This window comes from Gymnogyps californianus, chromosome 14 (assembly GCF_018139145.2).
Source record: "Gymnogyps californianus isolate 813 chromosome 14, ASM1813914v2, whole genome shotgun sequence".
NCBI lineage: Eukaryota > Metazoa > Chordata > Aves > Accipitriformes > Cathartidae > Gymnogyps > Gymnogyps californianus.
In genome coordinates this window covers 7,827,375-7,971,553 of record NC_059484.1, presented here as the reverse complement: position 1 = coordinate 7,971,553, position 144,179 = coordinate 7,827,375, and the positions used below count along the sequence as shown (strand labels likewise).

General features: G+C 37.2%; 2 protein-coding genes and 1 long non-coding RNA gene across 3 annotated transcripts; 2 read left to right on the top strand and 1 right to left on the bottom strand.

The window, feature by feature from the left end:
• Positions 1-9,914: 9,914 nt before the first annotated feature.
• GABRA6 (gamma-aminobutyric acid type A receptor subunit alpha6) lies at positions 9,915-35,173 on the top strand. The gene is made up of 11 exons (XM_050905647.1): positions 9,915-9,952; positions 10,191-10,309; positions 10,648-10,715; positions 12,009-12,229; positions 12,336-12,418; positions 13,029-13,172; positions 13,603-13,755; positions 13,836-13,988; positions 18,204-18,463; positions 29,803-30,060; positions 34,989-35,173. Exons 1-11 carry the CDS (start codon positions 9,915-9,917, stop codon positions 35,037-35,039), a joined length of 1,548 nt encoding a protein of 515 aa, XP_050761604.1. The 3' UTR covers positions 35,040-35,173.
• LOC127022194 (uncharacterized) lies at positions 25,462-35,160 on the bottom strand. Its single transcript, XR_007767312.1, has 3 exons — positions 34,822-35,160; positions 30,278-30,383; positions 25,462-25,892 (listed from the first exon to the last, which is right to left on the bottom strand). It is a non-coding gene; the product is annotated as an uncharacterized LOC127022194 (long non-coding RNA).
• A 54,781-nt stretch (positions 35,174-89,954) lies between the features above and the next one.
• Positions 89,955-131,335, top strand: GABRA1 (gamma-aminobutyric acid type A receptor subunit alpha1). Its single transcript, XM_050905648.1, has 10 exons — positions 89,955-89,992; positions 92,282-92,369; positions 96,166-96,278; positions 106,250-106,317; positions 112,120-112,340; positions 113,993-114,075; positions 118,703-118,846; positions 124,533-124,685; positions 127,331-127,533; positions 131,027-131,335. Exons 2-10 carry the CDS (start codon positions 92,296-92,298, stop codon positions 131,333-131,335), a joined length of 1,368 nt encoding a protein of 455 aa, XP_050761605.1. The 5' UTR covers positions 89,955-89,992; positions 92,282-92,295.
• Positions 131,336-144,179: the final 12,844 nt, after the last annotated feature.

The following is a 144,179-nucleotide window of genomic DNA, read 5'->3' as shown; positions in this document are numbered from 1 at the left end:
CAGTCTCTGTGTAACTGAGGTCTAGACCTTTTCTGCATAGGAGAGTTCACTGCCATCTCTTCATGTTGTTCAGCAAAACCAAGAATTCTGTATTACATCTCTCCCTCCTTAAGTCTATACATAAGAACCAATGTTCAGGATCAGATTTCATAATCCTTGTCCATGTTTCTTTATTTGCAAGAGTCCTGATGATTATAATAGAAGACGGGAGAGTTCACTAAGTAATATGAACAGGGCTGGAATATTTGTCTGGAATATCATCCATATATGAAGAACTATCAAAAATTCACTTCCATCCAGCTCTTGACACTGTGTTTATTTATGTATCTTTCTATTTCAAGACTGTAAGGAACAATTTTTCATTAAGATAGAAGTGTTAGCAACTTGAGAAGCCTTTGAGTATTATATCTATTATAATAAAATTATTCTATAATATATTTCATTCTTTCACCATATATCATGTCAAACAACATCTGGCAAGTATTTGAAGCATGCAATTTCTCTATATTCTCTCTCTCTGCGTGTCTTTCATTCCAGCCCCTGCCAGATCCCCTTTCTAGTAAAGGCTATAAATATCTAGAAAGCACTTATTCTAATTAGTGTTTCTATATTTTATAACCAGTGACAAATTACTGATTCCAAGATGCTCATTTGTGAAATACAATTTTATCTACTGTAAAAATAGTAGTAAAGAATAGTATATACAGTACCATAGATATTTGAAGATAGAAAAAATCTGCAATAAATTACGATTTTGAATGCTGTTGTAAAAGAGGGGCAGATGATTCAAAACTCTTAAGAGCTGTGAGACTGTTAAACAGCAAATAATTAAAATATTAATAGATTATATGGCTTTTCTGTGAAATACATCATAAATTATTTTAGGTTAAATATGTAGCAAATACATGAGCAATCTAATAATCTTTTTGATTCACATTATTTTCTATATAAATAATTCAGCATGAAATTTTTGAAATAAACTTGCATCTTTAATTCAGGATTTCTTTGGAAGAGGGTACTTCTTGTATTTACTGAAAATAATTTACATGTTTCTGTTGTGTTGTGGCATTTGGGTTTTTTTCCCCCCAGCTCACACTGTTGTTTTGGTTGGTTTTTTTTTTTTTAAATACATGCGTATTTATACATGCGTAAAAATTAATATGCAGGTTAAGTGAATACAAAGGTTGAGAGAGAGAAAAAGCTGCTAGCTCCACAGGTAAAGTCTGTGATAACAGTTTTTTGTATTGTTCTTAATGTCAAGGAAGTTGAGAATAAAACATTTTTCTTATTCTTTTTACTAATACAGAGCATTCAACATACATCTTACTGGTTTCTATAATGCAACCATATAATCTTTGCTAATAACTTCAAGCAACTGTTGAGAATGAACCTAATTAAGGAACACTTAACCAGCTTATGTCTATCTAAGCAGTCAACAAGAGGGGAAGAGTCACATGTCAGAAGGGGTGTTTTATGCAAGCATACAAAATAATCTCCAACATGGGAGGTAAAATAAATTTCAGTATTGTGAAACAAAGAAAAATAAGGAGAAACCTTTAAGGTTTACCAAATAGTCCACAAGTAATAATTTGAGAAATCTTACTTCTTCCCTCTGTGCCCCCCCCCCCCCCCCCCCCCCTTTTTTTGTCCTGGGAGGGGTGGATAAGAAGGAGGGGAAAGACTGACTATTATAAGTACATGAAAATTATTTGGAACACTAAAAGGGACAATTAAAATTTTTCATTTCATGTATTTATCTTAACAGATTTCTTATAAATCGTGTTCTATAGTATGCAGTATTTAAAAGATGGTTTAACTTGACTGCCAAACAACTTACATGAGGTGCTCTCTTTCGTTTAACTGAGTATGCAGCTAGTAGCATGTTCTTAAATGTACGAAAATACAAGCGCATGACTTCGAAACTCGTGCATTTAAATTATGTATTTCAATTATGTAACTGTTTCTGAGAGAATATCTAAAACAGATAAAGATAGATGAATTAATGTTACTAAGTGCTTAGGTGAATATCTACAGGGAAGTGACATAAATCCAATCTCTGATCACAGTCAAGGAGTGTGAGCTAGAGGGGATAATACTGGTTATCAATGTATTCCACAGTTACTCCAGAGCGAAATATTGATGTGTTTCATATAATAAAATACGTGTTTAAGATATTCTGGATTTAACCTGTATTCATCTTATTCAGAGCTACTGCAATAAATTAACACTTCTACATTAGTTTGTTAGTTAACGTACTACCCAAAAACCAGTGAACTGTAGGATTCTGAGAGAAAAATATGAGTTCTCGAGACACATAAGAAGTCATCTACGCAATGTAGTGGTTTAAGTGACTCTGAGTAAGAGGCAAACAAGTGCGCTCTCTCTCTCTCTCCCCCCCTTTTGTTCTATTTCACTGTTGTGTAAAATATGAAAATGAAACAAACAAAAACCCCCAAAGATTAAATAAGTGGTTCATTATTTCACCTTCCCTCAGGTCTAAAATGAGTTAATCATAATTTTGGAAGAAAAATCAAGTATAGAAATATCCATATCTGAGAAGTAAGTTTATAGCAAAGTTACCTTTATGCAAAAATAATGTGAAAACAAATTAAATTAAATTTAACCCTAAGTCTCTACAATAAAATAAACCTCATTAGATAATAGTTGGTAAAGACTTATTAAATACACATCTGAAAAGTGGGTTTGTTCCTTTAGTTTGATTTCTAAATGTGTACTCCTAAGGAAATGTGCTCCAGGAAAGAATATTAACCTGCATATTACAATCTCTTGAATTATTTGTCTAACTTTTGTATCTTGTGCAGTCTTGCATATTTTTATCCAGGCAGCTTTATCTTTATATCAAAGACAATGATATTGAATGTGACGATGCTCTGTCTGTAAATCCTTGACAGTCTACCATCTACATGACTGAATAGAAACCCATTTATCTACTACCACACAACTAATAAAAGACCAGCACAGATTTACTGGGCTTTTTTCACTGTGCATTTGGGCTTAGCATTCTCTCTAGACAATGTAGAAAAGGACTGACCTCCAAAAAACCAGAAATCTTGAGACTTAAGAATCTGTGTTCACTGATTCTTGAAATGTGAAGAAGAATACCAGACTAGAAACCGTCTCTCTCTTGTCAAACAGTTCCTGTAAGGAAAGAATCACCACCATCATTACTATTAAATAATCACGGGGATTACTACTAGTTAACACTGTTGAATTCACTAAGCTTCACACCAATTCAGATGCAGTGAACCTGCAGTTGCCAGGGCCTCCTACCCCAGGTGCTGCTGCTGGATGATTTCCTTCTCACCTGGAGCTTGCACCTTACACCTGTGCTGGAAACATACCCAAGCAATCATAGGACCAATGTGTTCTGGGTTGACAGTCACATACAGAGAACTTGCTTCTTCTAGATTAGAACTGGGACACTTGCCGATGCAGTCAAGATGGCAAGTTTATGCAAGATTCAGAAAAATAGAGAATATACAGTAGAACCTGCTTCTCCCCTACTATAACCGTCTGTTCTGAGACAAAGGACACTATTCTCTTCCTGATAAATTAACACTAAGCCTCATTCTTTAATTGTGAATGGCTCTGTAAAGATTACCTACATTGAAATAATAACGGATGATTAACATCAAGTACAGTTAACATGACCTAGTGAATCAGATTTTTGCTTTCTATATAGTATCTCTGAGGTATGAGAGAACATCCTTTTAAAACAGGTCTGTCTTTCAAACACACACTACTGAAATAGCATAAGAAAATTGGGAACCTGGCTGCATAGATGAGATCATCTGGAGAACCAGCAAGGCTTCAAAAAGTAAAGCATTCCTTCCTTTATTCACTTACAGAATGATCACTCTGCCATCAGCTCTACTGTTGGTGATGGTGCTTAAAAAAAGGTGACTGAAAGACATAGAAGCACAGGATGACACAGACTGTTAAATAGTATTGCTATCACTCCCTAATTCCTTTCCCTCTGCAACTGAGAATAGCAAACAGTTGCTGCCATTAATTAGGAGCCCTCTTGTCAGTCGATATTAAAAGGCGGCTGTCTGGCAGATGGCAAAAATACTAATGAAAGAAAAGGTCTTTCAAGTACTGAGGCAAGGGAAAGTTACACAGCTTACTCCTTTGTGGTTCCTACCATGTCTGTTTTGCAGTGTTTCACCTCTATACAGCAGGGAAAGAGCCTATGGGCTTCAGTTTGGTTTAGGTTATTTGTAGATGGCACGTGTATGAGGCATCTAGAGAGTGCCATCAGCTTCCACAGAATGATTCATGGATGCTTTGCATTTCCCAGAAAGCTTTAATCGTTATTATGACTGATAGAAATCACTAAGAAAAACAAGAAACCACACAATACTTGTATCGATTTATACACTACACAGCCAGTTCCATCTGTACTTTGAAATGCCATTTATATACCTGCACGGTAGGTGGAACAAGTACTAACAACTGAACAGCAGTCTGTCCCATATCCTTCAAAAATGTTTAATGAAGAATTTGTTTAATTTGCTGCCCAGTAGATCTGCCAAAAGTAAGCTTCCTTCCTTTACTGAAGTGTTTATGCTAGACTGCACACTAAATAATGTCTGAGAATCAACCTGAGATTTGGAACAATATGTTATGGTTTCTGTCTGTTTGGACCTTTGATTTTCCTGGACGTAAAAGCAAACTCAAGTTCAATCTCCTGTGCATACAGGCTCAAATATTTAAGCATTTAATCCGTAAAAATAAGAATGTATGTTTGTATATGTGTTTGCAGGTGCATAACTCAAATTTGTACATATCAATTAAAAAACAATTTTTCACTGTGGTTGAGCTTTGTACAGGCCAAGAATGAGTAGGACAAAGGCACCTTTACCATAGTGTGCTCCCTCAGTTCTGAGAGCTGCTGTGTCCTGTGCCAGCTCCCCGTGTTGCAAGGTACCAGTAAGGCAATCTGTGAGCAGATGACTCATCCACACTCAATATTATCAGTGGCAAGGTGGGGTGAGCAGCATAGGTAGCAATATGTGAATACATTCTCCCCAAAGATTTTTGAAGGCAGAGGAAATATACTGAAAGGGTAAACAGAGTAAACACTGTCCTGTGACAGAAAGGTGACCATGAAGGAATAGCAATCTGGCATGCATCTCATTTACACAGAGTTATACAAGGATAAAACTATTTTACCTATATCTCCACTGTACATCATCTGCAAAATGAATTCCTTCACTGGGAAATAAACAGAGCTAGTAAAAAAAAAACAAACCGACAAACCAAAATCTTGAAATCCAAATTTTTTCTAAAAAGTATGGGCACTTTTTAAAGAAAGTTTCTCTATGGCCCTTCAATTAATTTAGCAATCACATCCACATTATAAAAGCTTATTTCTTCTTATCTAGTATGTAGATGCTGAGGAAAAAGGAATTGGGGGGAACATGTCTTTGTCAGGGGCTGAACAGTTAGCACGTATCAGATTAACTGCAAATACCAGAGACTTAACTGCAGTCTTGTAGCCTTTGTGCCAAATTTGTCATATTTTAACTTACTAGTTGCCACAGAAACTTCAGTCAGAATATCTATTGTCATTTCAAAATTCCTGTTTCAAGAAGAAAACAAACATATTTCTCAAGAAGTTTTCAGCTGTTGCAAAACTCATCTAATTTTCAGCAATAGTATTCCCAAATGAATCAGAAATATCATCTTTCATCACAGTGCTAATGACATCCTACAAGGTGATGAAATTAGCAGCTGGAAAGTGTAATCTTGCCACCACACTTCTCAGTTTGCCATTCACTTCTTCCAAGCTGTTGTCCAGTTCATGCCACTTTCTCAACAAATTTCCAAATTGTTTGTTTGCTTAAATGTCCAAAGCATATGTTGCTGACAAGCCTTTTATAAGATAAACATTTTCATTATTCTCATGAGAGCTTTGTCTCCCAAGAAACTTCTCTTCTTGTCTCCATGATCACTATTCCTTTATAAAGCTTGCTCAGATCACTTATAAATTTATGATTTCCAAATAATTTTCTCAGCTATGTTTATTCTCAAACTGGCCTGATAACCACCATCTCATTAAAATTTGCTGGTGGTTTGATCTTCTCTGATAAAGGAATTTGTGCGTTTGATAGTGTGAGCATTTCTCTTCATAATTAGAAAACAAATACAAGAGTACACAACTTCTTGGTTCAAAGAATTTCAAAACTGCTGAGAAAGAGAATATATGTCTCACTCTCGAAAATTCCAAATCCATAAAAAGAAAACATTAACTGAAAGTTCAAGATAAATTAGATCAAAAAATCTATCCAAAGCCTATTTCAGCTCATGAAACCATCTCGCTCTGCAACAGACAGTAAAATCACTTCTACTGCCTTTACCATGCAAAGGCTGTTTTTAGCATTTTAGAAGGCAGGCTGGAATATTTTGAATGGCTTTGAGATTTTTTTACCTGTCTCTGACTCTTCTCTGCAAATTCCTTACAAAGAATATTATCATGTCATTTTCCTGCAGGGAAATCCCAGACTGAAATTATATGACTCATTCAAACACTGCAGTCAACTTGCCCGAGCTACCTGCCTTGCCATCAGAGATCCATGCTGCCATGCAAGAATTGCTAGGCTAGACTCACGAGTGAGATAATAATAGACAACTACGGGAGTCCAGAGAGTGTTCAAGCTGATGCACATGTATGCTTTCCTCTAGCTTCTTCAATACACATATTACAGTAAGCTGGATTTGCTCTAAACTCTCATTGATTCACTGCACTTGGACTCGCATTCAGCTCCCAACTTGCACTCCTTTATTTACAGCATTCATTAATTAATTTCAACAGTAGTATAACAACAGAGAAAAGCCCAGTGCTGTGTAGCTGCATGAAAGCTGGCTCAGGGACTGAAAATGGAATAGCTGTGTAGCACAGAATCCCATGCTAATTTACTTTGTTACTCCTGTAAATTATCCTTTTCAGCAGGGCAAGCTGGCATTGAGAGGTGTGTGCAACTCTCCTTACAGTAGCAATACTAAGCTTGGATAACCAAACATGCCGCTGCTAGACCTTGCTTAACTGTTGGCTGGGATTCAACACAACTGTCCTGTTTGAGGACAAGTGTCATGATCTATATTTTTATTTTGAAGGCAAATACTGAATTGTTTATCTGTTCAAATTATCCCTTTAGCTTGCCTTATCTTAAGTGAAAAGGATAAACAGAGCACAGCGAACTCCTAGAACATTTAAATTGATATAGTTTTTCTGTTCTCTGTTTTCTTTCTTTGTTTTCTCCACAAAGCACCTATTTTTCAGTCTAAATAAGTTATGAAGTAGGCTTCCATGGATGGGCATATATCTAAACCAAAATTTCTTAAACCCGGCACTTACATAGATGCTTTATCTGTAAGACCATCACAGATGGTCCCAGAACAGCTGCTGCGCTGTAGGTCCAACCCGGTCCAAAAAGTAAATGTATTAATCTCCCCAAATTTCCAGGGGAAAAAACCAAATATTCCATTTCTCTGACTCACATCCTAGTCTACTCTTAGTGAATGAGACAGACTGTCTTTTTACACAATCGGAGTCTAATTTGGAACACGGTGCTATTGAACAAAAGGCAGTTGTAAATTATATGATTAACAGGAAATGTGTTCTTGTCTAATTCACAACAAAGTGAAGTGAAGTAAAGGAAATAAGGAGTGGTTGGTGGCCCAATGTAGCACTAGGCTTTTAATGCCCAGGAGATGCTTATTAAAAGGAGCTGCTAAACTAAACCTTTCAAAAGATGACAAATCGGATGTGTGCAGTTAAGCTGGGGGATGCTGATTGGACCGGGCATGTGCTTAATTTTAAAAAGTTTGCTCCTCTTGCACATTTTGTGAATGAAATCAGAATACTTTTGCTAACATTTTGTCAAGACTTCTTTTTCCTTTCAGTCGAAAAGGAAAAGGACATTATTCCAAGACAAGACATAAGGTAAGCCACAGAAGGTAGATCTCTTAGCAGTGAATAAAGTGATCCAATGAAGCCAGAAAAAGAAAAAAAAAAAAGACTTTAAAATGTGTTTACATGTTTAATACTAATGGAAGCATATTTGCAAAAATGAGTATTAGTGGTGTTTATATGCTAAATGCAATTTTAATGTTCTGAGAAGAGTGATGCACACAAAAGTCTCAAACATGTCAGTAAGATCAAACATATTTGAAAAATAGGTTAAAGTTTCAAACTGGTATGTTTTAAATCAGGGCCAGACAGAAGAACATAACCCCCAGAAGGTTCTGATTTGCTTATTTCCCTTTTCTAGTTTTTCCTTTTCTACCTAGTTGTTCATACAAGCCTTTGATTTTTCATAGATGCAGGGCTATTGTCTGTGACTAAATTCATTCAGATAAATGGTTCCGAGTATCAACAAAAATACTGAGCTATACTAGCTCGTGATGAATTCACAGAGATCACATCTTTGGTGTATTCATAGAGCACCAAAGCCTCTCAGGAATTTGGGTTCACAACTGTTCAAAGGCAGAGCCAGATCTCTGGCTGTGTGCAACCAGCCCACCTACGTGGATTATATGACGCTACTGCCCAGGACAACAGGGAAAGGAACTCAGTGACAGAGGATATCCTGTATTTTTAATCACATTCTTACATTCTCTTGGTTTTGTAGTGTCACAGTCTCTCTTAAACACAAAACTCACACACAGAACCCCAGTGTTGGACTTCATCTAGTCATACTGCTGAATAAATACATGGTTCTCCTAGTTTCATGCAAATACGTCCTTTCCATTGCTTGATAATTAAATATATTTGCTTAGAACCTGCTAATGCAAATGTGGTTTATGCAACAAAATTTTATGAAAACAATTAATTTGCTTTGGTCTTGTTATTTGTTCCTCTGTATTACCATGAGGAAAGAAAATTGACCCAACTGCTTTGTTTACAGTGTAGCTAAATGACGTAGGTGCTACACCATTCATTGGCTTTATAAGAAGTAATAAGGTCACAGAAAAAGCTGGAGCAGCCTGAACTTATTTTCCTTTAGGGCTGACTACATTAACACACTTACTGAAGGAGGGGACAGTAATGATCCAGTCAGTACTTATCAGGACAGAATTAGTAATGATATGCAATCCCAGTGGTTTAAAAGTAAGGAGCTCCAATTCTAACAAAAGTCCTAGTAATGCCCCGGTTTAAAGTCCGAGTGAAATCTGTGTATGTAACCCTCCAAAACAGCTTAGTTTAAAAAAAAAACAAAAAAAAATTCCAAAAACCTGAACCAGAACCAACTTTTACTGTTCAATGTTCATATATTAATGTTTAGATATTCAAGCCCCCTGTACAGTTCTGAAGGATTGATCGTGAGGAAATCTGTTGAGAAAGGTCAAAAAACACAGTAAATCGGAAACTGTAGGGTTTTTTTTGTCAAAGTTCTAATGATGCAGAAGCTGCATAATAATCTCCTGTGAACCATAAACATAATAAAAGCTGAGGCCATTTCTAACATAATCTCTATCAGCAAGATGCCAGCGCTTTTCCAGATTTCCTAACGGGTCCCTGCTAATTCCATGCCAAAACTAGCGGTGGATTTCTTCCTTTTAATCTCCCCTAATGCCTTAGTCGATTATTGTCACTGCTCTCCGACCGCGCACCGTCCCTTCAAACCCTAATTCCCCCACTGGAACAGTCAGAGGAGGCTGAACGGCGGTGGCGAATCCAAAGGACACACGGCCACAGACACCCCCCACCTCCCCACCCCGGGCAGAGGGCGGCCGAGGACCACGGGGAAGGGAGCGAGCCAGCCGGACGCTCCGATATCCTCACCCGGCGGAGCCCCTGGCCGAGAGGGGAAGGGAGGATGAGCACCGACACTTGCTCCAGTTGACGGGTCTGAGGGCACCTGAGCGTCCTCGCACATACCTGAGGCATGGCTCTGCTCATCGCCTGGGTATGCGTCGCTGTGAGGTGAGTGAGCTCCCCCCCCGCCCCACCGACCCCCAAAGGCTCCCTCAAGCCCCGCCGCAGCCCGGAGGAGCAGGCGAGGGGGGGGCCGGGCCCTCTTCCCTCCTCTGTTCTCCCCTGGGGGCCGGTTCCTCGACAGGCGCGAGTTTGGCGGGAGGGCTGAGGCGAGGGGACGGAGGCGCGAGTCCGGCGCGAGGGCTGAGGCGGGGGCGCTGACGGCGGGACTCGCCTCTCCTCGCAGCATAGAGAAGGCGCTGGGGGGCCAGGGCGACGGGGGGGACCTCTACTCGGAAAACATCACTCGGATCCTCGACAAGCTGTTGGACGGCTACGACAACAGGCTCCGACCGGGATTTGGAGGTAGAGAAACTCCCGAACCCTCGGGGAGCCTGAGAGCACACGGCTCGGCGGGGGAGGGCGAGCGGGAGCTCTCCGGCTCCCGGCGGAGGGAGTCGCCCGAGCGGGCGCGGGGAGCAGGGTCCTGTCCCGGACCCGGCGGGAGGGAGGCGGTGAAGCCCAAGAGGCGGGCGGCAAAGGAGGAAAGTTTCCCGTGCCCCGCCAGCCCCCAGCCCGCCGGCTCTTGCGGGGCGGCCCCAGTGCTGCGCTCGCACCGCGGCCCCGAGGGGCCCCGCCGCGGGGAGCCGGGCCCCGCCGGCCCTGACCGTGCTCCGCTCCCAGCCCGTCTCCGTGTCCCGCAGGCGCCGTGACAGAAGTCAAAACAGACATCTACGTGACCAGCTTTGGGCCCGTGTCCGACGTGGAGATGGTAAGGGCTCCGCTTGCCGCCCCTGCTCTCCTTTCCTGGGATTCATTACGGTGGCATCTGAGTTGACCGTCATTAAAGCAGATTACGAGGCTTAATCTTCTTGACAATCTCTAGGGCCCAACAGGGCAGTTTGGCTGGAGCTGCATATAGCTATTTCCCCAGCAGAGTGATCCAGGGCAGCCTGTGGCCCAAGTCCGAGGCTGGGCACAGAGGGCAACACTAGCCTCAGGTGAGGGCACGGCTGGGAGGTTAAAGATGCCTCTTTAACCTCGTTAAGAAGATTGTAAGCATGTGTGGCCCAACACGTAAGTTTGCAGGAAGGCTTCGTGGTAGGAGACAACCTAATGAGCAGCTGCAGGGGAATGGTGCCATTTCTGAGACAGCTCCTCCTTATTGTGCTGGGTGCCTCCAAATTCAGGTAGCTGCAGACTGGGGTGAACTCTGTCAATTACAGCAGCAGCCCCAGGAAAATGTTAAGCCATCAGAGTGAGGATGGTATTGCTGTTCTCATTCTGGAAATTGACTTTGGTCGCTATTTTTGCCCTTGTACCCTTCCTTCAATACCTGCTCACCTGAGCCTGCAGCTCAGTTTGCAGACAAGGAACTGGGGGTCCTAAGGTACAACCAAAAGTTTTTCCACCACTCTTCATCAATCAATCAAAGAGAAGACATAACCTTGCCTTCTTACAAAATTTGCCTTCGGCCAAGGTTTAGCTCCATTTCCTAAGCAACTTCTGTAGAGAATTCCTTTCTGAAGGCTTGTGAGAATATTACTAAGAATCCTTAAGAAAAATAACTTAGATTAATACTAACTTGACACCATAATCCTACTGTGATGTGACTCACTCACATCAGTCCTTTCTTTGTGAGTATCCAAAGCAAGGTGCAGAAGAGGCACTGAGCATGTCTTCTTGTTCCTGGCAATGAAACATTGATAGTTTATTTTTGCACTTTGAAAGTATACTAAATTAGACATTTGTATTTCCTTAGACCTCAGTCACTTTGAATTAAATTATTATCTCTGAGAGGACAAAGAGATTTTTTTTCCTTACTTATATCAAATTATCTGTTCACTGAGTAATTTGTAACTATTCTTTAAATATAGGAAAATAGGATATGTTTTCATAGACTTTTTTTTAGTAACTACTTAATGGTAATAGGATTAAGTGTTTAAGCAGTAAATGAAATGCCATTGACGTGTGCGTTAGGTTCTTTCATAGAGTTACTCTATATAGAGCAACTTGGGACTGCTGGCCCCCACACATAGGACAACCACCTATTTATTTTCCATAGGAATACACAATGGATGTCTTCTTTCGGCAGACATGGACTGATGAGAGGTTGAAGTTTAGTGGGCCAACTGAAATTTTGAGATTGAACAATTTAATGGTCAGTAAAATTTGGACACCAGACACATTTTTTAGAAATGGAAAAAAATCAATTGCTCATAATATGACAACTCCTAACAAACTTTTCAGGATTATGCAGAATGGAACTATTCTTTACACAATGAGGTGAGAGCCTATTCTTCTGCTTTTGGTTGACCTTTATTTTTGATTCTTTCAGCAGTGTTCCTGCATACCATTTTTTTTCATTGTCATCTACTATAATGTATTCTAGACTAACCATTAATGCTGATTGTCCTATGCGGTTGGTGAACTTCCCTATGGATGGACATGCTTGTCCATTGAAGTTTGGAAGCTGTAAGTTTTTCTGTATCTTTCAGTTTTTTATAGTAATACATTTGGTCTATGTGTATGTGAGAAGATCAGAAGTGAGATCCTGGGACACTAGTCAATGACATAGCTGAAATTTTTTATTATATTTTTAATAGTAGAATCTTACTTTCTCCTCTGAGACTCAGACCATTCATAAGCACATGGATTTATTCAGTGAACGGTGACTGTTGAAGCATATTTTATTGTTTATTATTCTTACACATCTAGTAGTCAAAGTGGGTCCTTCAACAAGTCATAAAAGCTGTGGTACATTTATTATATTACTTCTAGGTTTGCAAATATTTAGTCGATCTGTGGTAATCAATCTTGAAAATATTTAGTTGATCTGTGGTAACCAATGTACATGTTTTATAGCAAATTAAGAAACAAAAGCTAGTGCCTATCAGGTCCCACCTCGACCGTTCTCTTATTGTTGATTTTTTTGCATTTTGTTGTTAATGAGGTTAGGAACTTGGTGGAGCAGGATGCATGTTTCTATGGGTATTTGAGCCACAAAAGGGATCATGCTACTTATTTTTTCAATTGCTTATAAATTACATCATTAATAATAGTAATTTTTCCCTCTGTAACTCAGACGCTTATCCAAAAAGTGAAATAATTTATACATGGAAAAAAGGACCCCTGCATTCAGTAGAAGTACCACAGGAGTCTTCCAGTCTCCTCCAGTATGACCTCATAGGACAAACTGTGTCTAGTGAAACAATTAAATCTAACACAGGTAAGATGTAGTCATGTGGGAACTATTGACATTACAAAACACATCTTGAAAATAAATTACAGGGTTTTTTTGCATAGAACCGAATTAGTTTAATTATCTTTTGCCATTTTAAAAACTAAAATCCCTGGAAAGAATCTAACCACTTTCTCTTAAAAGATGGCTTTTCAATACAGTCCCTTTAAGCATACAATTTTTCATGCAATTCTTAAGAACGCCCCCTGCCTCCCCACCCCAGTAAAAACAATACATAAAAAGAATACTATTCTACTCTGTTTCCATAATGTCAGTTTACCTTTTTTTAATCAGCTTATTTTTATTATACACTAGGAGGCCTGTAAGTGCTTTCCTCAGAACATAGCATGTTGGGTTTAAGCCAATAATGTTTACTCATATGTGCCAAAGTAATGCTGACATACTTGTCTCTTAACAGGTGAATATGTAATCATGACAGTTTATTTCCACTTGCAAAGGAAGATGGGCTACTTCATGATACAGATATATACTCCGTGCATTATGACAGTCATTCTTTCTCAGGTGTCTTTCTGGATTAACAAGGAGTCTGTTCCAGCCAGAACAGTTTTTGGTATGCTGCATTAGGGTCTTTGAACAGCTCAGCATCACATATACCATTCATTCATTACTTTCATTGCTTATTTGTTTTAGGCGAATATTCACTTCAGCTGCTCTATTTCCATCTTCAAAGGAAAATAGGCTACTATCTCATTCAGACATACATTCCATGCATCATGACTGTAGTCCTGTCTCAAGTTGTGTTTTGGATCAACAAAGAATCTGTTCCAGCAAGAACCGTGGCTGGTATTTGTGTTTTGTTCTTTTATCATTCACTGTTTTGAATCCATTGTATCAAATAGCTACTGTAATCCAGTGGGGATTGGAAAAGACAGCTAGTAGGTTTCAGTGAACAAAAGTAAATACTAAAATTAAACCAAATAACATTCGATCTGCCCATGAGGGTCAAAATTCTTTACCCAGAATGTTTCGTTAGCCAGACTTGTTTGTGATGGTTTTTTTCCCCTCAATATTTTTTCGTATGCAGGAAGGGACAATTTCAAAGAAAATGTCAACCTCTCCATTTTTTAAAGAGGAATTTTTCTATTGATTTATTCTCTTGTGAAACCAATCTGAGTTAAAGCTTTAAAAAAAAAAAATACCACATGGGATGGAATTAATCTCATCTGACATAAGGTACCTCATCTAGTACTCATTCTGAAGTGCTCTCTTCCCCTTGTCTGCAAAGGTATCTAAACAACTAGCAAGGACTTTAGATGGATAAAGTTAAGTGAGATGAATCCTGTCCCTAGCGCAGGTTGGAGTTGTAATGTGAAAGGTGTGTCCATATTGCACGGCAGAGCCCTTTTTTCTTTCCAGTGGTTTGAATTAATGCTCTCAGAGCTGTGAGTTTTGTCTCCTTAATTTTTAGTGTGTGCTCTGCTATTAAATTTGACACCCCACCCCTCCCTTCAATATTGATAGGGTCTGAAACTGCACTCATTGTTAAGGGGTAAACTTTCACTGACTGAATCGTTGTTTCTAGAAAAACAATCATAAAAATACTAAGCAAAAATAATAAAACTTGTCAAAACCTTCATGAATCCACTACCCATACATACATGTTTTTGCAACCCTATCTATTTTCTCTTAGCCCAGTATTTCTATACAAAAAATTCCCATTGTGAGACTTGTCTTCAGTAACGAAAAGGCAGCTATGTGTTCCCTAAGCATAAATGGTGCAAGTCTCATAATTCAAAATGAGTCTATAATTGTAGTTAGCAGGCTACAGACTTTGTATAATTTTATTTCAGTCAATTGGCATTTCCTACCTGCATAGAATGATATTTGTAAAGGCATTGCAAACTTTTTTAGGAATGCTAAGTGAACACAACTTCCTCAGGCGCCTCTGAAGGAAGATCAACACTTTTGTTCCTGAAATCCCCATTGGGAGTTGGGATGCAGTTTGGCATCATTAAGCACTTACAAGTATTATTTTCTGGCAATTGGGATTTCTATAAGTGCTTAAAAGTATTAAAATATCAGGCAATAGATTTTCAAGGATGTTTATTGCAATTGAAGCATAATATATATATATAGGAGATTTGTACACCAAATATGATGCTACCTGGTTTGGCTTTATATTGCATCTCTGGACTATACGGTTACATCCTCTACATTTTGAGTAAAACGTATTTGCTTCCTAGTGGGCAGTGGAAGTCAATTCTATATGCTTGAAGTAATGTGCAAATAAGTCTTTAGCTGATTCACTAATAACTACATAGAGACCCCAAACCCTGGAATAACAACTCTTAGATGTCGTACTGAAGAGTAAATATAGAATTAGAAACAGAAAATATTTTACGAAAATAGTAAAATAGACACCTTTCTCAGTGTTATGGAAAATTAGGTATGTTGGCATTTTAAAAGAATATTTCAATCCTTATTGCATTCTTATTTCTCCGAGGCACAGTTTGAATTTATAGTCCTTACTAATTCAAAATTCCATGGATTCTGAATACCTTCAGCTAAGGAAAAGAGGGCAAATTCCTTATGACAAAAAAGACTTTCAGGTCCCAGTAAAAAAGAAAAGGTTTAAAATGGAGAAGGTTTAAAATGGAGAAGTCAGTCTCCTTTCTGCATCATATTGCAAATACTTGAATTATAGATTTTCTGTTTTACTTCTAAGTTCCCAAACTGTAAGTTTGAGAGAAATTAATAGTAGGAGAATAACAATGGTGTGCCCAAACCAGTTTCTCAGAACAAGTTCATTTAGCAACTCTATTTACCTCCAAAATGGATGGTAGTTATCCTTTGCAGGTAATATTACAATAAATATTTTGAACATTTTGCAAAGATAAATTAATATTCATAAGCACCTACTCTTTACAGACCTGCAAGTGAAAAATGGGAGACAGAAATATTTGAAGAGGCACTCTTGCATTCTTTATAATTGTGTCACTGGAAAGAACAGTAGATTGCTAGTATGAACTTCCTTATTTTATGTGGAGCTATGTACATAGCTATGCATATACATATATATGTATATATGTGTGAAGTTTTATGAAGCATGGCATTATCAGAAATTACTTAGAACAAGAACCATGGTTATTGGAGGCCTAATTTTAAGTATGCTCTGAATCCATATAGCAATGGCTATTATTTCACATTTTTATGTGCCTTTATCTAACCTTTTTTATTCCTGGCAAAAAGTTCATCTGTTATTTTGCAGGAAGACAGTAGTCAGCTTCTACCTTCCTAGCAGGTCACCCTGGGAATTTTAAATTAATATCTAGTCATTAGACTTTATTAAAAATAATGTCTTAGGGAAAAGTGTTTGGGTTTTTTTTGTTGTTTCATTTTTAATAGGAAAAGATAACATATTTCAGTATTTGCATTATGTAACAGATTCTTCAAAACTTACCAAGAAGTGTTCAAAGTGGAAAGACAAAGGTAAACAATCATCAGTTACACGGTTTACCAACTGTAATTTGACATTCAGTTTGATGAAGTAGTTTTCCACAGTGTAGAGCGTTTCATCAATATTCATTCACATTGAGAGAAGTCTTATCTATATCTGTAATAGAATAGGAGTCCTATTCCTGAGTTTAAATTCCTGCTGCAGTAAGTTTTTATTCAGACACAGAATATATCATTTTTATTACTAACTAGCACATGGACAGATTCTAATCTAATCACACATCATATTGAAAAGTTCATTCTGGACCTTTGAAATTGAAATATATCGCAGCATACTTGTATTCATATTATAAAATAAGTCTGGCAGATTTGGTAGAAGTAGAGATCCTACATATTTTTATACCATCTCCTATTTGCATTTCATTAAAACATGTTAAATAATGACATTGGGACGTAGTTCACCCCAGACAGCTGGCAAGCTACATCATGTGAAAGAGTTGCAAAAAACCTCTGAAAATAATCAAGTCATCCTGTCTTGATGCTGCAGTATGCAATGACACTGCATCCTTTCCACTGAGCATCATTCATAGCATATTGATTCATCATCACAACATAACATTATAACATCTTTTACTTTCCCACCTACCCTTTCCCAACTGCAGAAAAGAGCAGAAGAGGATATTCTCCACCTTACTGTCTTTAAATACCTGCAGTTTTCACATTCTAGCAGGCATAATGATAAGTAAACATGAGTCACAGAGGCTTATATGTTAATGAATGAGTTTGTTCTTGCACTTTTTGCTTGTATCAGGCAGCAGTGGGAAGTAAGCTTATTTCCTACATTATTAATGCTGTACACTCCAAAACAGAAAGAATAAATTCATGAATTCACGTGAAGAACACTATGGGGCCCATGAGCTACATGACCAAATTTATTGTGTGAAAATAGATAAGCAGCTCTAGAGAAGTAGCTTTTCTGTCCTTCCATGTATGTAACTATGGGTGCTTTCAAATGAAGATACTGTTAGTGAATTTTAAAGAATGTATCCAGTCATTAAAGACAACAGCACAGAGGACCAAACTCTTATTACGTGAAATATTTGTATCATAGCCTACCACTGATTTTAATGCAGAATTCGATTGATTCAGTGAGGGTTCTGTAAGCCATGATCTGCTTTGTGCAACAACAGGAGAAAGAGGGGATCACTGTTGGGAAAAGACAGTATGTTAATCTAGATTTCTGCCAAATATTCCACTTACTAACCCCTCAAGGAAAATGTCTTTCATAGTTTGAGCGTGAATTTTGTTATACCCACGTTTATCACAATTCTACGAAGCTGCACCATGTAGTATGTAGTTATCTTAACTTTCAGTCCGCTCAATGTATTAAGGAGGTTTGTTCAGAGCTTTTAGATGCTGAAGCCAGTATACATGAATTATTTAAGAATACAAAATACTTAGCAGTCTTGTTGGTTAGCTGGTACGTAGGATGACAGCTAAAACCAAAAAGGAGCTGGTTTTTTTTTTAATATATAAGAATTTAAGAGTAGCAGGCTTGAAGCAAAATTCTAATGCCCCCATTTTCTTTCTCTTATTTTCAAGGAATCACTACAGTTCTAACAATGACCACTTTAAGCATCAGTGCACGCCATTCTTTGCCCAAGGTGTCCTATGCTACCGCCATGGATTGGTTCATAGCTGTGTGCTTTGCCTTTGTCTTCTCTGCACTTATTGAGTTTGCAGCTGTCAACTACTTTACCAATCTTCAGACTCAGAGAGCAATGAGGAAGGCAGCCAGGGCAGCAGCACTGGCAGCAGCACTATCAGCAGCAACTGTACCGGCAGAGGACGAGATTGTCTCGGTAATTGCTTGCTTTTCTGATAATAAGCATCATATAGGAAGAGGCAGCTCAAGTAGTGAATGCAAAACAATATTAAAGTGATCTTAACCTGAAACAGATTATGTAACCAGGTCATGTCTATTTATCCAAGACATTGTTCTTATTTCAGGAAATGAAAAGACTTCATTTATTCATACGGTTTATTTAAATTTGACATATGATTTACTAGAGGGATGTTTATTTGGTAAGATATTTAAGGAAAGCCATTAGACTGTTACCCATAATACTTCTCTGGAGCAATGCTGTAGGCAGTATGGTCAGGCAGCTGTGGTTCTCTCAGTAAGTCTGCAGAATTTGTAGGACACTGTACAATGGAATGAACATGTGCATTGGCCAGATGATTATGGGATCACTGTAGTACACTGGTACATACCATAAGTGGGTCATCTGGAAGAAGAGGAATTAGCCTTTACATAAACTTGGCATCTGTTACTTTCATAAAAATCTGTGTTGGTGGAAGCTTGGGGAAAAAACATAAATGTAAAGATTAAGGGTAGATTTTAGTAGATGCGAAAGCCAGGAAGGCTTTCTAGTATCAAAAAAAAGTATGTCAGAATTGCTTGTAAATATTATTCCTTACATCTCAGGCTAAGTAATGAATGCTGTCTTACAACATATGTTAATATATTTATCACTATAGCTCTCCTGTTTTCAAAATCAGTTTTACTACCACCACATTTCCCATTTTGAGAGGAATAACAGAATCTGAATGACCTTCTGCAAAACCTTTGAGTCTGTAGTTGAACAAAGAAGTCAGTCTAAGAGCTATTGAATATCAGGGCAACACCTTACACACCATACAGTAATTTTTCCACATTTGCTTATAAACAGCAGTTAAAGTTATAACATATAGGTACATTCAAACCATTAAATTCATAATTGATAAGTTCCATATAATAGCAATACCAAAGCTCCACAGCATCTTGCCACTGGTACTCATTGGAGCTAATCAACAAATGTTCTTCACTTCAACTGGGAAGCATTGTGCTTATAAGCCATATTGTATTTTGCTTACAATTTTATTAATATTGAAAAAAACTGAAGATGTAAGCTATAATAAAATAAAAAAATGCATTTTATTTTCACTAAATATATAAATGCAAAAAGAAGCAAAACTTTATACATTTTAACTCAGAACCACAGCTTTTTTCTTTGTTTTTTAAACCACAGTTATATAAAGAAAACACAAAAGAAAGTCCAAAAAATTTAAAAGGAGCTTGGAAGCAAATGTTCACAGAATCTTGCACTGATTTTGAAGTGACAGCAGAAAGGCTGATTCAGTTTTGGCAATATTTGCAGTGTTCATCTCTAAATTTATTTTAACTAGTAAACTTTTATACTTATATTTAAACCTTACAAAAAACAATGAGAGGGAAAGAGAGTATGCATTTGCCAATATTTAGGACATACTTCCCCCCTCCCCAATATCATGATATTTGACTGAGAAGTACTCTGGACTGAATAAGCAGAACGTTGCAACAGTAAAATAATGTAAAATAAGAAAAATACTGTTAAGACTGAGGGAACTTCAAAATGTACTAAAGCTTCATTTTTATTCTTTTGTTGACTTTTTTTTGAGGGCAAGCTATCAGGAAAAAAGCTAAACAGATCAGTTGACTTTATGTAGCATGAGGAAAATGTTGATAGCTGCTACATAATGAAGAACAACAGCTCTGATCTTTCCTACACACACTTCCTTATTCAAGTTTGAGTTAATCATAGGGAGGTTTCCAAGAAGGGAGAAGAAAAAAAAAAAAAAGCTACTTTTTTTATGTTGAAGTCCCTGCTGAGTGATATGAAAACAATTTGGCCTACTCTGCACGTGCTACTGCTGGTGAATTCACAGCAGATGCTACAAAGCCACTGCCGCCACCACCCCCTCCCCTCCCCAATCTCTAGAAGACAACTGTTTCAAAAACAACCCTCTGCATATGCCTAGATATACTAGAACATACTCCTGATGATTGTGGCTCCTCCAGTACTTGTGGGTGAGATTTATATCATCTCTGTATTGTTGCAGACCAAGCTAAGCACAAACTACAAAACTACTGTTGAACAAATTAGTAAAAGAAAAAGAAATTAAAAGACTTCAAGTTTCTTATCATGGGCTTCAGCCACAAACAAGCACAGAGCCAAACTGAAGACACACCGTCCTCATTTTGTAAATATTTACTTGTTAGTTTTTCCAAGTAAAAACAAGCAAAAAATAAGCATCTAGGAATAAAACAAACATCTAGGAAGCACACTGCAACCATTTCCTCAAGAAAATTATTTACAACTGGCTAACAACATACAGATATAGAAGAGTAGTAAACCCCATAACATCAAGGTCCCAAGGTAAACTCAGTCTCTGAAACAGCCCAGTGTCCACAAAATTCTATAGTCCTGATCTTGCTCAAAGCTCATATTATCCAAGACAGTAATTTTCAAGCCCTGTAAGTCCACCACTTTTTTCTCACAGGACCAGTTCTGTATGAGAATGCACCTCTGCAGTAATAGAAAAAGCAAAATCAATGAGATCATAAAAGTAAAGGGTACTTACAATTGAAGGGAAGATGATGTAATCAAAATGGCTTCTAGAAGAATTAACTATTGGATTTAAAAGGTCCCATTTCAGAAAGGCATGCTGGGAAAAATGAGTAATTAGAAGATAACAGATTTTAAGAAGCTTTTTTTTTTTTTCTTTTTTCTTTTCTTTCTTTTTTTGTGTGGTGAAGGTAAGGGGGAAAAAAACTTTTGTATGTTGTCACATAGATGGATGTACTGCAGTCAGTGATATAATTTCAGCTGAAACAGACCTGAACTAGCTAATTTGAATGCTAGCAGTGGAGTTAGCACAGGCTGATTGCGTGAGTATATGACCATTTCCTCAGGATTATCATCCTCTACTGAGCTTTGCGCTTCTATAGCTACATTACTCATTTTAGGACAGTTATGTTTAAATAAGGCACACAGCATAATACTCAGTTTCTTCCTTAATGTAGATTTAGGAGTCAGTTTCTTTCTTAACATAGATTTAGGAGCTATTTCTGAGGTCCTGATTTCCCCTTTGTTGCCCTATACCCCCCAACTTGTTCCATTTGTTTGCCTCTAAATTCTTTCATCACTTTTCCTTCCAGATTTTTCTTTTATTGGTTGCTACAATGCCCAATTCTTATTCTTTACCCCTTGCATAATTTATCTTACCTCTCCTGCTCTTCTTTTTGCCTTTTCTCCCCATTTACTCCGCCTCTCTTCTTAAAATATTATTTCCTAATTCACTAGAAAAAAATTATTAGAATCCATGTCTTATACATTAAAATGTTTTTTAACTACTTTATTTGATTTAAAAAAAGTAGTTAAAATCTTTCCCTTCTCTCATACCCTAGGCTTTGGTACCTTGTCTTTTCTAATTTGTGATTTTTTTTTTTTAATTTCTTTTTGCTCTTTTAGACAGGATAGTAAAGTTTTTCATCCACTTGTAATGCTAGTAATTTTATTTGTGATTTTTAAGTGCATGAAATCTGTCAGAATTTTAGCTATATGAAAGGGCAGGTATAGGATGAAGAGTATTGAACAGTGTGTCAAAAATGCTTACTGTCTTCTGCATTTATAGAAGTCAGATGGTATTTTTACATTGAGAAACTTTCTGAAGATTGCAAAGGTTATACTTAGTTTTGGGGAGTCCATTTGTAAAAATAAAAGTGAAAAAGTGAGATGTACTTGCTTGAAAATTTTCATGGCTATACAACCACCAATGGAACCCTGCTACCAGTAGCAACATTAAAAGTAACAACATAGACCATATGTTTTTAATAATCTATTATGTGAAATTGCCTGAAGAGTGGCTAAAGAACATTGTGGTAGGAATAACCTTAGGCTGTCTGAACTAGTACTTTCTGTATGACAGGAGACCCATTCTCCTGCTTTGCATGAGAGAAGCCCAGGGAGACAGTTTTAGTATAAATAAAAATTCAAAGGAGTTATAACACAGCCAGTTAGAAGCTTTTGCTGCTTGAGTGACGGCCTAAACTCATCAAGATAAACGTATTTACAGAATATATTCGGGGTTTTTTAAAATTCCAAATTAACTATGTTTCCTGAAAAAAAAAAAATCTTTCAAAGTACTATCAAAAAGCCTCCTTCCCCCTTCAGTCTAGTTAATTTTATTTAAAATCTTGCTTTATTCAAATGAGCAAAACTTTTTCTCACAGGTTTTTATATTGTAGCCAAAAAACCTGTACACTCAGAAAAGAAAGATGGCAGAAGACCAAATTCTGCTCTACTGTACTAATGAAAGTAGGAGAAACTCTGCTCAAGTCATTGGACTCACTGGTTTCAGTAAGAGAGACAAAGGTCTGACTATGTGCTCAGTTAACTGATAACAGCCCAGCATGCCTGTTCTGGTTCCAGGAAAACCACTCTATTTGTCTCAGTTAACTGAGAACAGAATTTGGCTTGCTGTCTCTGTCAGCTGCAGGCAATCCCTGTGTGAAATACAAAACTATGGGTGTTCCACTCCAAAATACAATGGCAACAAGCTGAGTAGTCATCTGGACCCTGACAGAAACCTGTTTTTATTCATATGGTGACCAAGCTTGTTCTAGCATGTCAAAACCAAATGTTATATATATACACATATATAAAAAACATTATGGCATTTAGCTTTTTAATCCATTTCAAATGTGTATTTTCTATATCAATCATACTGTTTCATCATTATGGCTTCCTTTATCCAGGAATATCCCAATACTGGAAGTTGCAGGGGAAGGGGAATTGGTGATACTCTCTGGAGTGCACCATTTGAAGTAATGCTCTGCGAGATGGTCAGGGAGTACACACCACGGATCAAAAGACATCCTTTCCATGTGAGAGACTCCATGTAAAGACAAAAGATTGTTACAGGGTGGTAGCCTGATTACAGTTATGTTCTAAAGACCTGTTGTTTTAACAGAAAACAGCACAGAGCAGTGAAATACTGCTGGGAGATCTTCCTTCTCCCTAGAAATAGCCTTGTCCCTGTGTTTCAAAATAACGTGGCTTGGGCAGAAAAGGATTCTCATTCTCTTTAACAGCCCTGCCCAACTACAGAGCAGCCGTATGTCACTTCGGTATAGAGAATTTAGTTTTCTATAATTACGTCAGAATGTATTGAGTATGTTTAATGAGTATCCTAGTGTAACTGAAAGGAGAGCACTTCTATTTGGATTATCAACAACCCTTTATGAGATCATCCTAGAAACAGCTATATGCATTAAAGTCTTGACTGACAACATGCACTTTCAATCAAATTAGGGAGACCTTCCTGTTCCTCCACAATTGCAGATTATCAGGTAGACTATTAAAAACAAACAACAACTTTCAATTATATTGACTTTTTGTCATCCCAACAAGGAAAGTAGATGCTGATTATTTGATTCTGCCTGAGTTAAATAATTGTCTGATTGACAAAGCCCACGCAGGGCAGTAAGGAAAGTTTAGAAGTAGCTGATATCATACACCAAAATAGAAAAATTCAAGATGAATTGGATTTAGACTTTTTTTTGTTCAACATTGAAGTCTAATCCCAGTACCTTTTTTGCGGGGGGGCAGTGAGAACAAAATAAAGTAAGTTAAATTATAGGGAAAAAACCAAACAAGCCTCTCTAGTGCTGTTTGTGTAATTGTGGCTCATTTAGACACTCAAAGAAGTACTTTCTCTGTGCTGCAGAAATTTAGCAAAGTAAATGTAGAGACAGGGATTGTTCTGGACTGACACTGGTAAGTATAAGAGCTGAACATGACTTTGAACATTTAAATCTGTTTAACATAAACACATATTTTGACAGAGGCTCTGTGCTAATTATATGATTTTTCTGATATGCTGCATATAAATGCTAGGAAGAGACTCTACCACAGTACATTGACATTGAAAAGAGAATGACTAGAGTTCCAGTCTCTGCTCTCCTTAGTGCTTACCTGTTTTATATGACAGCAATTTCAATACAATGGGCATGGTATATTTTTCAAAGTTATGCTTTCTGCCTGTAATGGCTCTTTAGATTTTCCATGCAAAGTAAAACAGCTTTGAAGTAATAAGGTAACAGCCTCTCCCCCTAACCACCTTCACCTGATGGTTAGGCTATATTTTGAGAGAGGTGAATTTCAGTCCCTGAAGGTTAAGAAAGAATTTGAACATGGCTTTCCCATGCTCCAAGTGAGTAATTTAATCTATGTGATTCAACCCTTTTACTAGGGTAAAGCATGAAGAAAACAAATTTGCATGTTATTCCTCATAATATTTCTAGGAAAGGAAACATAGAATTCCTAAAGGGATGCCTAAAGCTAGGACTATTAGTGACTTCTAAAGTATATTCAGCTTTTAATTATGCAGAACACTGTTTATAGATGTTTGCAATACACATTTTTTGAACCGGATCCCACAGATGAGATATGCAAAGACATGTCTAAACTATAGGTTATAATAAATCTCTGGCATGAGATGGATACTTAAACTGCACAGGACTGTAAAGATTGAGGTACCTTAGTGCATGCCCAAAAGGAGATCTTACATAATGTGGTGAACTTGCCTGCTGCAAGGTGCTGCGTATGGATCGTTCAGTAGCTAAGCAGAGTTTTTACAGATCACACTGTTGAATGTGGGGCTAAACTATGCTTAACACCCTCTTTGGGAGTTAAGTCACTAGCATGTGATTTTATGTGTATAATATGAATGGTTGAAATTACTCAAACTTTATTTACTAATGAGATGGGCAGGAAAAAAGAATGTTATATATTTAATTTAGTATTCTGCGTTATACAGACATTGAGTTTTGGTCCTAGGTTTTTTTTTTGTTTCTAGGGTTTTTTGTGTGTTTTGTGATGTCAGCAAAGTTCAATATCCTTAATCCAATAAATTATAAAGAAAAGGAGGAATAACACATTTTTGTCTAAACTTTTAGAGTTTATTCTCACAAACGTCTTTTTACTGCATTGCCCACAGGAAAAAGAGACATAAGCGAGTAAAGGAGAGATAAGTAAGGACATACAGATATTAATTTATTTAAAGTTAGCCAGTATCTGAGTGCATATATAAGATACTCATGTTACTGCTAGGTCATAAACTAAACTGATAGTGAGAATATGTATTTGCAGTACAAAGGAACAGAGAACAGTAGAGAATTTTACAAATATGAATTACAGAAATCTCTTGAGGAAAAGAAACATAAGAACAAAGCACATTCATAAATCACAGTTAACATCCATATAAAAAACAGAAAAAGCAGACAAAGAATTCCATTTACTCCAAGGTTATATATGCTGTATTTTTTCAAATCTGGAAGCCAAGCAATTTGCTGAGAGCCTCCTGAGATATTCTGAGCATAAGCAAATTCTAGTGATATCGATGAGAGTTGTGAGAGAGGAGCAACACCTGTATAGACAAGATGAAAATGCTTTGTGAGCTTTCTAGGGGATCAGATAGCTGAGCTGCAAAAGCTTAATAGAAGCCAGACTATGCCTTACTATCCCATATACGTACTAGTCTTTGTCTAGTCCAGTTTTGTGGTGTCTCACATTAAACAGTGATCTTGCAATCTGTTCTGTGTCACTGGGTAGTCGTACATAGTGACAAGTCTAATTGCCTGATGGGACTAACATTCCACATGAGTGCAAGAGTACTGCTCTGAATCAGGATTCAGTAACTTAACAAAATTCATTATTTCATTATGACACAGTGTGCCATGCCTCAGGCTTCTTGTTGTTGCTCTTGCTACTTGTAAAACAGTCCTTACTATTTGAGTGATTGGCTGTGTGAACTATGCAAAATAGGCTATTCATTCCTGTTTTCTCTCTGTGTTTTGCTAAAGTTTCACGATGTCATTGTAGGTAATCTCTGTCAAAAGGAAAAGTTAAATCTAAATATAATAGACAAATTACTGTAGCTGCTGTTCAGAACTCAACTGTAGTAAGAAGCTATATGGTTTCCTCTCACCACCTCCTCCTCTTGGTTTAGTAGTGAATTCCAACGAAAAATATGAGTTGTGGTTCTGGGGCAGCAAGTCTGGGCTACAGTCAGCTACCACAGTGAGAAACATCTTCAGTACACATCTGAGATAAATTTGGACTTAAAATTCCATATCCTGGTTAGTGGTATACAAGAAAATAAGTCTTGACCCTGACTTGCTGGATGGGCACACAAGGGTGTTAAAGACAGTGTAAAGAACTACTCAGGGAATTTCTTAATGATTTATATCAACTCTAAACCAGCTCCTCAGCAGGTGAAGAGCATGATAAAAAACTGTGGCTTTACTGAGACAGTAAAATGCACTGGTCCTTCCTGAATATTGGAATAGGCTATTTCAGGTAATGAAAAGATATTAATATCACTCCATTAATAGAAATGGACCTAAACTGGCCCCAAGTTAGGGGCATAATCAAGTCAGTCAGTGCGCTCCCCAAGTTCTGAGGATACACACTGATTCCAGCTCTTCCTGTCTCCAACTTGAGATGAAATGACATTGAGATAATCCTCCTTCTATAGGAATGAGATTTAATAAATATTATAAATAAAATAACAACCAGGATTACACTTTTCCAAGTGCCTATTCAGATGATCACAACGATTTTACTACCTCTACGTTGTAAATATGTTTAGTACTGAACACCATCCACAGACCATATGCTACATCTGTTCTGCCTACTATTAACTCCATCACCTCAGTACAATAACTCCTGATTCATGCTTGAATGATCCAGAGCAGAATTTGACCCACCTTTTACCAGAATATTGCAGATAAAAAGGGCTAAGATTCACCTTAGCATGTATATTTTTAGGAACCACTCATTCTCCACAAAAAGTCAAGCTATCTTGCAGTGAAGTGAAAAACAAGCTACCTTATGACTTCTAGAGTTCAGTTCAAAGCAGGGCATACAAGCAAAACGGAATAGCAACTTGAATGAAAGCAGTAGCCCAGGCTCTGTCAGTCAGTCTGTTTATAGAGTGAGATTATTATTATGATTAGCGCAAGTGGATATGGATAACCCTCTTTCTGCTTCTGTGACACATCTGTAGATCATCCTCCATTTAAATCTGTCTGTTGCTTGCTGTGTTACTGGAAAATACAGAAACAAACATCTGCGTTCCAGATAGGCACAGCCCCAGAATATGAATGCCATTTAATATCCTTTCAAAACATGATACTAATCATTTAATGTGTAGATGGCAAAGTGGAAGAAGGAGGGATATGGCAAGTTAGAAGTGTTGATGGGTTGCAGGGGAAGAAAAAGGGCAATAGGTAAGAGAGATACATACAGAAAAAGCATTTTTTTCTTTTTTTTTTCGCAAATAAGGTGTTGTTCTCTCCACCTTTTGTGTAGACTAAAATCAGCTGTGAGGAATCCATCTCTCCCTAATTTCAGTTGGACACCAGTCCATTTATCCATGAGCAGAACTTGGAATCATGTTGTAGCAATGTTGCTTGTTCTGATACTCTGGCAGTAACACTGACTGCTAAAAGGATAATTCCTGTTATATTTTAAGTCATACATGAGATACCAGGTGTGTTAGGCTAGTCTTTTATCTAGAAATTGTGACCCAAGTACAAGTATAGGCAATGTATTTCAGAAAATGCTTCTTTTCCTTTTAACGACCCAGTCATTTATCTGATTGACTAAATTCTGTTTCCATGCATAGAAATCCTGCAAGATAAATCCCAAAAATGCTGACAATGGGCTACATTTAAGTGAATTATTGTCACTAAATCAATCCCAAAGAATGACTTTGGAAATTGCATATCTAACAGAATTTTGCTACCTTAAAACCATTCAAATGTTACTATTCCATTTTACAATAGATATATATGCTGTTGTATTTTTAAGTTATTTACATTGTCTAAGACTTCCCTCATCAGCTTCAGTCATTCAGTCAGCGAGTTCTGCTGACCGAAAGAGCTGCTTATTCAAACCCAAGAATAGCTGCGTATGTTGTGCAATTTTGTGCACAAGATTTTTCACCAATAATCTGGAAATAAGCTTTGCAATCCTTTATTGATGAAGCTCTAGACCCAATCTCAACTAAAACGTTGTATGTTAGCATTGCTTTTTAGAGTCTAAGGTCTTTCTATTGCTCCCTATTAACAGAAAACTTGAGTACTTCATATCAAAACAATAAAAACCAACTTGACACTAGGCATTCTTCTGTATTTTCTCAGCCATCAGACGAATCTTATGGCTGCTGCTGTGCATCCACATTACTAATGGTAGTCCTGGGTAGTGGCAGTAGCAGCAAAGTTTTTGAAAATTTCCTCCCATTTGATACTACTGTGAAAGTGGGTAATTGATATCCATTAGAGCAGGCTTACAGCCTGTGGTAGATCCTATTCCTAAGCCATTTCTGCAAGGAAGAAATCTATTACTTCTACTCTTGTGAAAGTAAAAATGGCAACTGGGCCACAAGTAAAACAGGTGTACATAATGAATATACATGTCAGCCTAACAACTAAGAGGTAAAGTCTAAACGTTCCTGAGGTCTGGCTAAATTTTTTAAGAGTTTTCATACAGCTTTCTGAAGAGTAATTGGACCTGGCTATGAATATTGCACAAAATAGGAATAATTTGGTTTCATTTTACCATAAATGAAAATAAAAATAGTCCCATTACAGTTAGGTTGAGTGTTTGTCTTCAGTTGTATGCATGAAACTGCTGTGGGAATCACAAGATATATTTGAAAATGAAATTTCATCCTAGAAAAAACTACAGGACAATTTAGCATTCATGTCTTCAGCATCTGTAAAGTTAGTCCATTTCCTTTTGTGCAGCAGTTTTCTAGTTCATCAGCAGCTAGTCTGGGGACTAGTAACAGTGTGACAGCTTGACTCCATTCAGTGAGCGTTTACCAAAACTCATCAATGGGCTCACACAGTGAAGATTGCACTTGAGTGAGCCCATATGTGCTATTTTGTTTAAACTTGATTCGTATCTGCATAAACTTCAGTCATATCAATATATTGCAATTTAGATACACCATTACCTTCTTTTCTTTTCCTTTTAGCTCCATCTTTTCTTTTTCTTTCTCTCTTGTAGCTTCTGTTGATTACCATGTTAAAAATATGGAAAACACGTATTCCTTTATATTTTTACAGCAAACCTTTAGGCCACAAAAGTACTTCTGTATATTTACATTATTTTTGTGATTTCCTTCTGCTGCTCTATAGCAGAGAGGCAGCAATAAAATCAAAAAGTTGAGTAAAAAGGTGGAGAGAAGACTGACAATCACAAAACCTAAGAGTCTGTATCCAAAAATCACCCTTTTTTCCCTCTCCTTTTTCTTTTTTCTTCCACAGCATTCTGACTCCAACTGTAACCTGAAGAAGCGAGTAAACTCCGTAACGTCTCAGGCAGATCAGTCTCCTGAAGCCAGCATAATATCAAATAGTGCATCCCAGTGTCAACCAGTGTCTGTTCCTCCACCAGCGCCCCCCCCACCACCTATTGGAGGCACAAGTAAAATAGACCAGTATTCTAGGATCCTCTTTCCAGTGGCATTTGCAGGATTCAACCTGGTATACTGGGTTGTTTATCTTTCAAAAGACACTATGGAAGTGAGTAGTAGAATTTCTGAATACTTGCTTATAATATGCAATATGTTTACTTGACCAATATTATTTTAATTGTTCATTTACTCTTGCAACTCCAGTCCTTTCTGAGGAAAGTTACTGATACTATCTTTCTCTAAAAAATCAGCTGTGGCTTCCAGTAGTAGTGGGACGCAGTACAATGCAGAAAGGCTATTTGAAGATGAGAAATGTAAACACTTACCTCTATGCCATGTTGTACTGAGCAGAACACATTGTGTAAGACAACGTATGACGCCATTCTCAGCAAACAAACTAATCTTAAATCTTCCATTTCTTAATCTTCTTATCTGCAGTAAGGAATGGTAGAATTATCTGTTGAAGCAATGCAGTGAAGGAGATAAGAACTTTAATATCTCCTAAGGTTTGCGCAGTGAGGTAATAAGATAACAGTCTCCCCAAACAAGTTTGTTATTCATTCTAAACTTTTATCCATAGTGTGAAGAAATGACAACTGCAGTATACAATTTGTGAATCGAGTCCGTGTTTTTATACATTTTAACACTGATTTTTCCTGTTTACTTCATACAGCTGAACTGTTTTATGCAGATAAAGCTGCTAAATTCTTTCCTTAAGTTTGTTTGAATCAGGCAGAGAGTGATTATGTCTTTAGATATCCATGAGGTCCAGAAGAGAAGTGTGCCCTGCAAATTGAACATGTCTAGAATAATCAGTCAGTGATTAGTCATTAAACTTTAAGTCTTTAATGCCTTAATTCTCTAATTTTTTCCCTTTTGCCTAAATACAGCTAATGGTGTCCCATTGGTAAAAAATATATTCATTTGCCTCGTTGCCATAGAGTTTGAATCTCACTGTACATTGCAGTCAATATGATTGGTACATTTAGCTTTATTTAGGACAGCTAGAGAGATAATGATGGTATTTAGATAGTACTGAATGCATAAAGTCCCTAAATCAATAAAAACAGAGGCTGGCAATCTGGTATGAGTGGTGAGCAGATTGTACCTTTATTTCCTAGATTAGAGGTAAAGCAGGCCAAGGGAAATCTCATGGACAGCCAAGAGATGTTGCAGTTCAAAGTAACAAGACAGTGCTGATCAGGCGATTGGTGGCATCTTGCCTCTGCTTGAAGCAGAGGCTACTAGCCTCTAATTTTGCTGATTTTTGCTACTAGTATGATCTGGAAAATGCTGTCTCTCAAAGATGGAGTGTGCTGGCAAGCAGCTTATGTGAAATCAAGAGGGCAGGAAGATAGGAGGCACTATCTCTTACAAATGTTCCTGCAGATGTCTCTCTCAAGAGGTCACAGCTGCTAACTCCTGGCCACTCAAAATCTGCCCAATGCTAAATTTAGCATTTGTGCCAGAGTTACTGATCCTGCTATTAAAATATTGACTATGTGTGCAAATTACTTATCTCAATCAGAGAAGGGAAGTATCAAAAAAGCTCATGTATAATCATTACAGCTTCTGTTTAGAGGCCAGTTCCTCAGCTTGTGTAGCTTGCCATAACTCCAGTGATTTCATTCAACCATTCACATTTTGGATCCAGAAATATTTGGAACATTGTTGCCATTTCCCTTGGTAGTGATGAAATATTTACGCTGAACCTTGTATATTAATAGTTATCTTAGAACTATGCTTTTAAAATACTTGTAAAGTCTAGGACATAGTGCTGACTATAAATATTTTTAAAATGCCACTTTTGCAAGCTCACAAATGTGCTCACAAACTCAGAAATTGTGTTCTGTAGTAGCCTTATAGAATGACAGAAATCCAGCAGCAAGATTTAGAAAACAGAACAGTATTAACAGCTGAGGTGTTTTCAATTATGAAGAATGTAAACAATTGTCTAAAATATTGATCAAGCTCTTCATAAATTACATTTTCCTGGTTTTGTACTCAGTTGTAACTAATAATGATTGTGATATACATTGCTAGGTTTCTAATTCAGTATGTTGTATCACTTCACCAGCTGTTACTTCCAAGATAAACCAGGATTGTTTTTGTTAAAAATATATTAAAAATATGTAAGCCTTTCCATTCAAGAAGAGGAGATACAAAAGTTAGGTGAGCAAAGCATGGCATGCTTCAAGGCCAGTTCAACTCAATCACAGGCTCAAGCCCAAACGATAAATGTTGGTACATATTATTCAGTTAAGAAATTTAATTTCATTTAGAAAGTGCATTTAGTGCAGTATTTCAGGTATATTAGCTTTTCTTTTTTGAGTTACTTCTTTGAGCTTTTGTTTAAAAAACAAAATGGAAAAAAAAATCTAATCAGTTCATTGAAATAACCAAATGTCTTGTGCACAAGTTCTTGTAGTGCCGCTTTCTAGGATTTTGATTAGTGTAGTTTGGAGTGCGGAACATCATTCACCAGTCTGTCATTGTGGAGATTCCTCAACTGAACAGCTACCTACTGTCTTTGGACGGTGCATATAGAATAAATCAAGAAGCATTTCATGAATCTGTTTGTAAAAGCAGGCTATTAGCACTGGAATCAAAGGTAATTTTCAACTTATATCATTATCTTCCAGCCAGACTCTTCCTTTGACTTTGAAGGAAGTGCAAGAATCGTGTTTTACTTCATGTTCTGGATTCAGAGCATCAGCTAGAATGAGCAGCCTTGTTAATGTCATGACACAGAGTTGCATGAAATGAGGAGCTCTCTCCTAAGCTGTTTGGTAGTATTTCTGTGCACTACTAAGCAGTTTTCTTATGGCTTAAGTAATGGGCCATATGTTACAAAAATTAAGAAGTCATTCTTGTGTATTGTATCTGATAATATTTATAAGAACCTTGGGGCTTGAGTACTTTTCAAAGTGCTCCTTGGAGTACCTTTTTCTTCCCCTGCCATTTAATCATTTTCTTTTTGGAAGACTTCAGGTTAATCACCCTTTCTCTTACTATACATGTAAACTAAGTATGTTAATTACACAGAAATTCTAGGATTTGGAAGTTTGTGTAATGAAGAAGGTGTTTCTAATACAATGTATGCCTTTAAACATTTGAACATTATTTTCCAGAGCAGCCACGATTGGGCAGATAGCAAGAGTATCTTAGACTGAACTCTGTATTTGTACTTCCATATGTACTGAATCAAGTCCAGCTCAGCAAATCAGGAAGTTTAGTAGCAAACTTTCATTGTAAAATTAATCTTTTGCTACATTTTAAAGCAAAATAGCAGCATTGTCTGAATGAAAAAATGGAAAAAAAAAATCCAAGTTGAAATTAAGTGCTTCAACTAAATGTTTTTTATACGTGGATGGGGATAAAGTTATCTTCTGGCCTTAATATTTAAATAAATGGTTCTATTCTCCATTGGAACAAGTGGGAAAACATTCTTATTTGGTAGCAGTCATCCGCCATGCAACTTGATACATAAAAGATATTTCAATGTAAACTGGTTTGCATTGTGGAGTAGCAATAGCATCGCAGGGTGACAGTTATATTGATAAAAGTATAGAAATGAAGCTAATATAGTTCTCTGCCTGCATTTTGCTACACAGCATGTTGTTAGAACCCAATATAACCAAAGGACAACAAAAAAGTAGAAAAAAGGAGGTACTTGAAAATATGTATATGAAAGAATCCCCAGTTGAAATAACAGGTGCCAGTTTTTAGACCACAGAAAATGCTGATACTTTTATGATAAGCCCCCCTTTCTCTCAAAAGGTTTTAGAACTGTAATGCGGACAGATGCTTAACTATAGCAATATCACTGTGCCATTTATAATATGGAAAAAAAAAGCATTAAAGTTACTCTAAGGGGACTTACTCTCTCACTATGTAAGGTCAGTTTGTAATTAATTTAGATGGAAGGTTTGAAGATAAATGGAACAGGCATGTTTCTACGGTGCATGTTCTTCTGTAGAGTATAGTAATATCTGCCCTCCATAAAAAGCTCTATACAGTGACAAACAACACACATTTGTCTAGATTAGCCAAATAGAGAAGTTCTTGAAAGGAGAACAAACCTATCTGACAAATGAGAAAAAGTTGTCCTAGCTTTTTATTTTGTATTAGAGCATTTTTTGGCTTTGTTTTTGGTTTTAAATCTTGCTAAGTCCTTGAGCTGAATACTAATTTATGACAGTGACCTTGGTAGGTGAATTGCGTGCTTAGTTTATTTTAAAATTTGCTTGATTTAGAATGCAAAGAGTGCCCTTTTAATGAGAAGAATACAAGTACTTAGTCTACCTTTGCCATATCATTCACAATGCATATGCTGTTCTCGCATCTTCTTACACGTCTTCTTTCTAATCTGTCTTACTTTTTATATATAACGTTACATTACAGTTTTTAATGTAATGAAACACAGAATGATGGAGTGAATCAAACTAAAGAAGGATATGATGTTAAAGTTTTGATGATAAACTGCAGAAAAACAAACAGAGGCCAGCTTTTATGTTTGGGAGCGGAGGAAGGTACAAAGTCGCAGAGGCCAGCTTTTATGTTTGGGAGCGGAGGAAGGTACAAAGTCACTGAATGTGCTAAACGTGCTGAGTCCTGGATATTATTTGGACACAGAGAACATAGTATGATGGCAGAAAAAGAGTTACATAACAGGTTGAAGGAGAAGATGAGATGCTAATGATGTCAAGTGGGAAGAAACAAGAACAGAGAAAGAAACAAGAACTGGAGTATTTAGCTTCAGTATGGTAATATTCATAAAGCTTGCAGTGCGTATTGTTACATCACGTTTCAGTTTAAACACTGGAAAAATAAAGTTCAGGAGAAAACAGTCATTGCCATACATACTTACAGTTGAGCTTTGATGATCCAAGTAATGAACATCAAATTCTAAGAGGATTCTCCCTTGTAATGCAGTTCTATTTTAAGTCTGCTGATATGGTTAGAAATCAGGTGGTTTTGTTGGTTAACTTAGTTGTTAACCCATAGCTTAAACTTCTCTCTAAACTTTTCTTCCAGTTTTTTGAACCTACTGCAATGCATCTTCGAAATGACCATCAGTCCAACTGAAGAACAGCTCAAGGTTTCAAAGAAATCACTGAAGGTCATGTAGGGTTGAAGGGACTTCAAAGGATTTGTCTATCCAGATGTGCTCTCAGTTTTCAAACAGGGAATATTTATATTGGACATCACCTGGAAACAAACTCTGGACAAATCAAAAAGATAGAAACTGCACAGGGTTCTAACAATACTTTCTTAAGATTTCTTAAAATGATTCTACTATAAAAGTTCTTGTTAAACTATTTTGTTCAATTGTCAAAGAAAAGAATGTGCATTTGTTCTAATTCTGTTATAAACAATTGAATGTTTACATTGATATAAAACATCAATAACGGGATTATTTTTTTTAAATACAATAAGGCTTGCTAAAATATGCCTGATTCTGAACTGGTATAACTTGGCATGGTTTTGCTGAAAGGTTAGGAGCGGCACTGATTTGCAGCACTTGAAATCGACCCAAAATAATGTTATAATGTTAAGAAATCCTATGAAAGGGAGCTGCAATCCCATCATGTTTTCATAACCCTTTCATAGAAAAGATGAATGATGAATTCTGATTTTCTTTAATTTCATCTTCATCTCCTTTAATTTGAGATAATATTTATAAAGAACAAGATATAAGAAAAAAGGAAATTGAAACTATTGTTTATGTACTTTAGCTCGTTAGTTATGATAGCGTAACTTTTTTTGTTGAGAGTGACCATGGAAGTACAGCCAGACTAATAAGCAATTTCTCGGCAGGATCTAGAAATGCAGGACTGAGATGTCAGGGAGTTTTCAAGGTCTAAAGCTGAATAGACAGAAAGATGCAGCTACCCATCAAGCTAAATACAAGCCTCCAGCTCCAGGGAACTTCCTGGAAGCAAGTCTTAATAGCTAGTTAGGGAACAAGCTGCGTTTTATCAGCCGATTCTACTGAACTGCCTGTAGCAAACTCCCTAGAACTTTTTTTCCAGAGGCAAAGTACTGTCACATACTGAGAGTTTAAAGGTAATAATATTTTAATTTATTTGTCACTCTCAACACCATCAGTCACAGGATTTCTTTCTCATATTTCATAGTCATCTATTATTTTATTGTATATTCACTCTTCATCTCCATAAACCTTCTTAAGAATGTAATTAGGAAAGATATGTCTAATCAAGTCAAACCCAAGCCAACTTTGTTGCATGTGTAATGCACACTCGTGGGAGTCAAAAGCACACAAAAAAGTTTCACATGCAGCCAAATAAAAATTAAGGACTCCTATCTTGAAATTAGTTTTAGTACATTAAAATTAAATTAATTTTAACAGTAAGATGAAATGCTGCATTGATTCAGGAAATTCAGGGTCTTTTGCTTTGTCTAAACAAACATCTTAGTCACTGTGGGAAAATATTTAGGGGCTGACTAACTGACTTTATTGGCACTATAACAACTTTAACTATCTGATGACCTAGCTCCAGCTGTTTTCCTCCTCCTATTTCAAGAGGAGTATATAGCTTTTACTAGTGTGGCAGCTGGACTGAACATGTGGGATCACTTTTTGTACTCCCTGTTCTTTAACTGAAGAGCTTAGATGGGGACTATTTAAGTAGATTTGAGTCAATAATAACTATTGTTTGCACAGAGATGTCATGTTTGCAATTTGCTTTTCCTGACTGGCTGCAGGCTGGCACACTTGGATGTATTTGTAAGTGCACTGAATTCTTTCTTCATTTTGCTTTGAAACTAAAATTGTGACAATTTTTCCCATTTTCAGCCTTTATATACTATTAAAAAAAAAATTAAAATATGGACACTGGGCAAGTATTTTATAATTTGTAAGTACATCTTATTCTGCAAAAACCGAATTGTGCTGTAGGGACCCAGAGGTTATTTTTCAGTATAACTATACTCATTCTTGCTTCACTGACTAATTTTCTATTTTGAGTGCATTAATACCTATAAGAGTTTTCAGAGTACTTTAAAATTGGTTTATGCACAAAATGAAAATGTTTAAAAGCTATGGGAAAACAAATGACACTGAAGAAGCTAAATTTTGCATCTGATCTTTGTTTAAAAGAAATCTAAATTTGAATTTTACAGCAGATGCAGAGAGTTACTAAATAGTCACTATTTCCTTGGAGTGTAGGATTTCAACATTAAAATAGTGGTAACTTCCTGATTAGGAAGCTCTATCAGCACCTATAAAAATGTACTAGCAGCTCTTGATATTTAACAGCATATTTCAACATGACCACAAAGACTGCTTATCCTTTTTCAAAGGAGCTTTTCACGTGGAAAAGATAGAGAAGGGTTGGTTCTCCACATCTGTTTGAACGGTAGGAAGGGAATATATATTTTTCCTATTATTTCCTATTACATGCTTTGTAGAGACACAGGTGTAATCAATAATAATAATACCAAGTTATATCTTAGAATAAATGTAATTACTTACAATTAATGTCAGTTCTTAACAATCCTGGTTATCGTCAAACACTAACCAAACAAGCAATACAGTAAAAAGAGCAGATAAATAGAAAAGGTTTTATATATATATATGTATATATTTATGTATGCATATATATGGACGTGTTTCTGTAGAAAATATAAATAATATGTATTTCTCTATTTAATACAAATTTAAAGGAAATTAGGGGATATGGGTTTCTTCCAGTACTTTTGACTATATTGCGATAGGAAGAGCAGGAGCTAAAGTTGCTGTAAGATGGGAATTTCTGTGTGCAAAACAGGGCACTGCGGGGGAAGATGGGCAGTTACCTTGAGCTATCGCACTCTGGTAATGCATTATTCAACATTGACCTAACTTTCTATATATCCCGGTAGAAAGGATGCTCTGGTTTTAGCCCACAAACCCCTCAAAGGGACAGAGTGTAGCTTAATCTCCAGCGTGTTCTGCTTGATCAGAAATGCAAGAAATAGAAGAACTAAGAACACAATTACAGAATTATGTCATAGTACAGTAGAAACCTCAATTACATTATTAGTCTTTATTATTATTGATCTGGGTCTTTCTACACCCCCCCCATTATTTTTTCATAATTTCTGAACCAAATAAAAATCCAGCAGTTTTACGATAGAAACTATGCAATGGCACACTAGATCAGCCCTGAGATCATCCACTACTGTGTTCAAAGGATAGTCCTCACCGGAAGCTAAAGCAAGAGTTGGATAAACCCCAGAAACGTGAAGATGAAAGTCCTCAACATTCTTTTGATATAGCGTACTGCCCAGGGTTTTGATATTTTGATGCGTCCTGTCATGTTACTAACTCAAGGCCAAGAAATTACCTTATCTTCATATCTGTAAAATGCAGACCTAGCATGGAGAATCAGTACATTTAATGTTACCTTTGGATTTTTCTGAATCTTCATTTAGTTACAATTCTAGGTAGGTTTTGTTTTAAGGAGTAAATTGCTGAATCGCTCACAGGCGGAGTAAGACCTTAATAACACTGAATAAGGTCTCTGTAAAATAGTTCAAAACATTTCACAGTGCAGCAGCCATAGAATTCCTGTTTTCAAATTATTACTTCCCAATTTAAGAAATAACAAGCACATCACCTGTCTAGTCTTGGGTTTGAAATCATTCGGACATTTATACTTCAAGTATAATCTGTCTACAGGTTATACTACATCTGTCTCCTCCAGAAAAAGTTCTTTTCTGATAAGGTGGACAGAGCCTTTGCTGACAGAAGTCAGTGTACTTGTCTGACAGCTGGAGTCAGACTTCATGCTTTTAATACTAACCAAATTTTTTTTCAGGTAGATTTTTAAATCAATATGACAAAGCAGTAAGTTTTGCCCTTACTACTTTAAGGGCTTTATTCTGATATTACTTCCAACACCATAAAAGCGGAGTAGTTCTACTGAAGCTGATTGAATACGACCAAAGTGAAAGGAAATAATGGAGACTAACTGGTGCCGTATTTAAGAAACTGGTTTAAATACCAGGTTTTAAGCCTACGTGATAGCTCAATTGTAATACTACTGTATTACTTAAATTTAATATGGACCAACCTATTACAAAAATTACATAAATCCATTTACCATAGATGGAGATGCCTTAAAAAGACCAGCTAAAGAGAAGTAGAGTGTCTAGAACTTTCAGTAATTACATGAATTAAGGCAAATGTATCCTTAAATCCTATACTTAGGAATGCCTATTATAGTACTTATTTTAAAGAATGAAAACAAAAACAAAACCATCCTTTATGTGCCCTATGAAGGCAATATGAGGAGATTATAACGGTGAATAAAGGACAAAACCCTCAGGGGTGCAGGAACTTAGAAGCCAGAAAGACCACAGATGTCTTTATAAGAAGCTCTATATAGAGTGTACCTATTTGTACTTCTATCCTGCAGGCATACAAAAATTCTGTATCAGAAAATCACTTTCTGTGTTTGAGATCTGTTCATTAACAGCTCTTTACAGAGCAGTCACAGGAGTATTATTGTGTGCTTGAAATAAATTAAAATAAAACCACTGGGTAAACGTGCTCTGTTCAGGACCAATAAGCAGCAAACAAAGCTAAGTGAGTTTAAAACTCTAATTCCAGCTGTACTAGAAGTTAAGATCCACATGACTCCAACATCCTACCTTTATTTTAAGATTGGAAAGTAATTTATTCACTCACAAGGTATTGTTTCATTAGGGGCTGATCAAGGAGTCATGACTTTTATAAGTGAGCACCTTAATGTTCTGAAATCACCAGGAAAATATTCAGGTCAGTGATGTGCAAACTAACGCTTTTTGTCTCTACAAGTTCCATTTAAAGGTGCAGCAATCTCAAAACATCTCCCATGACACCCTCACAAGGAAAAAATAATTCCTGGAGACACTAAATTGAAAAAAGTAATTGGAAACTGTTCTGATTTTAGTACTAAAAGGAGAAGGCAAAACTGGATTTTGTTACTTAGATATTTCTGCAAGGGACAGTTTGGCCATTAAGATTATTCAAATGAAAGTCATTTGTAATCGTCTCCGAGAAGGCACGCTGACCATAACAGACAAATTAAGACCCACGTTCACCGTCTGAGCCATATTACTTATTGGCCACACTACTCACATTGCCTTAAAGGCTGAAGAGATGGTAAAGCTGTTGGCATGATTACAGAGAAAATATGGATCAAAGAGCAGGTTTTTTTATGGTGCTGAAGGACAATGGGCCTTCTAGTTCCTTCACATCACTGGAACAGCAAAAATTGACTAATACTTGGACTTGAGTGCAATCTGAGAACTTGCTGCTACATGTACTTTAGCTGACGTGTCATGGTTCATGAAAGCCAAAATGTCACATGAAAATTAGCATCAACAGAACAGGTCAGCACAACTCTGCTTTCCATTGTTTTCAGGGAAAAAAGTTTCATTCTAGAGACAGTAAAAAATTTCCTTGGAAATTGTCAGGGAATGGTTTTCCTCTGTCAGTTCTCATATTATTCTGCATACATTTCTAGCTAGTTAAATAAAAACTCGATAGGTTAGGTCAATATATGGCCACCAGTAGTGACATCACTGATGTGTCATCCCCACTTCAGCTATTATTAATACAAATGCTTTCCTTAGATGGAACGCAGGTTCTGTCTAGGAGGAATTCTGAGTAAGGTTTTTATTTCTGTGAAGTGCAGCGTGTCCCACGCAAAGGCTCAGTTTACATCTGTGTGAAGGGACTGCACAAAGGCTGCTGGACAGATTCTCCAGTAGAAAAAACTAAAAAGGGCTGTGGATCAGACTCAGAGCAAAAGTGGTTCCTGCACTAGAAAGCTTAAATGTAGAACTGGACAGAAAAATGATCCTGCCTTCCCTCCCTGTGAGATTTTGATCATCATAGATTAAACCAGAGCATTCATATAAGTTATTTCATTATTTTATTAAAATCAAAACATTAGTTTACCAAATCATCTTTTTTCTTCATTTTAATCCTTCTGGATAAAATGTTTTAGGTCTGGGTCTAAACTGTATCCCCATCCACACCACACCTTCCCTAAAGAAGGTGGATGATTTTCCACTGGAAAAGAAAGCCAAGACATTCTCCAGTAGACAAAAATTTTCTTTAAGAGACCAGTTTTCCATTGAAAAACAGTTTCAACAGAAATTCCTCAGAATTGAGTTATCTATAATGTATCCCAGATGGAAGAGAGTTGGGAAGGTAAAAGAAGTGACATTCAAGGAAGTTACTTCTTTCCTAATGATTGTACAAAGATCAGTTCGCAGTGGAATTAGTGATAAAATGCAGGACACACATCCAGAATACTGTGCCTAGGATGGCACGCCTTTTATTTTGAAGAACTTCAGAGGGTAGGAACTCCTTTACTTTGAGAGGAGACACTTTCACTCTCACTTGTGAGAATGCAACAGTTGCTGTTGTAAATTTGAAGATGAAGCAAAGAAAATTGACAGCGCTCTCAACATTCAGCACAGGCCCACATACCAGACTTAGTGCACCAACTGCAACGCAAAAATGCACATGGCCTCCGAAAGAAGAGTGCACGCTTAGGGGACCGTGGTAGCCATCCCAGATACTGCCCGAGACACAGATACAAAAGACAATCAAGATTGTCAGGAGACTTTCAGAAAGGGCACAGACTGAGTGAACAAAGTACCATGAATGTGCCACCAATGTAATCTGGTCGATCTAAGGATAAAAAGGAGGCAGTGCAGATATTCATGCACAACAGTAAGGAATTATGACCTAATTTCAGATAACAGTTATAGCCTGGCTTATACAGCCAAAGGTCGTCTGTTCCAGACACTCCCTGGAAGGGAGTGAATGCTCCATTATTGGCGATGAGCTGCTGCTAGCTGGGGCAAGAGGGGCACGCATCTGCGACTCTCTCACAACTGTCAAAGAAAGCAGCCTCGACTATTTCAGTCATCAAATTATCTTGCTGAGTCTGCCTAAAAGTTTCTTCTTGTCTTAGAAGTTATCCAGGAACATCCCAGTCCTGTGAAACCAACTGGTTCACAGATTCTTTGGTTGCTGAAGATCACAGCAGTTGGTTATTTTTTGGTTTTCGGGTTCATTCAAATAAAAATGATAAAAATTAGCAAACTCCGCTTGTAACTCATTGAGTTATATGGGATACGTATTGCTGTGGCTTTTATGACAAGACTGTAGCCATCACCTGCTATCATCCACTCAAGTGCACGACAGTCAGCCTCAGCATTTCTTTCTCATTTCTATAAGGTGTGGTTCCCACAATCTCATTCTTGTTATTTCAAATGGCACTCTCAGAATTTTCTTCCAAAATATCAAGGCTATTTTCTTTTGTAATGCCAAAACCCCAAACTTGCTCTACACAATTACTTCATCTATTTTTTCACATTAAAAAGTCTTTCTACACGTGGCTGAGTAATACGAATCACTACTTTATGACATTTTTGTCAACTGCTGAATACATTATTCATGAATACATATTTATTACTGCTGAACCAGCTCTAGAAATAGTGAAACAAGGTGCACTAAGTAGTTTTATTGTGCATTTTATTTTCATAAAACAAAATAATTTGAGAGTGTATTACTTTTTTAATCCAATATTCTGTGTTCATTTTAGGGGCAGTGTACTCTTGTTACAAAGCACTTTCATAAATGCATTCCCATGAGGAGGCTGGAAGACTAGCATATCTCCTGATGGCTATTCTAAAGGTATAAAAAAGGTATCCCAGAATATGATGCCATCCACGTAGCTAAAGGCAGGCAAGCGATCACCCTATGCCTAAATCCCATGGTCCTTTTTGGGCACACAATTCAGTCAAACCTTTATTTAACTGTAAGTGCTATGGACACATGTTTTTGCAAAAACATGATGGTACATAATACCAGGATAAGCTAAGTTAACAATAATTACTTTGAGATCTTAAACAGGCCTTTTATCATCTTACTACTAATTTAATACCAATTTGCATCCAAGGCTATTAACATGGTCTTAATAGTACATATTTGTCACATAAACAGTGTTTTACATCCACCTTAGAATGCAGAGCTTAGGAAAAGAATTTACCTCTTTGGTATTACTTATAGTACTATTTTCCTTGGGGAGAGTGAGATGAGTCCTTAACTTTTTATGGCACATACAGTATGGGAAAAAAAAAGTTAGCATCATTTATTTTATCTCTATCACGATCTTAAGTGTTAAAACATGCACTATCAGCTACTAGAAACTGTATCATATGGTACCTATGATACTGCCAATGAACTTTTCTCCATTAGCACCATACATCCTCAGTTTTCACACTGTTTCAGTCCTTACCTTTACTTTATCTCATAGCAAGTTCTAAACAGGAGATAGGCAACTTAAAAGAGGATAATAGGTAAAGACATTTCAAGTTTTCATAAAATAGAAAAAGGCCACTTACAAATCCCAAGATTCTAAACAAGTGTCAACCCAATGCATATCTACTCACAGAAAAGAAGTCTGTGAAAGTCACTTAGTGATCAGATCCAAATACAGACATTTATAGTAAATCAATATTAATTCACTATTATATAACCTTGTACATGTCTCAGATCAAGTGGATGTTGTCACTTTGTCTTACAACACAGTACAAATGGCTCAAAAGTACTTTTCCACAACAGTTTCTTCAAGAGTTCATGTCTACCTTTTCACTTTTAAATGTTTTGATTAAAATGCTTATGATGTCCCTGTAATTTACAGAACTTTTATTTACCTTATAGACACACTTGTGTTCATCTGTTGTTTCAGTGTACACAATTAAGCACCCATAATGCATGGTGTATTGACTAAAATGCCAGTCGTTTGCTGGAACCCAGACAGTCTTTCAGGTCAATAAGAGAGTTGCTGCACTTAAGTAATAAAATGATGCTAGAGTTGTTTTCTGTACTGTATGTGTCAGGCATATACACAGATTAATTAACCTCACGACAAAGTAATTATGCAGAAAATGTAGTATTTAAAGGAGATGTTTCCAGTTAGAACAGTTGCACAGGCAAATATGCTGAGAAACCTCTAAAACACCTCATCATGCTACAGCTGGGTTAACAATTGTAATTAAACTCTCCAATACTGTTTATCTAAATATTGTATATATAAAAAGTATGGACTAATCTGTGGTGAACAGGTTGAGGAGAAGAGAGCTGGGAGAAAAAAGAGTACTTTTCAACAAAGCAAAAATTTGAATGCATAATATTTTACTGTAAAAAAAATAACTGGTTACAAGATAGTCAGAAATATATTTGTAGATTTTAAATATACCAAGGGTATCTAGTTTTACTACTGTGATTGTATGTTATATAATGCAGGGTATAAAAGTATATTCAAGTATGTCATGAAGCATTGATGAGTCAAAAGTTCAGCACTAAGATATCATCTGATTTTCAGTCTTGTTGAGCTCCCAGTCAGCCATCAAATTAGATTGAGATAAATTGGGTCTAAATAACACTCATTAACTTTACTTAGTCTCTTTATGACCAGTATTTTCTCACTGGAAATATTCAGAGAAATTTCAAAAGGGAATTGTCATTTTCTATTGTTAAGAGCAAAGCGGCTTACTTCAGGAAGAGCCTTGGGTAACTTACTGGCTGCAAATAGCGCTTTGAGGAAGGTCCAAGGAAACATTTCCTTAAACGTGTCTTTTATACCTTATTTTGATCTACTTGGCATCCATTTTGCACATTTCTTAACCAAACCGCTTGATACTTTAGGTGTAGTTGTCATTCTAGAGAAAGCATTTTTGGATCTACAGTTTATCAGCACTTTTTAAGTTGAACTTATTATCCTAGTTAAATTATTAGTACCATGACAGCTTAACCCTGCAGTTCATTATTAACCAAAAACAGTTCTAGCAAGTAAACTTGTCTAATTTAATAAAAATATCAGGTGTTTCTTTTCCTTTCTAAACTTAAGTTAAATTGCTACAGCCTTTGTGGTGATGTGATACTTTCTAAATATAAGCATATTTATAGTCAATTCACTTGAATTGCAAAACTTATTGGACACACATTTTTCCTGCTTCTGTTTAGATACACCTAAAGCGTCTCCATAGTGCTAACAAATTGGCAGAAAATTAATTTTCTGCAGCCATCATCTTTTACTTCTATGTCTTTAAGCAGAAGTTAAACATAGGATATTTCATTCCCAGTTTGGGGGCATAAGGACAGCAAAAATAGTATTTTCACATTAATTCCTGAAGTCTTGCTCGAGTATGAGGGGGGGCAGGAAATGGGGGGAGGATATGGGCATCATCATACACACAAAATGAAAAAAAACCTAAAGACCCCACCAAAACCAAACAGGCCAAGTTCATAAAAGTCCGATATGGGGATCAATAGCATTGCAGAATAACGTCTTATTTTACCATCTCACATAATGCTTCTGAAAGGTGACTTTCCCCACTATTGTAGGAATGGAGCAGGCAACGAGCTGTATGATAAACCTAAACTAACTGTGGAGACCCCCTTGGCAGTATTATTCTGCCATTTGGAATGAGACAAAGAAAGTGGGTACAAAATCCAGTATTTCTAAGCAAATCAGCCTGTATTCAAAATTTCCAAGCCAAACAGACTGTTTGGGAAAATAATTCTCAAGCAATTCCCAGGCATTCTAAGCAATTCTGGTTACTAAACTTTACACTGAGTTTTGTGAAGCGAATAGTGTTCCTGCTTTAAGCTTGTTGGTCTTTCCATCTCATTACTTCCTTGAAAGATGTGCAAAATTTGCAGTTGCCTACTAGAAGCTAAAAGCTGGTATGAAAGTCCTACTTGAATTAACAGAAAACAATGTTCACAGAGCTCAGGGAGCTTCACTCATTTTGCTAAATATACAAAATTGTCAGAGGTGCTTGTTAACATGAGCAGATGATTATGGAAACTCGTACAGAAACATACCTTTCAGACAAATTTTCACTTTGTGGCCTTATTGAAACAATGTTAAGTATTATTATTACTAGTAAAGAGGTGCAAAGACTGAGGGGTGGGTGAGCACCTATCTGCTGGTTCCATTCAGCAGTTCTGACATTTAACTGCCAAATTTTTCAAACGTTAGAAGAAACAAGTTTATTTCATATATTCATCCATAAATTCTAACGTAACATAGGCCACTTTCACTGTATCCTTAAAATAGGGGATTTTCCAAAGGCTTCAGCAATGTCAAGTCCCATTCACTCATTTCTGTAGAGCATAAGAACTCCGTATTGAGTTGGCAGAAGCTGGCCATATAGATCACCATCTTGTTTCCAATGGCACAAGAGAAAATTGTGAAAGTTTTCAAACCGAAATTCTGCAGGCTATTGAATTACTTTTAAGTAATTACAATCTCTCTTGTAAACAGCTCTAGTCTTTCTATTTCTTTCTCCACCTGACATGGCTTTTGTTATGTAATTCTGAAAACTTGCATTTCTGTTAAATCTTTTCTAAGATGAGAATATTAATGAGAATACAATGTTCCATGCAAGATTATACGTGTATTAAATATAATAGTAATTCGAACATATTGTAACGACAAGTAGCACCAGATGGTGCAGTTACAGGTAGTATTACTAGTTCATTTTCAGTTATGAATGATCTATTTACTTTAACAAATTTTATTATTTATATTTAACAAAATAAAATGTAATTGTTTGTTTTGCAGTCCAGATTCTACTGGTTGCTTGTTTCAAAAAAGAATGGAAGTGTTCTCTGATTTTTTTGTCTCTCCCTTTTTAGTGGGTGTAGTCTTGGTATGGAGTTACATACCCCACCCCACTCCCCCTCCCCAAGCCAATAAACTAATGTTTGTACTATACTTCTTGATTAAAAAAAGAAAAAAGCTATGCCTGCATTCTGTTGATGAACATCTGCTCAAGACAGTTTTATGCAAATTCATGTTTCTTGTTTAATTTGCTGGGTGGGCTCAACATCACTGAATTCTCTCCCCATGGGAATACTATACCTATTGATATTCAAATAGCCTTGCATTGTTCACCCCTCACCCCGTTCAGCATATCCAAATATTGAGTTTTCTTCAACCACTACCACACCTGTAGCTGCAATGACTGAGAATAAGCAATGCTCTTTGTAAAAATTGCATTGATTATGTCTATAAATCAGATGTAGGAATGCAAATTAGTATCCATTTTGGAAACAAGGGGCTTTACAAACACAAAACTTGAAAGATTTAGGTCCAAAGTGCCTGACACTTTTTCCTAATATGTATCTGTAAAGAATGCTTAAAATTAGAGCAATCACTATAAAACATTGATTTTTTTCATTTTGTCCTTTTTTACAACAGTAATTATTTTTAATAATAGATTTTTCAGGAGACTTTTCAAGATAAACTACTTAATTTTACATCATTCCTGTGAGGTGAATGCAGATGTGTTGGGTTGTTTTGGTTTTAACTGACGAGAAAATTAAGATGGCAGGGTCACCAGCTCAATATGACATTCAGCACCAGATGCACTGGAAAATTCTAACTCTCATTAATTTCATTTAAGGTTGTATGTACAACTCAGCTGACATAAGACATTCAAAATTACAGACTGCTTTTAAAGATCTCAATGCCACTTTCCAAGGTCAGATGAGTCAAGACAGAACAAAAATGAGAATTCATAAGTTTCCTCCTCTGTGGCATGTTTTATAATTACTGATAGACTAGCAATAACCATACAAGGAACTCTAAGTACTGTACAATTGCAAAATAATACATTTTGCAGAGGGATAAAGTCTACCTGCTCTTCTTTTAGCTGGAATTTTCCAACCTAGTTTTGTGTATTCAGCAAAACCTGAATTCCTATTTTAAAGAGGCAAAAGATAGCACTCACCTACCCGACAGGAGGATTTGCTCAAACGTTCAAAGTAGTGAAGAGCTAACACAGTTTTCAACCACAATCCAGATACGGGTATAACAATCTGGACCCAATTTTCAGTTACCAAAAGGAAACCAGTAAGATATAGGACATTGTAGTACATGCACTAAACCAGGATTGAGGGTATTTAAATTTGTTTCCTGATGCTGTCAAAAGTCTCACATATGACCTTGAGAAGTTCATGATCTTTGTGGAATTTACATCTGGGGACTCCACACAACAATGATTTCTGTCTTTTCTACATATATTGTAAACTCTTCAAATCAGGGTCTGCCTCATTACATGCTTATTACAGCAAAAATCCCCAATTAAGTACCAAAAGCATCATTGTTCTCTGAGCTTCCACAATATATAAATACACTAAGAATAATTTGAGTCTTCCAAACCATGCAAGTCAACGTCAGGAGACATTCTGTCTCGTTAAAGAGAATGTCAGGAGCCTCTTCATCCCACTTATTCTGCAATTGGTGAACATTCATCCATCTCACTGTGGGTAGAAACACCTCTCACTTTCAGAAGATACGATATTTTTATGCACACACTTATATGCAGCTGTTATTAAGAATGCAGTCACATCATTTTTTATTCTAATAGTGGGAGTACATAATCAGTTCAAGTGCTGCACTAGTAAGGAGAATTCAAGACAAATTATAAGTCATAGATAATTACTATTAATAGAAAATATGCCTCAAGGAGAATGGAGTTATTAGATAAACATCATTGCAGTGCTTAGTAGCTCAGGAGTGGATAAAAGAAAGGAGAATGAGTTGCTTTGGGATTCCTGCACCCTGTAGTAGTTCGTGAAGGGATTTTTTTTTTTTTTTTTTTTTTTAGAATCCTTTCTGTTCCTAGCCACATAAATGCAGATTTCATTTTAGAAGAGGCACAAGAAACTACAGAACAGTGCCATCTTGAAACAGTGCAATATTTGGTGGTGTGGCAGGAGATGTAATAGCTCCTCAGCCAAAGCAAATGCTCACTCATGCTCTTGCACACCTTTCTGCATCAACTGATCATGGTTGAACCTCCTTACAGCGATACTGTTGAAAACAGAAATTAGTTATCAAAAGCAAGATTTTGTGTGTATGACCTGGCTGCTTTAGATATGAATTTGCATAGAAGTGACATAATTTGCTTGCTGTGTTAAGTTTTATGCCCTATACTGGAAGAAATCTTTCCAAGCCTGCCCTCCTTCCTCTCAGCTCTATTTTGGTTGGACAACTGACTGTCATTCTACTGGATGGCAGATACTTTTCCTTTACTTTAGTATTAAAAAAAAAAAATTAAGAAAAAACCTAGAAGAACTATCCTTTCATCTTGAAGAGGAAAGTGTGATTATTGAACCACTTGATTTGCTTGATGGTATAATCTTTGACTGACCCGCATTTCCTCCAAACATTGGGTGGCTGGTTTCCTTTAACAACGCTCTGGGAAGGATTACCTTTAAAGTCCCGCAAAGCAAAGTCATACCAAGCCAGCCCGCTTTCAGCCCTAAAGTGGTTGGCTGCTGTAGTACACTATTGGAGCACACCTAAGGTGGGAGACAAGAGGCCAGAATGGCAATGCTTTTGACAAGCTGACAAAAATAAATCAATAGCTAACACACCCCCTGAAGTGTCTCAGTGCTAACAAGGAACAGATTATTAAACTGACACATCAAAAGGTTTTAAAATTAATGCCTCTCTATTATATTGTCCAAACTATTGAAAAAAATTGCTTGTTTAAAAACCCTTTTACAGAGAGAAAGAGGAAAGAGATCACAGCAATATTTCTTTTTCTACATTGAACATATCTGGCTTTATTATGAATCCTTCCCCCTTCTGTAACTAAAAGACAACAAAATTTTCCCCAGCTATTTTTAAAAATGACCTGCAGTTGTTTTAGACTAATCCCTTTGTGCTATTTGAAATCAACACGTTTGCTGTAAACAAGAAGGGTTTTCTTCATTGTGCCCTCTGTGCAACAAGAGGAAAAAGGAAGGTAAAGCAGAAAGATGAGGACTGAGGAATCGGGGTATAGGCTTTCCTGTCAGATACAGAGGGGCTACAGTATGATCTTTTAGTCAGGAGGGTGGCTTTGGTAAGCAACATCTATCCTGAATTGCTCTGTTTGCTTGTTCAGTTGGAGTAAATAGTGCAGGATTACATATAAAACTTCTATTCTTAACAGGAGTTCTTTTCTTCTTAAGTTGTATTCTTAAAATACTTACAGTATTTCTGGCAATCAATGACCTCACACTTTATGATAATTCTTGATAAATTAGCCTGATTTCACACTGCTTTGCAGTCAAGGACTGCAGAAGAGAAATGTGTCTGGCATTTGCTAGTCTGTATGCCCATAGGCAAGGTAAGCACATAGAATATTTTCCATGGAAAAATTCCTTGGCTTACGAGTACTTCACATTTCACAGAAGGCTGATGTATTATCAATTTACAAACCCCATTCAGAGCGATTTTTGTGAAGGCAGAAGACTAGGTAGTTGTAGAAAACTGAGCATTATATAGGGCATCTAGGAAAAGTAGCATTACAATTGTTCATGCTCGGAAAAATGAAACCGTTGTTGCTTACAACACTGTTGATCTACAGCTCGCACAAAGTGATGCAATAAATGCCTGAGAATAGCTATTTTCCACCTGATCCTCTTTTGAACATTGGTTCTTTCTGAAAAATACATGGGAGAGGATGCACAGCCTCCTTTAATCACAAGTACTTACAAATTGTCTTTTTTACCCCTGAAATTTATCATGAGCCTTTTGCTCTTCCTTCCCACTCGAGCTCCAAAGCTGGACAGGGTGTGTAACTGAGTCGGATGAGACAGTAGGGAGCGGATCCCTATGGGATGTTGCCCTGCGCAAGGCTGTTAGAAGCTGAGGAGGAGCACTCGGGCAGCAGCAGCATGAGAGTTGGCATAAGCACTGTCTTCTCTGTGTTTTGTGAGTGAAAAACAGTCCCCATGGGAGTTATACCATAAATCACAATCCATATAACTGCTTGTTGAGTCTCTGTCACATTATATGTGACTCCCCAGACACAGTTCTCTGCCTTTTTTTATCAACACATCAACACAAGCTCACAGACGCGTAACTCCCCCGTTGTATTGAACGGCAGTGCCAAGTTTGGCACAGTTTGATCACCCTCTGTGTAAAGACATGTCTCAGAAGGGACATCTGTGAACTCAAGTGGGAGGCAATGACGGACCTCTCCTGCCAGCTGGCCGAGGGGCAGCATGGATGTCAACTGCGAAACATCTGTTCTTCCACCTGCAAGAGTCATGGTGGCAAGCTGCTTTCAGAGCAGTGGGGGAAGATACAAATGTATATTTTCTAATTATGCAATTGCACTCTCCTGCCTGTTTTCCATTTGCGAAAGCAGAGCAAATTGGCACAACTAGAAGTTTTGCTTCACTAATGCACACGTGGATCAAACTGGAGTCTGCATTACGGAACAGAAACAATAGTTAAAACAATTCCCAACCTCTACTCACTGTAATGACAAGAGTTATGATGTCTAGTAATTTGATGCAAAGAAACTTAATAGTGCTGTAACAGAAGAAATGACATGAGGAAATATTTAAAACCAAAAGCTAGATTCCACGATACATAAAGATTTTTCCTTTTATAAGTCACAGCAGTCAGAAGTGACATGATTTGTCTTTGAGACACTTCACAGAAGAGATAGTTCATCAGTTAGGGAACCAATAGTAGCTTTATTTATTCGAGGTATGCCAGAGAAGTCCTGGGACGTACACCCCTATTTGTTGCCTTCATTGGCCACAAACAAATCTGGACAGAAGTTTCACGGTGCTCTGCACAGTTCTGCTCTTAAATTCGTGACAGCTTGACTTCTGTGTAATGACACTGGCTAGGTACACAAATAGGTACTCAAAGTAGAACATGTAACAGCTGGTTTTGGTCCTTGCAGCATGGGTATTCTCCACCAAAATACAGGGCACTGGGAACCCCTTATTGCAGTTTTGGACCCTGAAATACTTCTCTATATGAAATATAAAGTAGAAAGGTGTAACAACAAAGACTGAGCAACTTCAGCAAGCCGTCTCAATCGTAATACTGCATTCAGACTCACTGTCTGAGTAGCATCCTACCATTCTCAGTTGGTCATTCCTAAAAGCCTTCATATGAAACAAAATGCCATATTAAGTCAGTCATATAGTAATAAATTACGTCCTTCATCCTATTAGTATTTTAAAAAACAGGTTCTAAATAAGTGATACTTTTCAAGGAAAGGAAAACCTTTGAGACAGAAACTTGGGCAAATAAAATACAAAAGGAAAGCACATAACTCTTTCTGCCAGTGTTCTGGTCATAGCTAGTAGGTCAAAAGCCTGAACAATGTGAACATGTACAGAAAGTAGAACGATCCATGTTAAAAAAAGTGAGGTAGAAATCATTAGATAAGCAATTACTACTTCTGAATGACCCCCCCTTTGAATCAGGGGGTATCCACAGTCAAATCCGTCTTCAGAGCTGAGCTTGTCAAAAGCTCTCAGAACCAAATTTTCAAGCTCTCACTGTTGATGTTTGGAGCTGTATTTCCAAGGGAGGACAGCTGACAATGAAGTGCTGTCATTAAGACCATAATACTAAACTTTTCTTTCAGGAAACAACAAGCAATGTAACATACAAAAATAGTTACAGATATTCAGGGTTGTTTTGTTGTTGCTTTATGTTTATTTTGTTGGCTTTCTTAAAGATGGGAATATCTCTTCCAAAACCAATGTTTGAAAAGTGTCCTCACAAGGCTGACTAAAATTAGAATGAATAGAACTAGAATAAACACAATTTCATATTAGTTTTCATCTGTTATTATTTTCAGCTCTCCATTTAACTGTGAATTATCATGAACAAAATCTGTTTCTCTTACTAATGATACGGTCCTTTTACTCTTTCATATGGGATCACTCAGATTGAAACACACTAATGAGGCTTTCAGAGCTGAGCTCCCATTTCCCACTTTCTTTGAGCATTGCTTCAGAAAGCAGATTTGCTATTCGTGGAAGCAGAGAAGAGGAAGAAGCTTTAGAAATGAACCCAGGGCAAGTCCAAGGGATGATCCTCAGGATGCACCGCTGCCTTGTAAAGCAAGGAGGCTAGAGTGGGATGATGGAGGAAGGAATCTGAGCTACCTGCACCCAGCAACGTTCCAGCAGTACCTAATGACTAGTTTGTCAAAGGTGTACAGCACTCCTTAATTTATACAGAATCAGGGAGGTGATGAGCAATACAGGTCCATGCTACACCTAAGCAATTCAGCTGTGAACCCAGCACTTCCAACAGGCTCAGAAGCAGAGAGACACTATGAATGGCCAAGAAAGAGTCTACAGGAGTTCACTTGTACACAGCAATAACAAAGCTCGCTCTCTCAAAACCAAAACAAAAACAGTCAGGCAGATATTTTATTACTCCATAATAGGTTTTTTGATCAAGACAAAATAAAAGTTAGACATATGACATCTTGTTTTCAGTAGTGTCGTAAGACAGCAAGAGTAGATATATTAATAACAAGAGCCTAAGCAAGCTATAACTGAAAGTTCTATGTTAAGAAGCTTTTTCTACTCCTATTCATACACTGGAAATACATTTGAAAACCTAGAATAGAGTGATTAGAGATCAAGAAACCTACAGTAACGGAAAAATTTTAAGAGAGCATCAGAAACTTACTCAGAAAAAGCATCAGAAGAATGCAGTTCTAAAAAAGGACAAAAATAAAAACCTGCAAATATTAACAGGAAGGCAGGAAGAAAAAAAAAAATTAATACCAAACATCATTCCAAAGCCTTGAGAAGGTGATTTCAAAGGAAACAGGGAGATAAATGGATGACAACATGCATATTAATGAGCCCAAAGCAATTCTCAATTACAGTTCATTATCATTAACCATTTGAAAAGTAAAAACCAGATAAACAACTCGGTCTGCTCTAGCAGGAGTTGAAAATTGCCTGGCAAGAGATGCTTCCCTCTCAGGAATTCTAAGTAAAGTCAAAGAGCCTCTGAATGTAACACTTAGGATTCAATTCAGATAATGAAAAAGACTTGGGGAAAGGGGAATTGAGTTGCATTATCCAGAAGGACAAAAAGAAAGACCAAAGACAACACACTATTCATAATATTCTGAATCCTCCGTTAAATACATCCTCCCGTGCTGGCTCGCCTTAATACTCCAGTCTGAGCACCAGGTTGCAGTGCAACTCCCCTGACCTCTCCACCTTCATTTAACCTTATCATCTTACACCCAGCCCTGCTCATTCTGAAATAATGCCCCATCAGCAGGTTTCGGGGTCTACTGATTGTTTTTTCGGTACTCACTACTGTAGAAGCCTTCCCTGAAGACTGCTGACTAAATACAATTCCCATGCAACTGCATACATGCTGGGGATCTATTCACAGCACACACATTATAGGTTCAATGTCAAGAATTTCTTGCTTTGTAAGTATAAAACAAGTCACCTGCCTTGTTTAGATCCTGAATTAAGTTTCAGAAGGAACAAGGATATCAGAATGGGACAGGACTCTAGAGACTAATAGAGCAAACTAAGGCTGGTACAGAAACTTTGGGAGGCAAAGACTCATCATACTTGCTGTTAAGAGTACAACATGCTCTATTTGTCACACTGAAGAAGTTTTAGAAACTTCCCTTCTCCTCTCAGAGCCTGTGGCTTACTGCCGTGGTGAGCCTAAGTCACCACACAGCCTCCTTGGGACAAGTGTCTAGAAATTAATAATTTGCAAAAACCTGAAGGGGCTTTGGTAACTTCGTGGAGCTGGAAATGAAGGAGTGGAGCATGTATTGCTCAGCAGCTTCTCATCTCTGCCATCTACCAAAACAAACAGGTTTCGCTCTTGAGAGTCTGGCATCAAGCATTTAATTCACAGACCAGATAAAGCACCTAAGGGAAGGTGCTGGAGCACTCAAAATTAATCGAGCGTCTGGCACCTCTGAAGCGATTCCCAGAGCGTTACCTTGGAGTCAGCTCCTCTGCCGACAAGAAGGGTGTAATTGTGCTTCCCCAGGGAGGCTGCCCTCCCTTGAGGCCATCTGCAAGGGTATGCACCTTGCGGATGCTGTGGGTATCCCTGGGTGGCACAGAGGCCTCACGCACCGCCTCCACTGCCCCCAGCTGCATTGCCCATGAGTGGAAGGACCCTACTGCCATGGTGCAGGCAGCACTTCCATGTTCAAAACTTCATCAGTAATCTGTTTCAAAACTATTTCATCTATATTCTAAATCTGTTTCATCTCTATCCAAAAATAGTTTTATCTGCTCCAAAGCTTCATCAATAGACAATTTATAAGCTCTTTTCCACCAGGCTTTGGACCACTCAGAGGTGGGACTGTCATGACTGACATAACTTGTTTCAGCCAGCTGTATTTATGCCCTAACTGTCCCTTTAAAAGTCTGTGTCAAGAAAACAATGGGAAAGAGACTGGCAAAGAAAGAGAAATCTTGCAATAATTCCATATTAAAATCAGACAGGTTCAATGGCGTTACTTTTTTCTTTCTTTTACTTATTCAATCTTATTTTCTTTTATTTTTCTTATTTTCAAACTTATAACTTTTGATAAATTCTATGCATTCTTGGTATTTTCCCTCTTTTGATGTTACAAAATCTTCTGCTTTCATAGCTCCATTTTATACAAAGTAGGAAGCTGTTTTGCTAGCCTCCAAGTTTTTTAAGACTTTTATAATTGGAGCTTGAAAAAAAAATCATATCCTGCCACTGGGTCAGCACTGGAATCATCAGTGATTCCCTTGGTATCAGAAACATTCATTGTAACTTTTGTAAAGTAAGCTGCTTTAACGTTTTATTGCCATCCTGCATCTAGTACAGAGGGAATAAAACATTTGTCTAACACTAGACGATTACAATTTCCATGAAGATTTTATTTGTTAATAAAAAGCTGAGAGTTTGTGCATACCATCAGAAATATAAATTGTTTGGGTTTGTTTAATGACACTATATGTTGAAGTTAGCAGACAAAGAATTGGTTCAGAAGTTCCATTTCTTTCAATGGAACAACACAGTTCATGCTCTTTGTGGTGAAATTAGGCAATCATTCCATTCTGTACAGTATGGACTTCATACTGCTTTTTCTCCAAAGCTAGTATTGTCTAGTCCTAGTAAGAATTTCAAAACAAGTGCTAAGACCTGGAACACAGAGAGACAAACTCATCATTTTGAAACCTTTCTTTAATGAAATTAGCAGCAGAATTGATGACTAGTTCTACACAAATACTTCCAGCACCTCTAAGTGAAAATAATTTGATTTTCCAAACTTTTAATACAGTAAGCAGGAAATATATATATATATATATGTAGTTGTTCAATATTTGCATTTGGTCACTAAAATTTAGGAATTGTATCCTGATATTAAAAGCATTTGATTAGTTTGAAAGTATCCTTTCGAGAAATAATTACACAGCAACTTCTGTGTACTACATAAAGCTGATTTTATTTTGTTTTTGAATTCTGTGTTGGAACACTGTCAGTTACTTTCCCATAAGAATAATTATTTTCCAAAGCAATTATTCTTTTGTTTTCTTGAAATGTACACGGTCACTACAGGGTTTGGGAAAACAAAGCAGAAATAATTAATCTGGACGAAGAACTCCAAACTGTAAGACTTGTTCATTTGTGCAGGCATCCTTCAAGCACTTAAACCCGAGTTAACCTATCATAAGCTCTTTGACTGAGAAGGGCTGTAATGACATTTCTTTTAGCAATTAACAGTACCTCTTCTGCATTCAAACGTGTTTAAGCAGGCAGAGCTAGGGTAGAAATCAGGGAATAGAGAAGCAAACAACAATTACGAGACCTATTCAAATAACATACTCATCTTTTAAAGTACCTCCCTACACACCAAGTCCACGACGCTCAGGTAACAAGTGAGAAGAAAGTTCTAAAATGACTTTCCCAAGCAGAAATTTTTACATAGGATTATCACCATTTTGTATTTGTTCATTAAGCAATTTTCTGCTTCATTTATGGGAGACCTACACAGATTCACACAACTCACTGGCATCTCACATATTTATGAAGTTTCATTTACTCTTCATAGTGGCAGTGTGATTTGTATGACTGCTGGTAAACGGGTGATTTGGAGAAATCACAAAACTCTTTACCAAAGCCTCTGAAGAAGGCTCACCAACAGCTATTATTCTCCTATTCTTAAAGTCACTGTCATGTACAGCATTAGGAAAAAAAAAAAAAAGGGGCAAAAAAAGCAGCCAATAATTTGTTTGGTATTCAATTTTTTTCCCCTGCAGCTTTGATTCACAGAGTTCACTATTAAAGACATTTTCTGCTTTATTGCTCAATATTACAACAATGCTGCATTGTTTAATTTCAGAAATACATTTCAATGTAACATCTACTGTTGAAAACTTCCTGCAGACTACCAAGCCAACAAAAGTTTCACCATTAATTTCAGTAAGTATAAGCTGTCAAATTCATATTAAGAAACATATTTTGCTGATGTGCCAGTAAGCAATGTGATTATGGGGGCATATTACCCATCTATCATTTCACTGCATTGCTATTGCAATAAAACATTGGGTTTAACTAAATGCTTTGATGTCATCAGCATCCATGAAAATGGAGCATAACGAATGTGTGAATGGGAGACCTCTCCAATCTGGAAGTTAATTTGCATGACATTATGACCTTGTTTGCATTGCAGAATATTAAAATGCTCCTTTTAGAAAACACTGGCTTTTTGAATACCCAGGAAATGCAGTGCTGAGACCTTAACAGGTTATTAGTTACATTTCAGCTTCCCCAAATTTTTCCAGATGGGTGTAATAGAAAAAAAATTCTTATCATGGGAGAAAGGGTAGGTATTTTTCTTTAAATATCCAGAAGAACAATGTTAACATGTATTAAGAGAACAGTATAAAGCTACTGTCAGTCCTCCCTGCTAATATTGCACTATATTTTAGAGTAATACACATGCTATCTTTTTCTCTAAGAATTTATATTGTTCAGGATAAAATTATTACCTGTATTTTCTGCTTTATAAAAAGCTGAATATTGTTGTTATTATATTCATTTCTTAATGAATATAATGAAATAAGGCAGGAAAACACTTGTTTTCATCCAACAGCACAAAATCTTCAGCACTTACAGCTTTAGGTAAGCAATAATAGTTTATTACCCTCAAAAACAACTAAAAGGAGAAAATAACCTAGAAGCAAAGTTCCAGCCCTTAGTCACTACTTGCTTTGGCTTGCAGGGGTCAGGACTAGAGCCCGTGCTGTCCTGCTGCCCTCCCCTTCCTAATTGCTGACTTAAGGCAATCAGGACCAGAGGTGCTCAGCTGAGAGCAGTGAAAGGGAAGGCTGTGGCCAGGAAAAGCCTGAGCTTCTCCCAGCTCCTAACGATGGCAGCAGCTGACAACATTCTCAAATGAATCAGTTCAGCATGTGCCCCATCCTGCATAAGATGCTGGCAAACCTGACTTCTCCAATGGGAAAGCAAATAAAGAGACAGCAGATGCACGCCCACATTTGGTGTTTAGGGTAAATGCTACTTTGATGCACCAAGGTCTTTTTTACTAATGGAAACTAAGCTCCAGAAGTATTTTGAGAAAGTATCATCATAAATCCTTCTACCCTATAAATGATGTCGTTGCATATGAATATACAATCGCTGTTATCTGCATTTGGGAATTCAGCGTGAGGTTCAGGATGCAGCACATTTTCCCTAAATGCTCAGCTTCTAGACTAGCCGTTTGGAAAGCATTCATTCACAACACACTGAGAAAAAATTATATTTTTGCGCTTAGGTTAAGCACTCCAAACTCTACTCCAAAAAGGGACATAAATGTCCTTAAGGCAGGAAAAATATTATCTAATGGCAGTCCACAGCTAAAGACTCCTATTTTCATACAGAGCTATCTACTCCTTCCAAAAGCACCCAAGAGCAACTTGTTTGCTGGAAAATGGTACTTATTAAATCACAGTCTGATCTTTTCAAGAACTTAGAGACATAGAATCTTCCGATAGCTGGTCATAATGTTCTTATTTTTCTACTTATTCTGTTGCTTGTATTCTCTCCAATATGTTACCATGCTGCTCTTAATGAAAATATTCCCAGAAGTACATCTGTGAGAGCAGAGACAAGCATAGCCAAAAATCAGCTGGGTCATTCACAGCCCTTGAATTAGAGCGGAATGCAGAGTCCCTGGCAGGCCCATGAGTGCACATAGCCCGGTCCCAGGGGCAGGCTTAGCCTGACCCCTTTTAAGTGGGATTCACACATCATTCAGACATGCGGCACACTAAGGGAGTGTACAATCTCTAGCATCAAACTTAGTTATATATCCAACTTATATCCCATGAGATTCTCCGGCTATGCAATTATTTCATCTGTAAAACAAATATTAGCTGTCTTCAGGGAAGCAGATGGGCATTTCATTCAGAAATGCAGAGGACAGAAATGGGAGATGAAACTTAAAACTCTTCTCAGAAAGCAGTGCATGTCTGCTGATGCGATGGGAGGATGGGGGTCCTACCTGTAGTCATGCTGGTGACAGACCTGCAGGGGAGTGCAGAGATGCACCGGTCTCTCTGCTTTCTGTTGTAGTTATTTTCCCTTTTCAGTGCTGCTATGTTGTTCTTTCCCTGTGCTTCTTGCCTTTGCTGCTTTCTAGACTCTTTAGACCTTGTCCAGGCTGCTAAGTATCATACCTATTTGACTATATCTCCGCTTCCCTGAGGAAGTACAGAGCCTAGGCTATTCCGTCTGATCCTTACCTTAGAGAGGCCATCACGTGCTAATTGGCTGCAAAATGTAAGCAAATATTCTTAAGTAACTTCATTTTCATAAGACATTGTCAAATCCACAGAATCGTGAGTTACATGTAGGACATTAAGCTTTCATTCGAAGGAAAAAAATCCTTTCTATTCTTTGTGGGCACAGAGATGAGTTCTCAAATTTTTGCAGAAGTTTTCTGCACTGGCTGACAGCTTGTGCCAGCAGGTCTGAGTTTATGTAAAAAGTGTGATAAATCCAAAACACACTACTTCACAGCATACAGACGCGACCTTTGAGGACTGCTGGGTGCATAGCAGGAGTAAGCAAATGCTGGAGACTCCTGGCTGTATCTGAACAGAACAGGAGGTGTGATTCACAGCATATCTAAAAGCACTGGTCTTCCCCCATCATCTCAGGAGCACTTCAGTCTTCATCTCCATTCTTGTGTGGCCTGCTTCCTTGCAGCACAAGGGACTGGAGAGTTGGCTGGGAGGGATTTGCATGTCAATTTTTGCCATGATCTGGGGACGCCTATGCCCAGCTAAATAGTAATGTTGTGTCCTGCAGTTCAGGCATAGTCCACTTGACCCATCCAAGCAGATGTCATTCAACTGCTGCAGTATTTAAAGCGGTACTGAAAAGGGGACTAGTAACACACACATTGCTTCTGACTTTTGCAGCAACATCTGAAGGATAAGAGTCAGTGAGACCTTTTTTCTTATTTTTGATGGAGGAAGACAGTTCAACCTGAAAAGGAGCAACTAGAGAAAATTTAGCAAAATGACAATTTAAAAAGGAACTAGAAAATTTGCAGATAAGCTACAGAAAGTTCACTGAGTAAATTTCCAAGATCTGGATACTTCATAAAGCTTCTGAGGTCTTGCAGACTATTGACCCAGCTACTTCAGAGAAAAATATACTCTGACTGAATCCATTTTGAAAAGATACCTTGAGCAGAGTGTGATGTTATACTCTTTTATCAGTGACCTGAAAATGGAGTCATGGCTGCTGCTTCCTTCAGTGCTATTGAAAGCATTATACCCACTTCACATGAAAATGGGACAAACTAGGTGGGCTATAAGGGCAGATATGCTCTGAAACATTTTGTGTTTGGTTAGCAGGTGTGGCTAGCATGCTTGTTTTAGTAATGTTCCAGGCAGAGCCCAGGAACTTTATAAATAAAATAGCTTTTTTTTTTAATAAAAAAATATATAATACTGAAACCATAACTTCCAAAGAACTACAAAAATAATTCAAAAATTTTCAGCCACATGAGTCTATTCTGTATTGGCAAAGCACTTTGAGTTCAGTCACACATACATACACATATGTAGATTTAGCTTTACACAAAAATATGATTTCATGCATTTAGAAGGAGCGATTACTATTTTCTGTTAGAAAAAAGACCTATCAGTCATTTCTTTCTATTTTGCCTGTTTTCTGCAAACAACATAGTTGTGCCTGATATTGACAAAAAGAATGCATCTTTCCTTTAGCAGCAGATGAAGGAGTCTGCTTGACAGGAGATGTTTTAGAGAACAAAATATTAACATTCTTATTTTTACTGTGCAGATATTTAGTTCCTTCTGCTGGGCAATCCAGTCATCAGCTTACCCGGTCCAGTCTACAGGCTAATCCCAGACCTTGCCTATGACAGGTTTGTCACACCAAAGGGCCAGAGACTTAAGAGGGTCTTTGCTGAAAGAGATAATAATTTCAGATTTATTTGGTTTGGACTCATTCAGTAGTGTTCTTGGCAGGTTACACCACTCTAGTCTTTTCTTTGAGTCAACACATGTTATTTTATCAATTCATTGCACACTATATTCATTTATGTTTTGGTTTTTTTTTTTTTCCTTTTCCTAAAAGAAATAGCCCCTGTATTTCTCTTTAACCTTTCATTATTTTATTCCAGATGGTATGGAGGTGCACTTTCCCAAAAACATTCTACCAGAGGAAATCTTTAGGGAGCTACACTACTGCTGCAAGGACTTGTGAACAAAACTCAGCTAGGAGCGGTGTGTGGGGAGCAAACGGGTTCTCCGTTGCCTGCCATTATGACTTGGGATCACTTCTTAACAAGGGAAGCTTCATAAATTTGGGATAGCTTATGTTTTGATTCAGAGGCCTTTATGAAAACACCCATTTTACCACTTCGAAGGGTGCTTGAGCCTGGGGGAGGCAGAGGATTCCTCTGAGCATCAGTTACTTTACTTGAGCAGGTGCATCTGATTTCAGACATGAATTATGCCCACGGTCAGATAACAAATCTGAAACCTAGATGCTCTGTTGCCTTGATATGGCCATTCCCCCCAAGCTTATATATAGCAAGAATATTTGTGTGTTCTGAATCATTATTTTCCTTTGAAACATCTAAAAATACCATTGCTGGAGGAAACCAGCCATTTGAACTATGTATATTTAGTCTTCTCCAGCTGCTGGAAGTGCTGATAGGATTTGAATTTATCAGAATTTTGGTTTAGGCTGCAGGTTTTTTTCTTAGCAACAGTTGCTATGCAAATTATTCAGAGAGAGTTTCTGCTGCAATTGATGCTGGATAGAGATTTGGAATATCGTCAGATTCTTAAAAACCTTTGCTGTAAAACCTCAAGTTCTTAACCTTTTAATGTGTTGAAAGTTGACAGCTATATCAACAGAATCACTTGCCCTTCCCTACTGCTCTTCAGCAGTGAAATCTTAATACTTTCTTAATAATACACAGAAAAATTAGGGTTACTAATATTCCCGGTATTGCACAAGAGAGCAACTGAACAGAGATGGAATTGTCCTTTTCTCTACTCTTTCATTACCACAGAGGGCTCAGTCCTTTGTAAAGGGGAAAACACTGTTCCTGTCTAGTGGCAGTGCCAGACTCTTGCAGGAAAAATGGGGAAAAAGCAGAACTCCCATCTAGCATTAAGTCTGTTAATATCTTTGTGAAGTTAAGGTCAATTTTGCGTTCATTGTACAGATAGATAAAGCAAGCCATGACTAGGCTAAATCAACTGTGTTAGAATTGCACAGTAGAAGTAGGAATAAAATAATCCTGAAATCCAGAATTTCCAACACTCAATGCAAGTCTGTAATAATGAAATACATTGTACTGATCGTCTTTCCCAGGTCACCTCTTGAAGGTGTTGAATTTCCATTATCTGCTACTATGCATTTATACAAAAGCATCTTATATAAACCCATCTTGTTCTGCCAAGAGTGGCAGTTGGGGAACTACCCTAATGCTATCACTGCCACTCAGAAGTAGATATTAGATATGGGCTGAGTTCTGATCATATTTCACTCTAGTTTAAGCAAGGTTTCAGTGTTTGAGCTTCTCAGTAAGTCAGAGCTGTAGTTAGATACTCAGTCAGGACTTTTCTTTCTGCTTCCAAAAATCCCATGAAGTTAATACAAGTGCATAAAGATTAATTACTCTGAGAGATTTTGTGTTCAGTCTGCAGTGAGAAAATAGGCTACTAATAGCTTGAGATCATACCCATAAGCACGTTTCTAGAGCTACAAATCTGAACCTGAACAACCTCCCCTTAACCCAGAAAAAGGATGATTTAAAGCCAAACTTTCAGCTCCCTGAGAAGTTTTGTATGACAAACATGAGTGAATTTATCCTTTTGTTCATTTTACTTAAATAGGGAGGGAATAATAACCAGTGGCCAATTGATAACTCCTGAACTTGTGCAACACATGACCAGATGTGAGAACTGCAGGTCTGTGGTTACATTTTGCATACTGCTACAGCACTGATCAGCTTAGGGGAAACCTCTCATTTTCAGCTGGACTCAATGGCAAGTCCAAGTCACATCCAGAAGAATGACTAAAACGACTGAGGTGAGGAAACACTAGGGAAAAAGCTAACCCTGTCAAAGCTGCCTATGGGTTGAAGAGTCACAAGTCTATAGAGATCTTCAAAAACTAAAAAGAAGCTGGACTATTTGGAAAATTTCCCCCTAAGTTATACTTCTATACTTCTGCTGGGCATGTTGATATTGTATAACAGCTGCGGAGTTTGAGCTCAATCTCTACATGCCCTTCTGTAATCAGGGATTACTTTTGCAAATGTCATACTGATTAGTCAGATTCTCATTGTCAGAGAATTGTGCATTTCTGTTTTGTGTAAACAATCAATGAACAAGAAGTCCTCTTCCAAGGGCATGACAGGCAAATACATTATGTAATAGCATACATTAAAGAAGTGGAAAGCATAACATTTGGGACCTTCTAGACTCTTCAGCTAAAAATGGTGTATCAGCAAAAAATGACATTTGTTGTGAAGAGGATAATCTAGTTTTCTATTATTATGTTAAGTAGCATACAATGGAAACAAATTCACAATTTAGATACTCCTGTCCCCAACTGCTATAAGCCACTACGGCTCAGCAAATGTACTGTGCACTAACTTAACCTTCTTCTGTGTCAACTATGGAAGGCAGGCATTTTGAAAGACATGACAACGAGCTCCATACAAGCCTTTTGTATAGGTAGCTTGGAGAGCAGGGAGGGGGATAACATGTATTGCAGTAACTTCTTTGTGAACCATTAGCAATGAATTTACCCACTGAACTGAACTAAGAGACAAAATGCTAATAAAAAAAAAGTTGTTGCCCAAGGCAAGCTTTTATTTAAGAAATTCTATTTCTATTTCCATCATCTCGGAGCATTACGAAAATCTTCATCTGATTTTATTCACAAGAACATTTGTTCCTATGGCAGAAGAGCTGCAGTACCGCACTTGGGGTGAACACTCTTATTTGGCACATCTGCTCTTCTGTGCAAGGTTCATCTCACCTTGTGTTGGACATGCTGCAACCAGCTCCATCTCAACAGGGAGTTTAGACTCCTTTTAAAGACACTGGGGAGAAGCAGGTTTGTTCTAGGTACAACTAGTCCCATTCTGGGGCAGTTGTCTGAAATAGCAGACAAAAATCACATCTTAGAAATGAGTCTGTGAGGGAGTCTAGCTGACCAGCTTAGATGTAGGCACCTGTTTGGTAGGGAGTTAAAGTTAGATGAGGAAAAAATCCCAACCATTCAGTCTGCAGTCTTAGTCTGTCTTGTGCACATCTGAAGCCACAGCCTATGCAGGAAATTATCAGACAGACCAAGAATGACTATTTTAATAAATATTTTTGAACACTGAGGATTACCAGACAGCTTCCTTCATTCTTTCCTCTGCTTATTCCTAATATCAGTGAAGAAGGCTTCCTTCTGTCTCAGGAATTGTCTCCTCCATTATAGCTTTAGCCATTAATATATTTCTGATAATTTTTTTCTCCCAGGAATGAGTCTTCTGAAGCCTTTTTGTGCCTTTTAGGTATGACATGCTTCAGAGTCAGTTACAAAATAAGGCCTTTCACTAATGGGTCCATCAGATGGGTCACCAAGCAAAAAAGGAAGGGGAGGAATATCCTGTTGTATTGAGTGTTATAACCAAATAGTCCCCTTCCGCTTTAAGAATTAATAGTGTTCTCTGAGTGAAAAGTAAAGAAAATTACTCCCTGTTCCTTTCAGAAGAGTACCTGTTCCTTGCCTGGGCAACACTGTGTTCATCTAGGGCAGTTAGAAAAAACTAAATTAGTTTGGCCATTAAACTTAAAGTACTGGCCTCAGGTCTTTTATATTGTGTATTGTACACTATGGATACTCAATTTTATCTTCAGTATCATTCCTAGAAACACAATATAAAAATCATGAAAATCCTACAAGTCTACGCATAAAGTTACAAGATCGTCCCTTGCAAGAGTGAGGAAAGATAACCCTATCTTCACATGAAAGGTTCAGCATGACAGGCTATATTTATTTAAATATTTGTTCATTTTTCATTTCTTGTTGCAATTAAAGTGAACTATTATCATGAGTTAGATAAAAGACTATATAGATCATTATGATGACATGGCAAATTTAGTATTCTTTTTATGACTTTGCTGTTAGAATATAGGTTACTAAGATTCATTGAGAGATTTGAAAGCTAAAGTTGATTTTCCACTATGAAAGACCCTTATTCCTTCCTCCTCCCAACCCATTGCTTAGGTATGTCTTGTATTTTTTCTTTTTATATAGCCTCAGCAACCCCTGACTAAGAAAACTAATTGCTTTGCTGTTTTTGAAATTGCTGTGAGCATTCCACTGTAGAGAAGCTGCTTTTCTAAAGCAAACATATACGAGTTTCTGAGATAGAAAGGCTTCAATTGACATCAGAGGGCTTTAGAATTGCTTCTTACTGTTTACATACTTTTTAACAAGGCTGAATTCCCTTTGTAGAAATCATTAGTGCAAAATTCTTTAGCAGATTACATTCACTTCAGTCATTTCAGTTGCTGTTTATTCTGAAATGATTTAACATTCAAAGCAAATGAAGGTCTGCTGCAGTAAAAAGACAACTTCTTGCTGTGCCACTGCATGTAATAAATACAGAGCAGACAGTATAACAGAATTATAGCAGGAGTGATTTGAACCGTAGTCATTTTTCTAATATGTTTAGTACTGACCACTACTGCTTGTTATGTTGATACAACTAACAGACAGAGTTGTGGTATTTTTAATGTCTCGCTTCCTAGCTTTTTTTGTAGAAGTCAGATCAATTTATCTGACCTTAGTCTCAGCACAATAAAAAGCCAAGATCCTATGTCCAGTAAGGAGGTAAATACATTTCCCAGTTAAAAGCTATTCTTTTCTATGAATCTGTCTCTAGTGAGATTCCTTTCCTTATGATTTCCAAATCCATAAGGTAGGTTTGGGACAGTGTAGTGTCAGACCTTACTCCAGCTTCCACAGTGTGTTTGAGGCAACCCTGACTGATATGGTCCTGATAGCTATTATAAACCAAGTAACAACTAAATCTTTCACCAAATCTCTTAACAGTGATCCTTTCTAGCAATGACAGGGCCAGCCAGTCAACTCAAAGTCATTAGTGGAAAAAACCAACAACCTTAACACTCATGCAGAATTTCACAAACTCAAGGCACAGGGTAATGGAGGGGGATTGCTTCCAAAAGCAATCTCATATCTTTTCCCTTTGTACAAACACACTTCCTTGGCAGCCATCAGCTACTGAATTAACAACAGACCTGAAGAAAGCTCCCCTCTCATACGAGGACTAAATCGTATTATACGTGAAAATTTAAAAAGAAATACAAACAAAAACATGTAGGTCTTCTGCCATATGGGCTCTATTGGGTTTCTACTGAAAAATTCTCAAAGACTAGTCAAGCACCAGCCCACAGATCAGTGCACTTAATATTTTCAGTATTTGACAACCCTAGTGCTTAAGTTGTAAGCCAGACTTAGAGCATAAACCATAGAAGTTTGATATACAAAGGAAAGAGGGAGCTGAGTGAGTCCATATTCATCAGCATTCCTCCAGCAGCGGCTTTAGCTACCTGGAGACAGCTCGCGTGGTCCTACATAGCCCATTGTGGTGCTTATTGTAGCTATGAAAAAAATCAGTGCTGTCGTTTTTGGCTGGAAGGAAGGGTATTGCTTGCTGGGCAGGACAATGTTACCAAATAGAAAAATAAGATACCCTCAAACAACTTGGGATGGAGCGTAAAAATTTCTTCCCTTTATCTTCAGTTTCTTTAAACAAAACCAGGAAAACTGAAAAAAGGGAATCTGACTCTGCCTGGAAATTTTCAGTCTTCAATAAATATGCACGTGAGAGACTGAGGAAAAAAATTCCTCTGAATTATGTTTTGAACATCTTTAAATGCAACAGTTCCTGTTATTTCTCTGCTCTTTAAACTGCTTTGTCAAAAGAGGCTACCCTACACTTGATAAATTCCACTTTAATCAGCAGGTGTCTCTCTATATTTATGACTGAGAAGAATAAAAAAAATTGGTTAATCAGTCAAAAATGTATATAATCAAATAAAGAAAAACTCGTAGAAACTCTGGGAGACAGTGTCTGGAGGTGATTAATAATTAACATTCCCATTTTCAAAAAGAAGTTTTATTCTTAGAAGTGACTAATTTTCCACTTCAAGATTCCATCTTCCTTATTTGCTTTAATATCCTTTTAAAGCAAACAGAAATGCTCTTCCCAAAAATTCATAACCCTCAAATAAAACTCAAGTGCATTTTAATAATAACACTTGCTTTCCAGAGGTTAATGTGGAGATTGTTTGTTGTTTCCCTTGCTTTATGTATTTCAAGGGAGATTAAGCTGTTACTATACAGGATGAATACTGTTCAGAAATGGATGAAATGAATTATAAACACTGTACAAACATATATTCTTGCTCGTCAAAATGGCTTCCATCTTAAAACAATACCCATAGCAAAACATTTGCCATAATGCCATTCAGTTTGCTCTGTTCTCTCTCATTCCGTGCAGAAATATTTGAGAATTGAGATTGGAGATTAAAGGTTTTGCTCCCATTCTAACATAAAATAAAAAAAGAATAAGTGAGGTAGGAAATATTTGATATGTAGTAAAGAAATCAAGGAGCTGCAGTATCTTCCCCCCCTGCAGAACAGATTAACAGAATTGCTGTAAACTATCCCTGTCTAAAAAGAAGAATCCAGTTTACATTTTCTAGTGGATCATGGTCAGTAGAAAATACTTATAGTTTTACTATCCAGAATTCTTTAACACTTAAAACTCTATGACTTAATGAAAAGCACAGTATAACCTTCAGCAGTAAACCTCTTTCAAAAAGAACTCATGTGCTTAGACTGCTAAGTGAATGTAAATACCTTCCTAACAGTGAGAGAAACAGAAATTTCCTGTACTGGTGCGAGCAGGCACTAGCTACACGAGTATCCTCTAGTCCAGCTCTTACAGACAGGGCACATGAACACTGTCTCTGCCAGAGGGCTCTCTCAGGGGCTTTTACAAGTCCTTTGTTAAAATACCACCACCAAATTGAAGGTAGGATTGATATCCCTGTCTCTGATGGAGTGCACCCCTTTCTGGATACTGCTTAATCATCCCTGCTAGAAATAACTTTTCCCTGGGGCTTATGGAAAGACTTCTGAAGAGAAAATCTTTTGCTTTCAGAATGTATCAGGCTGCCCAAAATGGCAGGTATTTTCAAAGGAGACGTTCCCAAAGGAGGATAACCTCCCTACAAGGTCTTTACTCTTTCGCTTTACCCAGCTCCACCAGCTGAGCACTGCACCGGCGTATTAGCATGCACAGCATCCCTTTATGAAAAAGCATAAACATTTCCAGCAAGGGCACTCCATGCAAGTTTGTCTGCTAAGTGGCTTTGCCTTCTCCTTAAGATATGCTTAAAATAAAGCAGTTCTCAGCAAAATAGATTCCCTGTTATTCCTTTCCCTGTGGAATGTATTCAGAGCCAGGACATTTTTAGACCCCTCTATTAACTCCTGTGAGTTTGCATCCAGCTCCTCCATCTTTTTATGGAGGGAAGATCTTACTACAGACTAAGGTGAGTGCCCTGTGCCTGCATTTTGCTGATGCGCTAACAGTGCGTCACTGCAGAACCAGCTCCCTCCACCTCAAATGGGGTCTGTACTCTGTAGACAAAGGTAAATCCTGGGAAGCAGATATATGCCATTATTTCAAAATCAGTACAGAAGATATCGGTGATCTGACGGTTACACATGACATTGGATTAGGCTTCAGTATTCCTGTTGGATATTACATTTTACCTGGAAAAAAGTAGGAGGAAACCTATTGGCTCTGTTTAGTTTTGACCTGCTAATTAGCAATGTTAAAGTGCCAAAATAATTTGCCAAATCCTTTCAGATGTCTCCATATGAACTATAGTTTCTGGAAGGGTATGAAAACACAGCTCGCTTTACTAATGTATCAAAGGTCATTATAGTGGCTCCCTTTCTTGCACCGAGAAGAGAATTTCTTTACAATTATTCCCAAAGGCTCTGCAGCCAAGGCTTTCCTTGTGGTTAAAGATAAAAAAGCCACTCTGACTGGTAGCTTTGAATATTAAATAATATAAATTTATAATAATTATTTTTATTTTTCAGTATTCATGGCTACAGATCAGATAGTCATATCAGTTTGCTTTGAATTAATCAGATATAAAATGAGACCAACACATACACATATATGTTGCTAAATATACACACATGTGTACACACATCCTGCAAGTCCACATCTACTTCAAAGAGCAGATACTGACCAAGACTATTCTGAATATCATTTCTTTTATGCACAATGGTACAACAGAATCTATGATTTCATTTAATGACACAATTGGATTTGAGCTACTAAAACTTCATCCCAGCAGAAATAACCATTTCTCACTTTGTCATACAGTATGGATTATATACTGTTAGACGTTAACTACAATTTGAAATATTTAAAATCCTTTACACAATTCCTATGAATTTTATTTGCCATTTATCTTTCACATTGCACAGAGGATCTAACCAATTAAAAATATATATTACATAAACAACAGAAGACAATCAAAAAGAGAATATCCAGATTGATGCTTCAGTTCAGTAAAATACTTAAGTGCCAGCTCCTCTGAGTTCACTGGAAGTCTTTATATACTTTAAGTAAGTTACATGTTTCAGGCCAAAGGCCACAGAAGAATATGGCTATATTGATAATTCGTTTGGAAAGACTTCACTTTCATGCCCGCTTCTGGCCCCAACTCAGTCTTGAAGTAGGCGAGTGGGCTTCATAAGCCCCAGAGGATGTGTATCTCAAGCTGACTGCACAGAAATGAATGCAACTCAGCCACAAAGAAACACAGGAGCAGAACAAGGTTTTGCCCCCCTCCAGGGCCTGCTTAGCTGTCCCAGCCAGCACGGCTAGAGTTACAGGAGGAGGTGGAAAACATCAAGACACTGTAGGTGTCTCCTACTTCACTGCTCATAGGTGCTTATACTTGATTATGCTGAGCACAGAATAGGAAGGAGACTAGCAGAGAAAAGAATAGAAGCTTAATGAGAACTGCCTTTAAAAAAAGGTATCAGTTGGTATTTTAAAAGTGTTATAAATATAGACAATACAATCTCTGGCAAAGCCCCCAAACCTTCAAATCTATAGTTAGCTCAGTGAGTGAACAGGAGTAGAAGCTAAAATGAAAGTGATGGTATATATTTTAAGAGAACTAATAAATCATTCATCAGCCTTTAATTATCATACTCTGTAATCACAGAATCAAGCAATAAGCATTTCATCTCCAAATTGAACACTTCTACCTGGCCATTGACTAAAATTGGGAAGCACTTAAAAACTTCTGTTTTGTTTTAATTATAGACAGCCCAATTTCAATCTATTTATTATGTCATTTGCATCTCATCCTGAAAAATACATATGCATTTCAGCATCTTCAATTGTGTGATTAGACCAATGACACTAATATCTGCAAGACTGTTTCTTTTATTTTGAATAATATGAGTCTGGTAGCAGAACAGATCCGTTCTGAAAATACTTACTCACACTTTACTGTATTTTAAGAATGTTCTTCAGTACTCAAATTTAAGTAAAAATACAAGAAAAAAAAATATTCTTCCTTGACTGTTCCTCATTATGATTAACACACTTTTAAAGTGCATTCTTTTTACTACAACCCATGAACTCTTACCTGGGACTCTAGTGAATCTATTATGCCACCATCCCTGGAGTAAACGGCCTGCTAAGAAATCTGCATGTCTGTGTAAGCGATAGAGTGAGCTAGAAATCACTTTGATGTCAGAATCCCCTTTCAATTTTTAACATGAGGAATATTACATAGAGTTGGGTAGTCAACATGTAATTTAATGATATTTTACTAATTCTGAGAAAAAGTTAACTAAGGTAATTCAGAGATAATGGGGAATTGTTTTGAACCAAATGTCAAGTTTTGTTAAAACCTCTCAAAAGCAAACCCTAACTTGATCAATTTTTCCTACAAAGAGAATACATTAGCAAATGTATATGTGGGTTTGATTATCTTAGAAGGTATTTTTCAACTTACTATTGTTATGTTCTTGTGCTGTAAAGAAATGTTTATGTAAAAGAACATTCAATTATAAGTTTAAAAAAAAGACCAGGGTTTATACTCTATAACGATACATGCAAGATTGCCTTTTTATTATGTTAATGTAACTTTAACAATAATGGAGAACCTCTGAGACTTTTCAAGGTTTACCCGATCAAAAATATACATTCAGATTTTATTAGAGTTTGCCATGTCTAACATGACATATAGTCTAAATAAAGAAACAATCTTGATGGCCTGTTTAAAGCGTGACCATAAGCAACTTCTGGTATTCAGTTTACACAATCACACCCGGACTGGCAACAATTTCTGCAGTATATTTAGCCAGTGTATACAAGTACTTCATTAGAAGGTCTAACAAGACTTATAAGTGGAAATTCATTTTTAAGTAGATGTCCTTTTGAATAGGAAATTCTTTTTTCCAGCATCTTTGTTATCAATACCTGCTCCCCAAAATGGATTCAATTACATTACAGTACCCTCACACATGATCTTGGCTGACTTCATATTTTAAGCAGGTTAAGAATAAATCAGCCAAATCTGTCTGCTTTCGATATCAGTGAACATTTTTCCTCTTGGTTTCAGTTGTGTTGGTGACATAATTGGTTGGAAAGTTTTCAAGACCTAGAGAGTCATGACACTGTATTATAAGTTTCATCAGCGGCATCTCTCAAATAAGGCTGGTATGCCCCAGCATACTGCTAGAGGCATCTACTGCCAGAAAACTTATAAGATTTGCACCTTTTCTTTAGGCATTGTATTTTTTTATTTATCTGAGTCTTACCATATGCCCAAAAAACCCACTTTCCCTCTGAATATGTCTAAGCATGTCAGCTAAAGAGAAGAACCCTATAGAGAACATAATTTTTCACAAAAGCCTTGTATTAACACATTGCTCAAAGTTAGGTATAGAAATAAGTATTAGAAACACAATACTGAAGTTAAATCTGGAACTACATTTTTAATCTCACCCAAAGAATCTCAGGGTCTGCCCACCACTGCCAAATTTCAAACAAGAAACATGGCCCTGGGGGATAAGCCAGTGAGCTGTTTGGGAGGAAACACGTCCTCCCCTTACATCCCTCAGGTTACAAGATTGGGGAACTCTTGGACAGAAGACTCGTATGTAGCTATGTAGCACTTCTTCACTGTTACAGCTTTTGCATCCCCAAGAGTGTTAATACTAAGGATACGCTTGCACTTCAGACTTCACAACAGTGTGAAATGGCTTCCAGCAGCTGTGCTGCCTGGCCCTGCAAGTGTGGAGCCTGGTGTAGGCTATGTCCTGTGCTGTGAAATTGCACCATGCTTGCAGCCCATAGAAATAGGGAGCTATGCCACTTTTAAACCACCATCATAAAATGGCAGCTGCAACCAGCCTTTGTGGCGGTTTCTTGGCCATTTGGCTGTCAGTAACATTTCATATATGTATGTACGTATACAGTATGTCAATAGTGAATAGCATGGGTGAGAGACATTTCCTTGCCATAATAAAGTTCTTCCGCTACAAAAAATTGTTGCAAGAATTGCTCGGTTTTCCTTTGAGAACGTGCACACTTTTAGATTAATCTGGTTCTGAGCATCCTATCAGAAACATGAACTCCTGAATGTATAATTACAGATACCACAAGGTTCAGCTTCACAGAGGTTTTTTCAGCTTTTCTAGAGGCAACGAGCCAGTTTTGTCAAGGAATAAGATCAAACAGATGTCAGGTCCTTGTATTTTATCAAGGGCAGAGAGCTGACATTATTCCCTTACTATTGAAATCTCATCCATATTATCTTCAGAATGTAGTTCTTGTTCATCGATTTGATGGAAAATAACACCCTAAAGAAGCTTGTCCATCCATACAAGTTTTATATCTTGACATACAAATCACAGGTATTGACAGTCAATACTATCATACTATATATGAAGGGTTTTTTCCTTGAACTTGGGAGAAATACAGCAGTCACATGAAAAACCATGGCAAGAAAAACTAAGGTAAAAAAATCTTTGGTTGTTCTCTAGATGTAACTGTGCAAAGGAAAGGAATAGAAATGAAGTTTCATGTTTTCTATCAGTTCCTGTGCTTTAATCCTGCCTACTGACTTTATTGGCTGGATCTCATGAGACAGGATGTGAATGTTAGCAGGTCTCGTGGTCCTGATGGGAAGAATAAAAAGAAGGGCTTTTTAAAAAAATTTTTTCTTGTTTTAAAAATAATACATATATATTATAAAGAATCTGCTTTATAAACTCATGTATTTGTTTACTTTTTTTGCTGTGGCTTACTTATTTGGTCAGAAGCTGTGTTAGTAAAGTGTAGACTCCGTATAATAATTTTGCTGGAAAAAGTAAGGATTAATTTAATGCTGGTGCTTGTCTTGTTTAGGGCTAGGAGGTATGATTTGAAATTCTGGAGATACTGAAGAAAAATTAGGGTATTTTGAGTGCATTTTTTTTATAGCTCTCTTAACAGTGTTACTAAAAAATTAAAACCTGCAAAACTGCTCCTAAAAGACATAGGCATTTTTCCTGGGAAGGTTAGTTATCTGTCTACGCATGCCTTGTCCCAGTCTTCTGAAGATTCTTGAAAGGAGCTTTGAAGTGGGAGCAAGACAAGTGCCAATATCCCAAGCAAGTCTATATACTAATTCCTCTGAATTCCAACACAAGACTTTGGAAATACTCCTAAAAGGCCAAGAGACAGGAATGACACTTAGAACTGCATTCGTTAAGAGCAAGAGCATACCCATTCTCTGCCTAATGAGCATCCAAGATAAATAAAGCTTACTGAGCTCCCTGAGCTTTGATTTAGGGAGATCCTGAATACCCTAGGACATACGATATAAATGGAACTATAGTTATGCCATCAAAACTAGACCAAAGATAAAATCTTGATCCTTTGTAATGGCTAAACATCGATTTTCATGATATGGCACTGAATTTCAGAAACCTTGATTTACTTGCTGATTTTTGAGTACTTTCTATTCTAAGCAAACAATTGCAAATTCTGAGTTGATGGAAAGTGTCATAATATAAATATATCTTTGGAATATTCAATTGCTTCTGTAATTCATCCATGGCATACAGTTACTACCTCTCTAGCCCTGTATAAGAAGGTATTTAACTAAATGTATTAATAGTTGAAGAACGGTGCTGGGAGGTTAAGACTAGGAGTTGAGAATATACTGCATGTATTGAAATTACATAATGTTAATGCTCTTTTAAAGAGCAATTTCTGTAGAGGAATTTAACAAACATGGCTTACAAAAGTGATGGATGCAAAGTTCAAGACCAGGCCTGTTAACAGTGCTCCAAATTTTTTCTAATACAAATTTGACAGTGTTTCATAGCTTTGACTTTCAATTCTCCATGTTTTGTTACAGCAAGATCCATAAGATGTTTTGCTGGTTAGATCTACTCTCATCTTAGCTTAATTCAGAAGCACATCTGTTATCCAAAGGTCTAACAACTGTGTATAAGGACCAGCATGTTAGAATTCAGTTCACAGCTAGCCATATTTTCAAAGGAACAATAGCTACATCAAGACTGTTTCACCTTGGTTCTCCTGCTATGGTGCCACACCTCTGCTTATTCCTTTCTGTGTGTCGCAGTTTAACCCCAGCCGCAACTAAGCACCACACAGCCGCTCCCTCACTCCTCCCCACCCCTGGGATGGGGGAGAGAATCAGGAAAAAAACCTCGTGAGTTGAGATAAAGACAGTTTAATAGGACAGAAAGGAATGAAAAACAATGATAATAATAATATGACAATAGTAATACTAAAAGAATTAAACTATACAAAGCAAGTGGTGCACAATGCAATTGCTCACCACTCGTTGACTAATGCCCAGTCAGTTCCCGAGCCACAATTCACCCCTCCCAGCCAACTCCCCCAGTTTATATACTGGGCATGATGTCATATGGTATGGAATAGCTCTTTGGCCAGTTGCAGTCAGCTGTCCTGGCTGTGTCCCCTCCCAGCTTCTTGTGCCCCTCCAGCCTTCTTGCTGGCTGGGCATGAGAAGCTGAAAAGTCCTTGACTTAGTATAAACACTACTTAGCAACAACTAAAACCATCAGTGTGTTATCAACATTATTTTCCTACTAAATCCAAAACACAGCACTATACCAGCTACTAGGAAGAAAATTAACTCTGTCCTAGCTGAAACCAGGACACTGTGCAAGCCTTGTCTTTCTTTTTCTTGGTATGCTTTTTATTACAAAATTTCTTTAACTTGGCAAGTTTGTGTCTCATGGTTATATGCTTTAAATTAATGTGAATGGATGCACACTCTCAGCTGTCACAAGTTGTTTCCACAATTGTTACGACAAGCTCAAGGGTATGGAGTCCTGCCCCTTTGTTGAAGCACAAACCCCTCTGCACAGGCCATGCTGGGACCAAGTCCTGCGAGTGCTGCCTGTTGGTGAGGCAAGAAAAACTAAAATAAAACATCCTGTCAGAGATTGTAGGGCATAAAATCCCCCTTCATTCCCCTGATGAGAATAGGGACTGTTGTATGCTACACTAAAAAGTCTGATAGAATTAGCGAGGAATAGAGAATACATGTGAATACTATACTTGAAGGTCAGAGATAGAAAGGGTGACAATTCACCTTTCAGAATCTTTTAAAGTTTACAGTTTTCATTGGCTTAAAATGTCTTCCTTCATGGCAGTAAACCTGTGTTAAGACAAGGCGAAGAGATTTTGCCTATTGTGCGTTCCTATTAATTGCCTGTCCCCTGTCACTCTACTGGACAAACTTTCTTATGTGGATATAACAATGGAAGAATCCAGCATATTTCCCAGCAAATTTAAAGAGCTTCAACATAAATTTAATTCTGTGGTGGTTTTCTGTTGTTGTTTTTTGCTAATTTTAAATGCAGATTAAGTACAGTTATCTGAAATACCTGTTCAGTTCTGGATCCTTACTACTGCTTAATAGCTTCGATACCTAGTGTAAAGCACAGCTTCCAAATTACTGCATAAAAAAACCTAAGTTATTTCTACTGTATGAGTGACATAAAAGCATCTGATGTTGATATTTAATTCTTACCATGATACCATCATTACTATCAAACAAGAATGTCTTATAGTAAATAAGTATTTGCCTATTACTTATTATCAGGACAGCTCTGTCTACATCTTTGCATTTTTATGTCAAATTCTGTAACAGATAATTCTGTCCTAACAGAATTAGGACATTGTTGATAGGACATTTTACAAACATATTTCACATTTCTCCACAGTATCTTAAGACACTTCTCGCTTGAATTTCAACTGCAATGGTTGCTATGTAATAGGTGAACAGACAGTTCTTATAAGGACTTCCTTGTTACATTGGCTGACTCTTGCCCTCTGAAAGCTTTAGCTTTCCAATTTCTTTCTCCTGTAAAAAACTAATGAGGTCCCTTCAGTACTGCTCCATATTGTCAGTCATTCTTCATTGCAGTGGTCCTTTAAATAGCTTTTCTGTCATAGAAGTAGCTCTAAAGGTGTTAACTTGGTATACTGAAATAAATGCATTCATTCACCCTAATTACAAAAACCATTTTTCTTTATAACTCTGTAAAATCTGTTTGGGTGAATGGTACTCTAAGTTATAATCTAATTTTAGCACACAATTTTTTCCAACTCGTATTTCTTTCTGTTCATTGTTGGGAGCAGTATTGTTCACTATATAACAGTAATTATATTTAGTGTACATCCTTTTTCTATTTTTGTATAATATTTTGAATAACTCAAAACTTACAAAAGAAAACAGGCTAACAGTTGTGAAACTGTGTAACCTGTGTTTCTTCACTAAAGACACCTTAAAACCAAGCTTCTAATCTTGAGCTTTTGGCACATGCCATTTCACACTGATTTGCACTAGTAAATAAATTTATATCTAAGTATATACATACAATAAATATTCTGGAAGGTATAGTTGAAGAAATTTTATATATAAAACCCCTTCTGTTGTATTACACATGGAAATGCCAACTTGAGTTTTGAGTCAATCCAAGACTGTTTTTCACTAAACATTTGCTTTGACTATGTTTCAAATGTATGCACCTACTCAAGCCCAAGAGCTGAAGAGGCATACCTTGTTTGTAGCACCTAGCTCTATAAAATCTGGTTGAGGTCAAGAAACACTTTAATGAAATGTTCTACTTCTAAACAGTGTCATTATCAGATTATTTTCAAGAATAGGTCTTACTCTGACAGTAGCTTGTACATGTACACAATTAATTTGCTGAGGAGTAAGCTATATGCTTTTTCCCAGTTTAAATTATATAAGTAAGCTCAGTCACAGTTAGTATTTAACTGGTTAGTGCTTGCTATATAAAAATTGAGATATATAAATTAAAATACAAATGAATAGCCTTATTTTTTTTCTTGTAGTAGTTGATTTTTTTAGTGATTATTTACACAGTCAGAAAGAGAAATTATCTCACCATTACTATAAAGTTCTGTCAATGGATTTCCAGGGGGGACGGATGGAGAGACACACCCACCCCCCCCCCCCCCTTACAGCAATATCCAACACAGAACATCTGAGAAACCTTTTTAAAGTCCTAAACTTCTATTTAAAAAGGCACAGGAATATACAGTAGGCAGTCTTGACTAATTCAGTGGCACAGCTAACGTGCTTAAGAACAGATATTTGCATAGCATTTGTAGACCAGTGCTTAAGAGATGTTTATTGTCAGGTGCTGAGGTGGTTGGGGGGTTTGTTTTGTTCGAAGAACCAAATATTTTCTTCATATTTCTAATGAGACAAATGGAAGACAAGGAAATCCAACCTTCCTCTCCCTCAACCCCCACCAGAACATGGGAGAACAGCTCACAGGGGGGTGGCATTCTAAGTCATGCAAATAAATCATTGACTAGTTACATAAGCAGTTTTATAGAATCATGCAAATGTTGATAGAGAAAAAGCTAGGTAATTCTTTAGCTTTCAAAAATGGCTTTGTATTTTATTCCAGATAATGGTCCATACTGTTCAAACTGTACTTAAAGCTCTTTACTCTGCTGTCAAATATATGTCCTGATTCTCAGTACCTATTGACACAACTATAACAACTGGAAATATCAATTCTAGCTCTTTCTAGTCATAACACATGACTTCACATGATATTCTCGATAATCCTGCTTCTACAGAAGGACCTTTGGTCCTACTCCAATAGAGTAAACTGAAAGGTCTGTTTCAGAAGGGAAGTGGAAGTAAGGTGCAGGATGGGCTACATGACTGTAAATTCCTTGACTTGCTAGAGAGGATGAGCCAACAGTTCCGAGTATTTGACTTTGCTGGTTTAAATAATTATCAAGGTAGTCTGAGTTTGTAAAAAGTACTTTTTGTTATTTTAAAAATCAGAACCCAACAAATTAAAGGAGTCTTGCCCAAACTGCTTAACTGTACTTGCTCAATAAATCTGCATGATTGATCTCATTTTTCCTAATATACATAAAAATGCCAGCATACAGCAGGGAAGGGAAAAATGAAACTGATACTAGGACCCTACTGAAAATCCTATACAGTTAATATGTTCAGGACAACGAGCAGATCTGACGATGCAGACAACACTGACTATTCTACACAGCTGAGGCCTATTCTTGCATGGAAAAACAAAAAGACAGAGCTCCATAGGATGCTGCTAGCAGGGAGGCAACATTCTAAACCAGGGAAACACATGGCTGGCATAACCATACACAGGTATATGCAGATCCATCCCCTAAAAGAAATTTGAGGGTTGGGGACATGGATATTAGCATGCCTAATATCTATAATATCAGTCCCAAATACACAGCAAAAGGTAGAGTGAAGTAATACAAAATAAAATTTATGATGAATATCTAATTATCATAGGCTGGCTTTGCGTTATCAAGTACCATAAACGAGTAGATGGAGATATCTAGAGCAAAACAGCTGATGCCGTGGATCAGCACCCAACCTTTATGCGTTTTGAGAGGGTTACTTCTAGTCTGGCCCCATGGGCTGAATATCCATTAACTACTGAAGCATATCAGATACATACTTGGAGACTATCATCTGATTTTATTTCATTTGTAATGATTTGAATTTCCATGTTCTGAGACTCCTCCCTAATGTGAGCCAAACTGCAGCAAATAGGAATAGCCAGATTTGGTTCAAAAGGTCACACAATACAAATAAAACACTAGCAAAAATGCATCTTTTAGATAACGAGTTGCTAAATAAAGCTATCTTTGACTCAAGTGCTTTTCTACAGTGGACATTGTTACTATGAGTAAGTACTCATCAGGTCAGAAGAAGCAAGCAAGAGTACAATTGCTGCTTTAATTATCCCATTTATGAATCCCTAGGAAATCTAAGAAATTCCCAGATGCCCGGCTGCATTCAGGATTAAGATGATTCCTTGCATCTTCCCTTGGTAGGATGTAATGGGTTTTTCCTACAGTGCATGGACAATGTCAGCACATGAGCATGAGCCACAGGGCCATGCACAGCTGGGAATACCCCCTCTTTGTTACCTTAAAGGTGGTATATCCCTCATGGAATCAAGTCTTCAAGTTTGCTTTTGAAGTATATTCTTATTTTGATTATTTTTCAGCTTTTAGATTGCAAGAATTTCGAAAATATGTGCATTCCTGCTATGCTACCTAGAAAATAAAAACCTTGGAGTTTTAATGGGAAAAGCTGAACTACAACCTGTTACCCACTCCTGTGTGTGTCTACAACAATATATTCATGGAAAAGAAGTTTTAGCATTAGACAGTAGAAATGATTATGCTTGATGAACATGTATTTCAAAACCAGGGAAAAACACTTGAGTGGCTTAGGTGACTGATAATTTTTTCTATATTACTCAATTTCAAGAACAAAGAAAAAATAAAACAAGAAAAAGTTCATGGAAAAACTGTGGGAGGAAGTATGAAGAGTGCATATTCTGTTCTTTGAAGAAAAAATTGGTAGAAAAATATATGTGATATACAGAATTATTTCCATAACCACCTTTGGCTGATTCTCCTAAAAGACAACAAAATTTGCAGTTTTGACAGACCTTACTTTGTACAGCAGATATTTTGTGCTAGTGAACTTTTTGCCTTCAGAAGACTCTCTTTACTCCTTCCTTCTGTTTTGCTTCTTTATGGGGAGTGGGGGGAAGTCCAAGGCTGAGCCCTTTCTAGTTGCTCTCTGCTGAGGATCTAGCATTAGGAGGTTTCAATAACTACAATTTTGTTGACTAACCAGTTGTATTTTGCAGGCACATGCTGGTTTGCTGTCCCACTTGTTTAGTCTGTATCACTGTCTTCAGACAAGGGCCTTTTTACTCTCTCTCTTTGTTATCCAAGGCAAAGCACACTTTGATATATTTTAGCTACTAGAGCAAATCACTATGCGTAATCAAAGAAAATACCAGCAGTTTTGCAGTCATAGGGCCGTTGGCATCCCTAACAGATGAGAAAGTTCATGACACCACCACTACAAAGTGATTAAAGATTTTGCTGCAGACTACTGATAAGACAAATGCCACGTGCCAATTGCTTTGTGATACAGACTGAAGCCATTTCAACATTTAGGCCTCTCAAATTCTTGCTTGAATTATATATGTTAGTGAATAACACCGCTTTTAGTTTGCAATGAGGAAAGAATTTTCACTCTTGACAAGTAATCTTGTATTAATATGGTTGGGTTTTTCATCCTGAAAAAATGGAGGATATCATCACAGCATCACACCTGGCTCAGTATCAAAATACTATTGTGTTGCATATTTTTCTTGAACTGTCAATTGATCACATAAAAATAAAAAACTGTAAAAAACCCAACTCTCCAGAACTGCTACAAAACAGCAGCAATATTCTATAGGCCTGACTTTACAATCCTTTGTTACATTTATGTAACTAAGTTTTAGCTAAATGTTTATTAGTATTCTCTAGTAGAATGGGATACATCCCTATGAAAAAATGATTCCATTTCAACAATCTCTTAAAAAAAGTAAACTGAGCCATCTTATCACCCTGTTGATTACAAATGGTGTCTATGTGAGAATTTAGGGATCTAATTAGTCAGAGCTGAAGATGGGTTAGATGAACCCTGCTTTTAATGACCTGCAGAGCAGAGTTTTACTTTCAGAATGAACAGCTGACTCCTTTACTTGCTACCTTACCACAAAATGAGAAACAACTTTCTTGTCAGCCCGTGAAATATTGCCAATAATAACATTTCTTTGCTCAAAGCCTGTGCACTCTCATTCCCTTCAGTAAGAACCGACAGTGGTAATTGAAAAGGTGGTTCCACAACCATACCACTGAGTTACTCTCAAAAATACAGGGCTCTTTTCCCCACAGCAGAACTAATGTAAGTAAAAAAGTAGTTTCCCTCCCAGTCACGCCAGTGAATAGTTAGCCTGAATATTGTTCTAAGGTCAATTACTTTGCTCTTGATTAACAGTAAAAAAAAGAAAAGACTCAATACTCCTTTTTACAGAGCCACTACTGACTAAAGAGGCACTGTTTCTATGTAGACACATTTCATAATTTTCTAAGTAACAGTTTGAGCTCTAAAACAAAACCAGATTAATATCAGTACATGAAATCTCAGAAGAGGTAAAAGTGCACACTAATATCCATGTTACAAAGATTAGGTAAACACTAACGTTTTTATGAAAGCAGCACATAAAGACTATGAATGCTAAATATGGCTTCATATTAAGTTGACTGCCTTTTCACATATCACCTGAGCAAGCCTAGCTGTTTATACCAATTGCTTAGTTTTTTTAAACAGGGTAGTAGGCAGGAACCAGATCCACAGCTGCTGCAACAACCCAGCTGAACTCAGCACAGCTGTGCCAGTTTACATGTGCTGGGGACCCAATCCTTACACCTACAAAACTGTTTATGCTATTCGACATTAAAAACTAGTGGTTATATTCTAAAATATCACTTGGATCATCTTGGATTATCAGAGACCTTCAGAAATGGTATTGTTATAGGTCTCCCTTAGAATAAAGCACAGATTTAGATTACAACACAGTTTCAATTCCAACTAATATTTACATTCATTGATAATGTCCAGAAAAATTGATTTTTAGTTGTCTGAGTTTTTGCCTCTATGGCCCAGCAATTAGTTCAGCTGCTTTTGAATGAAAACAAGAATTTTCTAATATAATATAACCACTTATGCAAACTATTGTAAATGCAGATTTCATGTTGCAAAGCTTGGCATATAAATATAACTATTGTGAGGTATATTTCTATGAATGAAACAGATGGAACAGGAAATGTAGTTGAATCAGTATGTTACAATGAGCAAGAAAAAATTAAAAGTTCATCAAGCAGCTCTCTAGCCGACATCAAAATTTCAGTTCTGCCTGACAAACACTGGGGGCTCTGCAAGGGAATTCAAAACATATAAATCAGATTTTAATCTATAACAGTAAAAACAAGCAACATAAACCACAGAATAAACCAGGAAGAACGCACCTTAGAAGCCAAATGCATAGAAACTAGGAGCCTTGGGACAGAGGAAAGCTTATATACAACCTTACTCTGCTCTTATATTGCCTGTAAATGTCTGCCATTAACACCTGGACCTTCAATTGTCCCAGCACAGCAGTTCTGGGAAAATTACACAGGTTTTGCCTGTGTAATCTTCAGTAGGTATAAAACCAAACATAAATAATTTTAAAATGGAAGGAAAATGCAGAAGAGTTGTGTCAGTATCTTTTGGATAAGGACTTTAAAAGAGATGAGTGCAAAAGCTAAGCGTAAAATCATACCATTACATCACTTTGTTAATGACTGTCCCACTATATTCCTCATCTGTATTTGCTATGCCTGACTACACCTGGATTTTTAGCACTAAGCAGGTCACACAAAAATTAAATTTGAAAATCTGAATATCACTTAAATGTTCACTCTGCTGTTTCTACAGCAGACTTCAAACTCTAGAACAGGACAGTGCATGCAAGAGTGTTTTGACAGTGTACTGCAGTTGAGCAAGTACATCTCCATGCAATAACATCAGCAGTCAGGAAGCATACGGTGTATCCAACTGGAAGGTAAAATCATCTGAAGAGCCTCCTTGTCACCATCTCTAAGAAGTGAGGAAGGCAGTGGAGTAGGAGGAATGGGTGAATCAAACACTGTGTGCTTCTAAATGACAGTGGGAACCAGCACGTGACAAGCTAATGTGTGTTACCTTTGCTTTACAAACTTTTCTGTGGCTTCTAAACGGTATTTGCAGGAAAGCTTCAGCTTAGCACTGCACTCACTGAAATCTACAGGAATTTTGGCTAATTGAACTTCACAGGTTGCAATGTTGTCATTCTAGATAAAGGCACCAAGACAGGGAGAGAAATTAAATGTATCTAAGGTCACCTAAGAAGTCAGCAGGGTATTTGGCTTCCAAAGTAGCAAAGCAGCAAAATTTAGCCTAGTGTGACACACTGAAGTTTAAGAATATTTATGACCTGTGGCATTAAGTGGATTCTTAAGTGTTTGGCTGAATAGGGATGGATTTAAACATGTTTTAAGCATCTCTCTGAATTTAGGCTGAGATATTCTGACTCTACATCTTTTAGTTCAATCAAAGGCAAATACTTATAGTAGGACAATGGTGAACTGAATTTTTCCCTACTGATTTTTTTCTTGATTTTTTAAAATGTATTTTATTGTTTCTTATCTCTGTAAATATTTCTTTTACTTTGCTCACTTTCTTTTCATGGTCATCTATTTTCTTTATCCACAAATAATAAGTAACAAGGGCTTATTAATGCACTAAACATTGCATTATTAGATAAATTTTTAAAAGGAAAAAAGTATCAGCCTTCAGGAACTTGGAGTAATCTAGAACTTCTGCTTACATAGATTTTTATCCTATCCAATTTTAGGAAAAATCATCATTATGGATCAATACTATTGCTTAAGAAAATAGAAAATACAGGTTAGCTCATTGGTCTGTAGGAATATGAATTGTCATTAGGTGTGTCAAACCTCAAGTTGTAATTCTGAGGTCTGAGTCCCAAACAAATCTTTCCTTCCAAATGCAGAGCGGGAAGGACAGTAAGCCACAAAATTATTTTCTTATTTTTGAAGGGTAACTGACTGACATCCACGCCAGGATGACAAGAGTAAGCTCCCCCCTTTTTGTGGGGAGAGCTTCCTAGTTGTAGAAGGTGTGCTGAATTTATTCTAAAGTTACTATGAAAACTCCAGAAGGTTGTAGGTTTCTAGTCAAGACTTCACCTCATCAGAAGCAGTGAGTTAGAGCATAGGAGATAAACACATACGGTGTTTGTATTCCACTGTAGATAAATCCAGCTGTTGCAGGAAAAGCCTCCTGAAAAAGATCTCGTCAATGATCACCACTGGATTTACCAGGCTCTTGTAATCCCCACAAGCTCCCGATTGTGACCTGTGTTCTTTTTGGTGGTTTTCATTAATTCCACAGTGTTTTTTTTAGAAAAGAGATTATTATCCCATTCTTCCTTTTTGACATCAGACAAGAAATCCTATTATTATCCAGGAAAGAATCCTCCATTTCTGGCTTTACGGATTGAATTTCATGGTGATGTTTGGCAACAGCGTGGCAAGACATAATAAATTGTTGTCTCTGTGGATTAGAAAGTCTGAGAAACTTCTAAGTAATTGGGTTTTCTGTTTGAAATATTGTATTTGGAGACTTTAAAATTCAAGAGACAATCATCATCTCTAAGTTTCTGGGCATCAGCTATTTTACATCTTTATTCCATTTTTAATAGATAATGAGTTCAAAGAAGTGCCAATTTCAATTTTCAACAGAGATCTAGAAAGAACATTCATGTGTCTTTAATGGGCATTGTATCTCAGAGTGACTCTTTGAAAATAGTGCAACTTGTTTTCATGAAGATTCTCATTTGTATTTCCCTGGAAGTCTTTCTCTTTCTACTGAATTTTTGAAGAGAAAAGAGGCAATGAATAGAACCTTACTGTAAAATGAAAGAGGCATAACGAGAGTGAACTTTTTTTTACATCATCACTTGCCTTTTATAAAAACACTAGCTGAAAACTATATGTCCTGTTTTCTTGACTGTGGCTGTAAATTAAAGGAAAAAAAAAAGGTTAAGCAACTGAATTTCATTATGTCTACCAAAGGGTCAATAGCTGTTCTTCGATATATTTCTGAAACACATTAAATTAGAAATTAAATTCAAATCATACACTTAACAAAATATTTCCATTTAATCACACGAGCAGGAGTTGTAAATAACAGAGTTCAAAGCTTTGGAGCAGATGGTCTTTCTGTTTTAATTCTTTATCTGATCTGCTGTGTGCCAGTAAATCTCTGAGTTTCATTTGCTTTATTCAAATCCCTTGGCTATTCAGGACACATTGTGTCAAAGCATTCTGCTGTGGAATTTCAGTTGTGTTATATATGCTCCTAAACTAAAATAAAACATATGTATATTTTGTACACACAAAGAACAACATGGTAAAAACCACAACACTGAAAAAAAAAATTCTTCCCTGGTGACCTATTTAAATGCTCTGTATATATGTTATGCATATATATACAGAGAGAGGATGCAGGCACTTAAGGAATAGGCCAGATTTCAAAAAGTGCTTACTAGAAATTCAAAAGCAGAAATTGTTCTAACTACTTTAAAAATCTTTCTCTCTGTCAATTTTAATCCATCATTTAATAAATATATTTTACCAAAATAGGATTCAATTGGTTTAACTTCATTGCTACTAATCACTTGCACTAACATAAAGGTTCAAAGCGTTGCACATAGTCGCTGTGCCAAGTTCGTTTTGGCTGACTGTTTAGATTTAATAATATTGTTTTTAAAGGATTTAGCTCTACACTACCTTGTCCCATGAATGACATAGCCTCTTTTTGAAAACTTTATGGAGTCATAAAGCTGGCTTGAAAAAAACATAGGTCTTCTTGACATCTTCCTTTTCCAAATGTGACGGTAAAACTGCGCAGAGAGATGCACATCACCTGATATTGAATTACTGGAGATATAAGTTCAAATGCATCCTTCCTTTCTCATTTGAACAATTCATTCAAGAATGAAATCATATGACCTTAAGACTCACTGGTAATATACACATTCCTATATATAGGTTGAGATTTTCAAAGATACCCTCTTAAGTTAGGTGCCTGAACCCCACAGATGGACTTATTTGATAAATGCATTACCCTTAGTGGTGTTTGGATTAGGTCAGTGGAATTTGGATGGGAAAGGGAAAAAGTAAGAATTGCAAGACACGTCCCACTTAGCACTTGTTCTTCGAAAGAGCATTTCTGTTGGTAACAACAAATTATATTTTCTTTTATAGTTGTTTTTTTCCCTTAAAAAACAGTTATTTTGTTACCACAATCCATCATAAGACAGCCTATTTGTTTGATTACATCCAAATGTTTTTAGCGTTTACTGTGGAATGACATGATAACTGTGATATCAGCCTTCGAAAAGAAAAGGGAAAATCTGGGTTACGTGTGAGCACTGATGGACAGGAATCTCAGCCATGGAGGAAAAATAGTTTTGTCCTACTTTCTGAGCAGATGAGAATTAGAGTGAGAATGAGCAACTTCCAATTTCAGGTCAATATTTTCACCCAGGGAGAACTCAGAAAAACATATCATCCTTTGGCGTACGAGAATTGTGTCCATGGAGGCAAAGACCATCCTGTGTAACCCTTGGCACTTTCCTAAAATAAAGACAGTTGCCATTGTTTATGTAATAATTAAAGTAAGTCAAGAAGAAGACTATAGGATGCAAGGTTATGCCTCATGGGCTCTGAAACTACTTCAGCTGCCCACTTGCTTGGATTTTAGTGCACAGAGGTACATGAACCTCTAGCCATTCAATCATTCACTTTTCAGCCCATCAGTCTGTCTAGCTACCTATCACAGACACACACACACAGCAAATGTACTGACAATTTCTTTGTTCATGAGGAATGAAGGAGAAAATGAAATACTGGAGGTATGTTGAACATTTATTTATTTTTGCAAATGTATATTATTCATCTAGAAAAAATAGTTTAAGGTCATTGTAGATGATATAATTAATGCCCTAGTGACAGGGCAAGGAACATCAGTGGTTTTACAGCCATACAATGTCCATGGACTTTAATAAAAATCCCTTGTGCTGTTTTTGTAAACTCAGCTGAGGACCTCAACTTACTTGTTGCTTAAGCAAAACTCTCTCATGCTTTAGTGCAAGAATAAAAACATAGTAAATTATGTTAGCTAAGAGCAAATGAAGGTGAAAACGTTGCATATTTGGAAAATACCTCTAGCCACTAGAAGTCTGTCTATGCGCTAGTGATTTGAAAAGTCACTACTTACAGTTTCCTTGGGAAGTCAGTAGGTTTTTCTGTTCCCTACTTTTCTGTGCACTGCTAACAACCTTGAATCAAAATGAGATGAACTGCATTGGAAATGTCAGGAAACTAAGCAAAAAGTCCATTGCAAGTCTTTAAAATAACCTGTGGCTATTTAATGCTGATCATAATGACTGGGTGAACTTGGTGCACTAGGGGACTTTGATAAACAAAATTTCTATTTTCCTTGTGCTTAGGGAAATCATTGCAGCATTTAGAGTGTCATAAGTCAGGCACTTATCCAAAATGACTGCCACCTTGGAAGTTATTGCCAGCCTTAGCTATGAATGTCATTGGTTTGTTGGGTCACATCAAATCCTTCTCATGCTGTTACAAAGACAAACAGATCATGTATTTTGTGAGGATGTGTAGAATGTGCAATATTTGATTTAAAAATCTGGATAAAGCTTGCAACAGAGAGTTTAACTGTAACATTCCTATGTTACAATTCAGGTTATCTCTGACAAAATACATGGATTTTGACCTCCCTTGGAGCAGCATCATAGGCGGGAACAGAAATTGGATCGGCAATGGCATTGAGAGGGGAAGAGGGAAAGTAGACAGTATTTGAAATCCAGTAGGTGCATACGATATAAGGATTTTTTCCACCCCACGGATGCTGGTAGTGCTTTATAAGTAACAGATACTGTTGACTGAGGAGTTCATTTTAGCTTTACACTAAACAGAGCTAAGACAGCTGACCATGCTGTGTTTGTGGCAGTTAGCAGTGTCTGACATTTCTGCAGAAGGCTTGGAGCTGATGAAAGGTGCCTTGAGCTAAAGCCACGATAACCTGTGGTGGGCAGGTGAGCGGCTGCGTGACGCTCTCCTGGCACACCCGACACCTCTCCGTACCTGATGCATCCAACTTTTCTCCTTGTTTCTCGGCAGAAGTATCAGCACCCGCCCAGCTCGCCCAGTTTGCTCACACCTGAGGAGAGGACGGTCGCTGGCTGGGGGTTTAACTGACGTTAACTTCAAGCAGAACCGTGCCCCTCGGTGACCACAGGTGGGCCAGGGCCGGGCCAACACGCGTGTCCCGGGGGGGGGGGGGGGGGGGGCAGCCGGGAGCGCCTCTCCCGCCGCGGGCACCGAGCCGGGCGCGGCCGCCGCGGGCTCCGGCGGGGCGCGGGGGCCGTCCCGGCTTTAGCCGGCTACGGGGCACCGAGGGGGCCACGGGGGCCGGGGGGCAGTGCCGCCTCCAGGTCCCCGGCGGCCCCGTGGGAGAGCGGCGCGGCGGGGGCCGGGGGGCTGGGAGCCCCCGCGCACAGCCCTGGGCAGAGCCTGCGGCCGCTCCGGGCAGACGTGGCACCTGCCGGTAACAGGCGTGTGACGGTGTGGGAGAGCCACCGGGTCCTGGAGCTCATTTCCTACGGGTCTCGCCCAAAATGCCTGTTACCTGGGTTTAATTAGGCTTGCACAGCATCTCTGTCCCCGTCTGGCTACATCCGTAGGCTACCGCCCGGTCTCCATAGGTATACACAGTCTATAGGCACACACGCGTAGTGCTGCATCCTCTACATTTCTAGCGAGCCTTCATTCATATTTATGCCGCGATTAAATATTTGATCAAAGCTGAAGCGCTAACGCAGATCGGTTATATTTTTAATGTACGACCCTTAAAATAGACTGTTTTGTAAACTGCAAGTGTCTAAAAATTCTCAGTGCAGCCTCCCCCCAGCCGTGCAGCCTCCCCCCCAAATAATAATAATGCTGCAGATTGTAGAAGGATTTGAGTCTGCAGCCAGAGAGAAAGGGATTAGGGCGAGAGCACTGGAAGTTAAATTGTGCTGCATATAAAAAATGGGCGGATTGGTCTCTAGATGAGAGCTTGGTACCACCTTCCTTTCTAAAATAAAATCTCTCTGGCATGAAGTCACAGCCTATTTCACATCCGGTTTACCCTGGGACGTATTACTACTGTCTTGGTAAAGAGAAAGCTTTTGTTGTATAGCGGCGGTCGGAATATTGGGAAGAGAAATTTGGGTGCTAAGCCCGGAGGAGCGGAGCGGCGGCGGCGCCGGCGATGGCCGAGGCGGAGTGAGCGGCGGAGCCGGAGCCGCGCAGCCTCCGCGCCGCGCGGGCGGGAGGGCATCCCCGGCAGAGCCGGTCAGCGGCGCCGCGGACCCGCGCCCGAGGGGCTCCCGGTAAGGGCGGCTGTTCGCTCGCACACACACACACACGCACACACACACGCACACACGCACTGGCACACATCCGCACCCCTCCGGGCGCTCCCGGCTGCGGGCACCGCGTCCAGGCGCGCCGGCGGTTCCTCTCCCCTCTCTCCGCAGGTACCACCGGGTCGGTGTGATTTTTTCCTATCCCTCCAGCTTGAAAATCCGCAGCGATCGATGGGCATTGTAATTTATCTTATTTATTTATTTTTTAGCGTGGACTGATTTCCACCACCGGTCGCTTGGAAAAGGTTTTTTGGTTTGGGGGCTTTTTTTTTTTTTTTTTCCTTTCTTTCCGAGGGAGGCGGTGGGAGGGGTGGCTTTCTCAGGGTGAGGGGGGAAATACAAAGTTGAAATGCCGGGAGGAAAACAAGTCTCGATTTGCGCCTCAGAGACGGGCAAATCTCTCACCGGGAGTCAAAAATGCATCAAAATGCCCCCTTTTTTCGCCCGTTTTTGTTTGTTGGGTTTTTTGTTTGTTTTGTTTGTTTTTTGTTTTTTTTTCTTTTTCTTTTTTTTCCAGTGGGTGCTGCTGAAATTCTCCCAGAAGCGTGGCTCTTTCTCCCATTTTGAATGGGAAAACCAGAGCTGGTTTCACAGGCGGTGCGGGCTGGGGGAGGCCAGGGTCTGGGAACTGCTGGTGTTTAACGCTCCTTGAAAGTCTTTGTTAACATTTGCTTTTTCCAGCTGCAAGAAACTTTCCTTCTCCAGGATTTATAGTGCCTGTATGGGTTTATGGAAGCGGAGGGTGGTGTTGGGAGGGGGGGCGAGTGTGGAGCTCGACAGATCCAGATAGTTCAGAATAATTCACTTTCCGTTTTTTATCCTGAGGAGCATTTTGCAAAGGCAGAAGTTGGCAGGACCGGGAGAAGGCGATTTTTGAAGCCACAGATGTTGCCTTTCCCTTTGTAAGGGGGCTGATCACAGGGCAAGTTAAGATGCAGTCTCGTCCCCGAAGATCTTTATCCACGCTTTCATGCCACATCCAGCTCCTTCCTATCCAGTTAGATTAGCTCAGCCCCACTCAATCCTTATCTGCCGATCGTTTGGCTATAAACGCATTAATTATATCTCATTGCTTACATACCGCTTTGTAATGATATTTTATTGATTTAAATTGTCCCTGAGAGTGTGCAGTGAATTGGGGTAGCTTTATTTAAAGGCACAGCAACATTTCCATGTACAGTGCTTCATTTCCTCAGGCATTCAAAAAAACTCCAATTCACCATTGGGGGAAAATACAGGCTTCGTATTTTGTTGCCCTTATTTAATGTAATGAATACTAAAAACCGACTGGATTCCAGCACACAGTATATAGATATGTAAAGGGACCTGCAGCATCTCCTGGGCAATCAGTTGAATCTGGAACACCGATTCCACAAATATCAGCTAACTTTGTATTTTATGGTTTATTGGAAAGCGAAAGAAACCTTCTGAATTGTGTTACTTTTTACTCAAACGTAAACTGAGAGTAACTCAGTGAAGTCTGGAGAGAGGACAGGAGACATTTGGAGAGAAGGCTGCTAATGCAAAAACATTTCCTAGCAGCAATCAGAGACTAGTAGAGATTTAGGAGTTGATGTGTAAGTTGTCAGCACATGGTGTGATTATAAATTGTGCCCTTTAGCCCAACAAAAATATTAGTGTGCATATGTAGCAGCAGATCACAGGGTCAGAATCTGATCATTTTACTCCTTCTCTGATAGTAATATTTCAGGGAAGAGAATAGCAATATCTGTGGAAGAAAGTTGCTTCCATCACATCAAAGCAAAGCAGTGGCTGTGAGGGAAGCACCCCTCTCCTCAGTCACACTACCACACACTGACATCTTCCAAGAGGTTTGGAAGGACTCAGGCTGGTTCAAGTCAAACAAAAACCAATTACACTTGTTTATCTGGAAATGTTCTGGAGGCACCTTGTCACATTTTCGACACAGGAGGAAACTGAGTAAGAATTGCCACAGAGTTTGGGGACGGCAGCTTTAACTCATAATTGGTTTTGTTAAAGTTCAAGAATAATGCAAACAAGAATACACCCTTACCGCAAAATAAATCCCACCCTAAGTCTCTATGTCTAAAAGTAGAAGGTAAACAGGAGAACAGCCAAGGCCGTGCTCCCTCATTCTGAATGACATGAGCTATAGTATTGTGAGGTCATTGCCTGACATCAAATTATTCTGCCGACGTTTCCAAAATCAGACTTTTTTTTCCACAGTACCTGTTTTAATGTAGGGGATGTTGATGATTGTTTTCCTTCTAGTTTCAGAGCCCACCATGAAGAGAATCCTGGTGCTTTGTGACTGCGTCTGGGCCTGGAGCCTCCTTCTGAATGCACTGACTGAAAGAAGGTGGGGAGATATTTTTTAATGCACCAACATATTTTAGGAACATTTAATTTAATATAGCAGCATAAGACAAATACTGCATGGGCTGCACTACTACTAAGTGTATTGGGGGAGGTTAATCGCTGTTCAAATCCCAGCTAAATCTAACTAAGGGAAGACTGAAAGAAACTACAATTTGTTTGCATGACATCTTTTTTTCAATATTGTGAAGGAAAAAAAGCAAAAGCTTTCTGACACAAATTGAAACTAAACTACCTCTTAAACACCTGTGCAATCCTTTCTACTTTTATATAATGACTGCTCAGAAATACAAGTTTCTTTAGAGGAAAAAAAAAGTGTAATTAAGTTTTTAAAATCTCATTTAAGTGCTATTTAGTAACTTTATTGTCCCTGCAAGCAGAGGCAAAACTTTCACTTCATTGGTCAGGATTGTGTCCTAACTTAGTAGCTGTTTTTGCAAATCCGAAGTAGACCTTCCTGGTGAAGGGAGACTGCTTGGATGAAGAATTTTGTAAGCTCAAACCCCATAACAGTTTATGTTTGAAAGACCATGCGGCATTGAATGTTTATGGAATATATGTTGAAATCATAATCTAAAAATAGCAGTAGTATTAAGAACAATTTGTAATCATACAACACCTCATCTAACAACTAGTAGGTTAACTAACTAAAGACTGTAAAGCAGTTTGGAGTATACTTGAAGTACTCTCTGCAATTCAAAACTCAGTAAAGGTGTTTAAGAAGACTCACAGATATACTTCTGTATTTTAAAAATATTAATGTCCTGTCAATAATGCTACCTAATGACCAAAAAGCAGTAGAAATTTTGTATTGTCAATAGTGATCCCTGAAAGATGTATTTGTGCCTTGATCTCCATAGTGTCTCCTTATTTATTTGCAGCTCTAGATAAACTTATCTTCTGGCTGCCTTGAAGATTTTAAATAGAATGGAGTGGGCAAGGGGCAAAGGTTCATCTGCACAAGCGTTTCCACTAAAAAAAAAAAAAAGAATAAACGCGGGTGATTCATGTAACAATTGCTGTATTGAATAAACATGACATTTTAGAAGCAATACCGTTATTTTGATAATATATTAAGAAAAGTGAGATTTGAAGTCTTCATGAAGTACTTCATCTGGCCTAGCTAGAGAATTTTGTGAAAACATGTTTATTATATAGATATGTGTACATATATATGTGTACATATATTTATTATATCTATAATGTATGCATGTGCATTCTTAAAGTGAGAATTAAAACGCATTGGACTAGTGTTTAAAAATTATATGGCGTGTCACTATTATAATGACCTGTAGATGGAGTTAGTGCACAGTTTTTTATTACACCGTGGTTTAATACGAAAACACAATCGCATACAGTCACTTTTTCCTCAAAATATACACACCTTACATGAAATATATCTGTTTCTAAAGCCATTTTGTCATAGTAGCTTCCCTTGCCTTTTCTTCTGGAGTGCTGTTAATCCTGTATGATAAAAAACAATTGATGAATTAGATAAAGTGTCTGTGATACAGAAAGACACAGTCTTTCCATATCATTCTTCCTGTCATAAAAAACCAGCATTAGGACTATTTTAATATGTGTGTTTTGAATGAAAAATCACAATCCCTCTGGAGTTACCGTGTACTTCATATGTACACAAATGTTCAGATTCTTCCTGTTGTGGCCATACGTCAGTTAAAACCAGCCGTAACGGTGCTTTTTACCTCTGATAAAATGGTGGAAAGAACAGGTAAGGGTACTGACAAATGCGACACCCAGAATGGAAGCGGTGTATTGTATTGCATCCTTTCCGACTGCACTGCCACTAGTCCATCTTTCTGACACCTCTTCTGCAAACATACTCATTTGTTTACCACTGAAATTTCTGAACTGGTTTTATATCCTTTTGCCGCCTTAATCCTGATGACCTTCTGCTATCCTTGAGATATGTATGTACAGCAGCTTGTTTACTGACAATGAGTGTTAATATAAAATTTAATCCAGTGAAAGGACCTGTGTTGCAATTCTATATAAGGGGTATGAGGAATGATCCTTTGAAAGATAAAGCTCACTGGAGCCAGCAGGAGAACTTGTGATTTGGTAACATATAGGAAGCATAAAAGAAAAAAAATATTAATGTCTGTGACTTAAAATTCAACTGTAGGTATGAAAAATAAATATAAATCAACCTATTTTTTAAAGTGAAATTATATGATATGGCTAGAGGAAATTCATAGTATTTTTTAAAACTGTTAGAGATTTTGTTGTCTTCATCAGAAACAGTGACTTATACGCATTAAAAAACCCTGAAAATTGTTCTCTACAAAGTGACATCCTATTGAAATAAAACAAAAGTTAGTAAAACTTCTGAAACTCATTTAAATTTATAGTGTTACATATTCAAACCTATACTGCAAAATAACTTGGAAGCATTTCCAGAGTACCTATATTCAAGGTATCTTTCCTCCTTCTCTCTGTATTTGATGCAAGTGGAAGATATGTGTGGGACACACAAAGGATGTTTGACTGATGCAGCTTACAGAAAATCATTTTGTAGGTATTTTAATAGAACCAGATCACTTCATGTAACAGTATATTCCTCATAAGACGACCTTTGCTTGTTAGAGCAGGAACAACTGGCAGAGCACTGAGACCCGCATATCGCCGTGGCTGTATGGATAACAAGCTGCCCAATGGAAGGAATCACTTTTGTGACTAGACCTGATCCTAACAAAAGTTTTTGGCGCTGCACTGTTTATCCAGTTCAGTAGCAATGTGTGCGAAAAAATGATGTTTTGGAAAGCAGTGTTTTTGCTTTTAGTCATGATGACTACACATGTTTATAATGGAAGTCTTCCCAGCAATGAATGAAAAAAATGATACTGGGTTTGGCTTTAAGACAACTGTAATCTATGATTAAGGGAATCATCTATGACAGGGTATTTGGTAAAGGTTTCAGATTTTAAAAAAAGGTTGATTCTGATGTCATCTACAGCAGACAGAAACCACTAAGCCCAAGGATTTCATTCTGATTTGTATTGATGGAAGGAAGATTTTGGTAGCTGAGTTCAAAGAGCTTAATTTTATCCTTGTTCAAGCAAAATTTCAGGACCTTTGGCTGAGTTAGAGATATATGTTAGGGATCTGTAAGCGAAGATTTATAGACATGAGAGATTTCCCTGTCAACAGATGGTTTTGTTACACATTTGCAAGGAAAAGTTGGAGGTATTCCTCCAAATCTAATTGCTAAAGGAAAATGGGAAATAAAGAAAAATTATATACTGATCTATGAAAATGGACACTCACTTGATTTACTTCTATATTCATAAAGAAGACACCTTTGTATTTTTTGTTTTATCTTTGCTTTAGCATTTATTTTCAGTACTTCAGTGTCAGTGTTCTAAATTAGTGTATCTTTCTTTTTATGCAAAACCTTTATAAATATTATGAATTAAACACATTATCTTTTGCTGACAAATGAGCCTTTTACTGAGGAACACACATACTAGAACATTATAACCATCAATGAATAATGAGATAAACATTAAGGAGCTGACGTTCTATTTGCTCACTGTTTATAGAGAGGCACTGATTTTCTACAATTTTACAAAAAATGTACAATTTAAGAAGAAAATGTTTAAGTGAAAGAACCCTGTAAAGCACTACCATCTTGTTTTATGGAGGAGATTTTGTGACCATAAACCGGTATAAGCAAGATTAAACAGATTTTGGAATTACTGTTTTGTAAGGTTATTGGTGGATTACTGTTTTTCAGTGTTAACTGTTCTGTATTTCAGCTATGGACAAACCTCATCACAAGATGAACTTAAAGACAACACCACAGTATTTACCAGAATATTGGATCGTCTGCTGGATGGTTATGATAACCGCTTGAGACCAGGACTGGGAGGTGTGTTGTATTATAATTTTCAAGGTTACATGTTAGATAAAAACCAGTTAAAACAATGTTGTTTTCCCATGATATACTTGTTTTAATTCTGTTTATATATACATATAAAATAATGCTGGTATGTAATATCCATTTTTTCAAAAATGCCATGCCTTCTCTGTCTTTCACATACTCGGTTTTCTCACACTTATACCCAAAAGAAGAAGAAAATGGTTCACAATTCAAGAAGACCTCTGAATACATATTAAAACTTCAAATGTATGAAGAATAAAAGATAATAAAATATGACCTGTGACCTGACAAATGACAAGTTTATCAATCAGGCCTAAACAGCACATCTATCTATGACTATCTTCATATGAGGATTTGGTTTTTAAAAGTGAAAGCATCAATCAACATTAGTCATAAAGGTCTCAGAGAAGTTCATAAGATTTTTTTTCTACTTAGGTATGTCAAGATTTGTTTCTGTAACATTTTGTTTTCACAGCTTTGTAAAAATGTCTTCCTTCTTCTGCTCTTGGTGCTGAATCCATAAAAAGGTATAAAAACGCATAACAATTTCATCCTTATAAAAACATTATTACAAAGCCTAGTCTTTATCAGCATCCCTGCGTACACTCTCTGATTTGTTCTACTGTGACACGATCCCAAAATTGGGTCTTAAAAGCTCGTTGTTCACGAACGTGAAAGTTCTAAACATACAAGCACAAATCTGTTCTTTCCGGTGCATGGAAAGGTTGGTTTACTTCATTCAGATGTCTTTTTTTTTTTTTCTTTTGAAATTTTCAGGTAAAATAAAACAAAGCAACCCACCCCACCCCACAAAGTATAGTTCAACCTGTTTTCATATAATAGCTCTCAGAGGAACTACATTATAAGAAGAACAGGGTATTACATTAAAAATTCTTATACCATCTCCTGCAGATGAAATGGAAGGTAATTAAGAGTAAGCTTATTCTGTGGTTTGAGGCTACAATCTTGCAACAGTTCTTGAATTGTGAGCCAACTTCTTCAGTGGTTTGACTTCACTGACTTCAAGGAATGGCTAAAGATAAAATTCCATTTATAAAGTATTAACACATTTTAAAATGGGTTGGTGTGTAAATTTTTGTGTGCAATTTCAGGTAATACACAACAAAATAAGAATCACTTTTTACTTTCATCTACCAGTACTTTTGCCTGCTTAATTGTAAACCCTTGGACTAGTGTAGAAATAAACGCTCCTTAATCTTTGATTAATACAACTGTACAGTTCAGTCAGCTACTATATCACAGTAAATAAACATAGCAGAGAAGGCAGTAAATAAATGAAACTCTGTAAACTGTGTAGAGTCTGGTACATGTCTACAAGAAAAATCTGAGCATATGATGATTTCTTATATGAGTTTTGTGGCTACTATGATTTGTTTAACAGTTATTAGAAGAGCAAACAAAGGGAGATGCAGGGAAAGGATTTGCTCTCATTCTCTGGATTGCAATTTAGAGAACTGAGTACATCAGTATAGAGTCTTATGTATGTGTGTTTCTATATGTTTCTGAAGCCAGACTTCAAGGGTGTGCTGGGAGAACAGATCTGCATATCTCATGAAAGGATCATCCAGTCCGGTTAAAATTTACTCCTGACAGAAAGATTGTTAATGTAACTGCTTCTGTAGGAGCAAATGAGTCTCTTCGTAAACTTTAATAGCCATTTGCATCACTATCAGTTAAAAGCAAAAATGAGTGGAGCACGGGAAGTATGGGGTACAGGGAAGCCAGGACTGGAGTAGTTTCTCTAACCAAGGGTTAGAGAAGTTTAAATAGTCTTTGCATCCTTCCTTTTTTGAATTGTGTTGCATGTTCCTGCCCGTAGCCAAGAACCTCAAATATAACAATTTCCCTGGTGCTCAGTACATTATAGTTTCACGGTGTCAGTTCAGCAGAGTAAATTTAATTTATCTGTTATATTTGTCAGCTTTGAATACTAGAACTAAGAGTGCCAGGACTTTTTAAAAAATCCTACATCTGATGAAATTGTGGGCAGTAAATTAATGTTTAAAATCAAATATAGTAAGAAGTAGCTTTACTCTTTTGCCTGTTGAATAATGCTTTATTCAAAAGACATAAATTATAGATTTAAAAAACTAGGGACAAACATCTAGGCCAATGTTTTCAATTCTGGTACCAATTTGTAATAAAGGGTTTGCTCAGGAATTTTGAAATTCACCTCTGCAAAACCTTCTTGCTGAGGTATCTAAATATGAGGTAAGAACCTCAAGATGACTCAATTTTGACACATTCGATTTAGACACTTGGTGTAATGGGAAATGTATTCCAAAATGTTCCATATGTAAAAATATTCAGTGAGAAATCTAAATCAATATATCAAATATAGCATGGTTTTTGGAGTTGGGAGTTCAATAGCCTTCCACTATAGCATGATCTATTGCTGGAAATTTTAAAATGTATATGGAAGAGCAGTGGTTTCAATTTTCTTCCCAACATCAGTGATGGCTTCTTACTAAATATTTCAATCAGAACACGATTTTTATCTACTCGAAAGAGAAAGTTAAGAAAGCTACCAATATAACAGCATTTTTAGATATATAGGATTAGGTCTAAAACCCAGTCATTCCATATTAGCTGTGATGTAGCTATAAGAGAATTTAAGAGACCAGAGACCCTCATAGATATATGTTATGTTGATAAATTTTACGCTGTTAGGCACAATGTAAATCTGTGTACCACTAATTACACTATAGCATTCTTCCAATTATCCAAAATTGCCTATCCTGTTCTTTCTATACCTTCTGAGAAACAGTACATGAAGTAAAACATTGCATGGTACAGTTACTTTCTTCTACAGAAAGGGGCATATTGCAGACAACTCTCTGCTTATCCCTGTACGACCTCTCCTTCTCTAGTGCAGTTTTTCAAATACATACGCCTACAGAAAACAGAATTCTGTGCATGAATAGAAGCAGAAAAGAGAACCATTTTCTCTCTTTCTCACCTATGAAAGAAAGGGTAGATGATAGAGTTTCTTCAGTCAGTTTATTTGTTTCTCCTTCCTTGTGTTTTTATGTATGCATGAAGAATTCAGTGACAAAAAGGTATGTTTACTGAAAAATTGTAATGAATTGTGAAAGGGGTTTGATCTTGATCTTGTTCTACTCACTTGTAGGAGTAATTTCCTCCTTTTTGAAATAAACGCCATGATATTTCTGTATCCCAAGTTTGCAAACTTCTTATTAGTGTGGTGAACAGTTTCATTGTTTGGTAGAAATATCCTGGTGAGGCAGATGAGGCACCATGAAGCCACGAACAAGCTCCTGGAGAGATCTCATTACAAATGCTATACTACATATTAATTGGAAAGCCAGGTTAAAAGGTGGAGCATTAAGATAATGAAAAATTTAGAGGTGCTGAATTTTGAATCACTCTTTCAGCATGCATGGATCAGTGCTAGATTAATGTTAAGTCCTCCCTTTCCTTTTTTTAGAACTTTTGAAGTATCACTTCAAAAGGAAAACTAAAAAACATGTATGCTCCATAAAGAGTATGGGAATGAAAATTATCATTCGTCAGATAACCCAGTAAGGCCATATCTGAAATTAAGTGAGCAGCTCTGAGCATTTTGCCATTAAACAAAGAAGGAATTATTTCTCATTAACAAGAATACAAAAAAATGGAGTAGGTGACCCATGGGGAAAAATTATAGTGATTGACTATGCTCATTATTTAAAAAATGTCATTGTGGCTAAAATTAATCTGATTTCTCTTTAAAAGAAACACGTAGCACTGTTATGCATTGGCACATTTGCACCTCTTATCAATAATTATTGATATAAATCATGTTATTTAGATGTTTGCCTCCCTCATATGTGGGCATAGTCACTTAGTCAGACATTGCTAGGAAATAGCATCTGTTATACCCATCCATAAACATGGACAAATAACTACATTTACAGTTATTTATGCCTGGAAAATAGAACTTTCAAAATGAATGTAAAAACGTTCTGAATCACGCTAGAGGACACCTATTAACTCTATGAGAGGATAATAATTTACAAAAAGCAAGGAGGAGGAATTGCAGGGAGTAACATATTGAAGCTGAAAAAGAGGAAATCATGTTAGACATTAAGGGAAAAAATAAACAGTGAAGTAATTTAGGTAATAGCATAATTTTCTGTGGGAGCTATCTGGATCCTAGAACTAGAGGTGATCAAAAATAGGCTAAATAATAAAGATGTTGTTCTCTTTTCAAATACACAATCCTGAACAAAATAAAGGATCAGATAGTGCTGGGAAGGAGTCAAATAAGGAGGAAAATTCACCTCAATGTTTGGTGACCTCTCCTAGTAAACCACTATATCTAGAGCGGGGTTTTAAAAGAATTGAAAAGCAACAAAAAATGGTGGAAAAAATAAGTTCCTCAGATAAATGGATATGCCATTGCCTTTTGTTCTGGGTTGTCTTCATGTGGGAATAGAGATGAGCCCTGGGATGCTACCAGGAAGATCTGGAGTGCCACAGTGGAGAGAGGCCAGGCTTGCACAGGGCAAGTTGTTTGTACTTGGTGCTGAGATTCATTAGCATGAAATCAGGTGCAGCTACAGATTTTTTAAGACTATTACCTTTGCAGTGCACACATCCCCTTTCTAAAACTAAAGGATATCACGTGGTCTGTGGCCTTTTAACTTAGAATAATTGTAAATGCGGTTTATCCCTTTGAGAGGGATTTTGTAGTAGGAAGGTTGTTTAATACAGAACTAAGAAGAACAAGAGTGGGTTTGATTAGGCAGACCAGAATCTTCCTAAATGAAATTTGCTTTTATAGTTGGGTCAAATGCCCATTAGATCATCCCAAGTAGATTATCAACATTACTTCGGTATTGAACAGAATTGTACTTGCTTTATGCTATCAGTAAAAGCTATTTGTTGATCTCTCCTGTGTGATGTTTATCAAAATTGAGTGTGACTGTCCTTAAGTGGAACGTCGGTCCATCTCAGGCAATTCATTACTTCCACTGAGTGCTTTTATTTAAAGTGATGGAAAATAAATCTGACAGTATTATGTTAATTAGGTTTTAAAATTCAGTTTTATGAGAACATTATCTACAAATATATGATAAACTTACCTCTTGGTGATTGAGGTCCCAATGGAAATTGTTGGATTTGAACTCATATCTGAGCTAACTTAAAGTTTAGGGAAAATATGGTTTTGCTCTGTATGTGTAATATAAATTTAGTTAAATCTAAATGCTTCTACTCTAAATGAAAAGAGAGTCCTATACTGGACCCCTACACTTAATTCTGCAAGTAAAGAAGGACTAGATGCTATACTTAACTCTGTGAAAACGGAAAGGGTGGATTTTGGTCTTTTTTCCACTCTGTAGGCACCACTTTGATGTAAAGGCAACTGTAAAAAGCCATAGAAGACCCTAGGGAAATTGATTTAATACAACACTAGGGAGGTAGGGAGGATATGAGCAACTTTGAGCTGTTAATTGGCGTGCGGAGAGCTGCCATGACACTGCGCAGCTCTCAGTAAACCGTTCATAGCAGCACAGACTACAGCTGGGTAATCACAGGACAGCTCACTGTTCTCCCTTTTGCTCTCTACTTTTACAAAAGCAGCAGCACAAAATTCTTATGAGTGTATTTGTTGTGATTCTTCAGTCAAAATACTTCATAGGATGCAGCCAGGATGATTAGTCTACATGACTTTTAATAGTAGTGTACACTATACAGGCATCTAAATTCCTTTCATTCAAAACCATAGGAAAAGTCTTCTCCATTTTAATAATTATAGCACACACTTACACAAGACATGCAGGAGGAACAAGTGCATTACCAAAAAAGATGGAATTAATTTAAACCACCAAAATATGCAATTCAAATAACCCTTGTGCTCAAATACCAGCAGGTCAGAAAGGGAAATAGTTAGTGTATAGTTTCCTATGATAAATAGGCTTATTTCCTGCTGTTTAAATAAATCTGTATTTCTTATTTTGTTCTCAATTTGTAATCCAATCACAATTCCAGCAATAATGAGGTCCCTAGGAGTTTAAATCAAAATATTCATTGTTATTAATTTTGAGAGTTTATGTTAGTCTAGCATCGTTAGCAAAACACAGTGGTTGTAAACAGTAAAATTACAGTAGTTGATGTTGACTGGTGCTTTTATAGCTATATATGGATCAATTGCCTGAGGCTGTGTTCCAGAGCGTCTAGGTGTGGTACTCAGTTGCTATTTTGCTCATCAGTAACTACTTGGACCCTATGGTTGCCTTATAGTAAAACTAGTAAGTCATTAATAATTTCCTTGGTTTTTTTTACTGGAATTGTTACATGTTCTACAGATATCCCTATATTACTTAGTCCTGGTTCATGAGATAGATGTTGTAGTCAAGAGACATGTTTAACATGTCTTTATAACTGATGGATTTATCCTCAGCAGTCCGATCAGCTCCTGACCTGAGCTTGTTTTTTTCAATGACTTAGAATTTTCTCTCGTTCTTAGGGATATTGTGAAGGTTTTGAATATAGCTCAGGATTTGAGGTTCCTGAAAAATGCATTCTGAGCATTTGAAGTACAGTTTAAGCCTTCCCATGGTAATCAAGCTGCAAACTGAACATGGTTAACCTTGGTTCTAAATATATATCCCAACTGTATGAGTAAACACATGTCCTGTGCAGGAGTGACTCACAACTTCTGAAGCTCTTGACAAAGCACAGTTGAATCATCTAATTAGTAAAACAGTAAACAAAAATTTCAAAACTTCCATATGGTTTTGGAGGGGCTAATCTTTTTCTGTGTGTTCATACACACTTTTTCATTGCTTTTGAAAATGAGGTACATGTCAAAGAAAAAAGAAATCATTTGGTGGTGTGTACAGTGGTTTTATCTGGATTTGAAGAGACATGGGATTAGATGCCCTGCAAAAGTGTAATCAGTATGAAGATAACACAATCTCTCGTGAGTTCACAATCTGAATTTTCTGTTATTACTTATGACTTACATGCCACTTCAATGTTATATAGAAATGAAAAGCATCACTCATTTTTCCACTCCCATGGAAATCTTCCATCTTACTGCCAAAGTCTTTAGTTTCCATTTTGTGTCCTGAAAGTGATTTCCTTAAGCCTCAACCTCTCTACTATGACCATATGTCTCCCAAAACTAGAATTCAGGATACCACTACATGATATGCCACTGATTCAAAGAGCATATTCTGTGTTTGTGCAAGGTAAATCAGTTAGCTATATTATATTAAATAGAAGCTCACGCAGAGCTGGGAGTCTGATTTTACACCATTAAGGGATGAACGCATTGTGCCTGAAGAGCTTCTAGCATCTTCTGTCTCTTAATGACACCAGTGGAAGTGCCTCAATGGAAAGGAGATGGAGAGATGGGGAGTCAGGATGAAAGATCTTTAAAAGCGTCATTTGAGTTTCACTTTTCAGTATGTAAAAGGCTAATAGGTTTCATGATGATATTAGTTTCTCAGTCTTAAGAAAAGGTGATTCAGTAGCTGGAACTTAAAGAATCCATTCAGCAATGTTTTACTGGACCTTGTGAAATCTCCATCTTTTTCTGCCAGCTGTTTTGTACAAGACCACAGCCTCTTGAACTTTTGTGAAAGTGATGGGCTGAAGGAGAGAATACTTTTCTTCCAAGCCAAGTAATTTCTGGACAACCATATGCTTCTTCCAGTAATACAAGGTTAAATTCTCACTGTGAACTTCTTTAAGTCCAGAGCCAATTAGATGTCAAGCAAATACTTATCTTTAAGTCAGTTGAAAAGCTTGTAAACAATGATAAAGTCACACATTAATTTCACTGGACAGCCAAGGAAGAAATTTCACCTATTCAATGCTTTTGTCAATAGTCACTGTAGTTTGTGCACGTCTCAGTCACAAAGAATGAAAAGAATATTATTAGGCAATTCAGCCACATCCATAGTATTTTACTTTCTCTGATTATGAATAATACATCAGAAATTTCATCCTTCAACTTTTTTAATGAGTCCTGGAGATTACTTTTGCTACCACCTGATTTTTGCATTAACTTGCTAACAGAATACATGTGTCATTCAGTGCATTACTAGAATGACAGTAGAATCAGATCTAATATTACATCTTGATTATTGCTGTCTCACAAAAAGAGATATTTTATTGCACATATATATTAAACATTTATATTAAACTGCTTACATTTATATATATTTAGAAGTTGTAGACTTTTTTGAATGAAAGTGAAAAACCTGTATGCATTGTAGAACACTGATTCTCATTAGAAATTTTGCATCAGATACAGAAATGTATATTGTTACTGGCTGCTTAACCTTGATTCCTTATTTCACTTCTCTTCTGTCAGAACCTTCTTGTCAGATGGAACAAATCATATTTAAACAGTCCCAAGTCTTTTGAAATCAGAGGGTTGTATTAAATCAGTTTTTAAATTTAATTATTTTACAATATTTAAATAACATTATACAGATAGCTACATATATACGTTTATTAGTCTTATGAAAATTTTTGCCTGCTGCATGACTTTTGCTTACTATATGTGTACTTTTCTGTTAGCCTCTTTTCTTTAGGATTACTTTTAATATTCCAAATTTCTCAATTTATTTCTTTTTTTGAAAGTTATTTGAGAAATGTATCACTCCTTCCACATTTGAAATTTCTACCAAAAACCCCACGCTGGGTTGTATAGCACTATAGTAAATGTATTCAGACTTACATCACTGTAAATTCTGAAAGGTTATGGGGTTAGCTCCGCTCAACACTGTTTGGATTTATGCCTCCAGGTGGTGTTACTCCCTGCAGCTATATTTAAATCAACGGAGTTATTTTGATATATGCCATCCTGGGTGAATATTTTGTGATGTGTGGCCTAGAAAATACCAATATGTTCAGAAGTGACTGATACTCTGTGTGTGTGTAGAGGGGGAGAAGAGGAAGGGGGGAGGTTAAGCTTGTGTCTTTCTCAAAGTGACTTTTAACAGTAGATCTGCAGAAGCCAGATGTTTGGCGCTTTCTGGAGATCAGCACCATTTTAGGTGTCTCAGACTCAGCATTTGTGACCACTGAAATCATTAAATTCTTCTGAAGAGACCAAGGGCATTGTGCCATGGAGCAAATTTACGTCCTTGAAATCACAGAGAAGTCTAGCTTTATGGTATAGCATATACATATAATCTGTGTTATGTACATGTCATAGATTTCTGAATTATTATTTATACTAATCTATCATTGAGGCCTATAAAACAAATCTGGTAGTTTAAGGGAAATCTAATGTTAGTGCCCGTATCAATTTAAAAAGAAATCTAAAACATTTACAAACTATAACATTTACACATGAGTAAAAACTTGTAGTAGAGAAGTTTAGCTGATATTTATTTGGAAAAGTTTTAACTCCTTTTTGTTTATTGCAGTTAAGGGTAGTGCAGCCATTTCTAACTCATGCCAATAAAATATCTTTATGTTTTTATACACCGTAATGTATTCTCTTTCTCTTTCTTCTATGTTCCTGTGTCTCAATACAAAATACATAATTCATAAGCCCAGGGTCAATTATTAGAGACCTTCATTCAGCTTGCCCAGAAACATTGAGTACCCAATGAGACTTTTGAGTACTGTGTAAAATATTCAGAACTGTTTATGTTGTCAGACAAGAAGATTTATTAGTCAAAGAGTGAAAAGATTTACCTAACAGCGGAATTATGGCTGCTGTACTGCGGCATCACAAGCCGTGTCTCAAAAAGTTCTGTGGAAACATTGTAATAAAAAAATTGTTGCTGACAATATTGACTGTGAAATTACACCTAGAAGCAATAAATTATCAGGACCGTATTGTAGACCAATTTTAGAATGGCTAATCAAAGCCAATAATTTTTCTATTTATTATAAGAATTGGTAGTGGTTAGATCTAATGAAGACTGTTGATAGACACTCACTGTCCTAATTTCCTGCTTCATCAGAGCGTGTAACTGAAGTGAAGACTGACATCTTCGTCACCAGTTTTGGGCCTGTTTCAGACCATGATATGGTAAGTAATGGCCTATATTTCTACAGCATTCATTTTCTCTTGTCGTTTTAATTTGGAGGATGAAAGATCTATGCAATAACGTATTTAGTCCTTTTAAGGCTGGGCTTTTTCTAAACCCTTGATTCCGAAATGCTGTCAGCTTTTATGTGCAACCATTCCTGCTAGCTGTGACTGCATTTAAGTGCCCTGAAATTAGCAGCCTCACTGACTTTAATAATGTATTTTAACAGACCTTATATTTGCTACATAATATATTATGAAATGCATTAGGGTTTGGATCCGTATTCTTCTGAGAATGATTGCTCAGGTCCGTGCCGGCACATCACTGATCCAATTTGCCAAGAAAGATCATCATCTTAAAACGCAATTAACACTTCTGCCTACAGTGTGACATCCGTACAGTCTAACCTGTATTTTTATATTAAAAGCTACTGATCAATGGAAAGTGACTTTCCTAGATCTTGGCTGCTGAAAGAGAAGAGAAGATTAATGAGAGAATTAGTGTCACTCCTTTATGGAATGAATATTAAAATCAAATTGCTAGATAACTGCAGGGGATGGAGAAGTTCAGAAAACTGAATGAAGATGTTGTGAGCCCTGGTCTTAAGACATGTTAAAAAATTGTGTAAAAATACAGATAAGGTACTTTAAATTTTGCATATAGATGAGGTCTTCACAAGTAGGTTGCTATTGACAGGGAAAGCCTTGTCTGCAGCTACTAGTGTCTGCTGGATCCTGTGTTAGGATGAATGCTGGAAACATCCTCATTAATTTAAATGAAGAAAAGACAACAGTTCAACCTTGTAGCTGGCTACATTTAGCTAAATACAGTCACCAAAAGAAAAATGAAAAAAAAAAAAAGAGAAAAAATTATCACAGGAAAGGAAGCAAGTTCCATTTCTTACCACAAAATTGTCAGTTGTTTAATTTGAACTATAACTGTAGACAGGCCTTAAACACCAGGTTATTACAAGTTTCTGACTACTCAAAACAATGTTAAGGGGTGGAATAACAGAGAAAGTAACTTTTACAAGATAGTTTATTTTCCTAAATGAACTTTATGCAAAGACACCATTTTCTTTATTGCTTTGAAAATGGCATATATAAAACTAGTCAATTTTATAATTGCAACTGATGCCATCATATTTAAGTGAGAAAGAATAGCTTGGGCAGCACAGACTTTTTAACCAGTCACTCTGGTGCTGAGAAGACCTACAATAGGAGGGTAATCAGGGAAATAGCTAGACTGGTGACTTGTCTCCTCAGCACATGAATACAATACTGTCTAAGTACTATATGTACCATGAAGAAGAATTAAAAAAAAATCATTCAATGACTTCTGCTTTTTTGTTCTGTGATAATCTTGTGAAATTACAATGTCTACTTATTACTCTAAATTGTACATTAAAAGAGGGGAAATTCATTGGATTAAAGATTGGTAGAAACCACTGACATCCACTATTTGTATTCTGGTAATTGGTTCAGCAAAACACTTCATCTTGCTTTCCCATTTCTGTCTCAAAATAGGTAACCAGTCACCAGTGGACAAACTGAAAACTTCGAACACAGTCATGTGACTAAAATTTTTTTTTAAAAATTTAATAGTCTGAATTAAAACTGTAGCGGCTGCAGTTTGTAAGTGATCTGAGGTTGCTCCATTTTTGTGGAGACCTGTCTTCTTGGGACGGGTCTCTTGTTAATTTCCTGAAAATTAGCGTAATACAAAGTATTGGGCTGGACCTAGATGCTTGTGGGAGATGAACAAAAAAGTGATAGATATATGTGGGTGAATGTATGCGTTGTATTACTATTTATTAGAGTTGTTTTCTATAAGTCAGCTGGCTAAGCTATTGTTTGCTCTGTTGAGCCAGATTTACCAGAAAACTCCAATAATGAATGGCAATCTAATAAACAAATGGACATGGATGCTTTCCTACATGTAGACATAAGTTTAGAGTAACTGATAGGCCTGCTGAGTTACTTGGGACTATATAATGTTTGGACTTCAGCATCTACTTACACTTTAGTTTCAGGTGATTTAATTATTAAGCAGAAGGTAAAGCTAATTTGACGTTCCTAGGACAAACTGATATTTGTATGGTATTTGGGTTTTAAGGAAGACTAAAATACTGAAGCCAAAAATAATCTACTTTCAGAATTAGGAATAGGTATATTTGAAAAAAAAATTATTGACTTCAGCTATAATTCAGTATAGCTGAATTACTATAGCATAAACGATCACTACCTACCAAAAAAATCTCAAAAATAATTAAAAACCCACACCACATTGGCTCCTGGTTTTCACTTAGTTAAACAGGAGAAAGAATTCATCGGTCTCTTAATAAAGTGTGTGACCAAGAAACACACAGACAGGTGTTCATATGTTTTGAAAACTAAGGAATTACAGAAAAGTATTTAGTGTAAAACTCCTACTCACCTCCCCTAAAAAGTAATATGTGTGCAGCCTACTCATGCTAACTCTTTTGCTTAAGGAAATAAGTGTAAAATCAGAGACAGAGAGAGAAAGATAAGATGAAGAGCTTGCCAGAATATAAAGTTTATATTAATTTCAATGTACATTTAGTGCAAAGTCCTCTGTGCATACTACAGGTTGGTTGTAGACACCATCATTTGAGGGCTACCCCAGATTTGCTCCAGTGAGCAGATTTACAGTAAGCGTAGACTGGATTGTGGGATTTGGTCACAGGGAGGCCTCACAAGCAGCTGTATTGGCACACTGAGGGAATGACGTGCAGCTGTCTGGGCCCAGGACTGATGGCTGGGAACTGGCAATAAGCTATTCCAGCTGATGCCATATGTTATGGAACTACAGCCACAGTGAGACATCAGCATACCTAGACCATCTGTTTGCAGGAATCCAATGAGGCAGTTATATAGATAGTAGGTTGATATATCAGGGAGTACATGGTGTTCCTACCCACTCTCGATACACTCTTTTAAGAGCAGCATAGACATAACCTGTTATTCTATAAAGAGAATGTCTTGGCTTGTTCTTAAACTTGTGAATAAAGTTAAACAGGAGAAAAGCATTTTTTAAAATAAAAACATCTTTTTTTGCAAGAACTTTGCAGGTTTTCAGGCATGCTCTCTCAGATGGTGGATTGAACTAATCAACAGATAACTGGCTATTCTCACATGACTGTCATTTTTGTGAAATTTTTGATGTATATTTTCTGGAATAAGAAGCATTTTAAAATCAACTTTTTTCATAAAGACAATTTTTTTTTTTCTAGTAAACCTTCATTCCCACTGCTTCTGTACTGTAAGCTCTTCAGGAACAAATTTCTATCTTCCTACCTTCCTGTACAACACCTCATCTGATGTAGACCACAGTGTGGTCTACCCTGTGAATAAACAGTCTCCGGGGAGAGATATCAGATGAGTAAATTAGAGAACATTTACATAAAAGTGTTATAAATATTCAATACCATACAACATATTGCTAAAATGCAGATAGGAATCTTCTTTCTTTATCTGCACACTAAGGAATGAAGAGTCCCCACTGTGGAGAATTTTTCCAAATTTTATCTCGCTTATATGTTTGCATATAAATCACTCCTATAGTACACGGTTTGGAGAAAATCCTTCTGTTTCCTTGTTCTGTATGGCACCCTCCTGTAGAAGAAAGCCCTAATCAGAGTATCTGATGACTTGATCTTAAAGATCAGCTGTCTGTCAGGATTCATTTGAGGAGAATTATTGTACACGTTAAAGTGGGTAGTGAAAGGTAGAGAGCTGAGAAATCTCAGCCAAAATGAATTAATCCTATATGGTGCAATGGCCTGGGACAGAGAAAGATTCAGTCTGTGCCAGACATGACCTGTCAGCTACTTTTTAATTGATTTTTATCTTATGCTGTCAGGTCTCTCATTAAATCTCTCAGACTCCTTGCTTTCCAGCATAAGAACCTTGTGTTCATATAAAGTGAAGAGCCAGACTCCCTTCTCTCAACCTGTACCACCTCCTACTCACCTCCTTCTTTGCAGCTGAAAGAGATAAAAAGGGAATGGCTTACATACACACCGAAATGATGTCACCTTCTGGGCATGTCTTTTACCTTTCCCATGTGTGTAGGAGGAAATTTTCTTTGGAGCCAGTAAAGCATGGACAAAATCCAATATTTTAATGCCATCTACTGCCTTTTAAACCTCCTTCTCTCCTACTCTGCTGCACACCTGGGACAAGATTTTGCACACAGTTCAACCTAAGGCCCTGACCTGGCAAAATTCTGAAGCAAGTAGTTGGCTATAAGTGCACAACTGCTGTCACTGGAGCTGAACAAATACAGGCTTCAGCAGCTCACTGAGCACATGATTAAAAAAATGGAAACACAATTAAGTATGCATCAAAATGATTCACAAGTCTGGGATGTAAATAAAATAAATAAAAAAACCAAACCAAAAACTAAACAAAGCCAAAGTAAGAACACCCCATGGAACTACAAGATTTCCATGTCCACCAGAAATTTATTTAGGCATTTCATGCCCTAAAACCAGGAAAAACGCACCACCAGTAAGAATCACCATTCTTACTTGCTGATAGTTGCACAAGGAATAAACAGCTCACAATTGCTTATGTTGTACGGAGTGTTGCCATTTGCTAAAAGAAAAATCACAAGTCTAAGGGAGTCTGCCACAGAGATTTTGCATGCTCGTTGCAGAATGTTTCCCTTTACTAACGTATTCCTTGGGGCAGCTCTTTTCCTTATAGCTGTGTGTGCCTTCACACACAGGAATTTCCTTTATTTCAGGATTTGCCATCTCCATTGGCAGGAGATCTCAGCAAAGGTTCAGTTTCTCAGCCAAAAGATTATAATTCGTGGTAATTCTGAATAGTGTTTGGATAGCTACTTTTGACGTTTGTTACAATATCATAGCCATGAATGATGGAAGGGGCAGGATAAACCCATACTGAACTTTCATGTCGCAGTGGAATTTTTCCCTGGGAAAATAATATACCATACTGCATCCACAGGAGTTTTTCACATTTTCACCCCACATATGTCTACATTTTATGTATAATACTCCAACATATTTTTCCTAATTTCACCCTCTCCCTCTTACCTTTGCTCCTGTTGTTTTGTAACAAATAATTCTTTCATTTCGTAGTGAGTGTTGGTTATTTTGATTCTCCCCATGTACACTGAGTCAGCCACTGCGACTCTTCCCCATTGGCCCAGTCCTTGCATAACCGAACTATAATTCTTGGTCCAAAGCTGTCCTCGGCTTGTGCTCTCTGTAGTCCAATGATTTGGCCCAATGAGCCACTCCGCGCCTCGTAAATCAGACCACATAATTTTAATGAACTGTGAACTTTTTGCAGGTTGACTACCTGTTTATGCTAATGAACACTTAGAACAAAAGGCTCTAGTAAGACCTTGTCTCACCAGGCTTGTTTTATTCTAAGAGACATATTCTTCCCGTGCTACACACACTGGCTACATATTCACAGCTTCAAATTACGGTTTTATGGAAGGTGAAGGAAAAGTGAGAAAAGGGTGAATTATTTTGTTTCCACTATATTGTATCTCAAATTCTTGTCTAATTTTTGATAGACTATTCTCCCTAACATTTATTCTGTTGAACACAGTAATGATATTGTAACTGTTTAATAACCAGCTTCAGGTACATTGTAAGTAATATAGAGAAAAAACGTTCTGATAATTACTAATTTCATTAACAGTCATCTTGCTTCCAGGGAACGGTAAGAATATACTTTTCAAGTTCTCATATTGCAACATATGGCATCATAAGTGTTTCCCTTTTTTCTGAATTGATGTAGGAATACACTATAGATGTATTCTTCCGCCAAAGCTGGAAAGATGAGAGATTAAAATTCAAAGGACCTATGACTGTTCTCCGGTTAAATAATTTAATGGCCAGCAAAATTTGGACACCTGATACCTTTTTCCACAATGGAAAGAAGTCAGTGGCTCATAACATGACGATGCCAAATAAACTGTTACGAATTACAGAGGATGGGACATTGCTGTACACAATGAGGTGAGCCCTAAAATATTATATCCTTCATTTAGTTTGACAATTTAACTTGTTAAAGCATCATATTTTCCAAACAGGAAACAGGTTCCTGTTTGAGCATAATTTGATTCCTGCTTAGTAATTATTTTCACAATAGGCCATGGAATGATGGACAAACTGAGGCATTTGCAGTGGTTTTTTTTTCCCCTCCTGCTGTGCTATTTTTACACTCCCCGGGTGTGTCTTAATGTTTGACTGTAAAAAGGTACCTATAGTACTAGGAATCCAGCAGTTTGCAGAGGACCTTAATTTGGAGTTGCTTTCAAGGATTCCACCAGCAAAGTATAACAAAGTCTGAAAGTTTCATATAATCTAGACTACTAGATAGTGTACAACAGTCTTTAATCTTTGGATCCTATAGAAAGCAGATTCTAAGAACTAGCAGATGCACACAGAATTCATTGCCCATTCTTCATATTTCTTGTGCTTGGGAATACAGAGCACGACAGTCTAAAAATAGACTTTTCTTATTCCATTCATAACACGAAAAAAAATTCACTAAAGCATTTGGAAAGTTAGAAGAAAAAAATATTTTTGTGCTGGCACCACTCTTACTGGAAATATATTATCTTCTTCATGGATAACTGAACTTTAACTATCCAGTTGTCAGCAGAGGAGTTAAATAAATCCTTTTGAAATAACAATGATACACAGTCATGGAAACATTCTGGATTAAAAGACTGCAAATTAAACAATGAAAAAAATGGTATGTTGTCTCTACAGAGCTACACATCCCCCGTTTATGTCTCCCATAGAATCAAACAAGGTATAAAGTGATTCTGTTGATTTAAAGTCAAGATGGATAGCTTAGTACGTAGGTGAACACTGAGTTTTCTTTTAACAATTTTAAAGATGTTTTTAAAAGCAGTACAAGTATTTGGAGAAAACAAAGTCTCCAGGCTTTTGGGAGCCTGTCAAATATGTTCAATTTATTCTGCAACATCTTTAAAGACTGCCTGGGCTAGGGTAGAATCTGCTTCGCTGGTAGTTATATGAGTCCAGGTCAATTTTTTTTGTCTTCCTAAATGCTTGGCTGTTAGGGATTTAATCCACAAGAACACTATCTTGGCAGCACATTGTTCACATATGTCTCTTTTTTTGACCATAACCATTTCTATTTGCTCACCTTTGCAAGTGCCTTAATGCAATCTTCTGCCTAGTAGTCAAGTATTATTGTTCATTCCTTGCTGATGTATGGTATGTGACTGTTTGTAGTTTATTTAATCTCTTTTATTGAGAAACATGTTTGCACCCAAGCTGATAGCAACGAAATGATTTCAGCAAATGTCTGAGCATCCAGAGTGGGCCAATTTAACAATGGCAGCAAGGAAACAATTTCAGTTGCTAATAGATTTTAATCCTCACGCCAAGTTAGAAGTCTGAGCGTGTCTCTGCTGTACAGTGAAACATGGTAGAGGGGCAGAGCCAGTCGCACTGCTGTGTCTACACATGCCTGTCAGCACCCCCAGCCAGACAATTCAGGTGCCATTCTAGCTGCTAATTAATCACATAACAAATATTATGCTATACTTAATCTATGTGTCTTAATAGAAGTCTATTTGCTATTTCTATGAAACTAGAATAAATGTGTCCTTTTGCTCATTAATCCATTATAGATTGACTGTGAGAGCAGAATGTCCAATGCATTTAGAAGACTTTCCTATGGATGCACATGCTTGCCCCTTGAAATTTGGAAGCTGTAAGTTTATTTTAAATTGAGGTTTCTCCCTTTTTAGGCCACTTTACAAAAGTATTTTGCAACTGAGAAAACCTCAAGGTTTTAATCTTGTGTATTTTTCACTTTTTTGGCAGGGTTGTATTTTTATTCTTATATATATTTATATTTAATATAATGAACCTCTTCTATGTGTCTTAAATATCCTCCAGTGTCATGACTGGACACTCACAAAAGAGAAAAATGACAGCGCTCTAAACATCTAGAAAAGTAGTTTGTCACATAGAAAATGTTGTTAATCTTATAGCTGCTTTATTTTGTTAAGACCCAAAATCAATGTTAGAGAAAAGTAATACAGACCATGGATAACTGAATTGGTTTAGGTGAAAACAATTCCCCTACCATAGCCTTGGCATGTTTAGAACAAAATTTTGCCTAACATTATAAAATATTCATATTACAATCATGCAACATTTCTGGAAGTGAAAAATCTCACAAATCTCCAAATAAAGCCCTACACTTGCAGCATTTGTAACCTTAGATTAGACAACATACTGGACAAAATATAATGCAATTGAAATCAGTGTAATAACTGACAAAGCTTTCTGTAAGTGGAGAATTTTCCCCAGAACTTTAATTTGAATAGCAACCAACCTGACACTGACATATTCAAACTTAGCTAAACATAATATTTTTAAAAATTAAATATAGCTCCCCTTCAACCCTTTAAGTAAAAAAAAAAAAAAAGTGAAGAGCTGTTTTACTCTGGTTGGTTCAACACAAACAAGGAAGACAAAATGTGTGGAAGATGTAATAGTGTACAAATTGTTTCCTCAATGGCTATTTTTTTCTAGTAGAACTGGGTCGTTTCACTGGTAATAGGTACTTAGTCGCTTGATCAATTTTAGAAGTCAACAAACAGAACGCCCAATTCATTCTTCACATGGTACCAGACAGGGTGATAATTTACTTTGGGCTGAATAGCTCTATGTTTACCATGAGAAAGGACTGATGTTTTGTCTTTAAAGAGCTGCTAGCCTCCTAGATAAGATTTAGAGAACAAAAAGCTCATACAAACTTGGAATATAACTGACAAGAATAGTTTACTCCTTGAATGTTAAGTTTTCTTACAGCACTTTCAATAAATCCTTCCAAATCTCCTCTGAAACAGAAGGGGGTGGGAAGGAAGCCTTACTCCAGCTAATAATAGGGCAAATAGCTGCAGTGGGTTCTTGATTAATAACAGGAGATCTGTGCACCTGAGATCCCAGTTAGATCAGGAGTGATCGCAGGATTGAATTTCGTTTGAAATGCACATTAAAGTGTTTATGCGGACTGCATGCTGGATCTGGGAGGTGGGAAGACGGCTAATCGTGCATAAAACCTGCTAATGCAAAGTGAAACCATCAACAGTTTTTGAACAAATGTGAACTACTAGATTGAATTTTTATAGACTTGGTAAGACACCTATCACCACATCTGTGCATCATCGAGCCACAGCCTAAACACCAGACACTCCCTAGTCAGAACAATAGTTCCCATTTTTTTCCTACATTGAGTTCTTTCTGGCCCACTGTGTCCCAGATTAGTGTACTCTTGGTTCACAAAGTGCATGGCTTTCCAGATTACTAAGGATCTCGCCTCGATTAAATGATTAAGAGATGTAGAAATTATGAATGAAAAGGGATAGATAATATGAATTTGAATACAACTCCAGAACCACACCACAAGATAAAAACAAGATACCTTTTGTATCTAAATTTTGTATCTAAATTGGTTTCCTTTTTATACTGAAATTTTTTTTTATTATCGTAATATACATAATTTTCTCGAATAAAAAAAAAATCAGTGATATTTCTAACTGAAAGACCATTTCTTACACTAAAGTCAGAAGCGATAACTGGCATTCTAAGCTCAGAGTGCAGGCGTGGCCTGTCATGTTTTACAGGCTATTTTCATTATTTTTTTGTTTTGAACACTAACTGGTTATCATGCCAGCTGTCCTAAACAGGACCTAGCAAAACAAGTAACTCCAAATGCTGGGAAGGGCCATGAGACAAAATCAAGGAGTTTTCAGGGAAACTTTGCATTCCCCTACTAAATTCAGGTGAGCTTCTAATCTGGGATCCTCATGGGGAGTTCCTTCTGTAGCATGGTTTTACTGCAAACACTGCATGGGGAATTCACTGTCCAGAACAGGGCCTTAAAGCTGGACGTCTCCCCTCCTTCTTATCAGATTATATGTCGTAATTATCAGATTATAGAATATTTATCTCAATATTTAGTTATTGATATAAATAGAAGTATCTCCCATGGGACAAATGGCTGGACTCAAGCAAGATACGAAAATGGGACTCACCGTTGTACATAGAAAAAGAACAGTTCTTATATTTAATTGCCACTTTTTCAGTAGGAATCATATTTAAGTACATTTGGGACATTTCTGTCAAACAACTAAAACAATTCATTATAATCATCTTAATGGACTGAAAAATTTACTGAAAAAGACATTTAATTGTCATGAAAGCCATGCTTTAAGTGCAGATTACAATATTACACTTAGTAGCTCCCCAAGGTAGTGTTTGCCCAGCTCTGTTTGTTTTGGATTAAACTGGATAAGAGTTTTTCCATGTCCTGCACTGTTACTCATTACTTGTTGGAGCTGGATTCAGAAAAGCCTTATACTGAAGGAGTTGCACGTCTCCTATGGACTCTGCCCGTACTGTAGAGGCCGATAAATGTTTGACCCAGCTCCAAGGCTAAAGTGATTTGCCAAAATAGCAGCTTAAGCTAGAGGTTATTCCAATGTAAATTCAATGTGACAAATGCTAAAGAGATTCTGGAACAACAAAAAGCCATATGTTGGCAAAACAAAATCAGAAAGGCAGATGCTCTCCTCAACTCTTACCACAAAAATCTGATTGTCAGTGTAAAACTAAGGCCACTCTGGAAAGCAGCAGTGATAGGAGCAAAACGCTGTGTTGCTACTTATGCAATATCTGAATTGGAAGCTGAGGATGGAAGCTGAACAGAGCACCGAATTTGGCAGTTACAGGGCAGGGCAAGCTCATTTCCAGCACTGATGAGTGTACTCACTTCCCAATAACCCAATCCAGTGGTTCTCAGCAGCTCAGGAAATCAGTCCTCGCTCTTCCAAACTACTCTCATGCTCCAGAACAAGTCAAATGCTTGAAAATTAATGTTGTTATTGCCACTCTTTCTTTGTGTGACTAGATTAGCAAGTCAATTCTTGTACTTACTATGGTCATTATTTTTAAGGTCAGAATTATTAAGACATAGATTTGCATTCACCATCGATTCCAAAAAGCTATGTATATGTTACAGTGCTTGGCGAATATGAAGTCTGAGAGTAAAAGCACCCTTCCTTTTCAATAATGCAGGATCAAATGCCATGCAATTAATTTACCAGCACACTCCATCCAACACCACCTCTTCAATTGCTGTTATCTCTTACATTGATAAGATAAAGTTACTAAATCACAAATGAGGTCAAGTGAATCAGATTCCTCCCTTTCCTTTCCTGCTTGCCAGTCCTGAAAAAAGGGAAAATCTCATCCTGTAGGTAGGAGTCTAGTGTCATTTTAGATGCCCTAAGATGTCCCATCTGGCTTCCAGCTGCCTTTGGTGGGTGCAAGCTTTATGTAGGTTCTGATCACACATTCAGTCCCATACATGTCTTGGATACTTTTAGGTATGAAGAACGACACTAGATGCCTCTATGTAGACAACTAACTCCCAACCTAACTGCTCAGAGCAAGAGCTGTCAGACTCCAAACTACGTAAAATGACAAGAATTTTACAATGGGACTAAGACTAAAAATATTTACATATAGTTTGATTCCTGAAATAACATAAATAACATACTAATAACAGCACAGAACACCTAGATGGCATATGTAGTATGCTGCTGAATTATCTATGTAACACACTAGACTACTAAGGTCTGGAGAGTCTAACAGTGTTTTTTTCTTTTGCTTTGTTCAAGACTCAAATAAATGTGAACCCGAGTGTGAGCATTTCCCAGAAATAACCAAAGCAAAAAAATAGATTAACTGTGATTTAAACTCACTTGAGCCTTAGGCAGCCTCAGAAATGTCTGCTATGCCTGTTATACAGCAAGGAGAGTGCGAGGGGGGGATAACCAAACGGAGAACTCTAGCCAGGCCGATGATGAGAAGATCACTGAAGCCACTCTGAGAAGGACTTGTTTTCTTACAGTGGCCCAGACAACACCACACTATGACAAATTGGAAGGACTGGAGCTCATCTTTCTTGATAGTAGTTAAAAGTTAGAAAAAGAGTTGGAGTCCTTGCATGCCCATGAAATTCCACATCTCACTCTCGCTTCTGGTTACTCAGATTTTACATAGGTAGGAATGATGTAAGGGAGAGAAAGATTTTCATGCCATTGAGGATCAACCTTAATCCAGCCCTACAGCAGATACTTAGCTAATCATCGTATGGATAGACCTATAAAATCAGTTATATTTCCCATAGATAAAAAGTTCCAGTAAGCTAGTTGTGGGTTTCTACAGATAATTAAAGAGAATTTAATATTCCATTGTTCTGATAAAGCCCTATGGAAATAGAAGGTGAAAAGCTGAAATGCTATGTATTTCTTTTAAATTAGATGCTTATACCAGAGCAGAGGTCGTGTACGAATGGACACGGGAACCAGCAAGGTCAGTGGTTGTGGCTGAAGACGGCTCTCGATTGAACCAATATGATCTGCTTGGACAAACGGTGGACTCTGGAATTGTTCAGTCCAGTACAGGTCTGTGAAAAAGTTTTTTGGGGAAGGGTCATATTTAACTGCCAAAATATAATTTAGAGCAGGAGAAAAAAATACAAAGACCAAAGAGTGAGAGAGGTAAATTGCAATATATGAGCTTCGGATTAGGAAAACATGACTCTGAAAAGATAACATCCTGGGATTATTTTCCTACTTCAACTGGTGGTTAAAATATTTGAACAATTAAAAAACTTCCTATAGTGACAGATCTAGCCAGAAAAAACAGTCATTTACATTATAAAGAAGCACTCGTCATATCCTTATTGTATTATCTGCTTACTATATAAGCCTAAAAAAAATAGTATAAGAATATGACTCCTCAAAGATCATATTCCTGGAGGCAGTGAAGTAAGTTGCTAAAAGCAAGCATATAGTTTCTCAAGGAGGTATTTATAGAGTGAAAAAAATATGTCATCAAATTAAAAACCATCTGGAACATCCGAACAGGATTTAGGCGTCTTAGTGCTAGGACCAGCTTTAACTCCAAATGAGACACAGAAATATAGCCGACATTTATAGTATTATATACCTGTAACCTTGAAGCTGGCTAGAAACCTTTGCTTTTTCACTTTGCAGTGTTTGTTTCAAGATGTAATCTTTTTTTTTTTTTTTTTTTAATAATTTGGAAGGGGCATGAAGACCTGAATACAGTAAGAAACTGAGCATTGGGCATGAACAAGAGCTCAAAGTGTTGACTAGATTGACTGTTCAATGGACAAGAAGCACTGCATTAGGAGAAGTAGTTGTATTGCTTTGAATGCACCCGACGTTGTGACTGAACTAAAGAAGTACACTTATACCTGCATAAATCAAACTTTCTAATGTATCATTCATAAAGTCAATGAACATTTAAGGAAAAGTGAGTCACTTTAAGGTGAATTCTAATTCGTGTCTGAATTTTTTATTTAGCTTGCGAAAATATATTCATATGCTCTATTAAGCCAACAAAATTTCTCCCAGACAAAAGTTTCTAGTGGACCAATATTCAGGTTACTGCTTGGAAGTTTCTGTTCAGTTGAGGTAATTATAAAAGTAGTGGGATGGCAGTAATAAGGACTTTGCATGAGAACAATATCAACACAACTGCTCCCACAGATTCACTGCTTTCATTACTGAGCACAGAGGCATGCATCAGACAAGTAAAAAGGGGAGAACTCTTGGCCTGGCCACAGCTAGAAATGTTGCTGTTGACTTTTGTGGAGCCAATAATTCACCCCAGCTGCCCTTTGCTGAAAAGTCAATAGGATTTGTGAGGAACTGCAAGGATCTCGAGCTCTTTGCTCTTTCTGTTCTGAAGCTACTCACTCAGAGAGACCTTGGCAACCTGTGTGTCTGCCCTTTTGCCTCATCACCAATTCTCTGCTTGCTGGATGCATTCTAAGGGTGGCAGGATAATCAGAAGAGATGCATAAGCTTGGAAGCATATCTAAACTAAACAGATAATACCAGATACAGTTCAGGGTAATTAGATAGTAACACGAGAAGCACCCTATGAATTGTTAAGAAAGGCAGATAATAAATTTCTAAACAGAACTGAAGGCAAACATAAGAAGTGTAAAAATTCTTCATGCATTTCCATGAAGAAACACAAAAATATTTGTTTTGCCCATGACATTTCATAGGTTTGAATTCTGCCTCCTTTTTCTACCTAAAGAAACTCCCTACCATGTCTATCTATAAAGTTAAATACAATATAGTTAATATTTGCTGAAATAAAGATGCTATTGTCTAGATGCAGAAAAACATTACAAAGAACTAAATGCAATGGTTATCAAAACTAAAAATAAGCCCATTAAAGAATCTTTTTAGCACCAAACTTGCAATCCTCTTTAGTTACTACCTGATAAGAACATACAGTGATGGAAGAAACACATTTATTGCTTTCAAATTCAATGTCTCAAGGAAGAATTCTTCTTGATGTGCTTTGGAAAGGAAATGGTTTGCCTTCCCCAAAATAATGGTGGAGATCAGAAGTGGTTAATAATCACTTTTCTCCCCATTCAGGTAGGTGGGCAGCTAGTCTCAACAGAATCTTCCAGCACATTTTTGTCCTCTGATCATCTCTGGTTTAAGATATGACATATGTAATGAAAATTATGAAATCCCTCCCTACTTTCAGAGTTGTGGATGATGACTCATCTGACAAAAAGACAAAAGGAATTGAAGACAATCTTCACTTAAGAGTCCTCAGCACCTTTATCAGGCAAGAAAATGTAGCTCTCGTGCAGCTGATTCTGTGGATCATTAGAGGAATCTACAACATCTTGGGCAATTTTAAGATGATATTTATAGTTGTTTGGAATTCCAGACATGTATTTTCCAAGAATTTGGGTGCAACTGCATTACTCTAAACATTCTCAAAACTATTAAATGATTTAGTGAATCCATTAAGTCCTTTTTTTTTTTTCTTTTCCTTAATTTCTTCCTTTGCTAGTAGGCCATCTGCTATCCTTATTTCTGGATCTAGAAGAAGATAACTACAAATACTGATTTTTTTTATGACAAGAGAATCTTGAAAGACTAAAACTTTTTTATAGTATAGTTACTCATCTATGCTGGCAATGGAATGTCCAGGTACTACAGGCTTAAAAATAGTATTCAGTAAACAAAATAATAATTATTGTTGCTGCTGTTTTGCTTAAGCAGAGAGTCATCCATTTTTCACTTGTATGTAAAAGTCTTGTCACTCTCCAACTACTGACTCACACTGACTCAGAAAGACTTTAAAATGATCTTTTTTGTAAGCACTTTTGTCCCGGTTTCAGCTGAGATAGAGTTAATTTTCTTCCTTAACAGATGCTTAATGGGCTCGTGCAAGTTTCTATTTACACAGAATTATTTTGCCACCTTGAAAACATTATTTTGCACTGAAAATCATCAGGATTTATACTCACAATGGTATATTTTTTTCTGATGTTCTGTAAATCTGCTGAGAGGATGCTGTTCTTAAGAGTTTTTCTATGGGGTTACATGGCATAAGTAGTAAATGAGAAATACTTTGTTTTAACTTAATGGCAAGGAAATCCTTACTTCCTACCTACAGTGATAGAAAAAGTATTATTATAGCTAAAACTCAGTCCCCACCTCAAACCTTATGTCTGATGTGATGCACATTAATTTTAGGTGCTCATCTGATAAGCTGGGTTTATTAAAAATAGTTTACACAACACTGAGTAATAGGTATGATGCAACTTTACTGAATTATCAACTATTTTCTTCTAAGGACATAGGTTAGTTTATACCACCTGAGCATTTGACTCAATTATTGTGATATACTGTAGAATTAAGGGCTGGTTAAAAACTGCAGCTACAGAAGTGTTGAGCACAGGCACAAACTCTTCCAGAGCACTGGAAGTAGTCAAATGTGGACAATCAATTTGAAACATTAATATAGATGAAGGAGTTGTGTGACCACTTTTAAATGCTTCATATTGTATAATACATACAAACTTCATGGAATAAATAAAATGAAAAACAAATTTATCTGCTCCACACAGTTATTTGTAGAAGACACTAGCAATTCCAAGGAAGCTAAAAAGAAATACCTTTCTTTCTAACTTCTTCGGATAAGAGAATGTAAGATGCATAAGTTACAACTTGTGCTACAACTCGTGAAAGCCTAGTAATCAGACACTATGAATACAGGAAATATTTTGCTCAAGAGCTATTTGAAATTTTAGCTTGTAGGGCATTTTATGGATGAATTGCAAACTTTTGAAAACAGAATTACAGAGGAATTGCTGGGAAGTTAGACAGTGGTCAGCAGCTGTCATGAGTGTGACTATGCTTTTCAATTAAAGAAAGCCATAAAATGTGGGAGGCTAAAGATTCAGTAAATTACTGGAGTACTTTCATGTCCTGCAATTATTCAAATAAATCTCATCAAAGATCTACTATGAGTGCAGTCCATTGGTACTTTGGAGACTTAAAAACATGTTTTTGCCTTGTAACTGAACTGTAGGCGTTATTCTAGGCCTATGCTTTGTTTGATTCACTCTTCATGGCATTACCTTTAGCTGATTTCTAGCTCAGACCTGCTGCAATGCTTAACAGGTGAGAGTAATCCCTGTCTTTTTAATTGCCTTTATGCTTTGAATCTTGTTCTCATTTTCCAGAGGTTAAAAATACTTTGATAATTCAAGCAGCTAAATAAAGCTTCAGAGTACAGTGGTGTGTTCACTCTGTATTCTTAGCTTGCCATCTACAATCACTGAATTAATTCTGACATACTGTTGTGAGCATTCTGTACCTGATTGCATTAAAATAGCTTTCCACGTCATATTTTAGTAGATAAAATTAAATTATTGCTCTTCTAGCCAAGGCTGGCACCCTTCATAAGATCATAATCTCTGGTATAGAGGAAAAGAAGGCTGTTTCAGTGAAAGTTAAAGAAAGGTGGGCAAAATTCAAGTAATAATGCCCACTATACTACTTTTGCCAGTCCTATTTTTGAAAGAAAATTTTCCTTGTATATTCTTTGCTTTACCTCTCAATTTATAGTTAATTCTCTTGCCCCCCTTTGCTACTGTATTTTATATTGAGACATACCAGGAGTATTGTCACATCTTATTTATAAGCTTTCCTCAGGGTTATACATTGAGCAAGAGTGTTCAAATTAATGTTCTTCTAGACTCTGAATTAAAGAAAAGGGCATTTGACATGCTCGGTGCATAAGTAGTCAATGTCTAGACATAGTTTTTTCAATCCAATTCAAGCTTTTCCTGTACAAGAGCAATTTTCTCTTTCCAGCTGCCTACATTTTAAAATAGAATAACAGTAATTTCACAGGTCATGTCTAATCTAGACAGAGGTTTCCATTCAGTTACATGTCCACTTGTTTCTTTCCTAAGATAATGTTTATTGCATAATAAGAAGAATCAATCTACTAAAAAAAAAAAAGTGACAACAATAGGTTTTCCAATCTTTTGAAAATATACTGTTTTTCAAAATCCATTTTCAATGATGTAAATAATGATCTGAAAATGAGGCATTATTTGCTGTGCTCTGGCAGGAAACGTTTAGAGAGTTATATAAATACTTAAGATTCCTTTCAATTGCAATTAGAATACCCAGCTCATATGTTTTTGTAGCACCCAAGAAGTCAGTGCTAATGAAAATATTCTGTGTTATTCTTGCATTGTCCCTTGACTTCAGCAGACAATAATCATTTAGTAAAGTACTGAGTTAGCAGAACAGGGACACTTAATCTTCAGAGTACATAAAGCACAGCCAGTGGTAATGCAGGCACAATCACATCGACAATTACATCTTAAGCCCGGCCCGACTGAAACACTTCTGAGTGCCTGTCTTGATTTAGTCTTTATATGATGTTTACATGTGTATATTATGGCGGTTTTCCATCTTCTAATGGAATAAGACCTTTCACAAGAGGCCTAAACAGCCACCACTTAATGCAGACTTTCATTCACTACTCAGCAAAGATGAAAAGATGTAAATTTAATTAGCATTTCCCAGAACTGACTAGTTTTGTATTATTAGTGGAACTTCAGAACCTGCTTTATTAAATGTTTTCTTCAGAGCTGACCCAATTTGATCTCAGGACTTTTTTTTATAATAGGGGTGAATATAATGAAAAAATACTTCCTATAAAGCCCTCTAATTTGTATATTTATAAAAGCTTTAATGTTCCTATTTTTCTTGTTTTTAGGGGAATATGTTGTTATGACTACACATTTTCATTTGAAGAGAAAGATTGGTTACTTTGTCATCCAGACTTATCTGCCATGCATCATGACAGTGATACTGTCACAGGTGTCCTTCTGGCTTAATAGAGAATCTGTTCCAGCAAGAACTGTATTTGGTAAGCAAGACATATAAACCGCTTGGCAATCATAAGCCAAATAGGTTAAGAAATTGCATGGTAAAACTAGTTATGTGTAACATGATATTGGAGAACAACATGAGCCTGGACGTAGTGCAGTACACAACAGTTAACACGTTTCATTGCAAAGATGTAGCAGAAACTGATTTAAGGTCCAAAGCTTTTAAACTGATTGTAAAAAGAGACCTGAAAATATCTTAAGCAATCTATTGCAGTTCGCCTTTTCCAAAACAATAAGTATATGAATAAAACATTTCTGACAATGGCAATGACATTCATGGTGGGGACTGTCAAAAAGACTTTAATCAATGGGTGTTGGTCATTTGACATCCTTAGGCCCTTTGAAAATTCTTATCTTAAAAATCTTTTTCATCAATCCCTTTTGCAGGCTGCTGCTAAAGGTCTCCTGTTGAAATCAGCGACAATTTATTGTGCTTACAGTGGTGAATAGATGCACTCAACAAATGCAGTAAGAAGGCAATCTAAAGGACTCTAAATTTATACAGTTGTTTTAACTAGTGTTTTAACCAGTGCTTGCAAACACTTATCTTAAAATTAGAAACAATCAACTAGCATATTCTTTGGAGATATTAATCCAAGTCAAGTACATAATTAAAAAAAAACCCCAAAGATGTAACAAATCTTCAGTTAAGGAAAATAGAACCTGAGATTTCTGCTATGTGACCTAGTCTTTTTTGTAATGTTCAGATGGGACACCTGAATGCCTTTGGCAGGAGGAGGTGGAAGAACACACAGCCGAGTTGGCTTTCACACTTGTTTCCCTGCCTCAGGGCACTGCTGGGGCAGGAAGCCGTGGGCCCTCCTGCTTTGCCGAAGAACATTTACCCATTTACACTGGACAGAGCAAAGCTGGAGAGTCACAAAGGCTGATGTTGAGAAATGCAGACTCTGAAACTCTTGTTGAACAAGAGCTATTTTTATTGACCTTTTCTGGCACTCTTCACAGCTGCGCTTTAGTTTCCCAGTGCCTCTGGAAATCAATCACACCTTGCATAACCTTAGACTTCATGAACCAAGTAGAGGCTTTCGGTTGATATACAGATGTACATTTACAGAAGAATGGTTTATACCACAGTATAATTAAATTTGATTTACATAATTTTGTTTAGATTAACATCTAAAATTAGTTCTGAATTTTTATAATCAACTTCACTGAGAATTAACCTGGGACTTTTTTGGGCCTCTGTAGTCAAACCTATTGAAATTGTGACTATTTTACCCCTTTTTGCACGTGCCATTTAAAAAGAAATGTCAGATCATCAGTTTGAAATGCTGTACTTCATTGTCCCTAGATGGAGAACAAAATTTCCTAGTCTCACAATGAGTAACATGCAATACTGCACAGTGTTCAAGCTGCTATCTTCATAGGCTCAAGAACCCACACATTTCTGAAAGTGTTCCTTTTAGAAGACAGTTACTTAGTAAATAGTCTTGTGTTTACTCCGTCACTACGTATCAAGATAGCTTTTTCATTTCTTAATGGCAGTGAAACAATGCTTCAGAAAATTTTGCATGAATGTACATACATACAGAAGCATAACTTACATCGTTTAGTCCACTTAGTACCAGATAATAAAAATTATAAATTCTGTTTTGCTACTATGTAAAAGAAACATAAGCTTACTAGTAATGAGTCAAAGACAAGATTAAGTTGTCTCTCACGGAAGAAAAATTGCTTCCTCATTAGGCACTAACAATTCAAGCTCTTTACACCAGCACATAAATACATTGTTCATTATTTGGCCTATTTTAGACCACTGCACATTTTCACTAACACTCAGTGCAGCGAAGATGAACTCGCAAGACACATTCAATACATGATATTGCAGTTGTCAAGGTAACTTGTGGACATGTGATTTGATGTAAATGTCTAGCCTGCACTTGTACATTTTTTTTCAAGCAGCTGCAAGCAGAGCGAGTTCAATACAGTCCTGCTTGCTCTCTATGGCCAGTTAAGGGAAAAGGTTCATCAGCAGTGAGAAGCTCTGATATCAGAAATGCAAATTACATTATCATCGTTCTTACATAAATTCTTTGCTATTTTCAGGTCATCAGTGAATACAGGGACAGAAATCTGTAAAACCATCAATTCAAATAAATGTAGTATCAATAAAGCTTAGTGCCTTTGAGTATACATTTGAAGGAGCATATACCAAATAAGCTGAATGAAAACGACAATTTTTTTAGTTTTCTATCTAAATATCTTAGAACTGTTGCAAGAAAGAACTAAAAATGTTAAATTGTTACATCTGTAGGACAATTCGCAGGGCATGAATAAGGAACGGCAGCAATGATTCTCCAAATACCAGGAATCATAAAGTAGTATCCAGTCCACAACTCAAAATATTATTTCCATTCCAACTTTAAAAATATTATTCTACTACAACAATGTCAAAGAACAAAGGTACAAAAGATGTTTTGAAGATCCTGCAGCTTCCACAGAACTTGAAATTTGATATCCTCAATTAGCAACTGAATTTAAGTGGGGAAGTTTATAAGAATTAGGGGTGAAGACAAGGCTTTCCCATCTATTGTAACAGTTGAGAAACAAAGCACAAAATATGGTCACTGATCTAAAGACACTAAAACTGTTTGCTTTGCAGGAGTGACAACTGTCCTGACAATGACTACTCTGAGCATCAGCGCAAGGAATTCGCTCCCCAAGGTGGCCTATGCCACTGCTATGGATTGGTTTATAGCGGTGTGCTATGCCTTTGTGTTTTCTGCACTCATCGAATTTGCAACAGTGAATTACTTCACAAAGAGAGGCTATGCATGGGATGGCAAAAGTGTCGTTCCTGAAAAGGTAACACCACTTAATATCTATCCCAACAGGCCATACTGTCTTATGCTTGGTCACTATATGGGGTTTTTTTAGCCTGTTAGAAATTCTTCTTATTTAGAATAGTAAGTAATTATTCCAAAAGAGTTTTCTTATGTGTTCACACACAGCATTTCTACACATAAATTACTTAGACATTGAGTACCTCAATACTACTTCTGACATACTGGATGATATTTAATGCTATCAATAATTAAAAATTTTACTGAGATTTTGACTTGTGCGACTGAGCAGAAGGAAGAAAAATGTGTATTTTTTTTAAGGGAAGGCAATTAATTTTCTAGTGTTTGAGCAAGAGAAAATGTGGATGCGTCAGTATAAATGTAGGAAAAAATCTTGTGGCTACTGTATTTGACAGTTTCCAAAGTATATTGCTCCCCAGCATTAACTTCAGGAGGACTGCTCTGTGATCATGAGTAAATAAATCACCGCAGGACTTTTTCTTTCCTTTCTTTTGCCTCCTATCATTTCCCTATTTTTTAAAAATAGAAATATTATTTTTACTTCAGGAGAAATTGATTTGTTTTGGGAGAAGTATTGACAGTTGTGTTGGGAGTGTGCAATCCTGATCTGTACCTCCCTGAATGCAAGAGAGACATCACACTGACTCCCTTTGATCTGGGATCAGACCTGGTCTGTAAATCACAGGTGCATCAAGAAATTGTTAAGGACATTTAGGGGATGAAAGAGGAAGTTTCCCTTTTCCTATGAGTTATCATGTCAGCTGCTTCAGTGAGGAAGCTCATTTGGTTGGTTTTTGGGGTTTTTTTTGAAAGAGAGATCTTGAAAGAGACTTTTAACTTGCCTAATTAGTTATTATGAACATTCATAGACTAGAGATTCAGCAGAATAAATATTTGGAGGAGCAGATGTTACTCATTGGTACATGAATATACGTGTTTAATTCAGGAGTGTATGCCTATATTTTTTTTTTTTTTGCTATTTTATTTACAGAAGTCAGTGAGAAAACAGAAGTAAAATTAGGACATTTACACAATGACAACTAATACAAAAGTATTGTAGAACAAATGAGTGAAGTGATAAAACAAACTTACAGTAATGAGCTGCACGACTGCTGGTGAATACTGAGTTTTCAGTTACTGATGATACTTTCATTGAAAATAATTTGATTCTTTGTTGTGCTCCTATCTTCATGATATCTATTGTAAAAAATGGGCTGTATTAATAGAACAAAATCCTTAAATGTTAAATATTGCCTTGTCAATATAACCTACCTTGTACCATAGCTACTATAATCAGCCATTTCATTTGTTTCAAAGAAAATTACATTGTCAGAAAAAACATGCCAATATAAACACAATATTCAAACACTGTTTAAACCACTGAAAGATTTATGGCTTTGCATTCCTCAGCAGGTAAGGGTCTTTATGTGTCATTTGATATAAGTCAGCAAAGACATACCAGTACCTGGTAGAGTGCATTATCTGCAGATGTAAGGAAAGGCAAGCAAGGCAAATGGTGAACAGAGCATCGCAGCTTAATAAAATTCAGAGCTCTAATTAGCTGTCATATTACTTTTTCATAAAGTTGAATTTGACATGAAATATTACGACCCTGACTGGTGTCAGGGCTTTCTGTGGATCCGATTCCTCATGACATTTAAATCTATAGAAAGGGTCTCCTCTGAGACTTCTGTGAAGCGGTTCTTTGCCTGCTGGATTTATTGCTGCTCACTAGAGTATCTGGCTGAGACAGAAACAGGACTGGCTTTGTACTCAGTAAGCGTGCTAGCAGCCTTCCTGCTCAGGAGGAAAAGAACGGACAGACAACTAAAAAAAATCTTTCTGACATTGCCTTTTTGCTTTTCTGAGTATTTTTTTCAACTTGTTTGTTCCTCCTATTCAGCAGAAATATTCTAAGACAATTTGAAGCTTTTTCTTAGCCTCAAGCTAACGTGAATATTATTGTCATGAAACAAAAAGCATCTACATCAGAGTCGTTATGTGAATCCCTTTTCTTACTAAGTAGCAGAAATTTGACATTTCAGCCTTCATTTCCTTCCTGCGTGGGGCTCCAAGCCATGCTTCAACAAGCCTCTCCCCACTTGCTTTTGCAGCTTCCCTTCACATTCCCAAGTGTCCTGCAGGAGCCTATATGCTCCCTGAAATGTTCACCTCTTGAACAAGAACTTCTTACCAAAGCCCCCCTACTGGGTGGTCTATATAGCTATTAATCTATAGTTGATCTGTCATAAAAAGTACTGTGACTACTTTAAAAAATATTGCCTCCGTGGGACAGCTGCTTCTTGAAAACAGAAAATTCTATTTGCTATCTTGTGAAATAACATAATAGATCACCTCCTGCTGGTATTTTCTCTTTAGTCATGTCTTTTTTTTTTTTTTTTTTCCTTCTAAGAGGATAAAATGGATAACATTTGCCTATTCTTTTTGTGGGAAATACTGCCTAAAGATTTTCTAAGCTCTTGGGATTTTTTTGTTATCTGTTTTTTTCTCATAATCAGAGGAACTTGGAGCAAAGTGATGCTTTTCTTCACACCTCCTTAATGACCCACTACATCTCTCTTCTATGTTTATCCCTGTGCAGTGGCTGGAGGAAGGGTTTGGACTTTCTGCAACAGGGACAGTTGAATTCCAACTGGTATCCCTAGATGTCAAAATTTAAATTTCTTCCTACAGGTAGATCCCAGAAGTAGAATACTAGAAAATATAAGGACCCAGGGGAAAAATCTAAGTATTCTTTCTGATCAATAAGTTCTTCTCCACTAAAAGATTTTCAATACATTCTTGCTTTAGCAATATGGGTAGGTGGATGTAAAAATCATACAGCTATTTAAGTCCTTGTATATGGAATGACATTTCAGCCATTATGATCCAATTGTAACATTCAAACAAGAACATTAAGTTTCTATTCCATAATGCATATGCTTTTGGTGTAAACTGTTAGCGAACAGAATAGTGGCAGCTTTGCATTTTATTAAATAATCCACTCTTTTGGTGCATGGTCACATGATATTTTTATTGTATATTTTTATGTATGAACTGTGTTAGAATGCGTCATATGGCATTATTTGTCTTAATATTGGAAAGTTACATTAAGAAATTCAGTGTCTTTTAAAGTTTTTGTCCTGGTCAAGAAGCATAGCTGATTAAAGGAATATTGAATTATGAGTGGTTTGTCACTGTTGATTACCATTAAAGGTAATTTTGTCAATCAGTGAGCCTAGCTATCAGTGTAAGTCCTCATTATAGTTTATCCATCATCTAATTTAGTTTAACTAATACAAGTAATGCAGATGGATGATTTTGTCTTCACCTAAATATTTTGCATGAGTCATGTATCCAGACACTAACTTCTTTCTTACAGCTTGGTAAAATTTGTGGTATAAATTCAACTAATTGCAAAATTTTACGGTGCTTTTTCATAATCTTATCTGTTGAGAAGATAGTGAGAATAAAACATTTTCTTCTTTCTTCAGCCAAAGAAAGTGAAAGATCCTCTCATTAAGAAAAATAACACGTACACAGCTGCAGCTACAAGCTACACCCCTAATATTGCAAGGGACCCTGGGCTGGCAACCATTGCTAAAAGTGCAACGATTGAGCCCAAAGAAGTTAAGCCAGAAACAAAACCTGCAGAACCCAAGAAAACTTTTAACAGCGTCAGTAAAATTGATCGACTATCAAGAATAGCCTTCCCATTGCTTTTTGGAATCTTTAACTTAGTCTATTGGGCTACCTATTTAAACCGAGAGCCCCAGTTAAAAGCTCCAACTCCACATCAATAACCTCATTTATTCGTATAGTTCTGTTTTGTCTTTTGCTCTGGGAATTGCTTCCCGTTTTCACATACAGTAATTCCCATTTGCTTCATTGCCTCTGTCTTAAAGAAAACAAAGATTTCTTTATTTAACAAAAGGTAAAATATATCTGTATATTTAAAAAACCTGTATGTGAGGGCGAGAACAATATAAGCTATATACTTTGGAAAAGTGATTCTGAAAATGGGAAAGAAAGAGTTGTAGAGTAACGAAAAAAAGAAAGGAAACCATTTGTAGATAGCTTAGTACTGAATGTCCCCAAAAGGTATTGTATATGTACGATGTACGTGAAAAAGATATTTTTATTCAAAGGATTGTGGGGAGTGGGAAAATATTCTTTATGATGTTCCTGATGCACATACTATACCGTACCATTTATTGAACCACTGTTTATAATCTTTTCAAGGGTGTAAAGCTTTCCATTTGCTGAACCCCATAAGATATGTTATTTTCCTAATCCCTTTTCTCTTCTATATTCCAAACCACCTGACTTATAATATTAAATGATCTTTACAGAAAAAGGAAATCTACTCACTCTAGGTACAGTTTGTCACTGTATAGCACATAAGATCTAATGGTAACAAATGCTTTAATCTGCTGTCTTACTGCAGTCTTGTTCTAAGCATTAAGTTGTCACTAGACTAGATTTAAAACCAGTTGCACAATCAAGTGCAGATCCCAAGTTCCCTCTATCACCTGTGTAATACAAACAATTCCTGGATGCTTTTACAGATAGCTTTTACTCATCACTATGTTTTAGAGAGTTTAAAAAAAAAAAACAAACAACAACAATTTTTGCAAGCTCTAGATATGTTGAATGTATTCTTTTATAAAATGATACATTAAAAAGAAGCTTTAGACTGAGATTTATGGATAGCAGAAAGACAAAATATAGTATTTAAATAATATATGTAAATATGCAGCATGAGATTGTACATTTTTTTACTTTTTTAAAGTTGTGTTCTTAAAACATTGTGTAGAATTCACCTCTTAGCTCTTAATATGTTGTTAAATGCTCAATAAAACATATTTAGAGCCTGAATAATAATAAAAAAAAAATCAGTGGTACTGGAAAGCCTAAAAAAATAAATACGCAGAAAGTGCTTGGAATTAATTCCATTTGTAAAGTGGTTAAGTGTACAGTAGCTTGCAATTTGACAATGTCATCCAATGTATACTATTAGATTAATGACTGGTCTGCTCAGGTCATGCATAAATACTAAAGTATGAGATTATATTTGGTAGGTAAAAATGGTGAAATATTTGTTAAGACAGAAGTTCATCTGTATATTACTGCTATATTTGCTGATACATAACTGTTACAATAAGTGATGTAATATATGTAGCATTAAATACAAAAAAGTCATACATAAAAGAATGTACAGGAAAATAGATTTTATTGAGTAAACTTACTACATTTCATTTTTACTGTAGCAATATATTTGTAGGAACAATATGTAAGGGCTTTAAATACAAGATGTCCATTTTGCAGGTATTGTGCTCCCTTTAAAAAAATCCTAGTCAGTATCATTACTGCTGATTCTTAGAAATAAAATTTCAGATAAAGATTTTTCAAAGAGATGGGAAGGATGGTGGATATTTGCAAGCACCAATTAAAAACACGTTATACATGGTACTGAATGAATTTTAAAATCGCACTACATGAGCCTCCAGAGAAACAGCTACTGAGAGTCAAATTTCATAGGCAATGTTTTCTAAACTCTTTCTCAATAAATCAAAAAGTTGATATTCTCTATCTACAAAAGGAAATAGTTAATGTTTTATTTAGAGAAGATTTTTTTTTTAAATAATGCTTCATTGTCTAACATTTGGTCCTGTCTAAACTTGATAAGTTATCTGATTGGAGCTTATTAAAAGGGGATGTGTCATCTTCTGGTATCATGTGTAGATATATGTATAGAAAAAAATAAACTATGGCTCTTTAACTTCTGTGTACTTGTTTATCTTGTTATTTTTGGCGTTAAACTAGTGTGTTCATTTAGGGCATTTTATCTTTCTAGCAATTCATAGCTACCTTTTGGTCTGCATTTTGCACATTAGATGTGAATATTACTTAACTAGTCTGCTTTTTGCTATGCAATGATTGCATTATATCACCTCTTAGTTAGTCTATGCCAATAGTATTATACTGTATAAACTTGATTGCACAGTTTATCAAAGACAAGGTATTCTCTATGTAGCTTTTTTACAATGCTTTGCTAAACCATGTAATAATAGTAAGTCTTCCTTGAAAATAATGATACACTCTTATAGAGGACAGTTTCTGTTTACTCCTGGGATAATTTTAAAAAGATGACATTGAATGTTTATTGCACCTCAGTGCAGTGATGTGGCAATAAAACCTAAATCTAATAGAGGTTGTTTATGGCAGAAGCATGTATTGCTTTACAGAGTTTAGCAAAAGCTCTTTATTTTATGTCAGACTGTAATTCTATTATAATAATAAAGCTAAAAATGTTCAATAATGAAAGTGAATGTTTTACTTTGGTTTTCTTTAGTTACTGCCTTGTATGACATATTGCTTGATAAACTGCTATTCATTCAAAAACTTAGTTTCTTTGGATTTGGTAATGAATGCAGTTTTAATAGACGTAATTTTCTGTCCAGTGTTTTCCAGGGACAAATATAACAACAGGAATGTTTCCAAAATCTGATCCGACATTCAAAAAAAGACAGTTCAGTCTGTACGATGTATATCCAGTAAAGAAATTAATTGAATCAGATGAACAATTGTTAAGGTTTAGTATCACAACAATGAATATGATATAGGGTAGGAATAGAATAAAACGCATTGTCTCCCAGATAAAATGGCAGATAAACCAGAGAGTGAGAGAAAAAAATGTGGGTATTTATGTTATAGATTTAACTGTTTAAATAAATGCACAGATCTAAGGAAGACTGTTAGAAGAGAATCTCAGGCTGCATAAAATAATATTATTTCACTTATTTAATGAGCTGTGGGGATAACATTCAAACAAGCATATGTATAGCTTGAAAATTTTAATTCTCAACTCTTCATTCTTTCCCACATAGAAAAATACAGAGAGAAGAAAAGTCATGCCAGTGCATTCAGCCCTCAAATTTTCTTGGGAAAGTTCCTGGAAAGCAAGACTCATGCTTTTATGTAGGGGGAGACAACCAATTGCAGACATACAGTTTTAGAGGATTCAAAGCAGGAAAGGATGATATAAGTGTCCATATGTATATAACAATATTCATAGTGTTCTTGAACACTATGGGCCCTACAGAAAGATTTTTCAAAATGGAAGGAAAGATTGTGTTAATACGGACTCAGATTCTATTAACTTGTTATGCTTTCCTCTATTTTGAATGAGAATAATGCAGTCTCAATCCCCGTTCCTTGCCTCCTACTACTAACTCCAGGGAGATGAATCCCTATGGAAACCCACACAGGATTTTCTGGAGGAGTATGGCAAAGAAAGTGGTGAGCGACTCTGAACACCCGCCTGCTATGTTCACATGCCAGATGCAGAGCATACATGGGGATTCTCACATCTCCTTTGTCACTGCTCAGACATTTTTAGGCAACATTTTACTTGAGTAAAATGAGCGAAAATGTCTAGATGCAACAGGATTTGACTCAGAGAAAAATATATAGCACTATTCAGCTCCACAGAGTGGAAGAACAGCCTTGTCAGATGGCAGATTCACAGTCACCAGACAGCCCAGCATGACACCCTGACATGGCATTGCTGTGTTTGCTCTGATATTACGTAGTAGGGGAAACTCCTCCAGTTTTTCTTGTATCATCCCTAGAAGCTACTGCAGGACTGTCTTAATGACCAAGAACTTTTTTTACAACATCAACGACTTTCTTAATGATATTCTTTCTCTCGGTCTGACTATGCGAGACCTGAAAAAACTGATTTCTTTTTCTCTCTATCTCCTTCTATTTTTCACCAACATGGTAAATAATAAAAGCTTATGAAACACCCTAATGGCTAGAAAATGGGGCACACACGCTTCAGGGAGCAAATAATAAGAGAACCTCTTTCAGCCTGTGCTTTGTATCTGAATGAGTGTCCAAATAAATTAGCGTGACTGAGGAAAGTCAAACTTTTTCTTAGAGGCTGTAAAAATATCAGTCATGCTTTAAAAGATAAAAACTCAAGATCTCCTCAGACTTTTTATAGCAGATCCACAGAAGAAAAAAAAATCCTCCTGCTATGCATAAACATGACATAGCTTAACGAAAAATGTGTTTGCAGTCTTAGCACATGAATTTTGCAAGTGAAGTGTATTATCAGCTTGTCAAGCTGTTGCTGTCATGTTACATTTGATTACAAACTACGTCAAATACAACAAGAGAGGTAAAAGCCTTGAAATGACAAGTTTCTATAGGCTCTTTCACTCTGGCTATAGGCCCATCCAAACAGGCAGGATGACTTCACAGCTGCTGATAAACTTATTTGATTAAACTGCTTAGGGCATTTGAAGATGCTCTGAGGAGATTTTGCACTTGCAGCACAGCTGTTACATGCATTTCACCCAAAGACTAGAGACATTTCCCCTCAAAAACCTGCAGACAGACAGATTGACCAAAGGGCACTGCTTTTCTGAATGTGCTGTCAAGGGAGGAAAGATGTATTTGCTGAATGCTTTCTCCAATCAAGGACATTTGAATGCAAACAGATAGGATGAATTTCTTTCCAAGTATCCTCATATATGAAGTATTTAATTAACCTCAAGTTGTACAAGCCTAAGGATCTGAACCAGGCCTAAGATGCTAAATTTCTTTAGAAGTGGTTTGCTAGTGGCTGCCCAGAATGCACTATCTTTGCTACATGATAGTTTTACATGTATACAGAATTTGCTTAATACTAGGTGACTAAAGGGCCTTATAGGAAACAAAAATTTAGCCGCTATGGGATTAATGAAAACTGCTTTAAAAAACCCCACATACTTAGAGGTCCTATTCCATTACTGCCCGTAGCAGCAGTGGTTTGTAAGCTTCTAGGATTGCTCTGCATTGTAGTGATATTTATTAATGTAACAAATTTACTGCAAGGATACGAAAAATTCCAGAAAAAATTAAATGGAAGAAAATCTTTTATGGTCATATAAAATCAAAAATAAACCCCAGTGAAGCTACAATAGAAAGATCTTTCTCTTAAATTAAATTACTTTTTTTATGGAATATCTTACGAAAACAGAAAAGTAGATTTCAGCCAAGAATCTTTTAAATGAATACACCTTTTGAATAAGAGAAAAAGCCAACAGAGGCCACAGTGAAAATCTCTGCCAATTGTTAGGACCTGCTGTAGGGAAATAAATTTAAGAAAGAAAAATAACATTTTTCAATTAAACATAGTGAACTAAATTAAGAGGCCATCTCCTTTTTGGAAGAAATTGTTGGTTTCAATAGCTTCAGGAGGCGTTTTAGACACAGGTTTTGCTTTGATTTTGTTTTTCTACAAAAACCCATGAAATTCAACTTCAATTTTCATCTTTTTCCTGTCTGAGGGGTTACAGCAGTGTGGTGGGTTGACCCTGGCTGGACACCAGGTGCCCACCAAAGCCACTCTATCACTCCCCTCCTCAACTGGACAGGGGAGAGAAAATATAACGACAGGCTCATGGGTCGAGATAAGGACAGGGAGAGCACTCAGCAATTACCGTCACGGGCAAAACAGACTTGACTTGGGGAAAAAAATTAATTTAATTTATTACTAGTCAAATCAGAGCAGGATAATGAGAAATAAAACCAAATCTTAAAACACCTTCCCCCCACCCCTCCCTTCTTCCCAGGCTTAACTTTACTCCTGATTTTCTCTGCCTCCTCCCCCGAGCGGCGCAGGGGGACGGGGAATGGGGGTTTGGGTCAGTTCATCACACATTGTTTCTGCCGCTCCTTCCTCCTCAGGGGGAGGACTCCTCACACTCTTCCCCTGCTCCAGCGTGGGGTCCCTCCCACAGGAGACAGTCCTCCACAAAATTCTCCAACGTGAGTCCTTCCCACGGGCTGCAGTTCTTCACAAACTGCTCCAGTGTGGGTCCCTTCCACGGGGTGCAGTCCTTCAGGAACAGACTGCTCCAGCGTGGGTCCCCCACGGGGTCACAAGCCCTGCCAGCAAACCTGCTCCAGCCTGGGCTCCTCTCTCCATGGGGCCACAGGTCCTGCCAGGAGCCTGCTCCAGCGCGGGCTTCCCACGGGGTCACAGCCTCCTTCGGGCATCCCCCTGCTCCAGCGTGGGGTCCTCCACGGGCTGCAGGTGGAGATCTGCTCCACCATGGACCTCCATGGGCTGCAGGGGGACAGCCTGCCTCACCATGGTCTTCATCACCACAGGCTGCAGGGGAATCTCTGCTCCGGCGCCTGGAGCACCTCCTCCCCCTCCTTCTTCCCTGACCTTGGTGTCTGCAGAGTTGTTCCTCTCACATCTTCTCACTCCGCTCTCTCTGGCTGCAACTGCTACTCCCCTGTAACTTCTTTTCCCTTTCTTAAATCTGTTATCCCAGAGGCGCTACCACCGTCGCTGATGGGCTCGGCCTTGGCCAGCGGCGGGTCCATGTTGGAGCCGGCTGGCATTGGCTCTATCGGACACCGGGGAAGCTTCTGGCAGCTTCTCACAGAAGCCACCCCTGTAGCCCCCCCGCTACCAAAACCTTGCCACGCAAACCCAATACAAGCAGGCATGAAGAGGTGAGGGACACGGTTCTCAAAGGTAATGGTGCATATCTCAGGAAATAACAGTGTGGGAGTCTTAGATCAAACATTAGTTTTAATATGGCAATGTGAAATATTTTTGTAACTACACATAATACTCAGCCAAGCCTCACGGACACGACAAAATAATATGCAGATTAATGTAAAACTTTGTGGGCTTGATAAGATTTTGTTTCTTCATTTATGTGAGACAGCTAAATCAAACTTTAAACTGCTACATACCGCTATTCAGAAGACAATACCTACTGTCAATCAGCCTGCTGATTTCTGCACATTTCTATCATCTCCTCCCTAGCTTGCCTCACCAGCGCTTGATTTGTAAGGAACTGGGCTAATTCAGACCAAGCAAAATGGGGCCTTGGGTCATTAGGGCCTTTACCAGCTTGTTTGTGACTATCCTCTCTCCTAACTATCTTGTCTGTGGGAAGGTGAAGAAAACATAAATGAAGTAACTAGAGCAACACATCCCATTTCAACAGTGTAAAAGGACAGTGTGTATTATGAGAGTAATACACGTACTAATATAATGTTTAGCTGGCTGCAAAGCCAGAATTTTCACACCTGAGTGCACTTCTCTTACATCCATATGTAATCTCCTCCCTCAAAATATAGCCAGATTCCCAGAGAAGGTGAATCTTTTTGCAGTTCCACATGATACTTCCAGAGGATCCCAGCCATGATTTCACTAGCAGCTTTCTAAGAATGCATAGGAGGTGTGCTCTGGTCATTGAGTTACTGAATCTCAATGGTCATGTTCGTTTTTAAGTGACTCTAACCTAGGCCTTCTTTTCCAATAAAGGTGGCAGGGCTGAAAATGTCCACTTCCATTTAACAGTTTTTGAATGGAAAGATTTTTTGCTTGTAACTCCCAAAAAGTATAAAAATTGAGAAAATTAATTTTAAGAACACTGAGACAGAAGAGAAAGATCATTATGGATAATATAGAAAACTGGTAAAACAGAAAGTTCACTTTCAGATGTTTATCATAGCTTTAGTCCTGATGATTAAACATCCATCATCCACCCCCCCATCCCCAGACAGCATTGGCCTTCTCCTAGCAAATGAGTTAATAAAACAACAAAAACCCTTTCAAGTGGATACGAGCAGAATTAAATGAGTGCTTGACGCTTTTGAAAACCTCACCCAATATTTCTAGCCATGCATAGAATGACTTTTAAAAGCATACTGGTGATGCTAAAAAATAATTATAACAGAAAGCAAGAAAAAGATCGTTAGATTTTGCAGCAAGTTCTGCTAAAAAATTTTCAGAGTCTGGATTTTGCCAGAGCATGAGGCTAAAAATCTTACTCTTGCAGATACATGAACAGTGCCATAAATACTTAAGTGGTAAGCCACACAAACATGAGTTTCAAATCTTTGAAAGAGAAAAAGAATTCCTGGTTATATTCACACTACTGCAAAAGCTTTTCTTAATTATATAACAGAGCTTGACATTTATATTGAGCGTTGTCATAGATCTGCATGGAGCCATTGATCAGACAAATTAGAGACACAAGTTAATTATTATCTTCCTGTATCAAGCCTTAGTAACAGCAGTAGAAATAACAGTTAGAAGTTCAAGTAACTCAATTCTATGAAGTATTTCTATCACATTATACTAGAATTGACATAATTTATCTTTCAATGCAACTTTTTTCCTAAATATCATCCTTGGTTAATTGCAAAGTAAAAGATATAAAAAGCAAGAATATTAATTTTGTTACAGTCTTAGGTTCAAAGGGAATAAGCAAGCTTCAAGAAACATGACCATATACCTAAAGAAAAGCAGTTTTATCTGGCTACTGCAAGAAGTAAATGGAAAGAAGTCTATAAATAAACATGATTCATTTATTTATAAATGTCTAGAGATAAGAAATAATAATAATTCTCTGGTGTAGCACAAGCTGACGTATTTATTACTAAACATAGTGTACTTAACAACAAGAGTTGTAAGACAACAGGCTGTTTTACTACTGCCTCTTAATGGGAATTACATGAATAATGAGTCTCAGGAGGCACTTACCAGTGATAAAGGTAAATATTGGCTCTAAAAAATGTCAGACAAGCTATTATACCTCTGTATTGCAAGCAAGCTATACAGATTATTAGCTATTATTTTGTTTTATTATATCTAGTATTTAATAGCTGGGAATACATGTTTAAAAGATAAAAAGACGGATGATATCGGAAGGTATGGTCAGTGCAAATGGCAAATAATCATCCATTTCTCTTCACATCATAACTGTGGCTGGATGGTGTGCATCACTAAAGTAAAGAAAACTTGCTTCAAGGTCAGTGAAGGATCTTGAACAGAAATCAACACAGCAGAAACTGCATTGTAATGCATCACGTCCCCAATCCCAGATCAAAAATGTCTTGTTTCTACTATTACTAGTTTCTGTATAGTAACAGAGAAGAACTTGCCTGAGATTTCAGCTCTGCTACTTGAGGCATTATGCAAAGAGGGCCAGCACTTTGCATAGTTAGAAGGGACACACTGTTTTCTCATCAGCATACATGGAGAAAAATAAGGACACAAAGAAACTTTGCCTATACAACACCAGAAGGAATTGAAAGCAAGAAGGCTGTAAAGTCAGAGGTGAAGCAGCTTAACACAGGCTAGGGGAGGTTGGCAAGCAGTGAACATGTGCATCTGTACGATGGGGGAGGAGGTGATGCCATTGCTGCCACTTCATGACTCCTGGTCAGGCCAGGGCTTTGGCAGGAGCCAGTGCCTGCGCGCCCAAGCAGCCTGGGCAACGTTCCCCTGCCCGCTGGACTGCCTGGCTTCCCCTGACCGGTCCTTGCCGTGGCCCACACAGGTCTCCCTGCAGGAGTGACCTGACACAGAGCAGGATTGTGCCTGCCACAGGTTTCTGGGGAAAATCCTAAGCCTTAGTGTGGGTCTGTATCTGTGGTCCCCTCAGGAGGGATGTTGTGACACCATCGAACAACAAGGCTGAAAAGGGCTGCAGAAGGTTGTCTTTGTCCACTCTTTGCTCCAAAGGGGGACCAATGGTCCTCACAGAAATCATCATTCCCTATGACTGAAAAATTCTTATTAAATGTGCATTGTATTAACTTTATAATTTCCACAGTTAAACTAATGTGTTTCAGAAAGGCCAAGAAACTATTAACATTGGATGTACGCTGAGATCACTTCTCTGTCCAAGAAAATCAACAGACTTCTACAGGTGAAAAAAAGGGCAGACCAGACCACAACCTGTTGGTAACAGTAACTGCTAACTCATGATGTCTGGGATTTAGGAAACTGCTCATCTAAACATAACTTTCTGTCCACTTCTGCACAATCAAAAGAAAAATATTCACCATGGTCACACCACCGTAAGTCAGGTGATATAATCCAATGGCTTAGCTACGGTTTAACTCTCCAAGGACCAAAACTACTGAGTCTTTTTCTGGGTGAATGTGGAAAAGTCACTTTTTCTGTAATTGCATTGCTCTATTGGTGAAATGGTGATAATGATGCTGATTAGCTTACAAATGCTTTGAATTCATACTTCCCTTTTTAAACAAATGAAGATTAAGAGAAAGAATTATCTTGCGGTTCACTGGGTTTGAAGAAATCAGGCAAAGAACCACTCACTCTGCTCTCCCAGACTTCTTGTATGACCTTTGGATTCTGCTGAGAAAAAATGTCACATATCAGCTAGGTATTATTGCTATTAGCTGTAACAGCAACTAGAATCTGCAGTGAGTGACTGGGACTTCTCAGCAGTGACTGTTGTACAAAGAGGTAAGAGGCAGATAATAAGAAAATAAGGAGGAAAAGATGGAAATCTCACCACAGTAATGGTTATGTTTATGTATATTAGAAGTCTCAGCAGTGGAATATCCTATTGATAGCCAAAAGTCTAGCCTGTACTAGACAACAGTGTACAAGACTATTGTGGCTAAGGCAGTTTTAAAAGACAATTTTAAATAAAATAAGAATACATTTTATGGAGACTTTTTTCATCCCAGCATGTTTCTAATAAAAAAAAACACCTAAGATTTTTGAGATAAATGGTTCTCACACGGTTTATTAAATTCTTAGCAGAAGTCTAAAATATGTTCAAAACAACTTTGGGTTGTGCACTTACAGGGTAGACACATTCCCTGTCTTGCAGGGGATTTCTTCATAAAGAAGAAAGTTTCCTAAGTCTGAATAGCCTCTGTGGTGACTGATTCCCAGCTGCAATAGATTTCAAAAGAACTGTCTCAGCGCTCTCTACTCATGAAGCTGTCACTTCTGATGTCCCAGAAATCACCAATCTGACTTACATTTCTTCTGCCACTCATGCCACCGCTGGCCAGTGCAGTGCAATAGGTCAAGGGGCATAGTTGTAAAGACATGTCAAGATGAGGAAAACCAATTTTGGAGCCCAAAAGGCAAAACTACTGATGCAGAAGATTACTAAATACAACCAGTTGCCTTATGGCACTTGAGTCTTCCAAGGAGGACACTGTGAGGCTGCTGTTCAGTAAATATGAAATAAGGTCTTACGGCAAGTCAGAAAAATTAAGATTTTTCTGTGTTTTCATTGCTCCTAATTACTATTTGCTTGGGGGAAAAATGGTAGACTGTATACCTGTATAAAGTACATTAAAAATATTCCTATGGCTAACATTACAGAAAGAGTGCAAAACTTGCTGACCCTTAGACAAATTTGCATCAGCTCTGGGACTCTGCCAAGTGCCAAATGTGCTTTGGGAAAAATAACTATGTCTTAAATACGTATATTTAGAGCTTAAATTGTGGGATAATGAGGAGGATCTCTCAACTCTAATGAAACAGGCTTAAACCTCTAATCAAATTATTAGAATGCCGTTAGTACTTTTTTTTAATGTAGATATATTTATACACACACATATATTTTCTCCCCAGCTTCAAGTGGTTCTTCTTTCTGCCGTAGCTTCAGTGTTAATCTGCACTTAAACTTCATTGTCTAGTCACTTACTAACACAACAGGATTCATGTAGAGGATGCCATATTATGTAATTTCCTGAGAAGTGTGAACAGTGCCACAATTCCTCCTAAAGTTTGTGGAAATCAATGGAAAGTTTTGGGTTTGGCACTCACTTCAAACTTACTTTCCTTTTTTCTCAAAGCAGTGAAGCGTATTAGAAGCTCAGGTACAACATCCCACTACCCAATGGATGCACCATCTGCTAAGATGGTGAGTTTTGATTTATTAAATTTAGTTTAAGTCTATTTATTAAATTCTTTTCACAGACTTCAATGATGAACCACATCACATAATCTGAAAACTTCCCTTATTTGCCTCACTGTAATTATTAGCATTTTGATAACAAAGAAGTACAACATCCTCTAAAAGTAATTTTTCTGATATGGTGTTTATTCTTGCCTAGTGTATATATCTTCAGTACCTGCAAACAGCGTGCTTGAGTATGACTGCTCAGTGCCACTGAGACACAAGCATGACAACTGCTGTCACCAATGTACTTTCGAACCCCATTTCATCTACCCAGCTGGAGTACACCTCTGATTTGCTGTGAATGCATTTGGCTAGAGAGTAAGCTGTGAGCTTCAGCACAACTGGGGTGAATCAATCTCTATATTTGTGGCCTGAGCTGTAACCACAATTTTAAATGAGCCAGAGTGAGCACCCCATGAGCAATGCACATCTCAGTAACACCCAAAACTTTGTTCCAATTTCCCATAGAGATAAATGGTGAGCTATTCAAATGTGTGAACAGCAATTATGGACCTAACCTGGAAGTCTGATTCTAAATGGGTATTTCAACTTGTGATAGATGCAGAGCTCTTCATTCTGCTTTGCTACATTCATTTGCCATCTTTTCTTCCTCCTTTCTCCACAAAGTAACTTCTTATACGGGCATACTTGGTTTGACAGTCTTGGAGTTTTCTATACACCTGTTTTTCAGGCTGTGTTTACCTAGACAGAGTCATCAGTTGAACTAGGAAAATTAAGGTGGCCAAATGTGATGACTGGGCACATGATGGCCAGATATCTCTTCCTTAACTGTGGTTAACCTCTGAAACATGGGTGCCCAAACGAGTTCGAGTCTTGGACCATGTAGGCTGAAATGTATTGATTTTTCACTCTCAACATATCT

Coding starts and splice junctions, on each gene's coding strand:
- GABRA6 (XM_050905647.1), top strand. CDS start 9,915: ATGGCTCTGCTCATCGCCTGGGTATGCGTCGCTGTGAG. Junction 12,419..13,028: donor TCCATTGAAGTTTGGAAGCT/GTAAGTTTTTCT, acceptor TCTGTAACTCAG/ACGCTTATCCAAAAAGTGAA. Junction 13,173..13,602: donor AACAATTAAATCTAACACAG/GTAAGATGTAGT, acceptor GTCTCTTAACAG/GTGAATATGTAATCATGACA.
- GABRA1 (XM_050905648.1), top strand. CDS start 92,296: ATGAAGAGAATCCTGGTGCTTTGTGACTGCGTCTGGGCCTGGAGCCTC. Junction 106,318..112,119: donor CTGTTTCAGACCATGATATG/GTAAGTAATGGC, acceptor GAATTGATGTAG/GAATACACTATAGATGTATT. Junction 112,341..113,992: donor ACATTGCTGTACACAATGAG/GTGAGCCCTAAA, acceptor AATCCATTATAG/ATTGACTGTGAGAGCAGAAT.